Source organism: Xiphophorus hellerii, chromosome 11 (assembly GCF_003331165.1).
Source record: "Xiphophorus hellerii strain 12219 chromosome 11, Xiphophorus_hellerii-4.1, whole genome shotgun sequence".
Classification (NCBI taxonomy): domain Eukaryota; kingdom Metazoa; phylum Chordata; class Actinopteri; order Cyprinodontiformes; family Poeciliidae; genus Xiphophorus; species Xiphophorus hellerii.
In genome coordinates, this window is record NC_045682.1 from 250,555 (window position 1) to 394,733 (window position 144,179).

General features: G+C 38.1%; 5 protein-coding genes and 2 long non-coding RNA genes across 15 annotated transcripts in view; 3 read left to right on the top strand and 4 right to left on the bottom strand.

Annotated features, from left to right (window-relative positions):
- Nucleotides 1-22,645, bottom strand: part of LOC116728191 (golgin subfamily A member 4-like) — a 43,427-nt gene extending 20,782 nt beyond the window's left edge. For 2 of the 5 annotated variants that reach the window (XM_032576088.1, XM_032576087.1), the window contains exons 1-4: nt 22,510-22,645; nt 22,347-22,413; nt 17,001-17,599; nt 16,086-16,190 (exon numbers count right to left, since the gene is read on the bottom strand). Coding sequence is in view for 2 of the 5 variants with exons in the window: in XM_032576084.1 (XP_032431975.1) it covers nt 1-16,190; nt 17,001-17,528 (16,718 nt within the window). In the remaining 3 variants the exon portion in view is untranslated. Of the gene's footprint in view, nt 16,191-17,000; nt 17,600-22,346; nt 22,414-22,509 lie in introns of all 5 variants that reach the window. The other 3 variants (XM_032576085.1, XM_032576084.1, XM_032576083.1) reach the window with 2 other exon arrangements.
- Nucleotides 18,344-19,782, top strand: LOC116728195 (uncharacterized). Of its 2 annotated transcripts, XR_004340960.1 has the most exons (3): nt 18,344-18,465; nt 18,779-18,992; nt 19,486-19,782. It is a non-coding gene; the product is annotated as an uncharacterized LOC116728195 (long non-coding RNA). The 2 variants fall into 2 exon arrangements; XR_004340959.1 differs by having other exon boundaries at nt 18,779-19,782.
- Nucleotides 22,646-33,968: 11,323 nt separating the features above from the next.
- smfn (small fragment nuclease) lies at nt 33,969-46,901 on the bottom strand. The gene is made up of 7 exons (XM_032575670.1): nt 46,567-46,901; nt 40,631-40,714; nt 40,472-40,549; nt 40,202-40,313; nt 39,649-39,757; nt 36,272-36,325; nt 33,969-35,276 (listed from the first exon to the last, which is right to left on the bottom strand). The coding sequence occupies exons 1-7, from the start codon at nt 46,846-46,848 to the stop codon at nt 35,153-35,155; spliced, it is 843 nt and encodes a 280-aa protein (XP_032431561.1). The 5' UTR covers nt 46,849-46,901; the 3' UTR covers nt 33,969-35,152.
- Nucleotides 46,902-48,778: 1,877 nt separating this feature from the next.
- hlcs (holocarboxylase synthetase (biotin-(proprionyl-CoA-carboxylase (ATP-hydrolysing)) ligase)) lies at nt 48,779-74,202 on the top strand. The gene is made up of 11 exons (XM_032575669.1): nt 48,779-49,224; nt 50,651-50,782; nt 54,484-54,646; nt 56,171-57,159; nt 58,672-58,851; nt 59,613-59,869; nt 69,416-69,483; nt 69,557-69,717; nt 71,242-71,356; nt 71,477-71,690; nt 72,666-74,202. The coding sequence occupies exons 1-11, from the start codon at nt 48,943-48,945 to the stop codon at nt 72,835-72,837; spliced, it is 2,733 nt and encodes a 910-aa protein (XP_032431560.1). The 5' UTR covers nt 48,779-48,942; the 3' UTR covers nt 72,838-74,202.
- A 647-nt stretch (nt 74,203-74,849) lies between these two features.
- sim2 (SIM bHLH transcription factor 2) lies at nt 74,850-89,424 on the bottom strand. The gene is made up of 10 exons (XM_032575683.1): nt 88,857-89,424; nt 84,380-84,444; nt 83,095-83,184; nt 82,244-82,352; nt 81,836-81,921; nt 78,585-78,784; nt 78,302-78,408; nt 77,617-77,764; nt 77,366-77,519; nt 74,850-76,143 (listed from the first exon to the last, which is right to left on the bottom strand). The coding sequence occupies exons 1-10, from the start codon at nt 89,029-89,031 to the stop codon at nt 76,105-76,107; spliced, it is 1,173 nt and encodes a 390-aa protein (XP_032431574.1). The 5' UTR covers nt 89,032-89,424; the 3' UTR covers nt 74,850-76,104.
- Nucleotides 89,425-103,415: 13,991 nt separating this feature from the next.
- bbx (BBX high mobility group box domain containing) lies at nt 103,416-135,765 on the bottom strand. Of its 4 annotated transcripts, none has more exons than XM_032575882.1 (15): nt 135,660-135,765; nt 131,778-131,853; nt 128,500-128,668; nt 128,127-128,381; nt 121,219-121,420; nt 121,078-121,145; nt 120,831-120,905; nt 118,019-118,099; nt 114,165-114,230; nt 112,274-113,108; nt 110,895-111,027; nt 110,158-110,309; nt 107,257-107,442; nt 106,638-106,830; nt 103,416-106,533 (listed from the first exon to the last, which is right to left on the bottom strand). In XM_032575882.1, the coding sequence occupies exons 3-15, from the start codon at nt 128,653-128,655 to the stop codon at nt 106,455-106,457; spliced, it is 2,481 nt and encodes an 826-aa protein (XP_032431773.1). In that variant the 5' UTR covers nt 128,656-128,668; nt 131,778-131,853; nt 135,660-135,765; the 3' UTR covers nt 103,416-106,454. The 4 variants fall into 4 exon arrangements, with proteins under 4 accessions (XP_032431773.1, XP_032431772.1, XP_032431774.1 ...); XM_032575881.1 differs by lacking the exon at nt 135,660-135,765 and adding an exon at nt 133,126-133,256; XM_032575883.1 differs by lacking the exon at nt 135,660-135,765 and adding an exon at nt 132,310-132,334.
- Nucleotides 121,465-124,510, top strand: LOC116728100 (uncharacterized). The gene is made up of 2 exons (XR_004340945.1): nt 121,465-123,800; nt 124,478-124,510. It is a non-coding gene; the product is annotated as an uncharacterized LOC116728100 (long non-coding RNA).
- Nucleotides 135,766-144,179: the final 8,414 nt, after the last annotated feature.

Genomic DNA, 144,179 nt, shown 5'->3' on the forward strand with positions numbered 1-144,179 from the left:
ACGGAGAGGTTTTCTACACCTGCAATCCTTTGTTGTAGCTGGACCATTTTCACTTTGATGTTTTCCCTTAGTTTCTCTTTGATGTATTGGATCTGTCCTTGCTGACGTTCTGTTATTTGACTTTTATCCAAGCCACTGTCCTCTCTTGGTGTCAACCCAGACCTCTCTCTCTCAAGTTCTAGATTCTGGATTGAACGCATTTCTTCTTCTGGCTTGTGCATCCTCCTATAATCCACTTGTTGCTTTTCCTTTTGGGTGGTGATCATCGCAGCTTTAGTCCACTCTCTCATCTTACTAACAGTTGTCATCAAAAGCTGCATCTCTTCCTTTTCTTTCTGTAGTTGAAGCCTTTTAGATTGTAGTTCCTGTGTTTGTGCTTGGAACAGATGATCTTTCCTCTCTCTGCCTTGTTGTTTTATGGCAATCGTGTACATGATGTCTTGAAGTCTTTCATGATTTCTTTGGACTGAAACTGACAAATGTTTTAGTTTGATTTTCTCTTTGTTGATCTCTGCCAAGCAACTGCTGGCTTCTTCTGCCTTCTGGTCTAGTTCAGCCTCTGTCATGTTTATTCTCTCTCTTTCTTCTTGAATATCTTGTTTTTCTTGTTGCAGTATTGCGCGTTGTGTCTGGATATTGGACATCATCACTTCCAAGGCCTCTTTTTCTTTGTCTACTTTGTCAGCCACTCTTTGCAGATTCTGTGTTTCCCGTTTCAGTTCTTCCTTCTTCTTGTTTAGATCTTTTTTATCCATGTCCACCATTTGCTTCCATTGATGTTCCATCACTTCTTTCTGATTCCTCATGGAAGACATGATGGATGTTAGATTGATCTTTTCTCTTTCAACTAACTCTTTGTAAGGAGTTAGTGTTTTCATCTGGTCACCAATAGTTGAAACATTCTTCTCCAGTGAAATACATAATAACTGTGCATCTTTATGACCTTTGTGTAATCTTCTCATTTTAACATTGGTCAAGTCACACACCTTGTCTTTTACTCCTTGTAGTGTTAGTCTTAGGTTTGCTGTTGACTTCATTGCATCCAAGAGTTCCTCTTGTCTCATTTTGCACTCTGACAATTCTCTTTCCAGGCGCTTCTTCTCACTTGACAGTTTCTCTCTGTCTTTTCCAAAGTTCTTCTTCATGGAGATCATTTGTTCTATGTCTTTATGGACACTGCTCATGGAATCTTTAACCTTTTCCTTCATGCTGTTAGCATTCTTCATCAAAACCTCCAGCTCTTGTCTTTTCTCCTGTATTTTTTTCCTACAGAGATCCAGATTTTGTGTTTGTGTGAGAATTTCTGGGCCTTTTCCTTCTTGTTCTTGTGGTTTTGAACTGATTGCGTTCATGAGAACCTTCAGTTGATCGCCTTGTGTTTTCAGACAAAGGTTAAGATCTTTGAGTTTAGATTTCTCTTTTTTGATTCCATCAAAGAGATTCTTGGTTTCTTCTGTCTTCTTGTGCAGTTCCACCATTGTGCTTTCCAACTCTTGCTTACGTTGCTGAATGTCTTGTTGTAATATTTCACTTTGTTTCTGGATGCCATTCCTAATCGGCTCTAAGACCAGCTCATCTTTCGACATCTTTTGTTTCTCTAGTTCCAGGTCCTGCTTTTCTTTTTTCAGGGTTGCTTCAAGAGAAGTAACTTTTTCTTTTTGCCGGTTCATTGTTTGCTTCCAACGGTTTTCCATATCTTCTCTTTGTTTTAGTGTATCACAAAGGAGACTATTCAGAATTCTCTTTTCTCTTTCAAATACCTCTTTATAACCAGCCACATTTTCCTTCTGTTCCACAAGACAAAGAAGCTTCTGTCCCAAACCAACGGAGAGGTTTTCTACACCTGCAATCCTTTGTTGTAGCTGGACCATTTTCACTTTGATGTTTTCCCTTAGTTTCTCTTTGATGTATTGGATCTGTCCTTGCTGACGTTCTGTTATTTGACTTTTATCCAAGCCACTGTCCTCTCTTGGTGTCAACCCAGACCTCTCTCTCTCAAGTTCTAGATTCTGGATTGAACGCATTTCTTCTTCTGGCTTGTGCATCCTCCTATAATCCACTTGTTGCTTTTCCTTTTGGGTGGTGATCATCGCAGCTTTAGTCCACTCTCTCATCTTACTAACAGTTGTCATCAAAAGCTGCATCTCTTCCTTTTCTTTCTGTAGTTGAAGCCTTTTAGATTGTAGTTCCTGTGTTTGTGCTTGGAACAGATGATCTTTCCTCTCTCTGCCTTGTTGTTTTATGGCAATCGTGTACATGATGTCTTGAAGTCTTTCATGATTTCTTTGGACTGAAACTGACAAATGTTTTAGTTTGATTTTCTCTTTGTTGATCTCTGCCAAGCAACTGCTGGCTTCTTCTGCCTTCTGGTCTAGTTCAGCCTCTGTCATGTTTATTCTCTCTCTTTCTTCTTGAATATCTTGTTTTTCTTGTTGCAGTATTGCGCGTTGTGTCTGGATATTGGACATCATCACTTCCAAGGCCTCTTTTTCTTTGTCTACTTTGTCAGCCACTCTTTGCAGATTCTGTGTTTCCCGTTTCAGTTCTTCCTTCTTCTTGTTTAGATCTTTTTTATCCATGTCCACCATTTGCTTCCATTGATGTTCCATCACTTCTTTCTGATTCCTCATGGAAGACATGATGGATGTTAGATTGATCTTTTCTCTTTCAACTAACTCTTTGTAAGGAGTTAGTGTTTTCATCTGGTCACCAATAGTTGAAACATTCTTCTCCAGTGAAATACATAATAACTGTGCATCTTTATGACCTTTGTGTAATCTTCTCATTTTAACATTGGTCAAGTCACACACCTTGTCTTTTACTCCTTGTAGTGTTAGTCTTAGGTTTGCTGTTGACTTCATTGCATCCAAGAGTTCCTCTTGTCTCATTTTGCACTCTGACAATTCTCTTTCCAGGCGCTTCTTCTCACTTGACAGTTTCTCTCTGTCTTTTCCAAAGTTCTTCTTCATGGAGATCATTTGTTCTATGTCTTTATGGACACTGCTCATGGAATCTTTAACCTTTTCCTTCATGCTGTTAGCATTCTTCATCAAAACCTCCAGCTCTTGTCTTTTCTCCTGTATTTTTTTCCTACAGAGATCCAGATTTTGTGTTTGTGTGAGAATTTCTGGGCCTTTTCCTTCTTGTTCTTGTGGTTTTGAACTGATTGCGTTCATGAGAACCTTCAGTTGATCGCCTTGTGTTTTCAGACAAAGGTTAAGATCTTTGAGTTTAGATTTCTCTTTTTTGATTCCATCAAAGAGATTCTTGGTTTCTTCTGTCTTCTTGTGCAGTTCCACCATTGTGCTTTCCAACTCTTGCTTACGTTGCTGAATGTCTTGTTGTAATATTTCACTTTGTTTCTGGATGCCATTCCTAATCGGCTCTAAGACCAGCTCATCTTTCGACATCTTTTGTTTCTCTAGTTCCAGGTCCTGCTTTTCTTTTTTCAGGGTTGCTTCAAGAGAAGTAACTTTTTCTTTTTGCCGGTTCATTGTTTGCTTCCAACGGTTTTCCATATCTTCTCTTTGTTTTAGTGTATCACAAAGGAGACTATTCAGAATTCTCTTTTCTCTTTCAAATACCTCTTTATAACCAGCCACATTTTCCTTCTGTTCCACAAGACAAAGAAGCTTCTGTCCCAAACCAACGGAGAGGTTTTCTACACCTGCAATCCTTTGTTGTAGCTGGACCATTTTCACTTTGATGTTTTCCCTTAGTTTCTCTTTGATGTATTGGATCTGTCCTTGCTGACGTTCTGTTATTTGACTTTTATCCAAGCCACTGTCCTCTCTTGGTGTCAACCCAGACCTCTCTCTCTCAAGTTCTAGATTCTGGATTGAACGCATTTCTTCTTCTGGCTTGTGCATCCTCCTATAATCCACTTGTTGCTTTTCCTTTTGGGTGGTGATCATCGCAGCTTTAGTCCACTCTCTCATCTTACTAACAGTTGTCATCAAAAGCTGCATCTCTTCCTTTTCTTTCTGTAGTTGAAGCCTTTTAGATTGTAGTTCCTGTGTTTGTGCTTGGAACAGATGATCTTTCCTCTCTCTGCCTTGTTGTTTTATGGCAATCGTGTACATGATGTCTTGAAGTCTTTCATGATTTCTTTGGACTGAAACTGACAAATGTTTTAGTTTGATTTTCTCTTTGTTGATCTCTGCCAAGCAACTGCTGGCTTCTTCTGCCTTCTGGTCTAGTTCAGCCTCTGTCATGTTTATTCTCTCTCTTTCTTCTTGAATATCTTGTTTTTCTTGTTGCAGTATTGCGCGTTGTGTCTGGATATTGGACATCATCACTTCCAAGGCCTCTTTTTCTTTGTCTACTTTGTCAGCCACTCTTTGCAGATTCTGTGTTTCCCGTTTCAGTTCTTCCTTCTTCTTGTTTAGATCTTTTTTATCCATGTCCACCATTTGCTTCCATTGATGTTCCATCACTTCTTTCTGATTCCTCATGGAAGACATGATGGATGTTAGATTGATCTTTTCTCTTTCAACTAACTCTTTGTAAGGAGTTAGTGTTTTCATCTGGTCACCAATAGTTGAAACATTCTTCTCCAGTGAAATACATAATAACTGTGCATCTTTATGACCTTTGTGTAATCTTCTCATTTTAACATTGGTCAAGTCACACACCTTGTCTTTTACTCCTTGTAGTGTTAGTCTTAGGTTTGCTGTTGACTTCATTGCATCCAAGAGTTCCTCTTGTCTCATTTTGCACTCTGACAATTCTCTTTCCAGGCGCTTCTTCTCACTTGACAGTTTCTCTCTGTCTTTTCCAAAGTTCTTCTTCATGGAGATCATTTGTTCTATGTCTTTATGGACACTGCTCATGGAATCTTTAACCTTTTCCTTCATGCTGTTAGCATTCTTCATCAAAACCTCCAGCTCTTGTCTTTTCTCCTGTATTTTTTTCCTACAGAGATCCAGATTTTGTGTTTGTGTGAGAATTTCTGGGCCTTTTCCTTCTTGTTCTTGTGGTTTTGAACTGATTGCGTTCATGAGAACCTTCAGTTGATCGCCTTGTGTTTTCAGACAAAGGTTAAGATCTTTGAGTTTAGATTTCTCTTTTTTGATTCCATCAAAGAGATTCTTGGTTTCTTCTGTCTTCTTGTGCAGTTCCACCATTGTGCTTTCCAACTCTTGCTTACGTTGCTGAATGTCTTGTTGTAATATTTCACTTTGTTTCTGGATGCCATTCCTAATCGGCTCTAAGACCAGCTCATCTTTCGACATCTTTTGTTTCTCTAGTTCCAGGTCCTGCTTTTCTTTTTTCAGGGTTGCTTCAAGAGAAGTAACTTTTTCTTTTTGCCGGTTCATTGTTTGCTTCCAACGGTTTTCCATATCTTCTCTTTGTTTTAGTGTATCACAAAGGAGACTATTCAGAATTCTCTTTTCTCTTTCAAATACCTCTTTATAACCAGCCACATTTTCCTTCTGTTCCACAAGACAAAGAAGCTTCTGTCCCAAACCAACGGAGAGGTTTTCTACACCTGCAATCCTTTGTTGTAGCTGGACCATTTTCACTTTGATGTTTTCCCTTAGTTTCTCTTTGATGTATTGGATCTGTCCTTGCTGACGTTCTGTTATTTGACTTTTATCCAAGCCACTGTCCTCTCTTGGTGTCAACCCAGACCTCTCTCTCTCAAGTTCTAGATTCTGGATTGAACGCATTTCTTCTTCTGGCTTGTGCATCCTCCTATAATCCACTTGTTGCTTTTCCTTTTGGGTGGTGATCATCGCAGCTTTAGTCCACTCTCTCATCTTACTAACAGTTGTCATCAAAAGCTGCATCTCTTCCTTTTCTTTCTGTAGTTGAAGCCTTTTAGATTGTAGTTCCTGTGTTTGTGCTTGGAACAGATGATCTTTCCTCTCTCTGCCTTGTTGTTTTATGGCAATCGTGTACATGATGTCTTGAAGTCTTTCATGATTTCTTTGGACTGAAACTGACAAATGTTTTAGTTTGATTTTCTCTTTGTTGATCTCTGCCAAGCAACTGCTGGCTTCTTCTGCCTTCTGGTCTAGTTCAGCCTCTGTCATGTTTATTCTCTCTCTTTCTTCTTGAATATCTTGTTTTTCTTGTTGCAGTATTGCGCGTTGTGTCTGGATATTGGACATCATCACTTCCAAGGCCTCTTTTTCTTTGTCTACTTTGTCAGCCACTCTTTGCAGATTCTGTGTTTCCCGTTTCAGTTCTTCCTTCTTCTTGTTTAGATCTTTTTTATCCATGTCCACCATTTGCTTCCATTGATGTTCCATCACTTCTTTCTGATTCCTCATGGAAGACATGATGGATGTTAGATTGATCTTTTCTCTTTCAACTAACTCTTTGTAAGGAGTTAGTGTTTTCATCTGGTCACCAATAGTTGAAACATTCTTCTCCAGTGAAATACATAATAACTGTGCATCTTTATGACCTTTGTGTAATCTTCTCATTTTAACATTGGTCAAGTCACACACCTTGTCTTTTACTCCTTGTAGTGTTAGTCTTAGGTTTGCTGTTGACTTCATTGCATCCAAGAGTTCCTCTTGTCTCATTTTGCACTCTGACAATTCTCTTTCCAGGCGCTTCTTCTCACTTGACAGTTTCTCTCTGTCTTTTCCAAAGTTCTTCTTCATGGAGATCATTTGTTCTATGTCTTTATGGACACTGCTCATGGAATCTTTAACCTTTTCCTTCATGCTGTTAGCATTCTTCATCAAAACCTCCAGCTCTTGTCTTTTCTCCTGTATTTTTTTCCTACAGAGATCCAGATTTTGTGTTTGTGTGAGAATTTCTGGGCCTTTTCCTTCTTGTTCTTGTGGTTTTGAACTGATTGCGTTCATGAGAACCTTCAGTTGATCGCCTTGTGTTTTCAGACAAAGGTTAAGATCTTTGAGTTTAGATTTCTCTTTTTTGATTCCATCAAAGAGATTCTTGGTTTCTTCTGTCTTCTTGTGCAGTTCCACCATTGTGCTTTCCAACTCTTGCTTACGTTGCTGAATGTCTTGTTGTAATATTTCACTTTGTTTCTGGATGCCATTCCTAATCGGCTCTAAGACCAGCTCATCTTTCGACATCTTTTGTTTCTCTAGTTCCAGGTCCTGCTTTTCTTTTTTCAGGGTTGCTTCAAGAGAAGTAACTTTTTCTTTTTGCCGGTTCATTGTTTGCTTCCAACGGTTTTCCATATCTTCTCTTTGTTTTAGTGTATCACAAAGGAGACTATTCAGAATTCTCTTTTCTCTTTCAAATACCTCTTTATAACCAGCCACATTTTCCTTCTGTTCCACAAGACAAAGAAGCTTCTGTCCCAAACCAACGGAGAGGTTTTCTACACCTGCAATCCTTTGTTGTAGCTGGACCATTTTCACTTTGATGTTTTCCCTTAGTTTCTCTTTGATGTATTGGATCTGTCCTTGCTGACGTTCTGTTATTTGACTTTTATCCAAGCCACTGTCCTCTCTTGGTGTCAACCCAGACCTCTCTCTCTCAAGTTCTAGATTCTGGATTGAACGCATTTCTTCTTCTGGCTTGTGCATCCTCCTATAATCCACTTGTTGCTTTTCCTTTTGGGTGGTGATCATCGCAGCTTTAGTCCACTCTCTCATCTTACTAACAGTTGTCATCAAAAGCTGCATCTCTTCCTTTTCTTTCTGTAGTTGAAGCCTTTTAGATTGTAGTTCCTGTGTTTGTGCTTGGAACAGATGATCTTTCCTCTCTCTGCCTTGTTGTTTTATGGCAATCGTGTACATGATGTCTTGAAGTCTTTCATGATTTCTTTGGACTGAAACTGACAAATGTTTTAGTTTGATTTTCTCTTTGTTGATCTCTGCCAAGCAACTGCTGGCTTCTTCTGCCTTCTGGTCTAGTTCAGCCTCTGTCATGTTTATTCTCTCTCTTTCTTCTTGAATATCTTGTTTTTCTTGTTGCAGTATTGCGCGTTGTGTCTGGATATTGGACATCATCACTTCCAAGGCCTCTTTTTCTTTGTCTACTTTGTCAGCCACTCTTTGCAGATTCTGTGTTTCCCGTTTCAGTTCTTCCTTCTTCTTGTTTAGATCTTTTTTATCCATGTCCACCATTTGCTTCCATTGATGTTCCATCACTTCTTTCTGATTCCTCATGGAAGACATGATGGATGTTAGATTGATCTTTTCTCTTTCAACTAACTCTTTGTAAGGAGTTAGTGTTTTCATCTGGTCACCAATAGTTGAAACATTCTTCTCCAGTGAAATACATAATAACTGTGCATCTTTATGACCTTTGTGTAATCTTCTCATTTTAACATTGGTCAAGTCACACACCTTGTCTTTTACTCCTTGTAGTGTTAGTCTTAGGTTTGCTGTTGACTTCATTGCATCCAAGAGTTCCTCTTGTCTCATTTTGCACTCTGACAATTCTCTTTCCAGGCGCTTCTTCTCACTTGACAGTTTCTCTCTGTCTTTTCCAAAGTTCTTCTTCATGGAGATCATTTGTTCTATGTCTTTATGGACACTGCTCATGGAATCTTTAACCTTTTCCTTCATGCTGTTAGCATTCTTCATCAAAACCTCCAGCTCTTGTCTTTTCTCCTGTATTTTTTTCCTACAGAGATCCAGATTTTGTGTTTGTGTGAGAATTTCTGGGCCTTTTCCTTCTTGTTCTTGTGGTTTTGAACTGATTGCGTTCATGAGAACCTTCAGTTGATCGCCTTGTGTTTTCAGACAAAGGTTAAGATCTTTGAGTTTAGATTTCTCTTTTTTGATTCCATCAAAGAGATTCTTGGTTTCTTCTGTCTTCTTGTGCAGTTCCACCATTGTGCTTTCCAACTCTTGCTTACGTTGCTGAATGTCTTGTTGTAATATTTCACTTTGTTTCTGGATGCCATTCCTAATCGGCTCTAAGACCAGCTCATCTTTCGACATCTTTTGTTTCTCTAGTTCCAGGTCCTGCTTTTCTTTTTTCAGGGTTGCTTCAAGAGAAGTAACTTTTTCTTTTTGCCGGTTCATTGTTTGCTTCCAACGGTTTTCCATATCTTCTCTTTGTTTTAGTGTATCACAAAGGAGACTATTCAGAATTCTCTTTTCTCTTTCAAATACCTCTTTATAACCAGCCACATTTTCCTTCTGTTCCACAAGACAAAGAAGCTTCTGTCCCAAACCAACGGAGAGGTTTTCTACACCTGCAATCCTTTGTTGTAGCTGGACCATTTTCACTTTGATGTTTTCCCTTAGTTTCTCTTTGATGTATTGGATCTGTCCTTGCTGACGTTCTGTTATTTGACTTTTATCCAAGCCACTGTCCTCTCTTGGTGTCAACCCAGACCTCTCTCTCTCAAGTTCTAGATTCTGGATTGAACGCATTTCTTCTTCTGGCTTGTGCATCCTCCTATAATCCACTTGTTGCTTTTCCTTTTGGGTGGTGATCATCGCAGCTTTAGTCCACTCTCTCATCTTACTAACAGTTGTCATCAAAAGCTGCATCTCTTCCTTTTCTTTCTGTAGTTGAAGCCTTTTAGATTGTAGTTCCTGTGTTTGTGCTTGGAACAGATGATCTTTCCTCTCTCTGCCTTGTTGTTTTATGGCAATCGTGTACATGATGTCTTGAAGTCTTTCATGATTTCTTTGGACTGAAACTGACAAATGTTTTAGTTTGATTTTCTCTTTGTTGATCTCTGCCAAGCAACTGCTGGCTTCTTCTGCCTTCTGGTCTAGTTCAGCCTCTGTCATGTTTATTCTCTCTCTTTCTTCTTGAATATCTTGTTTTTCTTGTTGCAGTATTGCGCGTTGTGTCTGGATATTGGACATCATCACTTCCAAGGCCTCTTTTTCTTTGTCTACTTTGTCAGCCACTCTTTGCAGATTCTGTGTTTCCCGTTTCAGTTCTTCCTTCTTCTTGTTTAGATCTTTTTTATCCATGTCCACCATTTGCTTCCATTGATGTTCCATCACTTCTTTCTGATTCCTCATGGAAGACATGATGGATGTTAGATTGATCTTTTCTCTTTCAACTAACTCTTTGTAAGGAGTTAGTGTTTTCATCTGGTCACCAATAGTTGAAACATTCTTCTCCAGTGAAATACATAATAACTGTGCATCTTTATGACCTTTGTGTAATCTTCTCATTTTAACATTGGTCAAGTCACACACCTTGTCTTTTACTCCTTGTAGTGTTAGTCTTAGGTTTGCTGTTGACTTCATTGCATCCAAGAGTTCCTCTTGTCTCATTTTGCACTCTGACAATTCTCTTTCCAGGCGCTTCTTCTCACTTGACAGTTTCTCTCTGTCTTTTCCAAAGTTCTTCTTCATGGAGATCATTTGTTCTATGTCTTTATGGACACTGCTCATGGAATCTTTAACCTTTTCCTTCATGCTGTTAGCATTCTTCATCAAAACCTCCAGCTCTTGTCTTTTCTCCTGTATTTTTTTCCTACAGAGATCCAGATTTTGTGTTTGTGTGAGAATTTCTGGGCCTTTTCCTTCTTGTTCTTGTGGTTTTGAACTGATTGCGTTCATGAGAACCTTCAGTTGATCGCCTTGTGTTTTCAGACAAAGGTTAAGATCTTTGAGTTTAGATTTCTCTTTTTTGATTCCATCAAAGAGATTCTTGGTTTCTTCTGTCTTCTTGTGCAGTTCCACCATTGTGCTTTCCAACTCTTGCTTACGTTGCTGAATGTCTTGTTGTAATATTTCACTTTGTTTCTGGATGCCATTCCTAATCGGCTCTAAGACCAGCTCATCTTTCGACATCTTTTGTTTCTCTAGTTCCAGGTCCTGCTTTTCTTTTTTCAGGGTTGCTTCAAGAGAAGTAACTTTTTCTTTTTGCCGGTTCATTGTTTGCTTCCAACGGTTTTCCATATCTTCTCTTTGTTTTAGTGTATCACAAAGGAGACTATTCAGAATTCTCTTTTCTCTTTCAAATACCTCTTTATAACCAGCCACATTTTCCTTCTGTTCCACAAGACAAAGAAGCTTCTGTCCCAAACCAACGGAGAGGTTTTCTACACCTGCAATCCTTTGTTGTAGCTGGACCATTTTCACTTTGATGTTTTCCCTTAGTTTCTCTTTGATGTATTGGATCTGTCCTTGCTGACGTTCTGTTATTTGACTTTTATCCAAGCCACTGTCCTCTCTTGGTGTCAACCCAGACCTCTCTCTCTCAAGTTCTAGATTCTGGATTGAACGCATTTCTTCTTCTGGCTTGTGCATCCTCCTATAATCCACTTGTTGCTTTTCCTTTTGGGTGGTGATCATCGCAGCTTTAGTCCACTCTCTCATCTTACTAACAGTTGTCATCAAAAGCTGCATCTCTTCCTTTTCTTTCTGTAGTTGAAGCCTTTTAGATTGTAGTTCCTGTGTTTGTGCTTGGAACAGATGATCTTTCCTCTCTCTGCCTTGTTGTTTTATGGCAATCGTGTACATGATGTCTTGAAGTCTTTCATGATTTCTTTGGACTGAAACTGACAAATGTTTTAGTTTGATTTTCTCTTTGTTGATCTCTGCCAAGCAACTGCTGGCTTCTTCTGCCTTCTGGTCTAGTTCAGCCTCTGTCATGTTTATTCTCTCTCTTTCTTCTTGAATATCTTGTTTTTCTTGTTGCAGTATTGCGCGTTGTGTCTGGATATTGGACATCATCACTTCCAAGGCCTCTTTTTCTTTGTCTACTTTGTCAGCCACTCTTTGCAGATTCTGTGTTTCCCGTTTCAGTTCTTCCTTCTTCTTGTTTAGATCTTTTTTATCCATGTCCACCATTTGCTTCCATTGATGTTCCATCACTTCTTTCTGATTCCTCATGGAAGACATGATGGATGTTAGATTGATCTTTTCTCTTTCAACTAACTCTTTGTAAGGAGTTAGTGTTTTCATCTGGTCACCAATAGTTGAAACATTCTTCTCCAGTGAAATACATAATAACTGTGCATCTTTATGACCTTTGTGTAATCTTCTCATTTTAACATTGGTCAAGTCACACACCTTGTCTTTTACTCCTTGTAGTGTTAGTCTTAGGTTTGCTGTTGACTTCATTGCATCCAAGAGTTCCTCTTGTCTCATTTTGCACTCTGACAATTCTCTTTCCAGGCGCTTCTTCTCACTTGACAGTTTCTCTCTGTCTTTTCCAAAGTTCTTCTTCATGGAGATCATTTGTTCTATGTCTTTATGGACACTGCTCATGGAATCTTTAACCTTTTCCTTCATGCTGTTAGCATTCTTCATCAAAACCTCCAGCTCTTGTCTTTTCTCCTGTATTTTTTTCCTACAGAGATCCAGATTTTGTGTTTGTGTGAGAATTTCTGGGCCTTTTCCTTCTTGTTCTTGTGGTTTTGAACTGATTGCGTTCATGAGAACCTTCAGTTGATCGCCTTGTGTTTTCAGACAAAGGTTAAGATCTTTGAGTTTAGATTTCTCTTTTTTGATTCCATCAAAGAGATTCTTGGTTTCTTCTGTCTTCTTGTGCAGTTCCACCATTGTGCTTTCCAACTCTTGCTTACGTTGCTGAATGTCTTGTTGTAATATTTCACTTTGTTTCTGGATGCCATTCCTAATCGGCTCTAAGACCAGCTCATCTTTCGACATCTTTTGTTTCTCTAGTTCCAGGTCCTGCTTTTCTTTTTTCAGGGTTGCTTCAAGAGAAGTAACTTTTTCTTTTTGCCGGTTCATTGTTTGCTTCCAACGGTTTTCCATATCTTCTCTTTGTTTTAGTGTATCACAAAGGAGACTATTCAGAATTCTCTTTTCTCTTTCAAATACCTCTTTATAACCAGCCACATTTTCCTTCTGTTCCACAAGACAAAGAAGCTTCTGTCCCAAACCAACGGAGAGGTTTTCTACACCTGCAATCCTTTGTTGTAGCTGGACCATTTTCACTTTGATGTTTTCCCTTAGTTTCTCTTTGATGTATTGGATCTGTCCTTGCTGACGTTCTGTTATTTGACTTTTATCCAAGCCACTGTCCTCTCTTGGTGTCAACCCAGACCTCTCTCTCTCAAGTTCTAGATTCTGGATTGAACGCATTTCTTCTTCTGGCTTGTGCATCCTCCTATAATCCACTTGTTGCTTTTCCTTTTGGGTGGTGATCATCGCAGCTTTAGTCCACTCTCTCATCTTACTAACAGTTGTCATCAAAAGCTGCATCTCTTCCTTTTCTTTCTGTAGTTGAAGCCTTTTAGATTGTAGTTCCTGTGTTTGTGCTTGGAACAGATGATCTTTCCTCTCTCTGCCTTGTTGTTTTATGGCAATCGTGTACATGATGTCTTGAAGTCTTTCATGATTTCTTTGGACTGAAACTGACAAATGTTTTAGTTTGATTTTCTCTTTGTTGATCTCTGCCAAGCAACTGCTGGCTTCTTCTGCCTTCTGGTCTAGTTCAGCCTCTGTCATGTTTATTCTCTCTCTTTCTTCTTGAATATCTTGTTTTTCTTGTTGCAGTATTGCGCGTTGTGTCTCGATATCGAGCTTGATTTTTTCTTTGTTGGTCTCTGCCAATGAGCTGTTGGCTTCTTCTAATTTCTGATTTATTTCGGTCTTTGGTATTTCTGCCTTTTCTTTCCGTGTTGCAGGGACATGGTTTTCATGTTGTAATATCCTTTCTTTTATATTTTTTATAATATCTATCAGTTTCACCAATTTCACGCTATTGACTTCTAATTCCATACACATGTTTGAAAGAGATTTATGAGTTGCTTGAATTTTATGTATCTCTGTTCCTTTTTTTCTGTTCTTCACAGTTATCTCTTTCATCAGTACTTGAAGAGTTTCCATGTGTGTTTTCACATGTTTTTCCAGATTGTCAGTTTTTATCTTTTTATTAATTTCTCCAAATGGGTCTTTAGCATCCTTTCTTTTTTTCTGTTTCTGTTGTTTTGTTTCGTCAGTCATCATTTCAGTCATTAATGCTTTTCGCTTTTGTGCTTTTTGTTTAGTTGTCAACGATTTGATCCTATACTCCTGCTTATGCGTACCCTTCCTGAGTTTCCATGTTTCATCCACATCCCTTGTAGCTTGTTTGGTCATTTTATCAATTCCTATCAAGGATTTGATTCTGGTTATGTTTTCTTTTACTGTGTTGTTCTCAGCTGTTAATGCTGTGAGTTCTTCTCTCTTTTTGTCTAAATCAACATTTTGATGTTTGAGAAATTGACATATTTCACTTTTAAGTGTTTCTAAATAGCCATAGATCTTTACTCCGAGGTCTCGAATATTATTGATGGTACTTTTAAGTCCTGGTGATATGGGTAACGTTTCATATTGGGTGTTTGTGATTTTCCACCCATTCTTTTCCAAATCCTTTGGTTCATTTTCACTCGAAACATAGACAACTGTCCTCTGCTCTTGTGCATTTTGGTTGTCATGGAACATTGCTGCCTTTGGCTGTCTCAGTTTTAATTTCAACATCTCTAATTCATCCTTCTCTCTTCTGATTTTCTCCAGTGTTTGGTCTAGTTCTCTCCTCCTTCTTTGTACCTCCCTCTTAAATGATATCTTTGCTTCTTTTATTTCATTCATCATTCTTTCATTCTTTTCCCCTTCTCTCACCATTTGTTTTAAAATGGCATTATTTTCTTTTCTTTTGATTTCCAGCTCGGTATTCAGCACCTCCATTTCTCCTATTTCTCTAGTCTTAATGCTGTGCTGCCCTTCAGTCATCTGCTGTTTTTGTCTTTCATTTGTTTCACTTAACAAAGCCTTTTTATTATGTTCAGTTCCAGTCTCTTGTGCCAACATCTCACTTACTTTTCTTAATATCTCTTGTATCACTCTTTCACTTAGTTCTAGGTTTTGCTCCTCTCTATTACATTTTCTATGATTAAATTGATTTATTATCAGTTTTATTTCCTCAGTCAGTCTTTCTTGATGTGGTGTGAGCACTAAGAATTCTTCAAATGTTTCTTCAGCTTGTGTTGCTTTTTTACTTGTGAATGATTGGTCCCTTGCAAATTTCTCAGATCTCTTTCTGTTTTCTCTTTCAAATAGAGATTCTCTTTCGTTTTCATTTCCAAGTTCAGTCTTTAGTTTTTCAGTTAAAGCTTTATGCTGAGAGGTTGAAAGGTACATTTCGTTCCAGCGTTGTTTTGAAGCTTCAATCTTCTTGTTTAGGTCTTCAATCATTCTTACTTTAGCATCACTCTTTTTCATATTACACATTATTAGTTTGCTTCTCTCCTTGGCCTTACCAGCTATTTTTTCAATGTCATTTTGACATTTTAGAATCTTTTCCAACTGCCACTGAGTCCCTTCAGATTTTCTTTGTATTTGTGTTTTTAGCATTTCTAATTCATCCCTCTCTCGTAAGATATTCTCCAATTTAAAATCCAGTTCTCTTCTCTTTTTCTTCATTGTACTTTTCTGAATGCTTGTATCTACATTGAGATTCAGTCTCTTCTGCCCCACTTCCATTTCCAAAAGCTTCCGAAACTGTCTGAGATCTTGCAGTAGTCCCTTGATTTCATTATCAGCAAGGTCTTTGGTCTCATTACCTGTTCCATCTTGGCACCCAATTTCTGGTTTGATCAATTTTATGACTTGCTGTGTTCGATATATCTCAGCCCAGAGTCTTTGTAAATCAGTGAGTCGAAGATACTTTCCATCAGAGCATACTTGTGTCTCTTTATCAAGTGCCTGAGGATCTTTTTTCCACTTTTCCACTTTATCAGGTTTTTGCTCAACATTAGTAGTTTTTATCTGATCTTCCAGGTCAGTCTGCATTATTTGTTTCCTAAAAACATTTGTTCTCTCCGTCAGATAACCCCTCTGTTGTACTTCCTGCACCAGTTTACTTTCTCCAGTCCCCATTTCCCTGATTATAACTTCAGCGTCTTCCTTCTGACACTGTATTTCATCTAATTCTGTGACAATACTTTTCATCTTTTGAGTTTTATCTTGCAATTTTCTAATATTTGTTTTAATTTGCACCCTTAAGACTTCCTCTTGCTCATTTAGTTTATATATCTGCTTTTCCAATGTCGGTATTTCTTGTGGAAATGATTCTCTCTGACTAATATGTTTTAAAAATTTCTCATGGATTTCTGTCTTTTCTTCAATTACATAACCTTCTGATGTTCTAATGTTCTCCAAAGGATTTTTTTCTGCATCTGATTTTTTTGCTATGTCAGTCAGAATTTCTGATCTTACTTCTCTATGGATGCCTTCAAGTTTTTCTTTCAGAAGTCCGGAAGTAACTGGAGGCTGTGTCAATTTCCATTCGTTGATCTGGTTCTTTATGCATGCCAACCTGTCCTAAACATAGCAACACAGATGTATTAGCATGTTTTAAACTTCAAGAACTTTCAAGTAAAAAGAGGCATAGTGTCTCTCAGAAATGGCCTCAAAATGTGGGAGTTTAGAGGATATAAGTGTAAAATTGTCCAAGTATTATCTTCTAAGTTAGAACTAATAATTATCTACAACCCTCAGTTGCTTTTCACTTTCAGTTGAAGACAAAATACAGAACTTATTCACTTCAAGTTGTTTTTAAAAAAAGTTTGCAATGACCAAAATTACTATGCAGACATTTCTTTTGCACTTTCTTGGCCCTGGAAAGCATTTTCTTACAACCAGGCATTTGCTGGCTTGATTTCCAAAATTTAATTTCCAAATGTTCTCCTAGTTGAAGGTAGTATGCTGTGTGTTCTGTCTCTAAGCTCTGTTTCATTAGTACATCTTATCTGTTTGCAATCTGAATTCCAAACCTAGAGCCTGCTCACACAACAAAGCTAAAATATCCAGTAACTCTGTGGCAGAGACTAAAATATGTGTAATTGGTCATATAAAGATTTTCCCTGTTGTACTATATAAAAAAAAATGTTCTTAAATAAATGTACATTGGAGAAAAAGCAAAGATCTCATGTTATCAGAATATTTCACTAAAGGCAGTAACTGTATTTAAAGACTGAAGAAGTTGCAACCCTGTTCTCCAAAATTAAACTTGAAAAGCACAGATACTAAAAAAGATTTTTTTTTAAATGCCTTTACACTTCTGTATTTTTTTAAATAACCTTTAAAATGTTTGGTTTAATGCTGATAAAGCAAAATTAAAAAAAGACTTACCATGTATGTTTTTATTTCAGTGCTCTTTTTGATCTTCTGTTGGGTTTTGAGCATTTCCTCGTTTGTGCTTCTAATTTCCTCAGTAGACATTTCTAAATTATTTTTTATTTTTTCTGAAATCAAAAGTAAAGTCAATATTTCTCTCCATTTTTTTTCAGTCTCTTGTCTTTGCTGGTCCATTTTTTTCTTCAGAATGTCTAACTGATCACTTTCTTGAATTATTCTCTCCAACGTCTGGTCAAGCTTTTTTCTCCTTTTCTCAGCCTGAAAACTCATCCATTTCATTTGGGTCTTTTCTTCAAAAAAGTGCTTCTTGCAAAGTTTTGTGTCTTCTCTAATCATATGCAACATTTCTCTGATTTCATCTGGTTCAAAAATTACTCTCTGCATGTCAGGCCTCGCTTTTTTCTTCAAATATTTGATTCTACCTTTCTCTCTTCTCATATTTTCCCAAAGATGCTTAACATCTTCAGCTACTTGGCTCACGAGTTGCTTTTGTCCTTCCATTTTGTCTCTTTTGCATTCCATATTCGTTTTTTTGTTATGTATCTACAGTCAGTTTTCCATTTTCTTCATATTGTTTTGGTGTTAAAAACATTCTGTTAAAAAGAAATTAGAAAGAGATTAGGAAAAACTAAAACACTGATGAGAAACTAGTACATTGCTGCAGTGTAATTTTTCATCAGATTTACAGACTGTATCTTGTGGTGCACATAAACATAATCATTGCAGTTATTATGTTAATTACAGGGAACACTCTGATTACATTAGGCTCTTCTTTACCCTTTGGATAACACTTTATTTGACGGGGTGTGCATAAGACTGACATGACACTGTCATAAACATGACATAACACCTGTCATGAATATTTATGACAACAGTCATAAATATTTATATTTATATTTATGATTTTATGTATATTTGTGATTTATATTTATAAAGACAAAGTCTTCATAAATATTTATGACTGTTGTCATAAAGTGTTATTTGGTAAATTGTGACACTTTTAATACAAAGTTGACATTATTCAAAATGTCTTTGTTATGAGAACTTGACATTAACCAAGAAATCATGATCTGACATAAATTTGTTATAAAAGTATTAGTGATTAAACTTTAAAAAATATGTAGCTTTATGTGGTAATAATATATTGCTCTGCCATTTTGTTTAGTCTTAAATTTCTTAATTTAATTGATCCTAAAGTTTTACATCAAGATGCCTACAAAGCACTTATGAGCTTTGCTTTTGAAACATTATTTAAGGCTGTTTTAAGTAGTGCAGTACACCATCTCCACCAGAGAGAGGCAGCAGTGCACAAACAGGCGTGCAGTGTGTTGATGAAGAAGAAATCTTGTCTTCGTCGTTGTGAGGTGTACTTGTCTTGTGGGGCCAACCTAATACAAGTTATAACAGCCAAACTTCCTGTTTAAAAAGATGCTGAAGTTTGTCACCTAATGCATATGAGGTATGTGTCTTATTAACTTTACATTTTCTTTGAGAAAATAACATTGACTATGTTCTCTTTCTTTGTAATGTTAGCTATGAGCAAATCAATCCAATCCTACCTTTCTGTAAGCGAATGTCAGTTAAAGTTATTAAACTCCATAACTGTAAGATTATCCCTTAACCTTAAACATATTTTAAAGGCAGGCAAATTGATTTTTCTCTCCAATTTTAATCTAGCAAATTAAAAGCTAATATGTTAGTCAAATTTAGCAACTTGACTGATGTAACATGGTCCTTGTGTTCTTTGCTTTGCCGACTTTATCCACATGAAGAACAATTTTATCCTAAGGACACATGGTGGGGGGGACAAATGTGGCTAATCAAGACATGCTACGTTGTGGAGGATGATAATGAGGACCAGGTACCAGAGGAAGAAGTCTCTGTTTGACCAAAGAGAAAGAAGCAGATGAAATATTCCCCAATAAAATTATTTAAGTCATTTTTGTGTTACTATTTTCTCCAGGTGAAGGAGGATGAAAGGGAAAGGTAAGTGGGGAATAAGGAGAGCAATACGGTAATCAACATTCACCGGCTGAGTTATTAAGTTACGTTTAGACAACTATTGTTGTCAAATGTAAAACTGGTGTTTAATCTAATTATTTATTAATAAACCTCTTGAAAACATCGACAAGCCAGAGTATCTGGTTGGAAATAATTTTGAATGCTCATTAAGTGAAAAGATACACTCATGTGCCTAAAACTATACATTAAATGATGCATTTTGAACAACAGTGGCAGTCTGTATGAACTTCTGCCAAACTTGATCAGAATAATTTTGTTCAGCTCTAGTCATTATGCTTCTTGTATTAAAAAAATCATTATATTAGACTTTATAACAACCAGTCATGTCAACTCAACCTTTGTCTGCCAGTCTACTATTCTGACAATGTGCAGCAAGGGAGATTCTTGGAATGGTACTTAAATAAATGCTGAATTAAGATAACATTGTTTTTTATTTGTTTTTGTTTCTTTTTTTAAGTGACCACAGTGGATTGAGTCATCACCCACTATGAGAATGTCCAGAAGAGATTGACCAAGTTTGAATTCATGAAGAGGCTTTCACCATGATTAACATTGACCACAACCATTGCAAGAACAGCTATAATTTCTGAGCATTTCCGGACACTTTCAAAGAACTGTTTCCAGGAAAGAAGATCTCCCTGTTTTCAGAGCATTACAGGAAGGCTATAACAAAGGAGATGGCTGACGCAATCAAAGCAAAAAAATAAAAAGATGTTAGGACTGTTGAAAGAACCTTTTTTCATAAGTTAAAGAATAAGTAATTCTGTTTTAGTTTTTTAATCAGTATTTCAGAGTTACAATATGCTGACCAGAAGTTGAACTCTCTGTTTGAAGAACAGGTAATCTTTTGTTTTATTCCAATATACAAAGGGTTTGTTCTACAGCTATGTTGGTAGTTATAAGTGACTCAGTGTGCTCCACTTCACTTCATTAATGTTAAGACTTAACATTTATGACTCTGTTAGCATAGCATTTGACACTGTAATAACACTGAATGACATCTTTATAATTGTTGCTACTAGTTTCACCTTACTTGAGGCAAGTGTTAATAGTAATGACTCTGTAATGACCATGGGCGTAGGTTTGGGTATGGACGGTCGTGACATGTCACGACCAATATTCAAGGGATATAAAATAGTCCCGACCAATTTTTGCCATATAAATTCTTAAAAAAACATATGTATTTTTTTAACAAAAACAAAATAAATAAACGAAAATCTACATTGATTAGTTTAATATTTCAATATACTACGCAGTGGTCGCATTCATTTTAAATGCTGGTGAGTTGGTGAGTAAGTTGGAAGGTCCCACCAAAACTTAGACCAAACCTACGCCCTTGGTAATGACACTTAATGACATCTTCATAATGTGTGCTACTTGTTCCACTTGATGTAAAAGGAATTATTAATGACTCTTATTAAATCATTTGACATTGTAATAAAGCTTAATGCAATCTTTAATGTTGGTCCTACTTGTTTCTCTTTATTTCAGGTAGGGGAAATATTAATTACTGTTTTGTTAAAGATTTTGACAGTGTAATAACACTTAAGGACATTATTATGACTACTATGACATATGGTGATTCTTGGTTAATGTCAAATTGTCATAACAAAGACATTTTTGTCTAGATTAATGACAAGTCATAAAGACATTTTGAATAATGTCAACTTTGTATTAAAAGTGTCATGATTTACCGAATGACACTTTATGACAACAGTCATAAATATTCATGTTCATGACAGCTGCTATGTTTATGACAGTGTCATGACAATCTTATTCACACCCCATCAAATAAAGTGTTACCTTGCTGGGTGTTTCTATAACTAGATTGTATTATTAACCATTTGCAAAAACATGCTCCACAGCAGAGGAAAGTCTAATGACTTCTGGGTCATTCACTTGGTATGTTTGACCAAATCGTTCCAAAAATATTTCACAAGGACAACCTAAGGAAGTCATGCCAATTTTGTATCTTTTATTTCAGCGCATCAGAGGCACAATTGGTGGCAGGTTGTAAAAGTGGGATGATTTTATTTTCATATTAAAATTTTCAAAAGTGTATAAGTTAGTATTGAAATCACTAAAGTGGCAGTGTCCAAAAATGCTAGTGTGCAATTTTTACTGATCCATGGCCTTTTAAAGTAGGAACAGACAAATTAAAATCTCCTGAAAATGGAAAATATACAGTGCAAAGCAAATTGTTTATCTTTTATCAGCCATGTTTTGACTTTAAACTCAATAGTAAATAGGACCGCAAACATTCACACTTATTAGGCGCATCCATTTATTACTGAAATGAAAAAAGTAAGCCTTCGTAATTTTGCAAAAAAAAAAAAAAAAGAATACAAAATATTGTGAATCCCTAAGTACTTTCAACTTGACATTTTGGGCTCCCATGGCAAAACATTTGGACATCACTACTGTAAAAGTAAGAGAGGACTTTCTGTGAGGAGTTTGCTTGTTTGCTCTTCAGTTTTAATCTGGGTGGAATTCAGGCTCACACTCAATAACATGCATCTTATTGTATTGGCTACATTTTCAGCCCATCCCTTCTCTCCCAAGTTCATAAAGCAAAAAACTCAAAATAATATACTATGCTCAAATACTCCAAATACCTGGTTCACTCTCCTAGAGTCCAACATTTATTATGACTGGGAAAGATTAATGTCATGAAGAGGACCATAGCCTGATCCCAGGAAGTCCTTCACATTTAACTGTTAATTGTTTTTAGGCATTATATATGACTGGTAGTTGGACACGCATATTTAGAGATGTGTAAACTATTTTATGTGTGTTGGAGATGGATCTCAACACATACACAATAAAAGAATTCGGTCTGTCAGGAATGATCTGACATTAAAACTAATATTGGGAATAATATTTCAATCAGGTCTGCTTATGCGATAGATCATTGTGAATCATATTTAAATTTTACAGTAGTTGTTATTTCGTAAGAACAAAATAACGTATATTATTTGTTCAAATATTGACACCACTTTTACAATGTTTTATCACATTTTGAGAGATTACTGTCTCATTTCCAATCAAAAACAAATTTCTACTTTGGATGAAATTAGCAATATGAATAATTTTGGACTTAACTGTCTTGTATTTCAACAGAAAAACATGTATGTATACGGAGAAATGTACAATTGCTGTATAAAAAGTGCAAAAAGCTAGCTTCATAACTGTACTCACTTAACCAGCTTTTAAATGGCAGTTTTTGTTTAAAAGCAGTTTGCCAGATTGTTACATGTTGACTTGGCAGTATGTGCCCTCTCCATGTTGCTCCAGATCTATCAGATTATGAAAACTCACCATTTTCTCCAAATATAGCCATGCTCCAAAGTTACAAATTCAAAGGTGATGCCATCACAATACAGACCTGAGTAGAAATTATAAAAAAATAAATCAGAAAATTATCCAAAAGTATTATTTTTTGTACCTCAGTTGTTGTTCCATTTCCATTTTATAAACCTACCAAAATGATGCTGCATTTCATCTGTCAATAGAGTACTGGTATGCGTGTTAGGCTGCTCATACGTCTGCTCTAAAACTTGTACATTTGGAGGTGTGTACTTAGTACTGAGAAGGTGCCTGAATGATTGGAACCTGGTGGCTGTTTCTAAACTGAAACGTCATGCTCACCAAGTCTGGATTCTGCTGATAACCGAGGGACATGACTGGCATAAACATACACACACACACATACACACACACGCCCGCACGCGACCCCCCTGCCCCCACCCACCCACACACACACATGCACCCACATATATATGTATATATACTCATATATACTCAAATGTGCTATACTGAAATACACTCCTGCACTTATTTATTATTTTATTTGATTTACCTTTGAGAATTGCTATATTTTCATTTTGTTGTGCTTTCTTTCTTGCACAATGACAATAAAAACAATTCTGATTCTTCTAGAAGGCTGAAGGCTGCACTATAAAAAAATATATACTTTAGTATATTTCAAATATACTTACATCTGTGAAAGTAAATTTTAAGCATACTAAGCATTAAGTGTACTACCTATAAATATATACAAGGTATACTAAAAGCATGCTTGTACCAATTTTGACATTATAACTTTAAACACATTTAAACATAATTGTACAAAAATACACTTTTAGAAATATATTAAATAAAAGTATACTTTAGGTCAGGGGTCACCAACAGGGTGACCTTGTCAGTCGCCCGCAGAGCAAGTTCTAAAAATAGCCATTGTCATTTACTGTCAACGAAATTAATTTAATATTTTTACATTGAATTAATAACATTTGCTTATATTTAGATTGTTTTTTTAAAGTAAATTACAAAAAACGTTTAAAATAAATTGCTTTATGCATAAAACTCTTTTCCATGGTTAAAGTTCAGAACTATGCACTGACGCCTGCAGGATTTTATCGGAGGGCAGCAGCGCCTGCAGTTGTACGGCTGCACCCACTCTGCTTAAGATTTTCCTTGAAGTAAAAAAAAGAAAAGAACAGTTTCTGAAATTTTTATTATCGAACCCTCTTTACAATTAATAAAATTGTGGAGAGAAAAAAGATCTTATGTGTCAAAACATCTTGTACGTAGCGCACGTCTGAATCTGTGGGGGTCAAAGGGCACGCCAAAGCTTAAATCTTATTGGTCAGTTTGCTTTTGTTTAGTTGGCGGCTTAGCGCCTTTTCTGTAAGCTAAAAATGAATGACAGGAGTTTGAACCTTCTGTAGTTCTAAGAGCGGTTTGGATGCCGGTTGAGCTTTACAGTGTGCGGTTCTGGCAGGTCGCCTGTTTATGAGCTTCTTTGATGTTTCCCGAACTGGAGAGCTGATGGGTCTCCCCTTAGCTGACATCTGCCGCTCTTCCTGAGCTTCGCTCTAAGACTGTGTTTAAACAATTTAATCTAGTCGAAACGTTCCCCAAAAAAGTAAAAATTAAACAAACATTGTTGCTTCACCTTCTCCTCCTTTGGACGTCTGACACCACCTGAACCTGGGAATCAACATCCTCCTCTTTCCGTGGATCTCACGGGTCGGCTTCGCTTCCATGTCTTTAATATTTAGCATCGTTTGTGTTTAAAAAAAAAAACGGAAAAAAAAAAAGGCTGCGCTGTTTTAGTGGTTTAGGTTTGTGCGGCTTTTGTGAGACGTTGGAGAGGTGGTTGTGCTCTTGCAGGTCAGGTGCAGTGATACTTTTGTACCTTCCGATCTGTCGGACTTTTTTTTTTTCGACATCTGCTGGTGTCAGCCAACAGGTGACCCGTCAGCTTTTAAGTTTGCGAAACCACAAAAAAAGCTAATAAACCAGCGACCCGCCAGAACCGCGCACCTTAAAAAGCTCAGGTGGGATCTTAGAACTATGGGAGATTCAAACTTCACTCATAATTTTAAGCTCACAGAAAAAGCAAACTGACCAATAAGATTTAGGCTTTGGCTGCCCTTTGACCCCCACAGACTCACACTGATGTGCGCTACATACAAGATGTTTTGGCACAAAATAATTTTTTCTTCTCTCCACAATTTTGTTAACAGTAAAGAGGGTTGGATAATAAAAAATACAATAACTTTTCTTTTTTTATTTAAAAGAAAATCTCACAGTGCGTACAGCTGTACAGCTGCAGGTGCAACAATCCAGACTCGCAGTGACTTGTGGGCAATTTAGAATCACACAGAAAAACTCCAAAAGGGAATCAAACTTAAAACTCTGAACTGATCACATAATAGCAATTAACCATAGCTGCCATGGTAAATTATTACTGATAACTATTGTCAGTAGTCCCTAACATTAATATGATCAGGCAACATGCAATCATATATACATACATGTATTATTGCTATAAAGCCTAAGCCAAAAACATTTATGTCTATCAAACAAGTAGCCCTTCATGTTACTCTGTACCCGTGAAGCAGCTCCCAGTCTCAGAAAGGTTGGTGACCCCTGCTTTAGGTGAACAAAATATGTATTTGCTCAAGTGTACCAATGAAACAATATGCGTTTAAAGACATTTTGTCTATATTTTAAAAATAGAATTTTTAAAAATTCTTTAAAGTAAGCATTAAGTAAACAAAAAAAAAGGAAACTATTAAATATACTGAAATTTCAGTATGTGTTGAATTACGTCCGAGTCTATGCTTTAGGTTAATAAAGTATGCCTTTTTAGGTGCCTTAATAATATTTTACTATTTTTGTTAAAATGCAAAAGAATTAAAATAATAATAAAAATCCTTATTGTGGAACTTGATGAAATGTTGTTTAACAAAGTAAATAATTTGTTTATGCCTCAAAATATCAAACATTGACAGTTTAGTGACAGCGGTTCTACAACAAAAACAATATTTGTCCTTAACACTAAGTGTAGCAGGTATCTTCAGTTTTACATCTCTCTGAATATGATCTGTTGTTTTCAGTTTTTTTTAACTAAAACACAGAAGTTGTCCTTGCCCAAACCATTTTCAGATGTATCATGTAAGATCTCTTAGTGAACGGAAATAACTCCAGTTCACACTCCAGACCAGATGGCGGCGGTATTGCACACTTTTAATTTATTTGAAAAGCGCCATAAAAAGAACAGTCATGAAGCCAGAGAAGATAACAGATGCTGTTCAAATTCGCCATTTTTACTCGCATAATATTCCCTTAAAAGTAGAGAGGGCCTTGATAATAGTTAGTAGTTTTGGTAAGTTAAAGCTGATGACGTCCTAGTTCGAGTTAGACGACAACACAAGACAGTGACATGCGGTGAGAGTAAGATCTGAGATGGCAGTTGTTTAATTCAAATTGTTTGTCAATTTAGAAACTGCTTGGAGTCTCCTGTTTGCACTGGGGTGTGATGATAATTTCACCTCCCCAGTTGATCATAGCAACATAAAAGCAGTGTGTTCTGTTTATTCCATCCATATAGTTCAATAGTACAAAAAAAACATGACAACTGTTCATATATAGAAAACACTGATCCTCCTGCTGCTGTTGGGCCAGAAGCTCTCTGGAGTCATCCAGCTCTGCTAGGTGAAAATGGCTTCTTCCTAAACTGCCTATTAAATTGTAATTTATTCTCAGATAGAAAGCTGCTGCAGCTTGACACAGACCCAGCTGCTTTGTTTCCCCAGTTTTGTGCTTTTGGTTTGCTACATTTGTTTGCTTTGGGTTATTTTCTGTTTGAGATTCTTCTGTGTGGCGTCCCTTTGTCACCGATTCTGTTCATTACTTTCATGGACAGAAATTCTAGGCGCAGCCAAGGTGTTGAGGTGTTTTGGTGACCTTAGGATCTCACCTCTGCTTTTTGCGGAGGATGTGGTCCTTTTGGCTTCATCAGGTCGTGATCTGCAGTTCTTGCAGGAGCGGTTCGCAGCCGAGTGTGAAGCGGCCGGGATGAGGATCAGTGCCTCCAAATCCGAGGCCATGGTCTTGAGCCAGAAAAGGGTAGAGTGCCTTCTCCGGGTGGGGGGTGTCCTGCCCCAAGTGGAGGAGTTCAAGTATCTCGGGCTCTTGTTCACGAATGAGGGAAGAAGGGAGCGGGAGATTGACAGGCAGATTGGCGCAGCGTCTGCCGTCAAGTGGGCACTGTACCGGTCCGTCGTGGTGAAGAGAGAGCTGAGTCAAAAAGTGAAGCTCTCGATTTACCGGTCGATCTACGTTCCCACCCTCATCTATGGTCATGAGCTTTGGGTCATGACCGAAAGAACGAGGTCACGGATACAAGCAGCCGAAATGGGTTTTCTCCGCAGGGTGTCTGGGCTCTCCCTTAGAGATAGGGTGAGAAGCTCAGTCATCTGGGAGGGACTCAGAGTAGAGCCGCTGCTCCTTCACATCGAGAGGAACCAGTTGAGGTGGCTCGGGCATCTGGTCAGGATGCCTCCTGGACGCCTCCCTGGTGAGGTGTTCGGGCCACATCCCACCAGGAGGAGGCCCCGGGGAAGACCCAGGACACGCTGGAGGGACTATGTCTCTCGGCTGGCCTGGGAACGCCTTGGGATTCCCCCGGAAGAGCTGGAAGAAGTGGCTGGGGAGACTTCCCTCTCCCCAGCCAGAAGGGTAGCAGCGTCCCTTCTGAAGCCCCCGCAACCCGACCCCAGATAAAGCAGAAGAAAATGGATGGATGGATGAATGGACTTTGAGAATTTTTCAGCGACTTTGAGACCCAATATGGCAACGCCTCAAATCGACAATAAGCTTGAATAAAAACATGTTTTTACAATGGACGCTTGTAAGGGAGCATCTAAAATCAATGTTACTTAGCATCTGCAATTGTAAATGTAACATATTAAAAGTGGTGTGTACTGATAGAAAAAGCTGCATAAAATGTTGCTCGCAAGAGGTAGTATGAGCAATGGCTAATTGGGCCTTGACCTGTTGAAATTTTGACTTCTCTGAAAGTTAACTGGAACGTTGATAGCTTAATGTGATGTCATTCTCACTGTAACATAGACATAAGGTCCAAAATAGCTTAGGAAATGTATTTCCTGTTTACTGAGAAGTAATGTACTGTATCATAATAATTTAAATACTTTTCAGTAATAAATTGTTGTGGTCCTGTCAATTCTGTTACTAACGTCAACTCTGTTAAAATGTCAACTCTGTTTATGACATACTTTCCATACACATTGTTGGTTGACTTCTGCTGTAATTTAGTATTCTTGACACATTTTATTCCTAAAAGAATGATGGTTTTCAATGAGTTTTAATGAAAAATTTTTGCCCCAATGTGAACAGATCTGTGAAAAGTTGAGTATGTTTTAATTTTTTACAATGTATTTTTAAGTAATACATCTCAATTTGAAGTATTGGGGTAATAGGACACTTGGTGTAATGGAATCAAAGTTAGAATTTATTGTTTTTTTCCCACTCACTGTCTATATCAGGGGTGTCAAACTCCAGTCCTCAAGGGCCGCTGTCCTGCAGTTTTTAGATGTGCCACAGGTACAAAACACTGGAATGAAATGTCTTAATGACCTCCTCCTTGTGTAGATCAGTTCCCCAGAGCCTTAATGACCTAATTATTCTATTCAGATGGTGCAGCAGAGGCACATCTAAAGGTTTCAGGACAGCGGCCCTCCAGGACTGGAGTTTGACACCTGTGGTCTATATTGTCTGTAACAGAGTTGACATAACATATCGCAACAAATATTAAATTATGTACTGTAGCTGTTTGGCAATTAGTGATTTGTTAAAGTTTAATGCAATAAGTACCTAAAACACTTTTTAAGAATTGTTTTTTTTTTGTCATTTCTTGAAGTGCCAAATGTATCTCCAATTTTAGAATCACCCATTTGTCCATGTCTAAATTGTAGCATTTCTTTTTTTTTTTTTTTGCTTTGTATGACCCCACCCTTATTTCTTGTGTCCAGGCTGAGAGGTGAAGGTGGTGGAGGAATTCCAGGGTGACTGGTGTTGGGGTTTCTTCACGATTGAGTGTACGTCCACAAGTGCTTGAGGTGATTTATTTGGATTTATTTATTTTTTTGTTGTTGTTAGGCCTGTCACGATAGCAAATTTTGCTGAACGATTAATTGTCTCAAAAATTATTGCGATAAACGATAATATTGTTTGAAGACCTTTTTACACTGATGTAATGGAAATGATGTAATAATGCATGCGATTTCCTGCCAAAGATAGATACACTTTATTTTCAAAAGAATATTTAACACTGGAACTGATAAACAAAACAACCACAAACAAAAATAAAATGGATTCTCAGTCTCCATTAACAAAAAACTCACTTGAAAAAAAAACACTAAACAACATAAAGCCAAAGTGGAAATAAATACTGCATTCAACCAAAAGAGTGCAGATTATGAAGTCTGTATATTATGTTGCCCTTCAGTAATAATTAGATCTAAATAGAGAAGACGGGCACATCGACTACCTGATGCAATAGTTCACACTACATGATTTTTGCTCCTATTTTTCCCCTTACAACAATCTTAGAACGTTGGTCTTTCTAAGATTGTGTGGTGTGTTACGGTAGATCCTCGTGGCCGCCGCTCCGATCCAAATCAGGGGTTTTTCCCTGACTGGAAGCTTTAACGCAGCCTGTTGAATGTGACAGGTAGCCAATCAGAAAGCCCGGATTCTCCTCCGAGCTTTTTGAGGGGAAATTACGTCGGGGAATCCCAAACAGCTGACACGGAGCAACCCGAAGTCCAGCGGACATTGGAGATGATATGTGGAAACAACATTAATGTTTATTCAACATGCAAAGAATATAGAAATGACAAGAGGAGGAGTTGGAGCGAAATTGCTACCGCAGTTGATAAACCCGGTAACTTTTCAGCTGTTCTTCCTTAACGTGACGTAAATAAGTTCTAATGATTTTCATTCAGTCAGACCTTTACGCTGACACTAGCCACATGCATTGCAGGTAGATTGTAGTAAAGCATTGATTAATGCCTGGTTTTAAAATTAGTTCACTGAACTTGTAGCCATTATTTTGTGCTCATTGTTGGACACCACACGGCAGGAACGAACCCGATCGAACCGTTATACCTAGGATTTCTGTCGGCTAATGTGTGGTCTGTCAGGTTTTGAAAATGGGCCGACAATCGACAGCTCTAAGATCGTGTGGTGTGCCCTGGGCTTTACACTAAGTAAAATGAGGAAGGAGGGTCAGTGGAGAGCACCGGAGTTGAGCCTTTTTTCATTCGGTGTCATCAACAGAAAGAGAAAAAGGCCGGAAGAGACATAAAGCCGATAATTAAAATGACATCGATAGTTTTAATTTATCGAACGATTAATTGATTTACCGTTTATCGCGACAGGCCTAGTTGTTGTTTAGGAACCAGTTCCTCACACTTGAACTGCCCTCCCCCTGCTGGTAGGCCTCAGTGCTGCTCACTTTCCTTTTTCTTCCCATTGTAGTTTATTCTTTAAATTTTAAAGGTCTCTTAAAAACAAAACATGGAACAATAAAATGTAACTTTTTGTGGAACCACGTCTTGTTCTCATTGGTCTCAAACCTAAGAGTCTTACTGGTGCTGTACCTACTTCCTTGGGTACAATTACCAAGGTGGAGTTGTTGAAATCTTTTGGTTACCCTGCTCTGAGAGGTACATTTAAGGGTCAGAGAATCAAACTATTTCATACCTTGTGTTGCCACATTTTGACATAGATACATGACATAGATACATATATACAGTATGTAGCCTATAATCTGTCTGTATAATACAATACCTGTCATGGTTTGACTCTTCTGTGTGTTTATTTTTGAGTTTCTTTGTCTCTGAGTCTCCGTGTTGTCCTGTCACCCCTGGATTATTCCCAGGTGTGTCTCATTCCCTGATTACCTCTTGTGCATTTAGTGTCACCTGTGTCTCTGTGTCTTTGTCGCGTCCTCGTCGTGTTCGTCTAGTCCTCCTGTCGTCACCAGTTATGCGCTCCTTCATGCTGCTTGGACTTTTGGATTTGTATTTTCTGGATTATTCTCATCATTAAATCATTATCAGTCATCCTACCTGGTCTCAGCGTCTGCCTCACCACTCACCACCACAACTCATGACAGTAGGACCCGACCAGAAGTAACTACGGTGAGGACACGTATTAAGAGTAAAACCAACATGGACCTACGTAGCTCATTGGAATGATTTATTATTTAATGTTAGAGACTTTATAGAGATTGTTGCAGAGCCATATTTCGCCCCCAGATGCCTCGGGGTAGCCATCAGGCTACTCCTGGTACTGGAAGGATGGTCAGACCAACTCCAGTTCCTGGGGTTGGTGAGGCTACAGCAGGAGGCAGAGTGGGAACGCCAGGCAGCTCTAGCCTTCATGGTATTGAGGAATTTAAAGGTGCCTAAACTCATAGAGTATATAAATAAAGGTTAAATAAGACTCGGAACTCCGTCTGCTCATAGTCAAAACGAGAAGAGATTTTAATGCACATCTGCGGAACTAAACATCACATACACATCGTTACAGTAGTCCCAAAATCTCTTGACTTCTACTTCTGGTATTAGTTTTTTATAGGATCCGAGCTCTGCTGGTGTGTATTGGAAAGCCCCGACCAATGGCGTTGCTTTCCTCCATTTACGTAGTTCATTTGGCTCCTTCTTACACTGGATGTGTATTGGAAGTTCCTTGGAAATATTCAGACCTATTGACCTCCAACATCTGCTCCATTTCAAAGGTGCAAAACAAGTCAATTATTATTCTTCCAGCGTCTCCGGGACCAGCACCTCCTCTCGCTCCAGAGACAACTGCTGCTCCTGCAGCTCCCACTTCTCCGGAGCCGGCGCTTCCTGCAGCTCCTGCAGCTCCCGCGTCCCCGGAGCCCGCAGCAGCCCTTCCTCGTCTGGAGCCCACAGCAGCGACCGCTGCAGCCTCCATTCCTGCCACTGTTCCAGCCTCAGTCCCTGTGGCTATGGGCTTCCAGGTGGCCAAGCTGGCACCTGGCTGACAGGCGTCCAGGTTGGTGGCATGGCCGGCCCCAGTTAGAGGGTTATCGGCCCCAGTTAGTGGGTCTTTGCTTCCTAGTGCTTCTTTCCAGTCCCCGCCTCCTGGTGTTCCCCCTGCGTCCCCGCCTCCTAATGCTTCCAGTGACTCCCTGTCTCCCCGGAGTGGTTCCAGTGCCCTCTCCGAGTTTCCGCCCCCTAGTGGTCCCTGTGTTCCTTTGTTGCCCCCTAGTGGTCCCTGTGTTCCTTTGTCGACACCCCTAGTGGTCCCTGTGTTCCTTCGTCGTCCCCTGGTGGCCCTTCATTGCCCCCTAGTGGTCCCTCTGAGTCTCCTCCTCCTAGTGTTCCTCCTAAGTTCCCGCCTCCTTGTGCTGCTCCCGGTGTCCCCAGAGACTCCTCGTCGCCGCCTCCTGTGGCCCGGACCCTGCGCCAACGTCGCCCGCCGGTCCCGCCTCCTGTGGCCCGGCCCCTGTGCCGAGGACGTCTGCCGGACCTCCTTCGTGGATTCTGCCTCCCGTGTTGCCGCCCACCCTGGTTGTGCTGTTTTGTTTTTTTTGTTTCTGGACTCTTGGCCCCTTCCTGTGCCTCTGCCCACCTTTTTGGGTAGTTTTTTGTTTTTACGGACTCTGGCCACCCGTCCAGCGCCCTTGTTTTTCTTATTTTGGGCGTCTTGGAGCCGCCCTTGAAGGGGGGGGGGGAGTGCTGTCATGGTTTGAGTCTTCTGTGTGTTTATTTTTGAGTTTCTTTGTCTCTTGAGTCTCCGTGTTGTCCTGTCTCCCCTTGATTATTCCCAGGTGTGTCTCATTCCCTGATTACCTCTTGTGTATTTAGTGTCACCTGTGTCTCTGCGTCTTTGTCAGGTCCTCGTCATGTTCGTCCAGTTACCTGTGGTCTAGTTTGAGAGCTTTTTTATCCGCTCTTTTGTGGTGTCTGGACTTTGTGCTTTGGATTCTCTCTCTGGATTACTTTATTAAGTTCATCATCATTCATCCTACCTGGGTCTCAGCGTCTGCCTCCACCACCACTCACCGCACTTCATGACAATAACATCTCCTAAGAACATTACAGTCTTAGACAGGGCAGGTTCTAGGGCAGTACATGAGGGGGCAGGCAAAAATGTGAAGGGAGCGTCATCATATGTACACATTATGCTTTATGATATTTATGTTGACTAGTGTTTTCTTCATGAGAAGGCCTAGTGGGATTGGGGTAAATTGTGTCCAACACAGTCATTTATTGAACGTTCAGAGACTACAGAGGTTGCAATGTGCCACAGCAAATAGAAAGTAAAGTAGGAAAACCGATTAAGAACTGAAAACCTCTCCATTTCTTCTCTTGATGTGTCTGCTTTAAGCTACACACAGATCCTTTGCCATAATAACAGAATGACAATAAATCCACTACCTGACAGCAGAGATTACGTTCAAGTATCAGGATTAAACACCAAAAACATGCAAACATTTCCCACACAAAGAACAAAACCTTCAGTCCTTTACAGTTTTATGTTTTCAGGCATGATGGTTATTTTGTGATCACTAGGTGATAGCCTGAACACAGCTGTGGCACCTGCTCTAATGATGATCTGTCAAAGTTGAGTGTGTGGGTCACCTTTTTATAACTGAACCAAAACTGCACAGAACATCTACATGTTAAGGTTCTCACAGTCAAGCTAGATTAACTAATCGGCTACTTTGTTTCCCTCCCTATTTTTTTTATATTAAAACCTTACTGACTATTGAAATGTGATAATCATAGACCTTGTTTTCTCGTGGTCATAGTTAGCAAAACACAGCGTTCCTTTTTCTTTTATATATGAAGCGTGTAATTAAGATTAGACAATTTGACCTCTAAAACCAGTGGTAGTCATAGATGGTGAGCAGGGTTTTTTTGCCCTCTAGCAGTGAGCTGGGGAGCGAGCTCTTGCTCACGTGACGTCGCATTTCAAGGCTACTTGTCGGCTCATTTGTATACTGAATGTTGATTGGGTGTTTACTAGTGCTAGAGGGGTATGAGCTCTACGCTGACTGAAGACAGACTACTATCAGAGACCCACAGGAAATCCCCAATTCTCCAGAACTCTATCAGGTATACTTCTGCTGAAAACGTCAACACAGATAAAACATGTTTCTGGTTAATACACCAGAGTAGCTCAAGAAGTTAGAGAAATTTCACATTTGTAAGAAATTTCTGAAAAACGTAAACAATTCCATACAACAATAATGCATTGATATTCAATAAATTACAATATGTGTGCCTATGAGTTTTATTTGTCGGATAAAATATATCTTTTGAAAATAACCTTTAAACATATTTTGCATTAATTCCACATTTTTTATTTTAAATAGCTTTTTATTGGCCTGATGTAAAACTCTACTTTAAAATTGTTTTCATTACCTGTAAGTCAAAAATCATCATAATTAAGAGGAATAAAGGGTTTCAAACAATCTCTGTCTATAATCTACATAATGTTTCACTTAGTGATGTTTCTGAAATAAATGGGCTTTTCAATTATATTCCAATTTTTGTCATTTGCAAATATAAGTAGACAAGGTAATGGTAACTGTTTTTCACCTCAATTTATTGAAACAGAAGTTAATAGCAGTTAGATCTAGCAGCATAACATGTCAGTGTGTCAATGCTTGTAGGGAACATCTATTCCAGCTTGATGTCAATGTCTCGTGTTACTGACAAGTGGATTTATTGCCTGCTGATGAATGATACTCCTCTCCCTTGTTAAAGGAGTTAGTCTTGCTCATGCAGGAGAACAATAAATGGATTCAAGTTGTTATTCAGATCAAATCATTTCATCACAGGTTACATGGTGCAGCAGAGCGACATCTTGTTTCTGCAAGCATGTGTGGTTCCTCCCGTGCTGAGGCGCCAGTATCAAAAGGGCGCCTGAGCCTGTTGATACGGGCTGAGGCCGTATCAACAGCCTGTTTTTTTTTATCAGTGATACCAAAAAGCAAGTTATCAACTTGGTAGGCCGCACCCTGTTTTGCAAATGTGAATACATGTGAGATCTCTTAATGATCTGGGGAAGTTTGCATCAGATGAAAATCCCAATTAACAAGCAAACTGCACAAAAATGTCAGGCAAAAGGCTGTTTCAATATATCAGAAAGCTTTTGCCTACCAGTCTGCTTTTTGACAGCTGACAACACATCAGGTTTTTATCTGTGTGACCACCAGCTCAGAAACCACACCCATCGTAACCACATGGTGCTTAGATACATCACTTTGGCTTATTCTCAATATAGTAACAGGAACTAATGGAAAAACCCTCAATTTACATGTACAAATCCAGAGACTTGTAAGAAAAATGCATTCATTTAAAGCTTATGTTGCCATTATCTCTCCAACCAACTTACTGAATAATCTAGATGATTACTGGAACGCTGGACTTGATTGGTAATTTCACCATGAACTTAGCTTGTAATATACCACTTGTAAAGCTTGAATGTACTCTATAGAAACAATGATACAGAATGCCTGTTTCTTCAAATTAAATAAAAAGTAAAATACTGAATGATTCTGCCTAAATTATATTTATGTTGAAATAATTTTTTTCTGAAGAAACTTTTCTAGAATTTTATTCACTCCAACAAAACTTCAGTAGTACTAAGTGTTGCTGATAAAATAAAAAAAAAAACTAAATAAAAAAAAAAAATCCCTTCTTGAGGGAAATGTAACAAGAAAACAAAAATAAAACTGAAAGTATTTCAACAGTCTCATTCATGAACTAACTCCTTTTATTGCCACTATTTCCTATAATCTTGTGTTTCTTTTCCTCTGATGGTGCTTTGAAAATGCAGGCTCTGTAGTACTGCAGCTCCTTAATACTCTCCTTTATGTCATCTAAGGCTCTGGAAAAACAGAAAATGGGAGAGTGTAAGAGAGTTTTAAAGTGACCATTGTTTGGTAAAGTATAACTGTTACTTATACAGCTGAGAAAAACAATGATGTGGTTACCTAACTTTCTGCTTAATCTTCATTCATTGTAGCGCATCACATTCCAACCCCATGCCTCATATTTCACCCCTTATAGTGAAGTCAGTGCGCCACTGACTGCCGTCGCTATTACTGGGCGTTCATTTTATCAGCTTCCTTCCTGTTATGATCTTGTGACAATACTGTCAGCACCTATTGCTGAATAATGTTAAAATTGATCCATAAACAGCAGAATCCATTATTAGTGCCATAAACAGAGTGCTACCGTGTGATGTCAGCATTCTTCTTCTATGCATGTGGGTTGTTTTTTCCTATCGCTAAGATTTTCAGTAGGAGAGTTTCTTCATTTCCCTCTGCATTTGACATGTAGATGAATACAACTAATACTACACATGCAGTTAAAGAGAAAAAGGTATAAAATACATTAAATATGTCCTTAATCCTCCCGTGACCTTAAGAGACAGGGTCATTTAGGCCCCATAAGTTCTTTATTCTGTTCGCAGTCTGGCAGGATCAAATTGATCCTGTGTGTGCTTTTTTTACAAGGGTTTTTTTGTGTGTGCGTGTGCGTGTGTGTGTGTGTATGTGCACGGGGTTTTGGAAACCATGCGATGGTCTGATGGGACAACTCCCAGCTTCCCCACTGTCTGACTGTGGTATTTGCTGCACTCCTCCTGAGCATTATGCTAACACCATGGGAGAGACAAAGAATTTATTCTAGCTTTTAACTTAAGTTTTGTTAGTAAGAGTAGCCATAATAATTGCACCTAAATCACCACTCAGAAGACTATTCATCTATTTAGCCTAAGCACACAGTAATACCTACTGAACTACAGCTCTATTGCATTTTACGTCACATTGATTTAATGATTGATAAAGTTGTAATTTCATGTATTTTATTTTTATTAACCTGTGGGTTGCGCTCTTATGAGGTGCCATCTTAAATTCTTCTGGGAACCACCGTCTGTAAACATTCAGAGCAGAAACAAAATCACAGCATTCATTTTTTGAAATATATCAAAACAAAATAAATAATTCAAACGCAGATATTTTAATACCATAACCAGTTATGTTTTCATTCTTAGTAGTATTAGCAGAAAATATGAACATAACAGAAGTCAATAGAAAAATGGTTAAAAGAAAAACAGAATATAAATTAAGTGTTTTAAACTCAGGATTTTGCCAAAAAATGAAGTTTTTGATCAGCGCTTAAAAGACAAAGCAAAACATCAAAACCCCACCCTGACAAAAAATAGAAGCTACCAACATTTGTGTTGTGGACATCTCATAACATGAAAACCAGGGTTTCATGATGATTGGTTGGTTTTAATAAACACTTACACAAGTGATAAATTCTGAAGTAGTGGTGCTTTAAGTGCTTCCTCCCCCAGTAAAAGGTAAGCACAGCTACCAGAGTAGATAGTGAGACTGACCAGGTCTCAGCTGCTTTTCTCTTGCACTGTAAAAGTCACTGCAAGTAAAGCGCTCTAAGGGTTCACTTCCAAGTGAACCAAGACCAACCCCTTCCACGCAGATCAGAATTCACACCACTGTTCAAATTAACTTTTTCACCAGCCAAACACATTGTGGTCAGTTAAGATGGACTGAACACTAATGTGGTGTGAAAGCAAACTAAAGCTGCTGAAACCTGAATGACTTCAACTACAGACCACATTTCAGTATGGGCCTTTGAATATGTTTATGTTGTACTTCTTACATTTTAACTGTTTTTTTTTATACTGCAAATTCAAGTGCTTTTGCTTGACTTCAGGTTCCTCAGCAGATCAACTCATCCATTCAGCATTCTCAGTAAATTTGGGAGGAAATGGACCTTACCAGAGGGGCCGTGTTTCATTGGCTGATGCCCATTCTACGTTGTCTCGTGCGTGGCCGTCTCACAAACACACGCTTCTCGTTAGCTAAGTACAGCATAATGGCAGAACTGATACAACTTCTACACCTTGAAGCCTGTCTGCTACACAGTCTTACGTTAGCTAAACAGATCAATATGCAATGTGTCTGTATCTGACATACACTAAAGATTTTATTTTAGCAGAAAAGGCTTTGGACTAAACTGTTACTCGTGTTAGCCACTCTAGCACCAAGTACAGCTAGTCAATCAACCATGGCTGTGTTCAGGGAAGCGCTGATTAATAATCGAGAAATAAATATCAAGCCTGGAAACTTGATATCGTAACGGACTGAATGTTATGTTTTTAACGTAATCTTTGCTCGTCTTGCGGGGCGCAGGCGGTTGCCACGGTAACAGGTGTGCTTAAACTACAAAGAGAGAGAGAGAGTAAAAAGGTAGGAGTGGTTTTGAGTCGATCACCTGTTCGGGTTATTTTACCTTTGTTTCCCTTTGCTGTGGCGCATTACAGCCGCTGTAGTTTCTAAACGTTGGACTAATTACCTCGTTCGTTTGTGAGTTTACGTCATTCACAACAAACATCAAATAGAACAAATATATTTCATAAAATTTTAACAAACAAATGGCTTCTACCGCGGTAATTATGTGAAATTAAAATAATTATATCCCAGCTTCAGAAGATTTGCCTTTACCTTTACAGAGCTCTTTGGTTCGTCCTGTCAGTCTGTAGCTTCTCATATTGACGTCATCAAACCAAATTTCAGATCTACCATAACTGACTGACACCTGCTGGCCTCAGGTTTGTAACCAGCTTGTGACTAAGAAACCAGTAACCTCCTCCCAGATGATGACATGAACTTGTTAGTTCCTCTGTCCATTGTAGTAGCTGATATATTGTGAAAATCCGGTAGAAATGATGCACTAATTGAGTCATGTTTACATAGAAACAACGCGCCGTTTTGTTTGTGAGACTTGCGGTCTTGTGGGTTGGTTGTGGGCGGAGCTTGGTAAGGTCCATCGGCCTGTCACAATAACAAATTTTGCTGAGCGATTAATTGTCTCAAAAATTATTGCGATAAACGATAATATTGTTTGAAGACCTTTTTACACTGATTTAATGGAAATGACGTAATAATCCATGCGATTTCCTGCCAAAGATAGATACACTTTATTTTCAAAAGAACACTTAACACTGGAACTGATAAACAAAATAAACAAAACAACCAAAAACAAAAATAAAACGGATTCTCAGTCGCCATCAATAAAAAATGTACTTGAATAAAACCTAAACAACATAAAGCCAAAGTGGAAATAAATACTGCATTCAACCAAAAGAGTGCAGATTATGAAGTCTGTATATTATGTTGCCCTTCAGTAATAATTAGATCTAAATAGAGAAGATGGGCACATCGACTACCTGATGCAATAGTTCACACTACAAGGTTTTTTGCCCCGATTTTCCCCTTACGACAATCTTAGAGTGTTAGGCGTTCTAAGATTGTTGCTTACGATTTTGTAAGCGCTCATCCTGTAGTGTGTGGTGTGTTGCGGTAGATCGTTGTGGCCACTCCGATCTAAATCGGGTTTTCCTCGACTGGAAGCTTTAACGCACCCTGTTGAATGTGACAGGTAGCCAATCAGAAAGCACAGATTCTCCTCCAGCTTTCTGAGGGGAAATTAGAGGGGAATCCCAAACAGCTGGCACGGAGCAACCCGAAGTCCAGCGGACATTGGAGATGATATGTGGAAACAACATTAATGTTGTGCAAAGAATTCGTGCAACATTTCGTGCAAAGAATATAGAAATGACAAGGGGAGGAGTTGGAGCGAAATTGCTATCGCAGTTGATGAACCCGGTAGCTTTTCAGCTGTTTGTTAACGTGACGTAAATAGGTTATAATGATTTTCATTCAGTCAGGCATTGCAGGTAAATTGTAGTAAAGCATTGATTGATGCCTGGTTTTAAAATTAGTTAACTGAACTGGTAGTCATTATTTTGTGCCCATTGTTGGACACCACACGGCAGGACCGAACCCAATCGAGCCGTTTTACCTAGGATTTGTGTCGGCTAATGTGTGGTCTCTCAGGTTTTGAAAATGGGCCGACAATCGGCCGACAGCTCTAAGATCGTGTCGTGTGCGCTGGGCTTTACACTAAGGAAATGAGAAAGGGAGGAGTCAGTGAAGAGCACCGGAGTTGAGCCTTTTTTCATTCAGTGTCATCAACAGAAAGAGAAAAAGGCTGAAAGAGACATAAAGCCGATAATTAAAATGAGGTCAATAGTTTTAATTTATCATATGATTAATTGATTTATCGTTTATCGTGACAGGCCTAGTAGAAAATGCAACTTTTGATGTGTGTGAGAACAAGACTGAGTTCTGGAAGCTTCACAACTCATTGGATGATCAAATCCTTACCTGCAGAGCTCTTTGATGGTGCTGACATCAATAATTCTGTAGTGAAGATGGTACATGAATTGTGGCATGTACTTGTCCAGAAACCTTTTGTCTGCATGCACAGAGTTGCCTGGAGAAGAAATAATAAAACATGAATATTAAGGCCTTGATGCAACAACATGATAGCAAGACAAATTCTCCCTCTCATGAGGGTAAAAGGTAACACACAACAAGATGACATTTAGCTGTGAGCTAAAGTGGTGATCTGTTTTTTAAAAGAGTTATTATTAGATGTACCCATTATTAATTTGGTCACTGGTCAGACAATTTGTGTTAAACACATTTACCATACTGAGTATGATGCTGAAATAGTTCAGTAAAATCATACTCTGTGTAGTTCTCATGCATTCTGACAAATACAGTCAGAGCTGCAAAGTTGTTCCACACCACAACACAGCACACTCGTGTATGAGTCACTTAACACGAGTGTGTTTCTATAGCTTTTCTAGACAACCTACTGTAATATTTACATGAATCTATGAATAGTTACAGTTAAAGAAAAAGTTAAACTTACCGGCAAGGGGGCATTGTCCAGGTGGAGTGTGCTGCCTGACAAAGGACAGAAATTCATACTCTGCTTGTTCCAGGGTCATTTTACTGTTTTGGACAGCCTGGATCAGCCCTGACTGATACAAACAGATAAAGTAGTAGAACAAAGCAGCAAGTATGACACTATTCATAGAAATGCATGAATGGATGGATGAAAGGATGGACTAGTTCATTAGAAAAAACACAAACCAAATGCTAACAGACACAGTTTGTGGCAGTTTTGATGGGTGTCTACCTTTCCATGATGCTCTTTACACCAGTCTGACATTCCATCCAGAAGCTCGTCTGGTTGGTTGATGATCATGGATGGTCCCTAGCAAGCAACAACAAATGAGCTTCATTTCCAAGACAAACTGAAGTCATCACACACTGAAGCACTTATTGTTTGTATTACCTCTGCTATAATGTTCAGATCAGAGTCTGTGATGATGCAGGCCATTTCGATGATTTGGTCCTTCTCAACATCTAAACCTGTCATCTTTAAAGAATAAAAATAGAACACAATAACAAGAAAAACTCAAATGTGTCATAATTTAGTCTCCGACTTTATTAAAGTTTTTAACAGAACAAATATCTTTTGAGCAGAAGTTAATGAGGGATTTTCCATGGCTTATATTAATATATAACCCATGCATGTTTGAAAGCGTCCTTTTCTGAAATGCTCTGTTTTACTTGAGATGTAACAGAACATAAACCTTCCAAAAAGCTTGCTTCTGTCTCCCCAGGCTACACAACATTTTCCAGAAGTATTGGGGATCATCAAAGTGTGATGGGGCTTTATGTTCTCTTTTCTCAGTAGTTGTTATGGTCTTTCAACTCTACCATGGATCCCATCTTTGCCAACACTTTTATTGCTGAATCATAAACTCTGACCTAAAACTGGTCAGGTGAGGCCTGTAGAGCTTTAGGTCTGGTCCCAATACTTGCACTACACTCTACCCCTCTCTGTGAAGTGTGCACTCAGTCAAAGTGAACATAAGTGTTCAAGTATGCAGGTTACAAGCATGCAAAAATTTGAGAATTGGGACAGTACACCTCTGTGTCCCAACTTGGACTTTCAAAATGGCGGAAGCGGTCACCATTTTGGCACTTGTGCTGCTAAAACGTATACCTACAACAACAACAAGAAACTATTTTTTTAATGTACAGTATAGGTATTTTTGCTTTCGAAAGTCATTGCAGGAGATATTTGGATGTTCAAATGTGTTTTGTTATGACTTGTTGAATACGGAGCAAAATTTGACACTATTCAGTAGAATATAGTACAGTAGAGTGAAACAAAAATGATTTCAATACTTTTGTTGATTATTTTTTTGTTTCAAACACAAAATCAATTGTTTAAAAGCTGATTTTTCAACAAACAGCTTGCACAGTGAACAGTGCCATATTTCCGACGGCAACTTTTTATTGTATGATGATTTTGTCAAAAAAAATTGCCTTTAATAGAGACTTAAAGGCAATTCCTCCAGCTATGATTGAGCTAATTAATGGTATGATTACACATTCGGCTGTTACTCCAAAAGAACTCTGATTATAAATGGCGGTGAATCTATAAACAAAACATTTTATAATAAATTCATAAGGAACACACTGATGTCAATTTTCTCCCCATATTCCTTGAGAAGAAAACGTTCGATTAAAAAATAGATCTCTTGAGAAAATGAATCCACTTTTTCCCACTTCCACAAAAAATAAAGAAATTAATTTCAAAATTATGTAAGTTGAACTTATAATGACTTTCTGCAAGAGAAATTTAATATAAATACCAATTCTTGTGCGCTATGTGACTCAGATATCAAGACAGTAGAACCAATTTTTTCAATTGCAACTTCAATAATGTTTTTGGAAAGATTTTCAAAATTGAATATTGTTTAAGAGATCTATTCCTCTTTCACGTTTTGATATAATAAAAGTTGGTCTAACAGGGGATGAAGAGTCAAATTATGACATTAACGATTTAATCATCCGGCTAAGATTTTATTCATAAATGCCACTTTCTACTTTCTCTTTAATTTTTTTTTAAAGCGAAATATATTTAAGGAAGTTTTATTTAAGGAAGTGCATAAAAGCCCAATATTCATTTGGCTTTTTAATATTTAGCTTAATTGAAAATTTGAAATTCCTCTTGCACTTGTAACATTTTCTGCCTCACTTTCCTCATGTTGTTAGTTTGTGTGACTCATTTTTTTATTTATTCTTTTTTCTGCTCAGCTTATGTCACATTTTTCTGTTACTGGTGTGTGCCTTGTCATAGTAGTTTCTTAAAATTTTCAATATACCAAAAATAACCATTCCCACATTTCCACCTTTAAATTGAAAACGTCACATGCAGTGATGAATTGTGGTGAAATACTTTACCGAAGTCTTTCTGGACACGTGTAAACAGGACGCAAAGTGGGCGGGGTTAAAGACCCATAGACCGCTCCAGTAACTACGCCAGTGGTGCCCAAACTCGGTCAGCTCTCAAGAACAGGTGTTCTGTTTATCTGTGCTACCCATAAATCCGTCCTACCTTGTGGTAATGCGCATGCCCACATCGATGCTACATCACATACTGCTTACTCAGCAATTGTTTTAGAAATATGTCCTACCTGTGGAAGTTTCGTTGCATGCGTTTCATTTAATCGCAGATCACAGTAAGTTTTATTTGTTTTATGCCTAGCTTTCATGAAACTGCTTTATTACTTCATGTTTTTAGTTTACCGTCTGCAATGTCGTTACTACTGTAAACAAGTCATTGTTTGGCGGTTAATCAGGACACAATATGTTGTTTTGTGGGCTATTTTGTCCCTATACTTTAAAATATTTTAGTTTAATTACACTCGGGGTTTTTTTTTTTGTGGTTTCTTTTACTAAACCTTGCTAAATAGATGTTGGTAAAGATACTATGTGACATTGAAGCAGTGTAATAGCGGTGTAATATTAGTGTATATTAAGCATATCCTATCATTTCAGGAGCACAGTGACCTGTGCAGTTCGGTGACACATTGTGGCTGCGCTGCATCTGATAACAGACATACAACGTATTAATGCGCAAAAAAGAGTTGCGGTGATCTGGATTTGTCTGCGTTTAATTTAAATCCAATGTAAGTGTCAATAAAATAGTTTATTTCTTGAAAAAATGTATGTTTATTTCTAAAAGATAGAATAATGTATTTTAAGTTGTTTGGTTCACGTTTTAAGATTTGTGTTAAATGATTGTATTTTATTTCGTGTCAAATTATTTTTTGTCAAAAGTTATCGCGAGATTTGTGTACATGTGTGAGGCTGCGAGACTTAAATAACCATAGAAGAAGCAGAAGCCTGGAACAGAGCTACGTGTAGCAGCCTAGTGTCCTGTAGTCATCAAGGTATTTTGTAGTTATGTTTGTAATGTTTTGTGAATTTATTGTTTATGGTGTTTTAATTACTTAATATTTTGGTTTAGAGTGAACAACGACGAATCATTCTGTTAAAGACCTCCGAAGTGGCAGGCGGCCACGAGGTAACTTTTTGTCAAAGCACGCGTCACCTGTCTGTTTGTAAATGTATCTATGTCTAAAGCTTTGTCTTTTATTTCTGTAGTTTTCACGGCATTTAATAAAGAGCCCGTCTTAAGAAAGCCGTGCCAGAGTTGTCACTTTGGAGCTACATCCAATATTCAGATGAAGGAAGTGATCTTGTGGTTTCGTCATGTATATAAATTGTTCCAATGCTAAGCTAAGCATAACTCCTACGCTTCCACTTCAATCCTGTCACTCAAATAATGTTATCCAATATATTTAACTTCACCACAACCCGCTATAGTTTTCAGCTTGTAAACATGACAGTAGCAGTTTTGGCGCGTAGCACTGACAGACAGACTTAGCTATCTATCCGTGCTATAGTAAGAAAATCTGACAAGGTAGCACTGATAGTCAGAACACCGGTCATGTCCGAAATTCTGTTCCCGTGTCGGGAGCGCGCACTGCAGCCAGAGAGGCGGATCTGACCATTTTTACTGCGTTTCTGATCAATTTCTCAGTAAAACAACTCATATGATCATGTCAAGGTTCCAACATTCAGTTTAATCAGCAGCTGTTGTTTCAAAAAGAAGCAATAACAAAATTGTAAAATAAATAAACCAGGTATTTTTATGCTGTTTTGTGTTATTATTCTAAACGCCAAGACAATCGGTCTCTTTTCAACTTTTGTCACTTAACCCTGACAAATAAAAGTAAGTAGCCAAACACAGTTTTCCAACACGTAGTGTGTATTTATAATTTTTCACTGCTGATATAAGAGGATGGAAACTGGCTGATAGCAGGGCACAAAAATGAAAACTTCCTGAAAAGATGAGAGTGTAGACTTTCTGGTAAATCCAGTTCTAATGTAAAATATGACAGATTACTGGATTAAGGAAATTTGTAGTATACTATATGCTATCACACATAACAATTTTTGAGAATTTGGAAACAGTTGCTGTTTATTTCCCAAAGTTATGGGGGGAGGAGAGAAGAGAATGGATAGTTCAGCTGCCTGAAATAATCTGTTTCCCCTTCATAAAATGGGAACAAATTAATTTACCAACAAGTCTTTAACTGTGTTTATTCCTCTCTTCATCAACAATAAATCCTGTGGATTTGGTGACATTTCATCATTATTATTTATTATTATCTTTTCATTCCTGCTACTGCCTCTAGTGGCGTGAGGGTGGTAACACAACTAATGTAATTGGATTACAAAGTTTTTATTATTTATTAATTTTCTTAAGGATGTAGAGCTAATTAAATGACCTAAATAAGACCTCAAGGTGGTTCCAGTTTCTCTCGATGGCCAATTTGTTGAAATTGTGACAAATTGTAAATACCTTGGGTCATTCCTGGACAGTCAGCTCAACTTTGCTGAAAACACTGACTATATTTCTAAGAACTGTTCTCAGAGACTATATATCTATATTTTAAGAAGACCTAGTGATCTTGGGGCTACCCAACTAGAGGTTGTGTACAAGACAATGTTGAGTGTTTTAACTTTTCATCTTCTCGGCAGGTTTGGTCACATGAGCTGCAGAATGACAGACAAACTTTTAAGAATACTTTCAATGGCAACTAAAATAGCAGGAAAATAGCAGTGAAACCCAAAACAACTCTGTCTCAACTGTTTGCTGAAAGAACATTTCAGCAGATAGCATCCATCCTCTGTATTAATCAGTTTGAATCTCTGAGTTCCCGTTTCCCTCGGGTACCTAAGAACATTGATTAGAAGTCATTTATTGACAGTGCAATAATCATGTTTAACCAAACTGAATGATAACATTTACCTATGGCATCCAAAGGTTTTTACTCGATGCATAAATTGTTGATATTGTGGTTCTATGAATGTGTTTTATTTTATAATTTTAGAGGATTTCCATCTTGATAGACTAAATAGTTTCATCTTATTTTTTCTTATATGTAAGACTCTACCAACTAAAATATCTCAGAATAATATACGTGGCACCATATAAGCAAAAACGTGAATTTTTGCTTGTATCTGTTTAACAACACTGTGAACATAATTCATTTGTTCCTTATTGACTTTTGCTCAATTAAGTTTCTTATGTATACGTTGTAGATGGAATTTTTATCATAGTTGGTCATGTTGCTTTTAATGTCGCCTTATTTTTTTATTTCTCCTAATTGATGGAGATATATAGATATTATTTATAATATATAAATAATATCTATTTATTATATAAATAGATATAATAAATAGATATTTATTTATTATAAATAAATATCTATTTATTTATAGATAAATAAATAGATATTTATTTATCTATTATCTATTTATTTATCATTTTCTACATCCTTAAGAAAATGAAAAAATATTTTGTTTTATAAGATAATTTATCTTGTACGGTGCCAGTAATGCCGGAATTAATAGCAAATAAATATTTAGTAATGCAATTATATTAGTTGTGTTACCACCCCCACGCCACTAGAGGCAATAGTAGACCCGAAAAGATGCAACGAAAGAGCAGATTCAGGAGTACAGTCTACAGAATTTACAAACTCTGAGCTGCGCTGAAGTAAATAAAGGAGAGAAGTTCAAATACATACTGAGAGTGAAACTCCTTCCTAAAGATGAAGATCACAGATTTAAAAAGAAAATAAAAACGGAAGACCGCGGATAACATAGGAAATAGCGACCCTTTCTGTTTGCTGCAGCGAGGTGCACAAGTACGAAATACAAGTTTGTATTTTCTATAGAATCTACTGAAATCCACCTCCATATTTGAGCTTTTAAGTCTACATCTCATTTTATGTGAGCCTTTTTACATAAGCAGTTTCTAAAGCCTGACCACATAAATGCCATGAGCAACAGACTTGCCTCCAGGTCCACCCACACCATCCTGTGTGACATTGACTTGGAACACATGCTGATTCTCCTGTCCAACTGAACAGCTGAAACGCAGCCAAGTGATGAAAACCGGCTGAGAGCAGCTTCTGGATAAACAAAGCCCTTTAGGACAGCTCCAGCGCGCTGCTGCGATCCTTTACTGCGGTGTGAACAACAGTGTCTGGAAAAGAACGAAGACAAAAACGGTTTCTTCCCGCATCCCAGTTTGAACCTAGCTAAAGTCCACGCGATGTTCCGTGACAGAGTGGTCATGCTAGAAAGTTTTTCTTCTTCTTTCCGGTTAAGACAGACGGAAAGCGCACCGCTGGAGTACTGCTGCCACCCTCTGTTCTGACAGAGGGTGGCAGCAGAGGCATTCTTCATAGAGGCTGTCTATTTCTGCAATCAAGTTTGAATATTACCTCTGATTTTTCTTAAGCTCTCCGCTGATTTCATATAATATGTCGTGTACGTTGAATCAGAAAAGTTTAGGAGCTAAAGCTTTGACTATTTTCCTTATATGAGGGTACAAACTTGAAAACAAAGTTTGTACCCTACTTTTAATATAAAATACCTGCTTGGTACAAACTACCAAGTCAGCCCAGTAGTTGGCAGTAGAGCATCTGATGGATACAGTGGTGGAATAACTATAACTATAAATTAATAATTCATCATTTCACTGTTATTCTATGTAAGCAAACACATGTACTATCAAGGTACCAGCTAAAACTTTTAGCCTGTTCAGTAAAACGTTATGACCAGTGGTGTTCTATTTCATGTGTGTCAGCATGACCATTGGTATGTTTTGATTCTCATCTTAACAGCACCTTATGAATCATCTTTTTAAAAAAGATTAAGCAATTAGGCCCTCGTGGAAAAAAGAGGAGAAACGTTTTAGCTTCTCTAATCCAACCTCAAGGAACGTTTGAAATCCCAGCTTCAAACATTTCAAAAACTTGTCTCTTTGAATGTATAAATCCTGCCATGTTCAAAACAGAAGTGCAATTGTTTTATTTTTGTGACTACATATATTTGTATATGTTGTAACAGAGGTTGTTTGTATGATGTCATTTTTGACCAAGACTGTTGCAAAAGAAATCTTCTAATGGGATAAAGCTGGTTAAAATAAGCTTATTATTATTACCAATGGCTGCACTAAGATCAAATAACATTATAGTGGGCGATTCATTTCCTGCATCAGAAGCCTTTAAAAGATTATCAGAAACTTTCCAATGATCTATCTCAGTGGCATGCTGATTTTGAAAGCCACACTGAAAGAGCACAAAATATGTAACTTACATTGTAATATGTTTTGACTTTTACAACTTTTTCTAAGAATCTAAAGAAATTGTGGTTTTGAAGCTGCCTGAAAATTATTAGCAAAGCTGCAATAAAGGTTGGGCTTCTTTAGTAAAAGAGTTACCAGAAAATAGGCTGGAATCTTAGTGAGTTCTTAATCACTGACAACAATAAAAAAATAATGAGGGTGAGACTCACAAGAGTCACAAGGAGACAAATGACGACGACTAAGGTTTCATTTCGCCAAGTTCTTTAGATCATTAAATATTTCTGAAAAACAAGTAAACAACACCTGGCACTGAAGAGCATCTATATAATTACACCAAAAGGTAAATTGTATTGCCTTTCAGAAAGAACCATATGGAGTTACTTGATTAATAATTAGCTTGTACTGAGGGGACTGACATTCAGTTATGGTCTTTCAATCAGTTACAGAGAGTAATCTGAAAAAAAAAACCAAACAACGGAGTTGTGTAATAAATGCAAGTCTCAAGAATTGGTTTTGAAGTCTGGAGCTATCTTACTGTTATACTGTTGTATTTCTGGCCAGTCTGTCGTTCTTTACTCCTGTCCAGTTGGTGGCGGTATATTTAGGTAAAAGTTGATTAAGTCAACCGCTATGTTACTGAGAGAAACAGAAGGGAAGAAATAATAATGATCAGATTAAGAGTAGGTCATACCTATTTAATCACAATTCATTTGTGATAGAGATCTATCTATCTATCTATCTATCTAGATAGATAGATAGATAGATAGATAGATAGATAGATAGATAGATAGATAGATAGATAGATAGATAGATAGATAGATCATCACGAACCATACTCCTTACCAGTAAGTGGCGGTAATGCTACTAACAGTTTGTTGCCAACCGCCAGTAAAACCAACAAGAAGAAGAAGACGTCACCTGCTAATAAACACTAGAAGAAGAGTAGGCGGACTCCGCTTCGCTTCCTTTCAAGGTTATGGTGATAGAACTCTGTTTCTGTGGGCTTAGAGACAGTAGATTTGGATTGATATCATTGCAGGGAATCAATATGAAAGCAAAACTTAATAGAAAAGCGGCGCATGGTGGATAAAATGTTAATAACTCTGTGCTATGTCTATATGTGGGTCCGTTTTCACAAGTGTTACTCGGTGCTGATCCGCAACAGTCTGTCCAGGCTGAGAAGCAGGAAGAACAGCCTCTGTCTCAGCTTCTGTTCCGGCTCCAGCTCGGTCTCTGCGCCCCCCACAGCACCGCCCCCAGGACTCCACACAGCCGCTCCACATTTCCAGCAGCCGTTTCCTCCCGAGGACAATGTTTTCCTCCAGCTCGGAGACAAGGCCGTCTATGTCACGGAGGCTCAGGTTAGACATGTGAGCTTAGCTGGAGCACAGGTCGCTTTCTGCCTACTTCATGTTCTTGCGAGGGGGAGGAAACGCGCAATAATCTTCTGCTTTCCTGGAGAACACAGCAGGTGGAGAAAGTAAAGTGTGTTTTCCAGAGGAGTATGGGTCACAAGATTAGCCCAGAAACATTCAGTACTTCAAAATTTAAACTTATAAGTTTACCAAACGTTTTACAGAGCAAATCAATGTTTTCTTAATGCTCAGGTTATTTGGTAATCGTCAGTTAAAGGCTTACAGATTGTGCTGAAATTAGCTCCGAAAAATCCAAGCGCATTATTTGCATTGATTATTGGTATTTGTTTTTATATTTCTGTGAACACTGATGGCTCAGTGACCATGAAAAACCCCGAGTCACTTCAGACATATTTGTTGCTTTATATACATAAAAAACTGCTGGAATGCTTGTTTTCAGAGTTTTCTGCTTTTTATCTGTAATTAGATGTTCACATACACCACATTCAGATCTGTCTTCTACACGTTTCATATAGATATTAATGTCTTGATTATTTGCTTAAACCCCTGTCACTCTGCGTACACGATAATCATGCTTGCTCAGAGGCCATGAATTTGATTGTGAGGTTAATTAGTCACAAGTCTAAGTGGTAGTGTGTGTGTGTGGGCTTGCATGTTTGTTTGTTCTGGGCCCACACTTGCATGTTATTACAAAAACCTATTGTGGAAATGACTAGAGAAAAGTAGAAGTAATTATGGTGAATTTTGCTTTATTTTGTTAGAAGCAGAGAATAGGAAAATACCACAGGCACCTTTTCTTCACTGTTTTAATACTATTTTAGGCTTTTGACTTCAGTTAAATCCTAAACATTGATGGAGTGGTTATTGTTTCATCTTTACAAAAAAAGATCACTTATGAAGAATAATTGTTCCATCGTAGCATGCATTCATAATCCAATTTTTATCATTTGGACTTAACTTTAAAAACTTTTCCATTTTGTAATCTGATTCAAAGGCTATTAGACTGTTACATATACCTTAAGAAGACTTAAATCAGTCCACTATGAACCATCCAGCTAGCTGTGTAGAGAGGCTAGCTGGATGGACAAGTTGATACAGCTGCCATGTAAAACACATTAATACTGCACTTGAAATTTAGTTGACATTTATAAATGTAATAAATGTATTTATTTTTAACACCTTGTTGTCACAAGCTACAGTGTCTTTACAAAGCTATTCACATTTGAGGGTTTTTTTTCAAAACCCCTATTCATTTTTATTCCTCTTCTGTTGGGAGCCACTTTGTTGTTGGTATGTAAACATTAATACATTGTAGGTTGTACTTGTAACATCACAAACTCTGATGATTTAACGGATGTGAGCCAAAATTCTGGAATAATCCTCTTTATTCCTTCCTGTGATGTTCCTCCAGGCGTGTGATGACCTCAGCCAATGGACTGTTCTTGGATCCTCTTTAATTGATGCTCAACGAATAGATAATATTTCATTCATAATAGAAGCTGCAGAGAACCAAGTGGGATATCCTCCTGCAACAAATAAGCAAGTAAGCGCCACATCTTTCAAATTTAAAAGTTACATGATAAGAACATGTGGATAAATAGGTTACCTGAAAAATGAATTCAAAGGGTTAAGAAACAAAGTCAAAATGATGAGGGAAAAAAAATAAAAAAAATCATCTACTACCAAAAGAACAATAAAATGCAAAGATAATGAGATTTTATTAAATAAGAAAGGATGCTACTCTGCCCGGCTTTCTAACCAATATGGCCAGACAGATTTGCAAAAGCAAAGGAGGTGGATTAGCAGTGCTTGCCAATAACTGATGATGGCCCCCAGGACAGGTTATTGTGGAATATTCTCTCTGCTTTCCCAAAATTCAGCTGTTAACATGTTATGACAGTTGTGAGACTGTCGTAGTCTTCAGTCAGAGGCCTCTTCAGATTTGCTGCAAGATTGACTGCTACTAGAGATCTTTCCAGTCTACAGCATCACCAACTGCTTGAAGATTCTTTGATGATATGAGTTATAACATTTAATTTCCCCTTTGGGATAAATAAGCCGGGAGGGAGAAGAGGAGAAGAGGAGACGGCACAAACCAGCGGTACCGGCGATTATTGTGGGGAACGTGAGGTCTTTGGGGAATAAGACGGACGAACTCATGGCGCTGGTTAGGACCCAGAAGGAGTACAGGGAGTGCAGTATCTTCTGCTTCACGGAAACCTGGCTGCACTCGCTTATTCCGGACTACAGCGTGGAGGTCCCTGGATTTTCCTTGGTGCGGGGGGACAGGGACTTTTCCAAGAGTCGGAAGAAGAAGGGCGGCGGGATTGCACTTTATGTGAGAGAGCGGTGGTGTAATCCAGGTCATGTTAACGTGAAGGAACAGATTTGTAGCCCGGACATTGAACTTCTGGCTGTGGGAATGCGGCCGTATTATTTACCGAGGGAGTTTACATCCGCCATTTTGATCGCTGTTTACATTCCCCCATCAGCTGATGCAGCGGTGGCCTGTGACGTCATCAGCTCTACCACAGCCAAACTCCAGACTCAACACCTGGACGCCTTCATGGTCATCACAGGTGACTTTAACCATGCCTCATTGGACAAAACTCTACACAACTTCCAGCAGTATGTTGACTGTCCCACCAGGGAAAACAAAATGCTGGATCTCCTGTATGCTAATGCCAAAGATGCATACAGCGCCACAGCCCTGCCCCCCCTTGGCAGGTCGGACCACATCTTGGTAAGGATGACTCCCAAGTATGTCCCTCTAGTGAGTAGGCAGCCTGTGCGCATCAGGGCGGTGAGGAGGTGGACACAGGAGGCAGCTGAGGCACTGCAGGGCTGCTTTGGGTCGACAGACTGGGATGTGCTCTGTGGGCCTCATGGGGAGGACATCGACAACATGCCTGACTGCATCACGGAATACATCAGATTCTGTGAGGACACTGTCATGCCAGCCCGGACCGTGCGCTGCTTCTCCAACAACCTGAAGGCACTTCTAAACAAAAAGAAGATGGCTTTCAGGTCTGGAGATAAGGAGGAGCAGAGGAGAGTTCAGCGTGAACTCAGAGAGACACGGAGGACATGCAAGGACAACTACAGGAGGAAGCTTGAGTCCAAACTCGAGCAGAACAGTGTGAGAGATGTGTGGAAAGGAATGAAGCACATCACTGGGATGAAGGGGAAGGACACACAGACATCTGGGAGCCTGGATAGAGCAAACCAGTTCAACCAGTTTTTCAACAGGTTTAGCTCACCTCCTGCTACTCCCCTACCACCACCATCCCCCCACACATCCACACTGCCCCAAGTTGTTCAAACCACCTACCGGCATTCTCCTGCACACCACCTCTCCTTCAGCCCCCCATCCCCCTTCCCCCCTCCTCCCCCATCTCCACTACAGACAACAACACCTACCCCCAGCTAACGGTGACTACAGGCCAGGTTAAGAGACAGTTGGAGCGATTACACCAGGGGAAGGCTGCAGGACCTGATGGCATTACACCACGGATCCTGAAGACCTGCTCCGGCCAGCTGTCCCCTGTACTGGCACACATGTACAACCTGAGCTTGAGGCTGGAGAGAGTCCCGCTGCGGTGGAAGACATCACATGTGGTTCCTGTTCCCAAGAAGCCAAGGCCATCCGACCCAGAGGACTACAGACCAGTTGCTCTCACATCTCATGTGATGAAGGTCATGGAGAGACTGGTCCTGGCCCAGCTGAGGCCTAGGGTGAGGACGTTTCTAGACCCCCTGCAATTTGCCTACCAGCCCCACTTAGGAGTTGATGATGCCGTCATCTTCCTGCTGCAACGAGCACTTTCGCACCTGGATGGTGGAGGAGACACTGTGAGAATCACATTCTTTGATTTCTCCAGTGCCTTCAACACCATCCAGCCTCTGCTACTGGGTGAGAAGCTGCGGAGGATGGGTGTCAACGACTCAGTGATCTCCTGGGTTACTGACTACTTGACAGGCAGGCCACAGTTTGTCCATCTGGGCAGTGTCCTGTCTGATGTGGTGGTCAGTGACGTAGGAGCTCCACAGGGAACTGTGCTTTCTCCCTTTCTCTTCACCCTGTACACCACTGATTTCCAGTACAACTCTGAGTCATGTCACCTACAGAAGTTTTCTGATGACTCAGCGGTTGTCGGGTGTATAGGGGATGGAGGGGAGGGGAGTACAGGACACTGGTGGACGGCTTTGTTGAGTGGTCTGAGCAGAATCACCTGAGGCTCAACATTAGTAAGACCAGAGAGATGGTGATTGACTTCAGAAGGAAGAAGACATCTTCACGGCCACTGAAGATCAAAGGGGAAGTGGTGGAGGAGGTGGAGGATTACAAATACCTGGGAGTTGTAATCGGCAACAGACTGGACTGGGCATCTAACACTGACGCTGTGTGCAAGAAGGGGATGAGCAGACTCTATTTTTTAAGGAAGCTGAGATCCTTCAAAGTGTGCAGCAAGATGTTGGAGAAATTTTATCACAATGTTGTTGCCGGTGCCATCTTCTTTGCTGCTGTGTGTTGGGGAAGCAGCATCAGAGCCAGCGACTCTAATAGACTGGACAAAATCATCAGGAAAGCTGGCTCTGTACTGGGACTAAGGCTGGAGTCCCTGGAAACTGTGGTGGAGAGGAGGACACTGAAGAAGGTTCTGTCTATTATGGACAATAAACAGCACCCTCTCCACCACATAGTGGACAGACAGCGGAGCACCTTCTCACATAGGCTGCTCCAGCTCCGCTGTCGTAGGGACAGATACAGGAAATCCTTCCTGCCACATGCCATCTCACTGTACAATAAAAGCTAAATCATTGTTCTGCACTAATCAGTCCGATTTTGCACAACTGCACTGTGGCACACTTACTGTACACATATTTACAGATACATATCTGCATTTTTTTTTATCTTTGCAAGGACTGCTCTAAGTTGCTTTTTATATTAACAGCATTTCATATTTTTACAATTTATAGCATTTTATATTTTATTTTTTATTTTTATTTTATCTACAACTACTACTCAGTGGTAGTTGTTATTGTGTCTTGTCTCTATGCTGTAACTGCGAAGTAATTTCCCTGCTGGGATGAATAAAGTACTTCTATTCTATTCTAATAAAGTATTTATGATTTGATTTAAATTGTAGATTTTTGTGTTGGAAAACAATTCAATTAGATGTTATTGTGTATGAAGGAGTAATAGGAGTAATTCATGTTTTTTTTCTTTTTTTTTTTATGCAGGTGCTGAAGTGGTCTGACTACTGTTTCCCCCTGGCCTTCAGCCCGGGCCAGCCATTCAGGGCGGTGGCACAGACTAGTCTAGATAACTTCAGCCGTCTTGGGGTCGCTTTTATTGAAGATCGCCTTCAACTGGACAGTGGACTGGTGCCTTCAAAGATAGTCCGTATGTTGCCCTTCACTGCATTTTGTCATTGGCCACTAGTTGCAGAAGAGAATTACCACATGAAAAAATAAGCTGTTACGAGTGTTGTCTGTGCAACATGTGCAATACTTGATTGGCTTACTGGTGGGAATGTTCAAGGTAGGTCAGTAATCATAGTTTTTATCAGGTGTATTGGGGATATTAATTGTTAACGTGGTGTGAAAAATAACTAGTTTTCACTTACTCAGCTTGTCAGCCCCAACTTACCTTTATGAGTATGAAGATGTTTATTCTATAAAATCTAGCTTGGTTGTTTATGACCTGCAAATTTTGGTTGTTTTATGACCAGTAAAAATGTCACATGTCAAAGTGTTTCCCATTAGTCTGGCAGAAGGAAGCTGAACTTATGCTTCAATGTTTGGTTCAGAATGTTACAGCTTTGGGACAACCATAATGCTGCTTAGACTAGCACACTAAACCCAACTTAGATTAAAGATTGAGGCGCAACTAAACTCCTTACTGAAAATTCACATTAAGGTGAGAGTTGGGATGTTTTAAAGTAAGATTTTCTTGAACGCTTATGACCTGCCAGTAACTTAGTAACCAGCAGTACTAAGTTACTGCAGTAAGTCAATATACAGATTGATTGACTCAACCAGAGAAAGTATTGTTTAATCCCGTTTTTTAACAATAACATTCTAGTTTATAAATCCTTGTCAGTCAAACACTTTTATTAGGCATATGCCAATGAGGGTATCGTGTATTGATTGTTTTAGACTGTACCCTCTGGGGTCACCATATCACATCAGGGTTGTGTGTTGGATGTTGCTCAACTTGCTATAAACTGAGTAAGGTTGTGCTCGGCTTGTCTATTCAGTCGTAGTTGTACCTTCATTACATCACAAGATGTCGCTGGTGTTTGACCCAGTTACTACAAATGTAAACAGCAACACTCTGCATTTATAGGACTCTGTGAGAAATATTTTACTATTAAAGCCTTTGTGTACACAGAATGAAAGCTTTATGTAGTAGTGGTTCATCAGTAGTTCATGTTTTAAAATCATTTAAGTGGTTTTATCATGTCAGTGGCATTTTAATGCAGTGGGTTCAGATTTTTATCGGTAATGACACTAACTCACATTGATTTTGTTTGTAAATGACCACAGAGTTTTGTGTCAGTAGCATTCTCATTTTATCCTGATCTTGGCTTAAAGAATCGTCTGCCTGAAGGGCTGTTATTTTACTGACTTGTTCAACATCTTGTTGGCTGGAAAGCTAATTTCTGTTTGCTGATCCTTAGGCGGTTAAAAAGAAAACAAGTGAAAAAGACTTTCACACATTTTTTTACTCACTTTTTTTGTATTTCTGCTGAAAGAACCTAAATATTGTTTTAGGAAGCATCCATGTTTGAAATCTAACCTGATGATAAAAAGAAAATATATTTTCTGTCATACCTTTAAATGTCCCCATGTTAATTTATTCTATTGAATATCAATATGTCATATGACTGACTATGATTGATGGATTTTGGCTTTTTTTATGTAGCTGTTTTGCTCCAAGACAGCACTTTCAGTAAGGTGTTGGAACTGCAGTGTCTTGAGAGGCCACAGCCTGTGGGGGCGCTCTTACTTTCGTCCACTACTCCTGAGGAGGGCCTTTGCGAGTCAATCTCTCAGCTGTTGCCTGCTGACCAGCAGAACCTGCACTTCCGTAAAGGTAGTCTCCTGTTACCCCCTGAGGCAAAGAAGAGGCTGCAGGAACGGCGGGGATCAGAACCTCTGCCCAACTCTCAAACTGTTCATTTGGAATCCCATCATCACCACATGGAGGGCTATGGACACCACCTTCATCTCTCCAGCTGCCATGAATGTTTAGAGCTGGAGAACAGCACCATCCTTTCTGTCAAATATGCCTCGGCTGAGAACATTCCAGATCTACCTGATGACACCTCTGTGGGGGTGGATAGTGTGGATGGGTGTCTGGCTGAACTAGAACATGATTCTTTGGGGTTTTTTGGAAAAGCACCAAACATTCTTGTGTACACAGGTGGATGTGAGGAACGTTTCCAAGCAATTTATCAGCTTTTGTTAGACTGCATAAATGTGGAAAACAACACTATTTATCCCCTCCTGCAAGAACAAGCGCTAAGTGACCCATGGCTGGACAACACCAGGCTTCTGGTTTTGGCAGAAGAGGAATCATTGACTGCTGAGCTTCAGACCCGCTTTCTTACTTACTTAAGTAAGGGTGGGAAGGTGCTAGGGCTGGGCTCCGCTTTGTGCCCGGCAGGTCTCCATCTGGAAGTTAAGGAAGAACAATGCCTCCAGTGTAGGAAGTTGATCTTCACCAGAGAAGACAGCACAGAGCTGGAAGCAACCATTCTGGCAAGTGGAAAGGTCTACATTCGGGATCCTCAGGGAGGAGGGGAAGTGGAGCTCTGGGGGGAGCTGAGAAGTGACGTCGCCAACCAGAGAGAAATGGTTATTGTCAGGCTAACCCATGGAGCTGACGGTGGGGAAGCTGTCTTCTGTCAGGTAAAGATATTATACATAAGGAGTGCAAATGTTAATGGTACAAATTTTAACATCAGGACAACAGTTACATGTTTTCAGGTTTTATGCTGCTGGGTTGGAACCAGGTTGGAAGTGGACCTTCAAAATGCAAAATGTTTCAAAATGTAAAAGACAAGCTCCCAAAGCTCCTGTTCACAATCCCCGTCCGACACTTTTAGGAGAATCACATTCATTCTAAAGGTGTTTAAGATGGATGGGAGTGGATATTTACAAGCCAGGCGGGGATTGTGAAGTGCAGCGTTGTTCTGTTAAACAACCCACTCTTTGCTAAATAGGAGACAATCCTCAGTCTAGAAGGATATTGCTGCTAGGTGTCCATGTCCTCAGCAGAATTAAATTAAAATAATGGTTTTGCTGCATCCAATTTAGCTTTACTTTGCATCTCAAAAACAGAAAACAATTTTACATTTTGCATTTGCATTTGACTTTTTAAAACTACAGAGTTAAACTTTTGATCAGCTGCTTGCTCCTGTGTTTTTTTGTTTTTTGTCATTTTACATTTTGAAGTTTAAGTTACAAGCAAGCTGGTTATGATTCACCAGTGAACCTGATTCGGTAACTTCTCTGGTGCTAAGGTTTTGATCAGGAGAGTTTTTGATTTGCTAAGATGCCTGTAATTGTAAAGGTTTGTTAGGTGTTGTATCTCAGATCATCTGCTCTTATTTTTGCTACCCTTCAGGTACTGTAGCAGTAGGTAAAGAATTCTAGTAATAACTGGTACAATGATCATAGAGCCACACAAATCAGACCAAAACACACAAATATCAGACAGTAGGGAAGTTACTTTAAATGTATGCTCCATACCATAAACACATCTTCAGAAAGCCTTCCTTTTATTCCTACAAAAGTGTGACATAGAGCTGTTAGTACAAATTTAGTGAAACATTCCTGCTTTACTTTGACTGATTTTGTTTGCATCTGATAAACTAGGAGAAAATTCATTGTGCATTTGCGAGTTTATTGCATTTTATTGAAATACAACTTGAATGCTCTTTTCAATTGTCAAGACGTTGACAATTTTACCCATTATGTAGCCGTAATTTCCAACAAATATGACCAGAAATTTATTTATTTTTACTTTATTATTCAGTCTGGATCATGTGGCAAGGGTTCACATACAGGAAATCAGCCCTGGCTGGAGTTTGGTGCATTTATGTCTATGCTGTTCAAGATAATAATGTATATTTTAAGCAAATAAAATAAATCACATAAAATGAAATAATTAAAGCAGACTAAGGAGGCAATCATCCTGGAAGGAAGGGTTCTAAACCCAGATGGAGGAAAAAAATATCACACCAGCTGTTTCAGGGTCACTAAGACATCAAGGGAACTAAATGTGTCAATTTTTCCAAACTCTCAATATTAACTCTCTTCTGAATTTTTTGATTTTGCAGCCCTATTTTCTACTTGATCTGTTGGACTGACTGTTAAAAGATCATTTTAATCGTGATATGTGTATGTATGTTTCTTTAGGTTCATTTTGACATTGCATCCTACTCAAAGAAAATGGATTCAAAAGATTTCGATGAGCTGAAGGTCAGCAATGCACTGCGATATGAAATTTTGACAGAAGTCCTTAATTCCTTGGGAGTCAGCTGTGAACCAAGCCAGACTCCTGCCCCAAGTCCTGTCTATCTGCTGGCCACCTCCCAGGTATGTGACAAGTGAAAATTTTCCTCACTGTGAAAAAGTGTCCCACATCATTATACTATGGTACTTGAATTTTTGCCAGCAAAGGAACTAAGCTTGGGATTCAGAGTTTTTCTGGCTTCTATGTTCGAGTCCATGTGCATTCAGAATGTGAGCAGTTATGTTTATGGACACTGTGAACAGGAGTGTTTCAAATGCAGATCATACTGTAATTGGAAGATTGTTAAAAAATCTAAAAGAATTAAAAAATCAGAGAAGATAATTACTTTTGCTACATTTTATTACATTACTATATTTTTGTTCTCCTCCATTCCCATCTTCAAGTATAACTAGTGGTTAATTTATTCTTCTGATATTTTTCATAGTACACAGATGGAAACAATCTGACTCACTAAGTCCATGCAAAAATCTGAGCAAATCTGCAGAGGAGTGACAGCAGGCCTGTCTACAGAAGGCTTGTATAAACATGAGAGGGCAGTGAGCTAAAGTGTCATCAGCCATTTTAAACATACATTTCCTTCCTGTTCAGTTTAGATAATTGGTCTTAGCTCCTTCTAGTTTTTTTTTTTCCCTTTTTTTAACCTTTAAACTGAATATTGTGGATATCATTGAATGCAAATGATTTATGGGCAATACCCTGAAGTTTTCTCTCTATTAAAATTATTCCTCTAAATAATTTATCTCCACAAACTCTGCTTATATTGCTCCTTCCTACTTAACCGCCACTATCTAACTAAACCTAGACACATTCACATTCCACTCAGGATGCCAAGGAAAGTTTTCTGAAGTTCCTGGACACATGGGCGGATGAAGATGCTATTGTTCGATTCTCCAAAGCCTCCTTCAGGGTAGGGCCTGAACCACATGAAGGTCCCTCGGACTTTCTGTCCTTGGTCACAGAATCCCAAGAGATGACCCAATTTGTTATGGAGACTTACTGCAAAAATCTGAAGACCAACCATCTGGGAAACACCCTGCTCTACACTGAGGTTACCACTTCTACCATGAACCTGCTGGAAGGGTAACATCAATTTTACAATGCTTTTTAACACCTGAAATGTCTGTTCAGACCAGGATCTGTTGTTTCATAAAGGCAGTGATTTTAATTTATTGAGTAAAATTCTTTCAAAGCTACGGTTTATTAACTGATCAGAGCCAGACTGCAGTAAACCATTGAGTCTGAAAAGAAGATCATTAAGGCTCAGCTTTCCCTTCATTGGGACTTGTGCAGTTCTGGGGTCAGGGAAAGCACACTTAACCACTCTGCAGACCCCAGAGCATGGTATGACTTAAGTCGGTGCAGCTTTTAATGATAAATATGAATACATTTTCTAACAGTTTGCTGTGAGTGAGGGCCCAAACAAAGCTGTCAGCTGATCTCCTGGTAATCATTACTGACTTGAAATTGAGAATTTTATTTTATTTTATTTCATTTCAGACAATGAGAGAAAATAATATTTTTATATATAAATAAATCTAAATGTCTGTTTTCAGAGGTGCTTCAGCATTTGATACACAAAGCAAATACATTTAATAATATGGCAGCAAAACCTTACTCCATAAGTTCAGCAGGTGTGAGCAGTTTGCATGGTTTTTTTCCCATCATATCGCAGATGTTTTTACTACATAGTCTTATTATGACTTCAGGTATCAAATATTTTACAAATTAAGTACTATTGTAAATAATCCATCGATTTATTTATTTTTTCTTCTTGATTATTCAATTATAGGTGTTTGAGGAAAAATACAAAGATGACATCAACACGCTCAATTGCACAGATTAATATTAGGGATTTACAATATTAGGAAAATAAGCAATATGTGACAGTGAGGGTATAGTTTCTTAATGCCCTTGTAAAGCATTTTTAATGCATTAAAAGATCTGAAAACATGATGTCATATTCAATAAAACAGTATACTATTAAACTGTTAATCTATTTCAGTAGCTCAGTTCACCAAGTCATTATATAGATTAATTACACACAGACTGATATTTTAAAGTCTTTATTTCTGTTAACTATAATTATTTTCTGCTTACATATAATGCAACCCAATACGTACGTATATAAGCTTATAATATTTTGTCAAACCAATTTAAAAGCACATTTTTTTAAAACAAAAATGTGGTTTTAATAAAATATATGTTTCATACTTTCTTAAAGGATTTTATTTCAAGAAGGTACTTTTAATCTGATAAGAGAAACTTATTGGATGGTATATTCTAATTCATTGAATTTCAATATTACTGCAGTCCAGAATGTTGATTATGTTGATCAACTTGTGTTTAGAAATCAGGGCTACACAATGAATTGTGTAGCCTAATTCACAGACAGTTGATGTTTGAAAGGGACCTTTATGTTTTTAGAATGGTGCTGATGTTTTTCACTTTACCAGACTTACTGATCATGTATAATGACACACCCTTTCCTCCCTCTGTTGTTTTTCCCTTTAACTGTGTATGTTCTTTCATACACTGCTAAAGGGATAGGCAGGCTGGAACTAATTTATTGCCTCAGTGACCTTTCCACAGCAAATGGACGTTGCTTCTAGCCTCCTTTGTTTGCATCCACACACGTGCGTAGGGGTGGTGTCTTGAGTGGGTCAGTTGGGCTGCAGGTGGCATCAATTAAAACTGTCAGAAAGTTTGAAAAATGGGCTCTGGAGCGGCATTGAGTTGATTGGAACAGACATAGTTGTCATTAAGGTTATAGGGAAACTAAAGCTGGGTGAATGAGTACAGCAAATAACCCCAGATCTGCTGCTGCAGTTTGATTTCACTGACAAGGCTACAGATTCCAGATGCCCCTCTCAAGCAACCCTTGATCAGTGTTGTATAGTAACGAAGTAAAAATACTTCACTACTTTACTTAAGTATATTTTGGAGTACTTCATACTTTCCTGGAGTATGAAAATTTTTGATGACTTTCACTTTTACTTCACTATATTTCCGAACTTAATTGCGTACTTTTACTCCGATACATTTTCAATGTGTGGTTTAGTTACTCGTTACAAAAAAGCGAGAGAGAGAAACGCAAGTGTTTTGACCCCACCTACTGATTAGCAAGTAGGCTACCGAACAAAGTCCGTAGCCTGCTTGCCTGGGCTTGTTCATCACCACCAATAGGATACTTCTTCTTCTTCTTCTTTTCTATTATGGCGGATCACAAGCAACTTTAAGGTGCATACCGCCACCTACTGTACATGAGTGTGTAGAAGCATTACTTCATATCTATTAAATTCTACTTTTTAATTTTGTATTCTTAAGATAAATAAACAATGCTTTCCTTAATTTGTGAATATCTGTTATGTTTCCTTCATTTCCTAATATACCTTTAAGATTCCATTCATGCCCCATATTTCTAACTATTCTCTTTAATTCTTCCCTTTCGAGTTCATTTGACTTACAGTTCATCAATATGTGTTCTACATTTTCTTTCTCTCCACATCTCTCACATTTATCATTATTTTTCCTCCCTATTTTATAAAGCATGTCATTTAAGTAGGTATGACCTACTCTTAATCTACTAATTATTATTTCTTCTCTTCTGTTTCGTTCATTAATGCTTCGAATTCAAACTGACTTTTGTACTTCATATAATCTTCTTCCTTTCTTATCTTCATTCCACATTTTTTGCCATTTCTTGATTTCTTTACTTTTAATTAGGATACACCTGTTTCGCTTCTCCCATTAAACACAAAGCAAGTCTCGCAATCAGTAGCAGTCACATGGAAATTCTATCTTACAAAAACTCCCCGTCCAACTTGAAGAAACACATCGAGGTAACTTCTTATGAAATGGTTATAATCCTCCTGTTTCAGTAACTATAGCTTGGTCACTAGGCACTACTGTATTGTGAAACGTTGACCATAAATGAACTTTGTTTGGCATTGTTTCAGTTCCACACGTGGTGTATTTAGCTTAGGCCTAATGTTGACTGTAGCAGGCTACCTAGACTCCTCTGTTCAAGGGGGGACAGAAGCCATAGCGATAGCAATTTAGACTAAATTTAACGAATATAGGAAAGGCATGCAAGTTCAAAACCAGGTTTACAGATGCCAATAAGTTGCATTTCCCTCCCAATTCTTTTTTTCTTTTGCATAATGACCAGTTGTGTGCACCACCTACTGACTGTAGCATTGACTGATTCACTGATTTGTGAAGTAGAGTAATCGTAACAGCTCTTTTTCTTCATGTTGGCCGCATTTTCTGTACTATTTATTTTTCTCATTTTCAGCACTGACCTTACTTGAAGGGAAAACTTAAGGCTTACAAAAACTTTGTATTTTCTGTCCTGGAGGGTATACTAAGAAGCTGGTTCAGTTGTAAAGCAGGTTAAGTTAACCTTGTGCTATAGGTAAAGCACCTAATTTTCTTAACTAAATGATGCCTGCAGGTATATCTATTAGCAGGTTTAATTTTGCCTGCACTTGGTTGGGTACATTATTTTAAGTGTATTTGACAAGTTTACCAAAATATAAAAAATGTCATTCAAACTGCATTTGCTTTGTTTTACTTTTTACTTGTACTTTTCATTACATTACTTGAGTACATCCATTTTTACAGTAATTTCCATACTTAAGTACAAGAAGTTTCAAATACTTTAAGACTTTTACTCAAGTAACATTTCAGTCAGTGACTTCGACTTTTACCAAAGTCATATTTTGGAGAGGTACTTGTACTTTTACTTGACTCTGAGATTTCAGTACTTTATACAACACTGCCCTTGATTAATGTTATTATTAAGAATCTCTGTTTCATGTCTTCCAGTATTTGCATTGATGTATTGATAATACTGGATATTTTCAGGCAAGCCCTCTTTTTTGGCACATATACAGTTTTGAAAAGAGCTAAGCTGGACTCACAATGTCAAATTGAGCTAAATGTAGCATTTAGCCAGTAGTGTTGTTCGAATAAATATTTAGGTAAAGACTAAATGAACAACCTGTAGAAAACCTTTTAAAAATGAAACTCCTTATATAGAGGCTGGCAATTTTTCAGATGGCTGTAAAATATATTGCATGACTGTGTTGTCCAACAAGAAATATAAAGTTTTGAATGGTGACTTCTTCCATCATGGCACTGCATTATAGGAAATTATTAAACCTTCAGATAAAAATACTCCTGCTCACATGGTGCATTGTGTCTTTGTTTAAGAAGAGGAGTAAACCACAAGACATTTAATAAAGATTAAATTAAAAATCAAACAGCTGCAGCTGATCCAGAATGCTGCTGCTCGCGTTCTCACTAAAACCAGGAAGATAGAGCACATAACACCAGTTTTAAAGTCCCTACACTGGCTCCCTGTAGCTCAAATAGACTTTAAAATAGTGTTGTTAGTTTACAAATCACTGAACGGCTTAGCACCACAATACATTAAAGATCTGCTGTTGTTGTATCAACCTTCCAGACCTCTCAGGTCTTCCGGTTCTGGTCTGCTCTGCATCCCCAGAACCAGAACCAAACGAGGAGAAGCAGCTTTCAGCATCTATGCACCACAAATTTGGAACAAACTTCCAGAAAACTGTAAAACAGCTGAAACACTGACTTCTTTTAAATCTCAACTAAAAACCCACCTGTTTAGAATTGTATTTGAAATGTAATTAATTGCAAATTTATTGATGGAACTTGACTTAATGCTGTGTTTTGATTATTGATTCTATATTCCATTGTGTTTCTGTGTTTGTAATGATATAAAGCACTTTGAAATGCCTTGCTGCTGAAATGTGCTATACAAATAAAATTTGATTGATTGATTGATTGATTAAATTGACACTATGTATCTGGGAAAAAACAGTACTGGCTTTATCATCTAGAATTGGTTAAGACTTTAGAGAGATGATGCATGCAGCTACAAAATATCCCTTAACTCTTGACCACAACATCTATTGCACAACATTACTTTGCCATCTAAAAGGCTCTTCACTGTTACATGAAGAATGTTTAAGCCAATGATGTCATTGGACCAAAAATTCTGTTGATTTTCTTTGAAAAGGTGAGACTTGTTCAAAAAAAATGGAGATAGTTTTCTAGCAGCAAACATTTTAGCCAAAGCTGTATAACCTTAATGTCCACACAGTAGTTTTATTTTACTAGTTGAGTTTAGTGTCACAAACATCAGGTAGAACATAAGTGTTTTTCATAGCAATGACTTGACTTTGGTAAATGTGTCTCACTAGTAAACTGAAAGTTCACAGTAACATGAGTGTTTAATTCATCTGTCATATAAAACCTTTGAACCCTCATTCTTGATTAGGGATGCAAACAATTAATCGACTTATTATTAGTTGCCTAGTAATGGTTTATTAGATTAAAATTGCTTCTAATGGATTAACTAATAACATCCGCTTAGACCTTCTATCATCGTTGTAGATTGGTTGCCATCCAGCAGACACTCTTTAGGGGAGGTTTTCTCTAGTGGGGTTCTCACTTATGTTTGTTGACGTCCCAAAGTCTTAGGAATGCCTTGTAACCCTTTCCAAACAGATAGATGTCTATTACTATTACTAATTTTATCTGTTACTAATTTTTCTTTCAATTTTGACATTTTTAAGATGATATGTGACTTTTTAAATTCTGTCATCAGAGAGCTTTTTTTGAGAAGCCTTGTTATATCTGCAGATGAGATGATTGTATTGTGATAGAATGAGTTGTACTGATTTGACTCCATTTTAGACGAAATATAAAACATGCAGGACCCGTATTCTCAAAGAATCCTAAGACTAAATCCAGCTCCTAATCATGTCATTATAGGAAAAATCTTAAGAATTTATGGAATTCTACAAGAATTTTACATAAATAAGATAAGTTATGTGTATTGTTCAGGGCCTTCAAGAAAAAGCTTTAACGTGCATCTCTTAGATTACAGATGTAATGGTATTTGTATGAAAGCATCAACAAAAGTTGATGCTTTTATAGAATTAGCATGTTTAATGTCTTTCTGCACTGACATTTTTGGTGCACTTCATTGAGCTCAACCTCTGCCCCAATGGTCTCTGCACAATAAAGATTACATTAGTAATAAGTACATAGTGGTAATGTGTTGGTTGATTTGGCCTATTTATCTCATTAAGGTTCTGTGACGATGGACACCTTTTAGACAATGAGCAGGTTATTTCTACAATGCTCACAAATTGACATGAGCATCTTTAGGCCGTTATCGAGACAAAAATACTGTTAAAATAAGTGTAATAAGTAAGTATTACACTTCAACAGACCATCTGATTGGTCAATTAGCACCAGAGCTCCTAGCTTTTTTAGCATTTTTTTAACATTAAGAAGCTTGACATGCCAACCAGCTAGTTGTAGCTTCAGCATGTCTCTAATTGGCAGCTTACTTTATATACTTTATAACAAATATGTGGTTTTATGGTGATTATGCCTTGTCTTTATAAAGTGTTTCTATTAATATGCTTTGTTTTTTTATTTGTGATATGGATTGAAAACTAAAGTTATGTAGTTGTTGAAAACATTTAAAATATTTTCTGCAATAAATAGATGCTGCTGGTACTGAGTTGAAGTAGAAATATTTATTTAGCAGAGAGAGCACTTGGCACATCCACAAAGTATAATGATTCTTTTCCTGCTCTGCTAAATTTGATCCTTATGCCTGGAGCAACACTTGCACTGCTGACTTCTACTCAAACTGCTAAGAAATCAATGAGGCCCCTTTTACAAATCTGTTTTGTATGTGATCTACACAAAAACTGATCGACATTTTTTAGGCAGGATTGCTTATTTTGAGAACACATCTTGTGTTTAAAAGCTATGTTTTCTATCAACATAACTTTTAAACAGTTTAATCGTGAAACAGAAAGGTTTTGTTTTAACACAAAATGTTTGTTTTTTTCTTTGTTTGTGTTGTTTTCTTAAAGGTTTCTATAAAGAATTTTGATTCCTTAACTGTAGCAACTTGTGTAGCATCTTTGGTCAATCAGCTCTGGCCATCTTGGAGCTTTGCTTAAAGGGGTCTTGCTTTCTATGGAAGGTCACCTCTAGGCTGTCTAGTGGTCTCTACTGGCACTGGCCTTCGACTGAATGTCTTTGGTGGTCCCCTCACTTGGACTCCTGAACTAAATTGTAAGCAATTAAACAAAATTCTAGAAGATTAAAGATTGGCCAGTAGGAGAATCTCATGGTAAAAGGCCACAATATTAACCCCAAGATAACGTAATTAACTTGTCTTTATTGAACACAAAAAGACCAAATATTTCCATTGTTCCTGCTAAAATAATTTTATTACAGAGACGGTATTATTGTTAATTAAAAGCACCTAGATTAGACTTTTTGCAATCAGCTGTTTCATTTAACCATAAGAATAGATTACCATTAGTGTTTTTCTTTTAAAGATTCTTAGAAAAAGCAGGAATTTGGGGGCAAAATTTGGGTACAATTTGAGCTGAGTCGTTGCTGTTTATGCATAAAAAGTGGGCCAAAATAATTTCAACAACAAAAATCTTTCAATCTGCACAATACCCAGAATCAGAATGAAAATATTTTTTAAAAAAGCGTTTTCTTTTCAGAAGATGTTTTATGCAAAACCTTTATGCAGCTTTTTACCTGCTGTGAAAATGTGTGGCAGCCACTCAAATTTTCTCTGTGGAAAATAACAAATTACAAAGCACCAGAACTCACCATAATACACTGACATTTGACTCTGTGCAGTGTTGTTTAATTTGAGCATCAAACTCAAATGTTTTTCATGATTTTAATCTTATTGTTTAAACTTCAACAATGAAACTGAACCACATTTATTCCCATACAATAAAGTAACACACAAAATAAATAAATATAACAAAACTAAAATGAGGGGGAAATCGCCATTGGATGTAAACAGTACATTTCCTCTGTTTTTGTCACATGTAGACATAAATGCGATCAGTCTGTGTACAGAAAATGCATGTAAATATTTCATTCTCACTGAAAAAGAAAATGGGGTGGGATCAGTAGATTAACTCTAAATAGGTCAGAATTGATTCCTAAGGTGGAGAAAACGTAGAGAATCACACGTGTCCATAATAGCTGCACAAAGGAATCCCTCAGTCATTCCAGCTTTGGGCATGTGTCTTTATGAATAGAAGGCATCTGCATTCTGTAAATGTGCAACTTATATGTGAAAAAAACTCCCGTTTAGCCAGTTAAACTATGCTTTTCAAGTTGGAGTTCCACCATTCAGTTTGAATTACATGTACCTTTTTATTTGGTGTGATAAAAAACTTTGAGGCACACATTGCATTTCAGTGGGTGATATTGCATTATATGCATGCAAGGTATATTCGTATATCCAAAAGAACTGAAGGCCATTTATCAGTAGTGGTAGTGGAGCAGCCATCGCCCACAGATCACTTCCATTAGAAAATTCTAATTTTAGCTGTTCCTAAGTAAAAAGGATTATTTTATTTAATCACATTTGTGGATTAGATTGTTCTTTATTGATCTGAATAATCAATGTAAATGTGCTTATGAAAAGAAATCTTGTTTTAAGGTATTTTCTGATGGAAAAAGCAATCATCTTAAATTGAAAGTTAGACCTTTTAATGGCAGTGTCCGAAATGTGGAAGCAGTTGCTAGAGAATCAACTCCTTGCTGCATTTAAACCGAGCTTAAACTCGCTAAAATCCCACAGATATAACGATTCTAAAGAAGAGCTATTTTAAACCCTCAGACTAATTTCTGCTTTCACTTTTTCATCTTCCTTCCTCCTGCAGCTGTGTTCAGCTTACCACCCCACCCCCACAACCCTTGCAGGCCACGCCACCTTCAATTCAAACAACACTTCTGTGTCAAAACACTTTATTTCCTCTTGTGAATATATACCATTGACATATGCTTTTTTGCTTCCAATGGACTGTTGGCTAATCTTACTGCATATAGTATAGATAATGTCATGGCATTTTAATGAATTATTTGACCTGCAGTTAAGTATAATGATAACTTCTTACCCTCTACTCTAAATTTATTGGTCTATATATGTTCCAAATACAGACACAAAGATTAACATTTCCTGTTTTCTGAAGTTTTGTCATAGAAAGGTCATCTAATCAAAAGACCAGATGACGCCTATAGAGTATAAACTCTATAGGCGTCATCTGGTCTTTTGATTAGACTTATCTGCGGAGTGAGCTTTACTTGGACCAGTCTTAAACTGATCAACCAACCTAATCATCATAATGACCTAAAAGGCTATGGCTCTCTTGGTCTTTGCTCACCAATAGATTGTATTTGCCTTAATCCCATTTGGAAATGTGAGATTGTACTAACCTTTTTTCTTTAATTTGATAAGCTCTGCACATTAGTGAGGTTAAATCTACAGTTCAGATCAGCCTCTTGTGTATTTTTTGGGCATTGGTGACAATTCTTCAGTAGCTACAAAGCAACTACTCACCTTCATTGTATGTTTATTATTATACAAATCAAAATTAAAAATAGTGTTAAGTTTTGTTATAATAGAAATTCAATTTCCAACATGCCTTCAAAATAAAGCAAAACAAAAGAAGCACAAATGGTTAATTGAAGGTGTCATGAAATCAGATGTCCTAATAACCACAACTATTCACTGGTTTCTCACAGGATGGTGCAGCACTTACCTAAGAACACTGGTTTGATAGCAGTAGCTGCTCGACAAACACAAGGAAGAGGTTAGTGCTAAACATGCAAATACATCTTTTACACGTAGTGTTTTGAAATACGTTTATTTTCTTGCTTTTTCAGGCCGAGGCAGAAATGCTTGGCTCAGCCCACTAGGCTGTGCAATGTTCACAGTTGGGGTCCAAGTTGAGCTGAACTCCAAGCTTGGTCAAAGAATTCCTTTCCTGCAACATTTGGCTGCTTTAGCCATCGTGGAAGCTGTTCGCACACTTCCTGGATATCAGGTATAAGTTCAGCCCATCTCTTCTAACACTTACATTAATGGATTGCTGTACAGCGTGAAGTTCTGTTTGACTGTGGTACTTCTGCAAACCACAATGAGCTAAAAAAAATGGTTTTTTACATGAATAACATAATGCGTAGCATGGTAACAGCAATAGTCACACTTTGACTTTATTTAAAAAGGGACAATGTACACCAAATGACTTAACTATTTAACATGAGCAGACCACTTGCACGTCAAGATGAGAATAGAAAGCTTAAGAACATTTAAGAGTCGAAATAAGTAATAATCAATAAAATACACAAAGGAAAACTTAATCCAACAATATCATCACATACAGACATATGATATTATACAAGGTATGTTCAAGCTATGTCGTAAGGCAAAAAGCTGAATTGAGACAATTTTGATGGCAAAAATAACAGTGGGGCACAATTTAATGAAGTTATCAAATTAATCAAAGATTTTATAATAAATTAATCATAGTTGATCATATTTTATCTAATGTTAATATTTGACACAATAAAGTTTCCTAATTCTAATAAATTTTGCACAATGACGGAATCAGCAAATAAGCACAATTTCTAGCTCAGTTCAGTGGAAACTGTAATGTTACTTTACTTCCATGGCTTGCCTTCATCCAGCTGTACAATGGCAAATGCAGTTACATTCAAAATGTCATGGCTTGTAAGTGGACAGTTTAAAACTTCATATTGATACTAAATCATGCAACAGTGCTGGGTGAAAAACTAGTGGTAAATAGTAAATTGCCTGTATTTGCATAACCCTTTACATGGTTTCCCCCAGAAAACTTGCTAAGCCCAGTGGTCAGGGCGCCGAGGCTGTCCACCGTGTTTTTCTATTAGAAGATGTTAAGTAGACAGGAAATGTAAAAATATTACTGGGTAATTATATGTTACGGGAAAACATCGCCAGTAAAACAATAGTTAAACCCACAACAACAACAAATCAAAAAAATGCAATTAAAATGAATATCAATTATTTGCACTTTTGTTTAATCCAAATTAAGTCAGCAGCTCCATCAGGGGCCCATAAATGCTAATATTTTTACACAGACCACAGATACATAAATGTAGCATTTATTTATTGAGATTATCAATGCTGATAAATTTGATTTAATGGTTTCAGAATACATCAACTAAAATATTTTAAATCGTTTAACATTTATATATAAGATTTTAAGGAGCTAGCAAGTTTACTTTGTAAAAGTTCAAAGAACAATATTCATAGTTAAATTGTTTTGTTACCATAGCTACAGTCTGATGCTATGAGTTTAATCTTTGAGTTTGAGCTCTTATCCTAACCCATGGAATTGATCTTATCCGTATATCAACTGAATTGTTGATGTTCTCCTTCATTAAACACATTATTATAGTAATAGAGTAGGTTAGCCAGGAAATTGACTTAAAACATCATTTAAACTGGCAACTTGATTTTTTTTTGTATGTTTTTGTTTTGTTGGGTACTCTTTTATTAACTTTAACCATGTTTTAATATTCATCAGGAAATAGATGTGAGAGTGAAGTGGCCCAATGATATCTACTACAGTAACCTGATGAAGCTTGGAGGAGTTCTGGTAACATCGACTTTTGTAGGATCAACTTTTCATCTGCTTATAGGTAACAACCCAGGGCCATTAGCAACATTGTCTATGGCTATTGTAACACACAGACATCATAACAAACTACTTCCCTCCTCTCCTTTTTTCCCCTTTTTCCTCTTTAACATTTTGCCTCTAGGATGTGGCTTTAATGTGACAAACAGCAACCCCACAGTATGCATTAATGACCTGATCCAGCAGTACAACACACAGAACGGCTGCAGCCTGGAGCCCCTCAGCTGCTCTCAGTTCATCGCTCTCACTCTGAACTGCCTCCAAACTCTCATCACCAGTTTCCAGCAAAGAGGCCCAGACGCTGTTCTGCCTACTTACTATAAAAGATGGCTTCACAGGTGTGTGCTGCAAACTACTGCCTCTACTGCTTTATTCTCAGTATTCCTTACTGAGAAAAATTAGATAGCCATCATACATGAGCTGCTTCCCAAAACTTCTTTCCGATGAACCGTACTATTTTGCCTGGAACATCTCCAAGCAAAACCCCAGCTCCTTTCAATGTTTAAAAATTTATGGAGGGGGAGAGAGGAGAGAAAGATGTGCAAGTGTGAGCATAGTTCTAGAAACTCCTCTGATGCAGATATTATCAAGCAGAACAAGATATGACCTTTTCAGACACACTCTAGACCACAGGTGTCAAACTCCTGTCCTCAAGGGCCGCTGTCCTGCAACTTTTAGATGTGTCTCTGCTGCACCACACCTGAATAGAATAATTAGGTCATTAGCAAGGCTGGGACAACTGATCTACACAAGGAGGAGGTAATTAAATCATTTCATTCCAGCGTTTTGTACCTGTGGCACATCTAAACACTGCAGGACAGCGGCCCTCGAGGACTGGAGTTTGACATCCCTGCTCTAGACGTATGTAAAAAAATCTGATAATCTTTCTGAAGAAAAAAGATTATCAGATTTGGTTTGTGCCGGAAGCAATACTGTCAAACAATAACATTTATTTAAATCCACTTCACTCTACACAGGATTATTAGCAGTAGCTCATTTATTGGCAACAAAAGAACAAATATGATAGACTTCAGTGTTCCCAGTTAATAAAATAGATATTAAACCATATCATACTTCTGAAATCTACTGGTTGCAGTAAGGTGTATCTTTTGTATTGACTCACCTTAAAACAGTTGATCAAGTGCTGTTTCCTGTGTTCTTGTTGAAATCAATCAGTGTTGAAATGTTATTGATCCTGCATTTTTAAGTAAAACTGATTACTTTGAAAACATGAAATTCAGACATAGTTTGATTAGGATTTTGGAACCTGAAAAGAACATGCTGGCCTTAAACTGTCTTTGCTTTGGCCACAGTGGGACTCAGGTCCGTCTGTGGAGTGAGGAAGGACCAGAAGCGCAGGTGGTTGGTCTGGATGACAACGGCTTTCTCCAAGTGTGCAGTAAAGAGGAAGGAATGGTCTCTGTGGAGCCTGATGGAAACTCGTTTGACATGTTGAAGAACCTTGTGGTCATGAAGCAGCACTAGGATAAGCTGCTTTTATTCCTAATAACTTTCTACTCACTGAATCAACACCATCATTCAGTGTGAAAGAGGTTTGGTCGAGTAATATTTGGAAGCCAACAGGTTTTTTTTAGACATCTGACAAAATCCATATATGCTCCAGTTATATAATGAATTTGCTAAACCTTATTACATTTTCTTCCTGTTTGGAAGGACTACTTTGTAAACTGTTTTTGTTTTTAAAGTGACCAAAAATAGTTGGACCATAACGTGAACTTTTTATGGATAGTTGTGGTGGTTTATTTTTGTTTTTTAGTATTTCATCAGCTGAAACCTGCAGAAAGAAATTGGCTTCAACTGACACTGAACAAAAGCATTTCAAAAAGTTGGATTTTGAGCAACCTAAAAATACTGGAAGTGTTTGAGAACCACAAACACTTCCAGGTTTTGGGGAAGGAGGATGGGTCGTCAAATTGGATGTAATTTTGTGAGAAGTGAAAATTCTGCCTGCACTTTTTGTGCAATGTAGCATCCTGTAAGAGACGCAATAAAAACAATCTCGGTTTCTGATCCAATCACATATTCCCTGAAATGAAACAGAGTGAATGGTTGCTAAAAATACTTTTATTTTACACAAAAACTGTTGCTACTCCTTAAAGTATGCTGACTTACATTTACAGGAACAAGCAGCTTTATACAGCACTCTCTACAATTACAGGCACCACTGGTAAAGTTTTGAAAGAAAGGTTAAAATGAAATGTTGTTTACGGTGCCTTGTTGATCCTTGTTCTGATCTCTATTATTACTCTTTCTGTAGAAAAGAACTTCAGCTAAGCTGCTCCTCTCTTACAGTCACTGCCTGCATTATGATTATCAGCACACGTCTGTGCATGAGTTTTCCATTTCCATTTTTTTAAAACAAAAGTGAGCACTTTCCTTCCTCGTCATGGGAACATGAAGTAATGGATTACTTATTAAAACATTTGAGATATTTAGATCAACTTACAAAAAGTAAAGAATACCTACAAAAATGTCACATTTATATCTTTAAAAACTATGCCACTAATTGTGGGGATTTTGTTAAAATGGTTATTTCTAAATACTTTTCCCTTTGAACAAAATAAAGACAATTAAATGACATGTTTATTTGGGGTCCCAGTCATTTATTGGAACTGTGTATTGTCTGGGTCACTGTTGTGTTTCAAATTTTTAATTTTACCAGGTAAAACCAACAAATGTAGCCAGTCTGTTATTTTGCAGTAAATTCTGGAAGAAGAAGCCTCCTTCTCTGAAATGGGTTAATTCTCGTCTGTTACTGTTGCACAGTAACAATAAATAATGCAGCATGTGCTGTGATGACCAAAAGCTAAATAAAGTTTTTTTAGACAATTGTGTGTCCTAAATTTTCTTTTAGGAGAACTTCTAGACACATACCTGATCTCAGCAGTTTTCACAGCTCTCAATAGAAAACAGCATCAGATATTTAACCCCAGATGTTTTAGTCATTTGAGAAAACAGGATAGCCATTTTTGACCACTGACCCCTGATGGGCGTACTTAAAACCCAGTCTTCCAATTTAAAGCAAATCCTTTTATCACTCACCCAATCAGGTCTATGGACGTTTTGGCAGCAGTTTTTGAACAGAATTTACTGTCATCTCCTTTTTGCTTACATGAAAAGGAAGAGCTCAACAGAAGAAAGGGGAATATTATTAGAGTAATAGTAAAATATGCTACTTGTTGTTTTGTTTTTTAACAGTTTTGGCTTTAGTTGCAGTCATAAATTGTCCTTTGCTTCTTACACTTAAAGACCCTGAAGAATTGCACTGACATGGTGGCAGAATCAACATGAAACCTTCATGTTGATTCTTTTTTCCTCCATGTCCGGATGTGTCCGTGCTCTTCATAGTTTCTGGGTCTTTAATAGTGTTTGACTATTGTAGAAAATAATCTCAATAAAACATTTATTCTACATATTTTTGAAGTCTATTCAGAAACTTTTATTTTGAACCCTGAACATCAAAAGGAAAACAAACCTTTAAAGACTTGGGTAAATATTTATTATACAGCAGCCAGAGAATATCATAATCAAACAACCTACTTCAATCATGTGTAATATTTTGACATACAAGCATGAACAGTATAAGTTGCCTGGCAAAATAACACTTATTCCAAAATAGGTGAAGATTCTTTTAACTTAATAAGCTGACTTTATTTTTTGGATCAACCTGTTTGCAAGGTGTAAAATGTGAGGTTTAAAATAATTCATGGTGTGTTTTTTTTGTTTGTTTTTTGGAATGTCAAAAAACTGACCCAAAGATGGGGACATGACAGTCTCTTCTGTGGAACTACTTTGTGACTCCACCAGGGTGTACTTTGACCTGTGTTTGTTATTCCTCACACTTAGCTTAGCATTTTTGCTTTCAGTAACCTTTTAGTAATTAGCGCTGTAACTCCTAGCACTTTGTTGCATTGCAGCCTTAGTCAAACCTGAACATGATCCCGGTGCTTAACCAGCTGTTCAACTGAAGTATTGGAGTAGAGCTGATTCCTTTTTAGCTTTTAGGGTTTTATATTCATATTTTGCTCTTTTTAACTAAATGCCATGTAATTGTTTTTAGATTCTGTACTTTGCTTGTATTCTGTACATTTTCAGAATGTACAGAATACTTGCAGTGTATGGGACTATAAAGTAGTAATTTATTTAAAGAAAGATGATGTACTAACATGTTAAACACTAAAATATTCTCACTACCCACTTATACCAGCATGCCCTGAACTAAAACAAAGATGTCTTATTTAAGAGCTATTTATTCTTGATCAACACGATCAAAGGATATGTATAGACCCTGCATTTTATTTGCCTTGAAACCCAAGAAATTAAATAAATGTAAAAATTAATTCCACAGTTTATACACACTGTTTTGAAGAATTACAAAATGACCATCCACCCTGGTGGATCATTTCTGATAATGGCAGATGAACCGATGTGTTCTTTTTCCATTGCTGGCTGTAGAGCACTTCCTTTTGTACAGAACAGTTTTTCTCCAGCACCACGGAAACTGATTCAATACAATGCTTATTTGATACCAGACTTCACGCTGAGATAAAAGCAGCTTTTGGGTCAGACCATCTCAAAGTCCACTATTCTATTTGACTCTGAGCCTTAAATTCTTTGTTTTCTCGATAAATGGAGTCAGTGGCGTAGACCAGACCCCTCCATGGCTGCAGAGGAGTCTGAAAAGACTCTTTAACTTGTCCTTCACACAGCTGAGAGCAGGCTGATTACCTACTACTGAGGTAATCTTCTAACCTGCTGACGACCCAGGTTCTGAAAAAAAAAATTGAAAGATTAAAAAATACAGGCAGCGACTTGGTAGAGAATTATATGTTAAGAACAATACGTGTGCAGCATGTAAGTGCTCTTTTAGGATCCTTAAACATTAACAGGCAATTATCTAAAAATGACAGAAGACAACACCAACACTAGCTCCAGTCATATTTCTATAGCTGTTCTTTAAGTGAAATTTTGCAAGAATATTTTTATGATTATCATTATTTAGGACAAATTAGTTGGAAAAGATTGCCAGCAGTGTCTCTCAAACTTCCTCCAATTAACTAACTTAACTCTGTATAAATAGACTGAATTGAATTTTGGACACCAGTACATTGAATTGAAGAAAGGTCAGTTTCTGTTTGGCCTGTATTAAATTATTTCTTCCTTGTTGTGTCTTGTGATAATACCAAAAGAAAATATATTGGAAGGTGGGTCTGGATTTTAAAGCCCGTATACAAAATTATTAGTACTTCTAAGGACTCTTTAAATCTGTGAACATCACCTGTGTGTCTGTTGGAGGCTGCAGAGTTCTCAGTATTATACTCACTAGGCATTTTAAAGCCCAAAGAGCCAATGAGTGGATGAGGCAGTTGAGAAGAGGGAACTGAATGAGGAAGTCGGCAATGGGAATTCACATGTAGGTGTTTGTAGGAATATTGGACATTCAGACTGTATTTAGGGCTGCAGGAAACCTGATCTGCTTCATTTGTCAAAGCAGATCTTTTCTTTCTGTAGACTGTATCAATTAGATTCTTGACTCTCTCCTTCCAGAGCCTCTTCCATGGGGAGAAACTGGAGATAGCTGGCTGGAGAAGCCTAGTGACCGCCTGCTAGACATCAACAAACCCATGTTAGCAAATTATTTAGTTGGGTTTTGTAATTTCATCTTTAGCTATGTTGCTCTGATGTGAGACTTTTCTTCAACAACATAAATGTTACCTATTTGTTGAATAACAGATTTTTCTCTATTTGCTCAAATAAATATAAATGTAAGACACTGCCTTCCTACATTACTCCAGTTTTATTTCCCTAAGCTTGTCTCATCCATCCATCCATCACAACCTTCTTTAACATTAGAAGCACTATTTTAAATTAGTCACAATCTTATTAGGATTTAGTCACAAAATAAATAAAAATGTAAGAGGTTCATCTGGTCACTTAAGTTGGCAAAAAAATAGGCAGAAAAACAAATGATTAAAAAAAACAGAAAAGCCACCTGGGTGTAAGGAGCTGATCTGAGTTTGGTCCTCTGCTTGACGTCTTTAGTTCTCAGCTGTTTTTGGTTGTCCTGACTCAAGACAAACTGTGAAGTAAGCTTGGCAACTTGGATCTGGTCTTCAGATAACTGCAGTTCCTTGCACTCAGTGTCTCTGTGGGGAAAAAAAATACAGACGGTTAGGCTTTAAACTGGCTTATCATTTATTCTTCATGGAGAATAACTGATAAGCTACTAAGACACAAACTCACGTGAGAACGTAGTTCACACTGACCACGCAGTGAGGTCTGGAAGAGCGGCTGTTGTGGACAATGGTTGCATAGCTTTGCACCCACACCCAGCCTCCATGTTTTACTAACATGCGGTAATACTTTGTTGTCACTTGACCTTTAATAAGTACTAAAAGAACACAAAGACCATAATCAGACAAAAGTAGTAAAACCTTTCAGGGTCTGGGGGACCTTCCATGTTTTACTTCTGTTAACTAGCTCTAGTTAATACAGCACTTTGGTGCAACTGGGAACCAAGTAAGCTTAGCAACTTGGATCAGGTCCTCAGATAACTATCATTGGTATACTAGTGGAAACTGACTGCTACTATGTTACTATAAACCTAGAAGTCAGTTTCAAAAATCACTTTGTTGATGAGCAAGAGTGGCTGGGTTTGAACTTTAACGTTCAAAAATACTAATCACTTGTACAATATGCAATGTAAAGGATTTTAAACTGAGAGACAACCACAAAATAAAAGTTAGACTATTCAACCTGTTTTGGTACCAGGTTGTCTTAAAGGCTGTGAAACTTAGGCATTCTGTGGGGTAAAGGAAACTGTTGTCCATTTTATTTTTAGAGTTCCAATATTTGTCTTTTCATATTCCTTAGTTATTCCTTAATTGCAAATCAACTGAAAATATTCCCAGAGATTTAGAAAACTCACATAAATGGTGTGCATAGCGTAGGTGTAGAACGTCACATGTGTGAACATGGTGGTAGAGGGTTTTCTCAATCAGATCTTGAGGCTCAAAGCCTGTCAGCTCAGCAACGCTGGCTCCAGCACAGCACAGGACACAAGTTAGACACTTATCTCAAAAGCAAAGGGCTGCAGTAAAGTGGTTAGCAACAGACTAGTTCAAAGCCAATATTTGAAAACAGCAATATAAAGAACATATTTTTACATGACTGGGTGAGATTCTTCAGGAAGCAGCAAATGTGTCTCCTACCTCATGTCCAAAAAGATGAGTTTTAAGTCCAGATTTGCCCGAAACATAAACATGTTGCTGTGAAGTTTGATTTCAGTGATCCCACTCGGGGGCAGGGAATGGCCGACTCCCACCAAACCCACAATCTGATAACAGCATTCGTACAATGTCATCTCAGTCCTGTGTAGACTGAGTTTTAGGTAGCCACTGCAATGGATCACCTAGAAAACAGCATGACAGTTCTACTGTCCCATGGTACTTCATATACAGTACACACAAGGACAAAGTTGTTGGAAAGTCTCTTAATGACTAAAAAGCCCACAATGATCTTCAACCTCTTGGAAGACCATTGTGGTCTTCCAGACCTGTGATTGGAACCGAGCTTTCTGACATTAACAGTACATTTCTCTCCAGAATGCCTTGATAGTCTTGCAATTTCATCATACTCTGCACAGATTCGAGGCACCCTGTACAAGATGCAGTAAAGCAGCCTCCGAACAAAACTGAGCATCCTCCATTTTTCACAGTGGAAACGGTGTTCTTTTCTCGATAACTCCTGGCCACATAGTGCTGATGTGCCTTGTCAGAATGCTCTAGTTTTGTCTCATGACTTTATGTTAATAGTGGATAAAAAAATAAATGCAGAAATGTAGATTTAATTAAAAGCATATTCAATACCTTTCAATTGTTATGCATTCTGGGATTAACATTTAGTATATGAGTCTTTGTGTCCCCTACACAGGACTCTAACCCTAAGTCCGTCATGACTGGGTTCCAAAGGTAAACTGGTGCTATCAGGTCTGTCTGATAATTTTATGGTTGCCGATGGACGGAATCTAAAGGAGTAATAGTGAAACGATGAGTATCTGGCTGGAGAACTTCAAGATATTTGCTTTTTGCAAATGAAGCAGCTGGAGTGAGATTGGGGCTATAGCACTCAAACAAACAGAATCTGTAAACAGAACCTCCAGATTGTGGGTAAGTATCAGCTTCAGGCAGAGGAGTCTTAACTTCTCCACAGGTGTGGCATGGCTGATAGGTTTTTTCCCAGTCATCCCCAGCCAGATTTGTCTCCATGTACAGATCCTGCATGGTTTCTCCCGTTTTTCTTTTTTCTTTTTTGGCTGATACAAGCCATACATGCACAGAAGTGATTTGATTGGTAGAATCTGCTACAAAACCATAGTAGTAGCAAATCCATAATTCCGTTGTCAAATCTTAAGATCCAAACCTTTTTATCAATTATGGCAGAAGAGCGCATACAGTGTCAACGGGGCAGCCTGCACCAAACCACTATGCCAAGAGATTTCAGAGAAACTGGACACCTAAAGTACATCATCAAATGACATCATCGCAGTGTCAACAGACACACTCACAGCCCACCCATGTTCTCACCCATATTAATGTTAACATAGCAAGGAAGTTGGGATGTTTGGAGTTTATGGTATCAAATTTATGCCAAAAGTCCACCATGAGCATGTATTACACTCCACAGTCCGTTGGAGGCAACAATTTGAATTCACTACGAACGTTTACACGATCCACATTGATTCTTGGCATCTTGTGGCACAGTTGTGGGAGCCGCAGGCATCCTGTCGCACTCTGTCACCATTGTGGCCAGGGATGCAGTGCTAGCGTATCCATCAATACATTAAAATTAATTAATTTCAATAATTTATGCTCAGTTCATTCAATGGCTCTTCCTCAACCTCTCTGCACCTTATACATACACAAAGCGCAATGTAAGACATCGTTTCCATGTGAAGTAAATGCAGTCACATTGTATTCCAGATCTTATAGTGTTTATTATATAACAACCAATAAAATCACAATTTGAAAGTAATTATTGATTAACAGGCAATAGTTATTAACTAGTTTAATTATTATATCAACCTCTTGGTAACTGAATTGTGCTCGTGAGGAGTGTAAGACATTTTTGTGGTGGACTATTGGCATAAATTTGATGCCATTGGATTTAACCTGTAGATGGAAGTAATTTAGATACTCACTTTAGGATTCTACGGTGGCCCTGAGGTGCAAACCACTTCACCAAATTGAAAGCACAATTACAAATTACAAAAGCACTACAACCTTAACAGAAGAACTACAACATTAATGGAAGAACAACAACATTAATGGAAGAACTACAACATTAACAAAACGGAAAGGGTATGTCCCAGTTGGAGATCGCTGATTGGACAACAGTGCTTTTGAACCCGAAGTTATCGCTTGAGCGGGTCGGCCCGTTGTTGCGATACGTTATAGCGTCCGCCATATTGAAAGTGTCTTATCTACCAGCAAGCTAATACAAGTAAATGGACTGAACTTTATAAAGTGCCGTTCTGCAAAATATTTCAAGTTAATGAATGCCACAGACACAAACTCTCACACATTATTATATATAGGAATGGAAAAAAAAACAAAGGACAACGTTTCGAACTTTTTGATGTGATTATTTAAATGTTTTCTGGCACAATAATTACATTTGGTACAGCTGATTCTGATAAATCGTTTTTATTGATGAACACATACAGTACATGTGTGAATACATCACCTTTACAGTGATGTATTCATGAACATATTAACACAATTCCATAATTCAATGTGAATTTGCTATTTCAAGATATGAATTAAAAAACATAACGTAAAGGCATTGGCTCCACTTTGTACAGTAAAACCGTTGAAGTCCACGCAGCACGTTTTCTCCACTGCCACTGTCAAGATGGCGGTGACGTAAGTAGGACTCAGCGTATAAGTATTCATGCTTATTGTCCAATCAGCGATTTCTTAGGTCTCCAACTGGGACATACCCTTTCTGTTTCGTTAAGGTTGTAGTGCTTTTGTAATTTGTAATTGTGCTTTCAATTTGCTGAAGTGGTTTGCACCTCAGAGCCACCGTAGGATTCACTTTTCCCAGGCTGCCTGAACTTGGTTACTTACAGAATCCCTCTTTACTTTGACCCTTTCATACCACAGACAGTGCAGCTTTTTATTTAGTCTCTTCTGCTTTTCTGGACATACATTTGCATACTCAACTTTTGAAAATATGAACATAACAAACTGATTGGAGTTTTCCACACATCATTCATTTGATTTTTAAAAAATACTTTTATTGGTTGTGTTGAAACTGGTGTCTCTCCTCTTTTGCCGTGGGATTATTAGGTTCCCTGAGCTTTATGCACAGTTTACAGGTCAGAGCGCTAGATAATGTTGAAGGTATCAGTGCTGTGAGAAATCTTAAATTAGAATAAAAAAAACCATGCTGCACATACCTTATAGCCCCCACATGCCAATCCTGCATTCCTTTTGGCAAGAACACATTTCATCCTCAAAAAGAAGGATCGTTCAACTTTGTATTCTGGAGCATAGAAACCAAAGCATTGAGTCACATGTTGTACAGACAATATTTCCTTTATATTCTTTATTGTTTTTCAGCAACATGGTGTAGAAGGCGCTCTAGCTTAATGCAAATATAGAAAACCACAAACACACAAGGCAAACCTATTCCACCTATTAGACACAGGTCTAATAGGTGGTGTGTCGCCCCACACTCAGCAGATTGAAAGGATTTTCCATTTTGATTTCTTTCATCTAGTTTAAGTGTTGTAATGATCATACACATTAAAATTAGAACATTAAAAACACTTTAGAACAACCTAAATTGTGAGAGCTTGAGGTACCTGGACAGAAGTGATGGTGAGGTGGCTGCTGAAAACTTAGTACTGTCGTCATCTCGTCATGGTCTGATGGGTGGATGTATTCAAATATACTGTTTCCTGTTAGTTCAACCTGCAACGTGCACATTTGCAGCAGCTAGTATTTTTTCCAGGCTATGTAGTGTTCATTGTCACAACTAAACACTAACATATCGATCCAAATCAAGTGCTTACAGACCCAAAAGGTAAGCTACTTATAGTAATACTTATAAATATATTAAAATATATATCAAATAGATGATATACCATATAATATATAAAATATATTCATGGGGGAAACTGTGTTTAAAATTGTTTGTCCCATCGATCTCAATGGGACAAACCTGGCAAAAAACAGTTATTTAAAAAAAAATATGAATGACTGAATTGTATCATACAAGAAAAAGCCCACAGATCTGAGCTGGAGTCCTTGTTACGGAGTAAAGCTTCTTCTCAAACAAGACGGAGGCTCGTATTTCCTTTACTGAACCTTTCTGTTCAGTATTTATTGAAGAGAAAAAAGGAACGGCGTCCGCTGATTACGGGCAACCGCAGTTCGTTACCAATGGCAATCAATGTCAACAAAACAAGATAGTGACAAACAGTAACAGATCCTTAAGCATTCTTCAAAATAAAAGACTTCCTCTATTCAAATAAATCATGTCTTATCATGTCTAAATATATTTCACTTCACCTTTGTAATTATATACAATCATGTTCAATACAATTAATAATAATCATCATGTAAATTATGCTTAACATATAATTGTAAATCAGTCATTTATCATGCAAATATACCGAACAACATAAGTGTAAAAAAGTCACAACATCCCTACCTGGGACAAGCCGAGGTGGACAGATGCTGTTTCGGAGATGTACATGATTTTCCCATCAGATGCAACAACAAACAGAAAGCCATCTAGAGTCTGAAAAGCACAATGACAAGGTTGGTGCCATTTTCCATCAGCAAGAAAGATTTATAGTTTTGCTTTTGAGAAAAAGCAAAACTATAACTATTTAGCAAAATGCCTTTTGCATTTTGCTAAAATGCCAGCAAAAGGTTCTCCAGACATTTTAGAATATCTGTATGAACACAGCTTATATTACATATGCTGTATATATATATTTACATTTAAGCCAATAGTCCCACAGTGCAGTACAGTAGTCTCTACCCATGAAAGCCTACTATATCACACAGCAGTTTTCACTTCAATGTAATCCTATAAATATTGTGAGAATGAGATGTCTGCTGTTTTTGCTTTTTTCCCAAGTTTTTTGTTTCAAATCATCACACACATTTTAATTCCAGAAAAACATAGCTATGCAGATAAAATAAGCACGTTTCAAATAATTATTTCATTTCCACGGGAAGATGATTGAACCAACTTGTGTGAAAAATAATTGCCTCCTAAACTTACAACTGTCATCTGCTGTTAGAGATAACTGACATTGGTGTGAGGGAATTTTGGTTCTCTTTCTTTGCAGAGCAGCTTTAATTCAACCACGTTGTTAGTTTTGAAGTATGCGTTACTAATTTGCGGTTCTGCCACAGCACCTCAATCAAATTTAAGTCTGAATGCCTTCTGTTTTTTTGAGCCATTCAGAAATATGTTTGTAGGGTGTGTTGATCATTGCATGACCCAAACACATTTTTGCAGCATCTTGCTGCAAACCTTTTTCACAGTTAAAATTCCACATATAAAAATCACAGTTCTTCACAAAGATCCAATCATGATTTAGTAAAGCGTAAATTAAAGGCAAAGAGAGTGACTTGAATAAGAATGTCTTCAGCTGCTATTTAAATGAATAAAGATTCTGAAGACAAGATAAAAACAAAGATAGCTCATTCCACAGTCAAGGTGCAACAGTCTTCAGAAGTTTCCCTCAAGTTTTATACTTGATCTTTGGGATGACGAGTAGAGCAAAGGTTATATTCATTTCTTTCAAACTTGGCAGTTTGTTAGTTCAACTTAATTATAGATATTTATTTTGTTAGAAAAGATATACTGCCCTGTGGAAAGCATTAAAACTGATTGAGTACAAAGCATTACTTTCATTGAAAACACTACAACATGTCATATTCAAACAACAGCAGGAGAAAATGAAAGACAATGTACTTACTTGTAAAAGGTGGGAGCTCAACATGTTCAGACCCAAACTTGGCAAATTGCTCCATCCACCCATACCTACAATGATGTAACGATAGTTCAAATTATATATCTACCTGTGTATATGAATATGTATAGTTGCATAATTAAACAAGTGTTATGAAATACATTACTAGCATTGAGAGCTTTAATATCTGATACAGCTAAATAGCTAATAGCTACTGTTGTCCAAGCAGTACTTTGCTACCAGTACATCCACTAAATATTGTGCAGGTTTATTACTAACATTTTCCACAAATAAAAACTCTCAATCTGTTCATGTAACAGCAACCCAGACTTGCATGGCCAGATTTGCTGAGCACTGACCAAATTTCTCTACTATAAACACAAAGACTATCTCAGTCTTTTTATTTTACCTTTGAAATCACACACTTTTCAACTGACCACACCTATAAACCAGCAGATGATATAAATTCAACATTTGTTGCTTAAAGGATGATTAAAATAAAGAATGAAGGGGATTTTCTGTTTGGGGTGAAGAGCTGAATATGAGGGAGTTCTGAAAGTAAGTCCTTGACTTTGAAATAATAAAGAAGGATCCATTTATAATGTAAAGGTACAGATTAGTATACAAAGATGGACTATACAATTCCAGGCTTCAAAATTGAACAAACTTCAGAAATGAATGGGAAATCTGTATGGAAAAAAGGCAAATACAAACCTCATGATACACATTTTTAAGCCTTTACGGTTTAGAAATTTGCTTCTGTAAGCATCCTGAAAAAATATTGCATAAATCTCTTGTAAATTCTGACAAGGCAGTAATCGTTGTCTTTGGACCAGAACTTCTAAAACAGAAACTGCTTCATCAATCACTTAATATGGATATAATTGAATGGTGCAAGTCTGGACATGTGACCATTAGGTCATGTATCTTCATTCCAAACACTGAACTGCCTGCTGTGAATATTCACCTTTATTACATCCCCACAGAGTTTATGAACCCCCATCAGCTGATTGGGCTGCTACATATGATATGATCCAAACAGGAGTTGCCAGAGTAAATATGCAGAAACTTTTTGATTCTCTAGAATAGCGCCAATGAGCTAAATAATGTCTTTAAGAGACTCAAACCCAAGAACTGCAGGGCAAGAAGGTCCACTACCAACAGCTAAAAAACGAGTTCATTCATTTTTTACTGACCACCCAGTTCAGCCAATGATCAATCAGTTTTGTGAAATTAACTGAAGGTGCATCTCATGAGCCATCAACTGGTAAATATGTAATGTATAAAACTGGAGAACAACACAATGTTACATTTCTGACAGTGAAAGGACAAGGATTAAAAGAAGAGTGAGACTGTGACGGAGGAGTTAGGGAGTAAAGCAGAGGAAGAGGAGAAGAGGCCAAGGACATAATAATGCGGTCATAATGTCTCCATTGATCCAACACCATCAGGTAATAGTTTGCAACCCACAACAAGATTCTGATGGAGTTCCTCTCATCCTACTCCTCATTCCTTAATCACATCGAAGAATTTTTCTCAGCATGCAAAGAAAGACAGGACAGTAATTCCTACAGCACATTGTCTCACATATGTCCCTATTCCTACTGTAGCTTTTTTTTCTTTGTGCTCTGCTTTCTGTGTCACAAACTGCAATAAAAGCATAAATGTGAATCTTGTCCAGTCTCTTGCCATTGATCTCCCACCATTGCAATTTACAATTTTTGTCATCAAAATTTTAGCCATAGTTTACCTCATGATATTCCTCCAGAGTACTATATTGACAACATGACTAATCTATTTGACTGTCTTATCCGTACTCAATGAAACAAGTCCTGGGCATTCTGAAGCGCTAATATATTCATTGGTGCAGGTATTTTGAGAAAGAAGCTTGCTTTTGCATGTAATCCATTTTGTTTTGCTATTTGTACAAATTGTTTTGAGAAATCCCAGCACTATTTGGCAGTTGTCGAGAATAATTCAAGAAATGCACCAAAGCAACTGAGAAAAACAGCAACTTTTCTTCTTTTCGTTGACATGTTACACGACATAGAAAATAATCCTACATCACTTCATCTGTTTCCTCTTGTACATTCTGCTCTGTCTTCTCAAACTCCCAGTCACTCGTGATGGCTAAGTTTTTTCTATGTATATAGAATGCTCGGTATGAGGGATTGCTGGAAAAGTCAACGACTCAATACAATCTGCTATGTTTCCTTAGAGAGAAACTTTTTATGATGAACTGAGCTAAATGCTCAGTTATTGATAACTAGAATTAAATGGAATATATGTGAGATTGAATTGAAAAGACTTCTGTTTCCAAAGTGCCTCGAAAGGAAATTCATTGTTAATTGGTGCTATAAGAAATAAGCTGAATTTAAATGAATCTGTAAGATATGATCAGTTACCTTACGTATCATCAATGGAAAGTTAATGAATTAACAATACAAATCAAACATGACACATAGCACAGTAATGCTGTAGGTACAATGAGCAGGCAAACCCCGTAACTGTCATCTCCAAATCCTTACATGTCAGAAGTAGGTTCATGAAAGATTAATAAAAAAATTCGGTTATATATATAGAGAGAGTGAAAAAAGAGAGAGAAAGAGATGAAGACAATTTTATTTGACTGCTATGGGGGAATTTTTCTGCCATAATTCAAGAGCACACATTTTCATTTTGAAAATTCATTCTTCTCAAAACTTGTAATGTTTACTCAAACCTTTCTCACCGCTCTCTTGCAGAACTCTCTACTTGTTTACATTCTCTGCTTTCTTTTGGCAACCTCTCAGCCAATAGAATCAAAGTGTTGTACAGGGTTCATTTGTTTCCTTTTAGCGGCTGTGCCTGTGTGTCTATCCATTGGATGTAGAGATGTTGGGTGAACAAACTCCTGCCTAATATCAGAAAGATGTTAGTGATCAGTAGCACACTGCTAGTGGATGTTTAGCGTAACATGGAACAGAAAGCTGAGGCTGTTGTTTCTCCTTACATATAGTGGGTGGCGCAGGTTGCTACAATCGCTAGTAGCCACACAGGCACACCCGCTAGAAGGAAACAAACAAACCCAGTAAAACACTTTCATTCTATTGGCTGAGAGGTCACAGCGCATTTTGTTCCAGAAGCAAGCAGTTTCCTACAGGAGCAGAGAGTCCGAGCAGAGACTATGTCTCTACAAGTTTTGAGAAGAAAGACATGAAGTCCTGCTTTCAAAACAAAAATGTAAGCAAAAGTATTAAAAGTTTTGAGAACAAAAGACATGAAGTCCTACTTTCAGACTGAAATGTGGCAGAAAAGTTCCCCCATAAAACTTTTTTTTTTGATGTTGTTGTTGTTTGTTTAATTATTTCTCTGTTTTTGTTGTTTGACAATCGTGCAATCAAGGTACTGCAGCAGGTGGGTTCTATCACCGGACCGTTTGAAAATTTAGTGAAACTCTTGAGTTCTGTGGAAACATATCCTGGGTTTTCACTTTCAAGATTCTTTGTTTTCTACATTTTTTCGTTGTTGTTTGTTTTGATAATGTCCTTATTCACCATCACTAAATTTCTAATTACATTGGCAAGAAATTTGCACTTTTTCAGGGTTCTATTTCTCTTCCGTTGCCATGGTGAAACGCGTTATCTGTCTACGGTTGATGACGTGATTAGGTTTATTCAGAGCTTGTTAATCCTGCTTTCTGAACGGGCCCCCAGGAGATCCACAAGAACCAGATCAAATTTCAGGCTGTGAGCTTTTGGTACCAAAGAACACTTCACACCAGAAGACCCAAAAGTAATCAAGACTTTAACAACTCACTTATTATTCAATCTCCGTCAACACCTTTCAAAAACTGCACTGCGATCAGTTTATTATGAATCAATTATTCTTAAGCCCGAAGAAACAGGAAAGCATATCCAGCATTCAGGAGACATAATAATAATAATAATAATAATAATAATAATAATAATAATTTAACCCTAGCTCTTATTACTATTGTTAATATTAATATTATTAATTGTAATGCGTTTATTATTATTATTGATGTTATTATAGTTTCTATTATTATTAATATTAGTTAAAAAAAACATACTAGAAGTAGTAAACTAGCCTAAAATGGAAGTTAAACATAATTTAGTTTGCATAGAATTATAAAAGACTAATAAACATTCAATTAAAATAATTGTGCAAAAGTCATAAAACTCGAGTTTATGTTAGTATTACTGCATTATGAAATACAATCGGTGATGCAGATGCATAAAAGAATTAGAGCAGTTTATAATGATCATCATGCATATAAAGAACCGCAAAGCGACCTTGTCTAGTTCGAGTAAAATGAACGTTTTTAGCATTTATTATTATTATTATTATTATTATTATTATTATTATTATTATTATAGTTCTTTTGAGATTTTTTGGGGAGAAAGAATAGATACCTCCTGCTTTGAACTGACTTTAACTGTAAAGGCCTTTTATAGTTCCTGAATTGACAGAAATCTCTTACCGTCTGTGAAGAAAGCTCTCATCCTCAGGTAGCTGCTGGTCAGCCGGATGATGGAGGCCTTGTCCAGCTGGGAGGTGATGGCCGCCGGCAGAGGAAGCAGTTTTGCCAGCTCATAAAACTCCCCATTCTCTCTTTCTCTCCGCGTCTTTGCAGCGTTTCTAGATTTTTCTTTCATTTCTAGGACGGAATTTCGCACAAAAGAAAAAAACCGCCTGCTAGCCTCTTTCACGAGCTGTTCCCAGAAAACCGCGTGCTAACAACATGCATTGGAGCATCATGATGACGGTCTCTAACCTTGAAATGATGGACGCCAAGTCATTTTCATGCACAAAAAAAAAAGCACTTTCGGGATTCCGGGTTAGTTTGCGGTTACTTCCTCTGTAACCGCAAACTAACCTCTTTAAAACTTTAACAGGCTATCAACCTTCTCTTGTTCAGTTCAACGCAATGTGTGAAAAATAAAGATGCAGAATCGTAACCCAACATGCTGAGCCGAGGGAGAGTCTGAGGAAGGTTCTTAACACTTCAGCTGCGTCTCTCTCTTTTTCTCTCTCTCTCTTTGTCTTTGTGTGTGTGTGTGTGTGTGTTTGGGTGTGTGTGTGGGGGTGTGTGCGTGCGCGTGTGTGTGTGTGTGTGTGTAAAGTCTGCCCTGAGTCAGAAATCTTTCTCACATTTATAAGGAAAAATGCTGCAGCATCCTTCCTCAAAAATCATTTTTTGTTTCACATAACTATGGATTAAACATGGTTCTTCTTTAAATTCCATGCTGGGCCTCCAATTTAAGAACAGTTCTTCAATCTCAACTTGGTAGTTGAGATTATAAATACCAACAGCACCTGAACCGAGCCATGACTCCACCTCAGTCTGGAGAACTGAGCCAAGCGTCCAAATCAACTTAATGAATCAACCAGTCTGCAAGGCAAACCCAGTCACCATCTAACCTCACCAAGCCTCCATGTCACCTCACTGAACGGAGCCAGATGTTTCTGCTGCAGCATCCTTCTGTCACCACATGCTGCAAATGACCTGAAAAGGTCATCTTTATATGATTATCAGATTTGAAATATGAACTTCTCTTGGTAAGAATTCTAGCTAACTTGGATCTAAAAGTTGGACACATCTGAAATCTGATTGTGGAGTTTTCAAGTCCAGGAGGGGAACCTGAATCAGATTTCTAGAACAGCTTCATTTCTTCAGTGGCGTATTACCAAAATGATCCAAGCCTATTGTGATGTTTTCTCTGCTGGGCCATTCAATTCTCTGTTATCATCGGAGTTATTTCATTTGTTTTTATTTAACCTTCATGTTGTTTCATTGAGATTCAAGATCTCATTTACAACAAAGACTTGTTTTGGTCATAATCTGAGTTCTCTGAGGAATTGTGATGTTTTTCACCAGATTTATTAACTTCTGGAATTTAAAAGTCTTCTTACACAAACAGATTCTAATCATGTATTAAGGATTTGGATTGTTCCATTGGTTGTTCTCAACAATTTGCTTTAAAGACTAAGCTTAAACGTTGCTTCTATTAAAGTTCACAGTAATATTGGTTTATGTATTTACTTTTAAGATGGCCATAAGCATTATTTGTTTATGATGTCAAAGATGAGTTACACGTCCCTCACTGACCCAGACTACTGATTTCAAACCACAGATACTAAATCCAATAGAAATGTTGTGACATTGAAAATATTTTGATTTGATTCTGTACCTTGCATTATTATTATTATTATTATTATTATTAAGAGTTTTTTCGTTTTGTTTTCCTCAGTAAATTCTTCTGATCTGGCTGTCCGCGCTGCTTGAGCGGAGATCAGGATAACAAGTAGGCAGAGCGGCTGACCAGCATGACCAGAGCCGCTGTTGGAGCGGAGACACGGAGACACGGAGTCACGGAGACACGGAGACACGGAGTCTTTCCGTCTCTCTGAAGCTTTATTGGCAGAAGCAGGGTCCGGAGCGGAGGGGAAACGGTGGTCCGTGTACATTCAGGCCATTTCGTTTGAAAGGAAACATGGAAAAACTCGCTACATTAGTTTTTTTCTTTTTTGTTGCTATTTTCATTTAATGAGTCAAAATGAAAAATCGGCTAACGAACCAAATCCGACTTTATAAATCCAAACGAAACGAAAAAAACGGGCAACGAATTTTAGATTTTATTTTATTTTGTTTCTGTTTGTTTTGTTTTGAGACAAGTGACCTGAAACGTGACTGTTCCTGCACGTCAAAGAAAGAAAGAAAGAAAGAAAGAAAGATTTTTTTTGATTTTTAACACCACATTTATTTTTCAATAAAAATACATTTCGACAGCATTTAGTTCATTCTTTCATGCAAACATTGAATTGAAAACTAGCTTTCTATCAACCACAGAACATATGACATTATTAAAACACCACAAAGAGAAAAATTCCATTAAGTTATTCATCAATGAAAAGAACATAAATTCTGCTTTTACTCTATGTTTTACCATCAGAATAAACATCCTGTCGACTTTTTCCCCCAAAACACCATTTAGTTTGTTTCTTCTACTAATATAAATGGAAAATTTCGCCTGTCCATTAAGAAAATTTAACAAATTCCACTTACTAGATTCCTTTTTTGTATAACCTGCACCGAATATAAACCCTACTTCAGACCAATAGACACCACATTTTTTAAAAACATCTTCTAACAAGAAAAACAATGGTGAAAGTCTTTTACACTCAAGAAACATGTGAAAAATAGTTTCTACTTCTTCACAAAAAGGACATAATTCATTTAAATCTTTTCTAAATTTAACTATAAAACTGTTAACACTTACAGCACCGTGCAAAATCCTCCACTGAAGGTCGCTTACCCTCTTACTCAAAGGGGGCTTATAAAAAACTCTCCATATTGGTTTCTGATTATCCCCGACTTTAAACCTGTCTCTCCAAACAGTATCAGTTCTTCCACTTAATTGTTTCTTATTCAATCCTTGAACAACCAGTTTATACAAACATTTTCCAATCAACATACAAAAAATAAAATCTTTTTGAGCGATCAAAAGATGGCCCGTCAATTCTGAGAAATCAATGTTCAGTCCCATTTCTGGAAACGGATCCGTAGAATCAGAGAGTTCTTCTCCATTACAAAAGTCCACCAGCATCTGCTTTTCATCCAAAGTCAATTTTCCAAGCCAGAGATCTAAAATAGTCCTCATGACTCGAATCAATTTTAATCCAAGCAAAGAAGCCGTCGCTTCTGTGTTTTGAAGTCCTGGTCCAGCCGTCTCCACAATGTGTCTTAATTTTTGAACTTTTTTCTGCAGCAGTCTTCTTGACAATCCGACTCTATCTTCTAACGCCAAACGTGCCTCAAAAATTAATGGTTCTTCTAGAAGCCAAAACAAAGATACAGTTGGTTCCAGTTTTTTCCACTCAAAAATTGTCCATGCTCTAAACAAACTTTTATAAAACATTGGCATTTCATACAACAATAACATTTTACAATTTAACAAAAACAAAGAAACATCTAAACCAAGACCTCCTACTCTTTTCAAAATAATACTTGTTATTGGCTTCCACAAAATATCCTCCTCCCTCCCCATGAGATATTTCTGAATAAACTGTAACCTGAACGCAGAAGTTCTGCTCTCTAGATGAACCAATCCTTGTCCACCCTCCTCTTTAGGTAAGAAAAGCACAGCCTAAGAGACCCAATGTTTGTCATCCAAAAAAAACTTAATCATACAAGATTGAATTCTATTTAGTAATCCAACAGGTGGCTCCAAACATGCTAACTTGTGCCACAATAAAGAAGCAATTAAATTATTTATAATGAGCACTCTCCCTCTATAAGACATCTGCGGTAGCAACCATCTCCATTTCGCTAACCTTCCCTCCACCTTCTCCATCACTCCCTCCCAGTTCTTTTTTTCTGTGTTCTCATCTCCCAAATATACCCCAAGATATTTCAAACCCCCTCTTTTCCATTTTAAACCTCCTGGAAGTTGAGGAAGCCCACTAAACCAGCTTCCTATTGCCAGAGCTTCACTTTTAGCCCAGTTGACACGAGCAGCTGACAATTTACAAAACAACTCAACAATTCTACCTAAAATATTCACTTCTTCTTGATTTTTAACAATAATAATGACATCATCAGCATACGCTGATAAAGTAAAAGACACATTACAACTTGGAAAAACCAGTCCCTCAATATTTGACCTGATTTTCTTTAACAGTGGTTCAATAGACAGAGCATATAACATTCCAGACAAAGAACAACCTTGTCGAACGCCTCTTGTGACTTTAAAAGGTTTACATAAACAACCATTAATTTTCAGTACACTCTCAATGTTCTCATATAGAACCATAATCTTGGCAATAAAACTAGAGTCGAGACCAAACCTTTCCAACACCCTCCACAGGTACCGGTGCTCGACTCTGTCAAAAACCTTTTCCTGGTCCAAAGAAACTAAACCAGCGTTACATCCCAATGATCTGGAGACGTCCAAAACATCTCTAATAAGAGAAATATTATCAATCATCGACCTGCCAGGGACACAGTAGGTTTGCGTTTGATGAACAACCTGCTCCATCACCTTTTTCAGTCTGTTTGCCAACACCTTTGACAACAGTTTATAGTCTGTACACAACAGTGAAACAGGTCGCCAGTTCTTAATCTCCTGGAGATCACCTTTCTTTGGTAGCAATGTGAGAACTGCTCCCCTGCAGCTCTGTGGTAGAAATCCTTCAGCAAAACTCTCTTCAAAAACCTCCAATAGGTCAACGCAGAGGTCAGACCAGAACGCTCTGTAAAATTCACTGGGAAGTCCATCGATGCCAGGTCCTTTCCCACCTTCCATACTTTGCAAAGCAGCATGAATCTCCTCCAAAGTTATGGGCTCTCCCAACTCCTTGGCAAAATCAACATAAACTCTTGGAAGATCACTGCAGAAGTCATTGAAACTGTCTTCATCCTCGCTGTATTCCGAGCTGTATAGATCTGCGTAGAAATCCGCTGCTCTCCGCCTGATGTCACTGTCTGCAGTCAACAGAACATCCGCAGTTGATTTCAAACCATGCATAAACTTGCTCTGTCCTTGCTTCTTTTCCAAAGAGAAGAAAAACTTTGTCGGCGCATCCATTAAAGCAACTTTCTGAAATCGGCATCGAACCAGCGCTCCCTGTGTTCTTGAGCCCAGCAAATCAGCTAAAGCAGCTTTTTTCGACTTGAGGTTCTCAAACTGACCTCGATCTCCTGTGGATTGTGCAGAAACCTGTAACTCCACTATTTCAATCTCCAGATCTCTAATAGACTTGGTTAAACTAGATGAAACATTGACAGTGTACTGTTGACAAAGTTCTTTAATTTCAATTTTCCCCCGATCCCACCACTGCCCTAAAGATGCAAAATCCCCTTTTCTAGTTTTATGCATTCTCCAGAATGAAATAAACGTTTCTTTAAAATTAGTATCCAATAACAAAGCAGTGTTGAAATGCCAATAAGCAGATTTATGTTTGATATTTGCAATAAACGCACTACAAGAAACCAAAGCATGATCTGAAAAACTTACAGGATGGATACTACAGTCTTGAAAAATTCCAAAATTATGTCTAAAACTATATATTCTATCCAACCTAGCCGCAGAAAAAGAATTATCTGTGTTTCTAGCCCATGTATATTGTATTTTATGAGTGTGCATTTCTCTCCATATATCAACCAATGAAAATAAATCAATCAAATGTTTTAAGAACGTTGTCAAAGCTGGATGAGGTTCAAAATGATTCCTATCTAACTGATCATTTTCTGTACAGTTAAAATCTCCACCCAAAAAAAGAAAATCATCCGTGTCACACTTACACAAAACATCTTCAAGTTCATGTAACAAACGAATTCTCCCTACTCTTGTATTGGGAGCATAAATATTTACAAAAACAATGTTAAAACACTCATATTTTGCTTTCACCACCATTAATCTACCCTTGATTACTTCTTCAAACTGATAAGATACAGGTAGAAAATTTTTCGAAAACAGAATTGCAACTCCCCCACTGGCCTGGTTTAAATGACTCAAAATAATTTCTCCTCCCCATTTCCCTCCTCCAATCTATTTCATTTAAACAATCACTGTGTGTTTCTTGTACCATTAACACATTTATATGTTTTAAATTCATTAATTCAAACACACTGATTCTCTTCTTCGCATCTCTGGCTCCATTCAGATTTAAAGTAGAAACTCTGAAGTGGCTCATTATCAAAGATGGGAGAAAAAACACTAAAAAAAAAACAAACATTTAAACTTCAAACTCATCGTTGTTGTTGAGTTCTTGCTTAAGTTTTCCGATTAATTTTTTTAACCGGTAAACTTCTTTATCATTGTATCCCCCTTTTCTTTTATTGTTCAACTGGGATCTCACATGCATGAAAAAAAGTTTCTTGTCAGGAAAAAAATCTTCTACTTTTACATTTTTCATATTCTTAGTAACTTTTAAAAAATGTTTTATATTTATCACACCATAACCTTTCCTTTGTTGACTTTGAACAATGGATTTGCAAGATGAGGCCAAACTATCTTCAGTCCAACCTTCATCTTCACCTTCCTCTTCTTCATCTATATTACTTTCTGACTCTAGAACTTTTCCAGAACATTCTAATTCCGTATCTCTTTCATCATTTTCCGTTTGAGAACCAATAATACTTTCAGACAATTTCCTTTTTTGAGAAAATTCCAAGGCATCTTCCTCTGGTGTCTGACTGCAGCCCTCATCTTCCATTTCCTCAGTATCTGTTTCCCCCTGAAGAGATTTTAGTAATCTCTGACTCTGTCCCTCCTCACTGTTACCTTCCTGCCTTTCCTGTGAATCGTCCACCGTTTGACTTTTCAGGATTTGTTCTCCGTCCTCTAACGCACACATCTCTTGTACTTCTCTTTCCCTGTGAGCATTTTTTTCAGGCGTTTGCCCTTCCATTTCTACTGTCACTGCATTCCTTGAGTCTGAAACCTCAGCTTGATCTGTCAATTTTTCACTTTCTTTATTTTGAGTTTGCGCTGAATTATCAGGAGGGAGATTTTTTCCAGGACACACCCGAACCAAGTGACCAACTTCCCCGCAACCAAAACACACCAATGTGCCCGAGTTTACATAAATGGCATAATCAAACTCGTCCACTCGCACATTAAGAACTAAGTGAAGTTCTTCATTCTTTTTATTCAGGATCATGAGAACCTGTCTTCTGTGTGAAACAACGTGCTTCAGCTGCGGTGATTTACAACCCGACGGCATTTTTCTAATCGCGGAAACAATTTTCCCATGTCGCGACACCTCTCTCACCAACAATTCATCACTGATAAACGGCGGTATGTTCGCAATCGTGACTTTTTTCGCTGGAGTACTCAATGGGGAAACGGACAAAAACACATCGTTCACAACAATGCCTTTTTCAATCACTTTGTTTGCCTTCTCCACGCTGTCAACAAAAATGACCACAGAGCTGTTCATCTGAGCAGCAGATTTAATGCTGCTACAACCTACAACTTCTCCCACCGCCAAACTACATTCCTCCACCGTCATAGTAGGACTATTAGGTATTATCTTCAAACCATGTTGCCTCGTTAGTTTTGTCAAGTCCATTTCCGGCATTTTGCGCCAAAAGGCCAAAATGCCGGTATAACACACAGAAATGTAACCAAAAACACGTAATCTAACTCCACAACCACAATATTTAAAGAACAATATCCAAAAACCCCCAATAAAGATAGGGAAAACAAAGTTAGAAAATCCTCAATCTCTCAGCCCACTCACCACACGCTCCTCCACCAACCCCCAGCATGCAGTGCGAAAGAAAGAAAGAAAGAAAGAAAGACGCCTTTCCCTCCCTGCCAGAATTTGCTTCCCCTGCGGTTGTGTGCAGAAAGATCAGATCCAATCGACTGGTGGAAGAACGAATTAATGTTTTATCTAGTAAAAAGTTTAACATGAGTATTACATGATCGTTCCGTTAGTGGGTTACAACAGAAAATAACACATTTATTATTCTCAGTTGTGTTTTGTGTCTTTTATTCAGTGCATTTGGTACTTGTGGAAAATACTTATGTGTTCTAAAATCTAAATAGATTTTAAAAATTAGAATACATTTTAAGAGTGCTATTTTGAAGCAATTTACTTCGTTCTTAGTTGAATTTAAATACAATTGAAATTCAACGTAAAGTGTGTTTAAAGTACATTTACTAAACTGGAAAAACTTTATATACGTTTACATCTAAGTACTTTAAATATATTAGATTTTTATTTTGCTTATTTTATGCTACAGTAAATAATTTTGATGTTATTTTAAGTGTATTCCGAAAGTCTTTACATTGAACACAAGTTCAATTACAAATCAAATATATTAACACTCTTTCCTTACAAATATCTTATAAATATTTTTAATAGTTAGTATAAAAAAAACGTCCCTTTAGAAACAATTTTGTTTGCTCTTGGATTTGCATCTAATGTCCTGATTCTCTGGAAAAGTTCCATAGAAACACAATACAAGGTCAGACCAACCTTTATTTAATGAACTACATGCTCAACGGCTTTTTTCTCCAGTGTGAATGCTACAGGGCAGAGTATATTTTATACAATTAACTGTTTTTACTGTTTTATGTTTTATGATATTTTTACAATTAAATGCTAGATGGGAATAGTTTTTTTAGTCACCTGCAGTCATCATTCACTGCACACATACACACACACACACACCCACCCACACACACACACAACTGCTGATGCACAAGCTCCCATTGATTGTGAAACTTTCAACAAGTAGACATGAAATATCTGATGCTTCTTGGCTCTTTTTGTTTGTTGATCCCAGATGGTAGCATTTTGTTGGTGTAACCCTGGTTAACATAGCCCTCACTAAATATAAGCCTTTTCATAAAAATAGCTATAATATGGATAAATAGTCAATAAATAAATAGACTTAAAGTAGCTAAAAATACAAACAAAAAAATTCATTAAAATAAGAATGCTGTATTTCATGTTATGATATGTAATTTGTTTTTTGTTTGTTTGTTTAAAAAGTATAAAACAGTTTTATTTTGTCAGCAGTTAGGATGGTTGAAAACCCTGGTAATGCTAATGTTAAAAGGTGTATTTATTTCCTGTGTGGAATGTTATTTGTGACATAATTTTACTTCATTGAAACTGAAAGCTAAAGTAGCACATTTATGTTGTTCTATGTTAAAAAACTGGATGTAATGGATGAACTGGTGTGGGATGAAGCATGCCCCCCTCGCCAATGTAGAGACTTGATTCAGTACAGAACAAAGCTAAGCAAACTTTCATGCTTTGTTGGTTACTAAACCAGGCCTTTAAGGTTCTGCTGGAAAATTGAACCGGGAAATTCCGAGTGATTGCTGAGTTGGATTCTCTGAGTGAGAAACAAGATGGCGAGCCGTAACCCAAGGCGCCTTTAACCGCTGTCTAGCAGGAGCTACGCCCTCTGCTGGACATCGTGTATCATCCAAACTGGTATGACCTGCCCATGTTTGCAGCTGAAGAGTGGAGTCAGAGAAACGGGATTAACCCTTCAGGATCATCAGAGAGAAAAGACATTGATTTGAAGCACAAGTTATTTGGTCTTTTGCTGGATTGTTTCTGTTGTGTTTTATTGTTTTTTCTTCAGACCACATTCAATATTCATTGTTACAATGCATGATGAAATGTAAACATTTCTGTTGGGTTTAAAATAGAAACAATAAATGATTAAAACAGGAAATTAAAAAACTTAGCCTCTTGAAAAAAAATACTAAGTAACTCAAATAGACTTAAAAGATAAAAAAAACTGTAAATCAAAGTACATTAGCAGTTTTAACTGGAAATTAAATAACCTAGGTTTAAATAAATAGTATCCTTTAATACCCAACATTAGGTTTAAATTTCAAAACAGGGATTAAACAAAATATTCTTTAAGAAACATTGAAACTATTTTTGAATTAATTTTGTTTTAAATGTATGTCAACTGTTTGTAATATTGTTGTTTCCTTTCTTTTCAACCAATAATAAGCCGGCAGTTTCAATTTTTTTTCTAGTCTGTGGTCATTAATACACCTATACATTTCTCTACTCCCGTAGCCGAACCTAAAACTGGTCTTATTGTCTGTTCTATTAACTGTAATCACATCTTAAGTATTACATCAGCAGCTTGTTACCGCTGGTGGGAAGCAGTAACAGAACCTTTTGTCTCTGGCCTTCTGATCATATCAGGTCTTTTTATGTTGTTGGGTTGCTTTTATGTTGTTGAAATGACTATTTGTCCAAAACTCAAATTCAAAAATCAAAAAACTTAAGACTTAAAGGTGATCAAAACAAAAGGTGAATTCAACTCAAATAGTCACCTGATGCACCGGGGATTCTGGCTTACGCAGTTCAAAAGATCAAAAAGGGTCAAAATGTTTTATCTTTGTTTTATTCCACTGTTCAGACAAAACAGGTTACAGGACTCTGCTACTTCTCCTGCTCTGATTGACTGACAGAATGACAACTGATGACTGATGACAAACTGGCTGACTGGTAAAAAACCATTTGACCACCACGTGCATAATGAGCTACTTAAAATGACATATTTATACTGTGAAACACCCACGTCCCAAATTGAAATTAATTAATTAAGTGAATTACTAGCCAAAGAACGCATTTTAAATTTCAAATTAAACAAAAAATCTAATTATAAATCAACTAGAAAATAAGCAAAAAATAAAAAGAAACTAAATTATCTAAATTCTAAGATTTAACTGAAAATGGAGGAATAATTCCTACAGTTTTCTTCTGCAAATAATGGCATTTCCTGCTATCACTCTCTCTTAGAGAGGGAGATTGCAGGAAATCTCGCTCTGACATTGCAAAAAATGCTTCAATGTTTTTATCCTCTGACTTTGGGTCTTATCTGCAGTCCTACCACAGATCTAGTGGGTGTCTCACTTGGCGGCCATAAATAGTTTGAAGTGTGAGAAACCTGTGGAACCTCCTGACAAGCAAACAGGCAACTTGTGTCAGAAATAAAACTTGTGCAGCATATTTTTGAGAGTGGTTATATTATTCCACAAGCCCATCTATTTGGGGGTGAAAAGTCCCTTAATTCCTATAGCAACATGTACATGTATACTGTTGCAATAATTTGGACAAAAAGTTTGTCCCCCTTTTAACTTGTCCCTAATTTTCTGAGCTCTAGACTTCTTAGGCACACATTCACTAGAGCTCTAGACTTCTTAGGCACACATTCACTAGAGCTCTAGACTTTTTAGTCTAGAGCTTTACTGTATGTGTGACATACTAGGTATGTATGTTACACATACACACCTGGTTTATGTGTTAGAGTATACACAAGGGAAATTGACCCTCTGATGGAGCTCCATAACTCTGTCGATAACAGCAGGTTATCTGCTGTTTCTGATAATCTGAAAAATCTGAGAATTTTCAGATTATCAGTATCATACTGTTATGACACAGTGATAGTTTTAAGAAATCTGTAAAATACCTTTTTTCTGTAAGTTACATACTTCAGCCTTAACCAGGAGTTACCAAAACAAAATCAAATAAAACTGACATAAAATGTCTGTCTCACACACACACACAGACAGGTTTAACAGAAGTTATTTTAATAGGTGTTGTACAAGGAATAGTTGTGTCATCAAACAGTGTTCTGACAGCAATGTGGGTTTGATAAGGAGAAGGGGGATCCCACAATACAATGGGAATACAGTAAGGCAAGGCAGCACTAAACAAATTGGGCTTTAACAATCAAAATAGCACATCATGAAGAACATTGTTTACATAATGTATGGCAAGCACATGGTTAATAATGTCAATTGATCTACAACTTATCAGTTAGGTAGGCATTGAAAACCATCATTGCAAACTTAGGTTAAAAATAAGGAAGGCGTAATCTACATTCTAGTTAAGGACAAATGATCTCATACATGATTATGTATAAGCAAATATATATAATGCTTTTTTTCTGTTTGAAATTTGACTAAACTTTGAAGAGCTATAAATAAGCTAAAACTCACACACAAATATTCTGCTTGCAGGATTGTCCCCACTTTCGAACCAAACCAGAGAAAGATTACCCCAAAACTCAATGCAACAGTCAATAGTTGTCCGTTTCATGGATGCTCACATGCTCCAAGAAGTCGTTTGGGCATACTCATCGCACTTCCACTGAATTAACAGTGCAGCAGCTGTCCTTACATTAATTGTTAGAACAAAATATGCACAGAAGCAACAGTATACCGTCATAGCATACCTACGGTACAATCAAGGCTGAATTAGAAAAATATAGGTAGAAAATGATTACATTCAAGAAGACAGTACTAGCACAAAAGGGCATTATAGTTAATCTTTGTAACTAATATAAGAATTTTGAACCTTAAAGAAGCATTTTTAAATAGAAAAGTCAAGAGGATGAAGGGCTAATCTGTAGATGTGCAGTTTTTACTGGATGGAGCAATTCCCAAACTATATTGAGTGGATGAAATATTTTTTTATTTTTTGTTTAACGACCATGATAATTTTGGTTTGGGTCATAAGGTGCAAATACTTTATATTCCTTGTGTTGAGGTTGAGTCAAACTCTGAATTCAAAAACAAACATAATTTCATTAGATAATCACAATGAATTGTACTGATAATGTTACCTGAAGATTCAAACACCTAAAAAATCCAGTGCAACAGTTATGCTAGCATGATTTATATTTCCTCCAACAGAATTTCCCTTCGAACCATACCATTCATTTTCTTTGGCAAATGTCAATAAACTCACTTGCTGTAAGGAGGTATATTCCTTTAAGAAGGTAGGGTGTTGAGGGTTGATGTGGACACACAGGCGCAGGGGACTCCAAATTTCCAACAAAACAAAAGCTCACATGTTTTTCAGTTCTGTTTCAATGATGGAAGTTTCTTACACCTGAAAATATACATTTCCATATACTGATTCTTATTAAGATTATGACAGACTGTAGTCTGGTTCTCTGTAGTCTATTGTGCTACTCTGTTGTATTTTAAACCCAAATGAGCAATTCCAGGTTGGTTGCAGTTCAGCATTATTTGCAGACTAACAAAGACATCAACAAACATTATTATCGGATCTGAACATTGTGATTTAAGAAATCAAAATGGGTTTCTAAAACCCATTTTGTGTGACATTCCATAGCAAAAAGCGTTATTAGGACATACACCAGCTGCAGGGCTAACAGGACTAGCGTATTGTTTATGCACTGTATTATCCACCAGATAAGTACAAGCACATCCATTGTTCACACACTAGTGAACAATGAAAAGCCTCAATTTTTTATATAAAAAAAGGAACAATATTAAATAAAATAGAAAAAACAACATAATCTATCTAAATTGCAGTAGAATTGTATCTAGAATGTGGTCATGGAAGTATTGGTCTACACACAGAGGGACAAAGAGCTCCAGAGGAAGGAGGTGTGGCTGTTGGTCATGGTAAAAACTGAACACAGGTTTTTTTCTGTTTGTATCAATGAGTTTGTGAAGATTCCAGCAGATCTGGGAAGACCACCTGCATTGCTGAAATAAAAACAGGGACTTCGGAATGAAATGACTCTTATTGAGCACTGTTTATATATACAAAAATATATATATGCATATATATACTCTGAGCAACAAAAACAGGAATCAGCTACATGCCTTGCCTCCACTAGCCCTAGCTAGCTTTATTGTATTATGAAACAAATCAGACTAAACAAACCTGGATCTGACACTTCAAAACAAGCCTACACTATGAAGCAGGTTTCTTCAGTAGATTGGGTAAAACTAACCCAAACAGTAAGGACGATGTTTACTGGTATTATAAGACTGACTTGATCACCTCAGCACCTGCTGTACATCTAAAACAAGCAGAGTTGGACTGACATGATAAAATAATAACATAAAACAAAATGAAATAAAGCTGAAAAGCAATTTAGCATAAAAGAAACAATGCAAAAAAATGAATGCATGAAATGAATGAACCATTGTACAGATAAAACTATATTTATTATTCCTAAATGTATAATTTGTTATGAGATATAAAGGCACAAATTAATTTTCTTTGATACATAATATTCAGAAAGATTTAAAAGTTTAGGTTCTTTTAATGTCTTGCCTTAATACTTTATTAAAGTGTTAAATATTTACTTATCATAGTAGGACAGCAAAAGAGCTTCTCTATTCTATGTCAGGCGAATGCAACCTTTAGAATCCAAGAAGCCATTTTTGCCATAAGTCCAGACAAAATGTGTTTAAAATTTTGCATGATACTTTGAAAAAAGACCACCAACTTTTTTCAATAAATATATATTTTGACATTTGTTGTGATTTTTAAAGAACCACAATTTTATTTCCATTTTTAGGTTGTAAAATAATAATAAAAAAAACTTGTGCCAAAGGTTGAGTGATACATAATGATAATAACCTAATCAAAGAAAAAATTGATTTGACTAATTCTGTTGCATTTATCCATCATCTCCATTCACTTGTACTGCAGGGAGAGAGCTGGTGGTCTGCAGCAGTCATTAGCTGCGGCCGTGGTTAAATTATGATTATATTTCATTTAATTGTTTACATCCTTCGCTACCATAACTTTTAATAACTTATTGGAAGTTATTAAAAGCTTATTCACATAAGATTTTAATTTAATTTCTTATTTAATGGAAACACCGCAATTGCAAAATTGTGTTGTTTTTTTTATGTTAGCAGAATAGAGACAAAGATTTGTGCACATTTGTAATGGAAATATAGTTACTGGGCAAGAGGGGGGTGTGCGCCCTGGACAGGGCACATAGGATAAACAATCATCCACACCCACAATAAGAGCAATTTGGAGAGACCAGTTAACATAACCTTCAACTGCAAAATCTATATATAACTTTAACCAAAGTTATGAAGCCATTTTGGAATGTCCAAAGTGCCAAATGCAGCTCAGGAGCAATATGTTGCAGACCCCTGATTTAGGCCCTGAAAATACTATTAATAGAAAAGAGCTAACTTAAAATTGTTTCTCTTTCTGTTGTATACTACTGTCTATTTCATTCATTTTCCCTGTTATGTGCACTAATTGGTGGAATTCTGCTGCTTGGGAGTAGGGAAGATTTCAAGCATACAGATGACACAGGTAAGAAGACAAAATCATGAATTGAACCTGAAGATGCCTCAAAAGGTCACTAAAACTTGCTTCACAGTGCAGGCTGCTGTTTTTTTCATGTGGAAACTACAGCTAACTTGATTCAGAATGTCAAAGACACAACGGTGGTAGAAGAACCCTGTGGCTAGTGGGGGCATTGCTTTACTCTTCCATGTGGAATTTAAATTTCATCATTTTGATTTCAAATTAGTGCAGTTTGAAACTGAAAACACAAGCAGTGAATACTCTGTGGAAATTATGCAGACAAGAAATTAAAATCTTTTTCTCAAGTAGTGAGAAAACTGCATCGAACTGTTTAAATATGTTAAAACTGAGATGACAAATCTGCTTCAGGACTTTGTGGTGGCAAACAGTGTGCAGGTGGGAGGGTTAAGGCTAGATTTTAGTTCTGAGAAGCCGGCTTTAAAAACAGACACCTGATTTCCAGGGACACTGAACAGAAAGATAAGCAATAGCAAAGTCCTCTGATATTATGAACTCTAGTTCAGATGTAGGGGAATGCATTTCTCTTAACATTCAGTCCAACATTAGTTGACATAAACTTTGCTTAAACTAAAACATCTTCTCATAAATATAAAATGCTCATTGATAATACATACTAGGACACTAAATTAGTATACCACCAAAATAAACTGAGCAAGTAGTTGTTAAAACTGAGCTGTGTTTTTATATAAAAAACAGTTTTTTAAATCTTTGCTAAAACTGTCAGTATGTCCTGACAGTAAACTATGAGCCAGTGAAAAGATCGATCCTCCCTGAGCTACTGTTGCTGTCTGAAGAAATGCAGCGCTGCCAACCAGAAACAACCAAACAGAGCCAGGAGGAAGGTCTTAGCGACATCAGTATATATTATATATATCAATATGTTATCAGTCATATCAACCTCGTGCTCATGGTGCTAATGGCGAAGAAACAACTAACCTAACTGTTCCATCTGCCATCATAGGTGGTCTGATAAGGACAAGCTGTAGCATAGCAGAGAGCAAGGGGACAGGGGGTGAGCGCAGTGCATACACTAGAGTATTTGACAGCGCTAAGACCCTCCTCCTGGCTGTAATTGGTTGTTTTTGACTGAGCTGTGTATTTCTGTAGTTTGCACTGGGAGAAGGCAGAGGAACTCAATTTTTTCACAGATTATTTGTCTCATACCGTACTGTCACAACATAATGACAGTTTTAAGAAATATGTAAAAAAAACTATTTTTTAAAAGATTAACATACCACAGCTTTAAAGGAAGTCTGTCATGATCATTTACCCTGGTTAAAAGTTCTTTTGGGATGAAGCTGGAGGCAAAGAAGCTTTTCCACATACAAATGTGTTCAGAGAGGTGTGGGAACTATTCATCAAGTAAAAAACAACAAACATGACTGCAAGTCAAAAGCACTTTCACAGTCCCATTTAAAAAATTAGGTCTTTTCAGTCACACTTAACCTCCAAAATGGCTTCCTTATAACAGTATACAACAAATCTATAGGAACCACCTTTAAAAAGGAAGCCATGCACTGAGGAAAGCTTGTTTTTTTTTGCACAGACTAATCAGGTGTAAATATAGTAGGTGTTTCTTTTCAGTGGCGGTGCTAAACAGTACATAGTGACTGCAGCCACAAAATGTGCCATTGTTGATGTTTTCATTTCCATACATATGGAACACATCAGTGTAGATAGATCTTTTGTGCATGTGGCTGTTGGGAGTGATCCGTGTCACACTGCGGTACACAGCAGCGACAGCTTGCAATAATTGTAGGATCACTGAGGATTCCTGACAGATGAAGCAAATCCTCAAATCCTTCTTTCTGCCCAAGCTGAGGATCTTCTGACCACTGCAGCAGAGATACTGAAAACCAAGAAGCAATTCACAAAGCTCCTTCCAAAAGCTAAGAGCCCATCTCTCTTCAAGTTGTGATGTATGTGGAACTGTGATGGAAGTATATAAATGGCCCCCTTTATATCCAAAAACTGTTGACAAAGGGATGATTTTAGTTTGCATAACACAGGAGCTGTTGGCCTGCTGTTCGGCAACAGACCAACAGCTCCAATGTTCTTATGACCATTTTCCTCAAAGCAGCTAGTGCGTTTGAGAAAACAGTCTACCTGAAAGTCCACCTTACCTACTCTACTTGTTTCTCAACAACTAGACTGTACTGACCACCACTTACTGTAGGGAATTCACTGAGTGTCAAGTACATCATCCATTGAATACACAAAGCTATCCTTTGAGAAAAGCATTCTCCCTGAAGCCCAACAGAGGCTCAGGATGAAACACTGAGACACCAACAGAGAAGGGGCAGGCGGGAGAAGAGGAGAGGGTTTCTTTCCCCATATATTAGATTCAAGCAAAATCAGAGTCTGGAGTTTGTCCAAGCCTTCCAAACAAACAACCTCTCAGGAAAGCAAAGCTTCACTACTACTGTTCATGTCATCTTCTTCCAGAAGCAGCAGCATCACTTCACTGATCAGCGCAGGATATGAGAACCGGAGTTTGTACAAGTTCTTTCTTCTGGCTTTGAGCTAAGTTTCTCTGGCCTCTGAAATATGGACATGAGACAGGACAAGCATTACAAGCCCACCAGGACACCTCATGTTGTTATCCATCTACTGAACAATATATGAGGAAAGCCCAAGGTCTTACCTGTGAACATTTTCCATGGCTGCTACCTCAGCAAGGGCTGCCAAACTGAAGAAAGCAGGTAACTCTGGTGGTAAGGTGTTCCGCCCAGTCTCCTCTGCTGTGGGACTGCTGTAGCACCTTTTTTCATTGCATAAATTCTGTTGGTTTAATGGCTTCTTATCCTGTTCCTGGTTTAGATCCCCAGCTTTGTTTTCTGTAATTAATTAAATAAATAAAAATCATATGAACATATCTAAAAATTAGCAAAACACACATTTCACTTATTTCATGATTAAACTGCAGTTACAGCAGTTCGCCACCAGTTGGCACATAGAGCATGGTGAGCACTCCTGACTCAGCGAGCCAACAGCAATTTAGCGCAGTAACGGCTGGTCAGTGGAGGCGCTCACTGTCGCTCTTGTCTGTTAACAGTGTTCATCAAATAAAAGAACTTGCAAAAATCACACTGATTAATCATTAAGTGTGCAACACTGACATTTTTTTATTATTATTTAAATGACTAGAAAATCCTCAGTCCAACAACACAAGTCCATTTTCTTTCCTCTCGCTGGTCAAGTTAAAAGTTAAAATCCCAGACCATAAGCACAACGACTGATAAATGAAGCACCTGAGAACTCACCTTCAGCTGCAGAAACACTGCCATCAGCCGTGCGCACCAAGTGTGTAATCCTGGACTTCCTAGCCTTCCTCTTCTGGCTGCCAACCAGCATCTCCATGCTGGAGGCACCATGGATGTCAGGGAACATGGAAGCAGAGGGCTGAGCTTTTGAAACTGAATCCAACTGCCAGCAGTTACTCTGTTCCACTGCAACAATGCACAAAACAAACATCAATCAGACCAACATAACTTAGACTTTTCACAGTTTGTGACAGGAAGGGTACAGCAGATAAAGGTTTTACATAACACTCCCACAAAAGCACAGAAAAAAGGACAAACAAGCCCTGCACAACAGACAGCCTCATTAGTCACAACATTTCAAAACTGAGCTAACAAAACAAAACCTAAGTCCAAAACTGTATTAACTTCATGTAAAATAAAAGAGGATGTTGAACTACAGTTTTTTTCAGTATGAAAAAATATATTCCATTATCTCTATAAGAAAAAGTCAGCATGCTAGCAAAATCGGTCACAGCAGCTGTTGAGGTTCATGAAGCGTTAGGCTTAGGTGGAAACAAAGCATGACATGACTGAGTGGACAAAGTTTTAATTAGATTAGAAGTTAATTTGACTGGAGCTGCATGTAAATGAACTCTGTATTCAGGATTTCACCCAGAAAACTTGCTAGGCCCAGTGGTCTAGTGGCGCCGAAGCAGCCACCAGCGGCCCACCAGCAGCCCACCAGCAGCCCACCAGCAGCCAACCAGCAGCCACCAGCGGCCCACCAGCAGCCCACCAGCAGCCCACCAGCAGCCAACCAGCGGCCCACCAGCAGCCCACCAGCAGCCCACCAGCAGCCCACCAGCGGCCCACCAGCGGCCCACCAGCAGCCCACCAGCAGCCCACCAGCAGCCAACCAGCGGCCCACCAGCGGCCCACCAGCGGCCCACCAGCGGCCCACCAGCAGCCAACCAGCGGCCCACCAGCAGCCCACCAGCAGCCAACCAGCGGCCCACTGTGTTTTTGTGTTAAAAATGTCCAGTTGACAGGAAATGTTAAAATATTACTCGGTAATTATGTTACTGAAAGACATTGCTGACAATACTTAAATCCACAACTATAGTCTTAAAAACAACAAATATATATATACTGTATATATATATATATATAAACTACAATTAAAATAAATATCAATTATTTGCACTTCTGTTAAATCCAAATTAAGTCAGCAGCCTTTTCAGGCCCCCTGGCCTTAAAGGACCCCATAAATGCTAACATTTTAATATAGACCACAGATATAGAAATCTACCATTTGTCTATTGAAAATGTCAGTGCTGTTAAATTTGATTTAATGGTTCCAGCATAGGGGTTGAACGACTTCATATTTTTAAGGTCAACTACAACATGATAAAAGTCGAGTCGAAGTCGACTGGTCGCGATGACGTCATAGTGACATAAGCGCAAAATGCTTCACATCAACTTGGAGGCTTTATCAGCTACATTCACGGCAAATATTAATAAAATAAAACCCTTTTACCAAGTCTATTATGCAGAATTAAAAGAACAAGAAACAATCAGGAAAAATCTGTTTTGTCACGTGATTGGGACTAGTTGACTGGCATCGTAAAAAGTCATTGCAAAGTAAAGAGTCGACTAGTCAACTAGTGCAACTCCTAATTCCAGCATAGATAAAATAACAGAACTCAAATTTAAATTTAAGACTTTATGGACCCGGAAAGTTTACTTTATAAAAGTGCAAAGAACAATCATCATAGTTAGATTGCTTTGTTACCATAGCTACAATCTGAAGCTATGAGGTGAATCTTTGAGTTTGAGTTCCGTTTGTTCACAAATCACAGTAAACTACAATTATCACTTAAGGTTAGCCAATTAAACTAGGTCCCCTGTCCCAGGTTTCTCTAATTCTATGAGAAATGTTGTTAGTGATACTGATGTTCTTAGCAGCAAGACGGGCCCCTAAATCAAATTCTGCTCAAGGCCACATACAACCTTGGACCGACCCTGCATGATGAGCTAAATTTGCTGCACTGTGCTTCTCTTTGCTGGAAACAGAGGGACAAACAGGGAGATTTAATTTATGTGGCCTTAGAAGATCTTCAATTGAGTTTTTAATAAGCCCCACAGAGACTGTTTTGGCTGCCCCAGGTTTATGGGACGAGTTTTCCTGATCTCTGTGCACACAGTCACTCTGCCTGTACCACTTGTCCACTAAGGCACATCTAACCAAGGAACACATACATAAACTTTACCAGCGCAGACACAGAGCTGGGCAGTATGTTAAGATGTAAACGCACATGCCACACATAATTCTTTGCTCACACACATATACCATTCTCACTGCACGCTTAGCGCGCACCTATATTTGTGTTCACATGGAGCTGCACAAGCTGAGCAAATGTGGTGACTTTTAAACTTGACTCATGTCTAGATGTAGAGTTCTCCAAAGAAACATGAGTGCTTACAGGGGGTTTATATAAATGTCCACACAGGTGAGCCTGTGTCCAGTTTAAGTGAAAGAAGGAGCATGTGATCCGCATCGAGGTAAACTTTAGAGATCCAGCCACAACAGCGCGCTAGGCGGCCAAAGTGCAGAGGCGCCAGCAGTGTGATTGGTGCGCTCTGTTGGCTTCATACCATGTTCAATGCATAAAGTATAAACCCATCTTACAGGAACAACTCTGGTCTCCCAGTGAAATACTCAGCACAGCAAGAACGTGTGCAGTCGGCTTAAGGTAAAAAAATAAAATAAATAAATAAATAAAAATATTTTTTTAATAAAAAACAAAAATAAGCAACACTTAGCCTGGTAGGAGGCAGGTGGCCAGACATATAATACACTGGAGGAAACCCTGGCATTGCTTTGTTCAGTGGAGTGACCTTTGGTATAAACAGCATTCTGACCTTTTGGAGCTTTAGAGGATTCATCTACGCTAGAGGAGCAGTCAGTTTTCTTTTTCTTGGCAACAGCTGTCCCCTTCTTATCGAAGGTGAGTGGACTGTACTGTGGCAGGCTGTTGAACTTCTTTTCAAACTCTTCTTCTAGTTTTCCCAGGCTGAAAAATCAAGACCAAAGTTAGATCACAAATGGTGCAGGCAAAAATTATTTGGCACCCATTTTTGTAAGGTTTTAAAGGTTCTAGTGGCCTTTATTTGATAGTGAATTAAAAGGAAAGGGGATAACGAGAGAAGGAAAAAGACATGCAGCAAAGGTCACCAGGCTGGGAATCAAACCTGCGATGGCTACTTTGAGTACTAAGGCCTCTATATGTGGGTTGTGCTGAACCCCGGTGCCACTCCATCACCCCTTTGGTACCCATTTTGGAGGTTAAATGGCTTACAAAGAAATGAAATTATTTCAATCAAGAAGCTCGATTCTGATAGGGAAGGACCCCAGCATCTCATTTCATTATATTTTAAAAGGATGTAATGTAAAGGGAAACTAAATTTGGAAAATATCTTTTTTTATTGCATAACACAGGAGATATGTCATGTTTTTCCACTGATATTCTTACAAGTTCTCATTGGTGATGAACCCTAAATCCTTAAGACTGAAAGCCCTACTTGCCACCACCCTAATATTTAGCTCTTTCCACAGATTTTACATGACTTAAATGTATTTGTGGTGGGATATGACGAACCTCTGTGAAGACTCTTCTTTGGACTTGGACTTTTTTAGCTTCTTGGTATTACTTGGTCCCAAGTGTGAAACTGTCCAGCTGTCCTGACTCCAGTTAGACTCATGATCAAAAGCGCGTAAGCCACCTCTTTTACCTGCAGAAATGAGTCAGCCATATTAGTTAAGTTTATCAGCATTCCTTAACTACATATTTTCACAAGACAGGAGTGGAATGTTTAACCCATTTAATCCCACCGGCAACAATTGTTGCCAGACAATTTTTCTAACTTGTGGGAGCTCTCAAATAATAGTTTTGACTTTTGGCAGCTAATTGAAGTTTTAAAATAAAATAATAATGTGTCTACTCTAAGCAATATCGATTTCATGTATCTAGTGTGAAAGGTCACATGACCAGACCTCTTTACCTCCTGCCTGTAACGCTGGAGGTAAAAGTCTGTCACAAACCTGTACAAGAGGAAGTTAGTAAAATACTTTAATAAACAAATATAAATAAAATATTTTGAACATATGTTCTTTCAAGTGTCTTCTACTGATAAATAAAGAAAATTGTATCCCTTCATTCATCTTTTCATCATAAGAAGAGTGAATGTAAGCATGGCAACAATTGTTGCCGCTAGCATAATGCATAGATAGCACTATGCTATGTGTCAGTGGTTTGCCTGTTTATTCTATATGCCCTGCTGTTCCCATACAGCTTAAAACCATCAGATATTTTAGATCTTCTAGGCCTAAAGGAACCTCAAAATGATGTCTTCTACATCACTGTCATTCCCACAGTTGAACCCTTCTCCTATTTCACCCCCCAAAAGGCGATCCTTTCCACAAAGTGTGGTCTATGACCTGAATGACCACAACAAGATGACGCCACACCTGAATCTAGTTTGGGACAAGGTCAAGGTGTAGTTCTTGGTCTGGTAGAACAGGAATAATTTCCTCCCAGATGCAGATTTGTTCATACTAACATTTTTACCTGATTTTGGCTCTTTGATGAAATGACCAAATGAGGTTAAAGGTCACTTGGCACATTGAAACAATGACATCTGCAGGATGTAATATTGAATCTTTATGTATCTAAATTATTTCTGAACACTCTTGTAACCATTTTTTGTTATAATAAGTTATGCATGTGATGATTTTTCTTATTTCTTTTATGTGTAAATAGGCCAGATTTGTGTAATTCAGACTATGCAGTTTCCCACCGGCAATAATTGTTGCCAAGTATAAAACCTACATTTTCACTAACATAACCAACATAAAATGTAATAATTCATAAATATCATGTTAGGGAGGTCTAAGGATTGAAATCCATGCACTTATTTTGCAGGAAAAAATTGGGATTAAATGGGTTAATCTATTTGGTTGAGAATTCAAATTAAATACCTCTGTCTATATTGGCTCTCAGTGAAGTTAGCATTCCCTCAGACACAAGAGTTTTGTACAAGGCACCCTTACAGCTTCGCTCTGATTTTCTGGAGCCATGGTTGTGTGTGTTCAGCTCACAGGTTGTGTCACTAGCCTTCTGCTGTTCTTTCTCCTTGTGCTTCTCCTTGTCCTCTTCTTTGGGCTTCACCGGCGATTGGCCGCAGTGGAGCTGGGGAGACTCTGGCATGCAGCCTTGAAGGCCTGTGCTTTCACTATTTACACTTTCTGTTTCAATCTTGGCCTCAATGCCAGGCACTACTTTCTTTCTCTCCCCATCAGAGGATCCCTGCAGCTTGCTGCTGTCTTCCAACTCCTCTTCTTTTGCTTTAACCAGTGTCTTAACTTTGGTCTTAGTTTTCTTTTGTGGCAGACTGGAGCTTCTACTGATAAAACTGGGAGGGGTCTTCTTCTTGGATTTATCCTCTTTGTCAATCCAAGCTCCTCTGGCCACTGCCTCAATGGTGCTGTCCACATTTGATTCCAAGTGCTGACAATTTGTGCCCACTCTCTTTTCTGAACATGGGATGTCATTAGACTTCACCTCCTCATATTTCTTGTTCTTCTTTTTGACACATCCACTTTGGCTTGTATGCTGAGCAGTGGGGGTGGATGTTCCAGAGGAAGGAGATGGAGGGGAGGGCGATCTATGAGAAGGACTACAGCAGTCAGAGTTGTCTCTCTCCTCCTTAACTCCTGGCTTCATGGATATTTGCTTGAGTGTTGCTGTGGAGCAGTTGTCATCGGGCTGAGACACTATTGAGTCTATTTTTCCTGCTTCTGATGCTAAACACATCTAAAAAAAACCCAAAATAAAACAATTACATTATGTGAATCTGTATTTTCGAAAATATCCCCCACATATCCTATATAATCATGATTCTATTCAAGACATAAAACAGCAGGAATGGAGTGAAGACCAGTCATTCCAAGACGAATACCAAGGCCAAATATTTAGAACTTCTGACAAATATTTCAGGCATTGCCTCTTGCACACCAAAAATGCAAAGATTAATGGGAAAAAAAACTGTTAATTATTCAAAGTCTAGTTTGATCAACTTAGAAATTTTGGTACAAGTCACTGCAGTTTTTAACTAATTGTAGAAATGTACATATAAAACTGTTGTATAGTTTGTCAACATTTTCTTTTTACTGTGTAGCTAAATAATAGTATTAATAATATACAGTATGTTGTTTTGTTAAATATGAGACACCATATTTTAGTAAGCACAGATCTCAGAGATAGCAATGTTGGCTCCTGTGTGTCCAGCCCATTATCACTGTATGTTCAACAAAGCAGAGTCGCAAACGCAAGTAAAAATGTGAGCGAGGAACACCAAAGGGTGGCATCAAAGAGTGGTGGGCTTTTGCTCCTGTGAGACTCGATCCTACTGGATAAATATCGAATCCGAATAAAAAATACAACTTCAGAACTCTTAAAATATATTAGCCAACAATTACTGTAGTCCAAACAGATTGGTATAAAAAAGGTGTTCTTGAAGTGTCCTTTAAATACATTAACTGACAAGGAACAAAAATAGTAAGTTCTAGATACACATATCACACTATTCATCAGATGGGCTATTTTGGAAATTTGTCAAAGTCTAAGTTTAAATATTCGTCCTAAAAGGTCCTAAAAGATTGACATCCATATGGAAATTTGGTCGATCAAATCTAATGTATGCTATTACCTGCAAAAACATGGATTAATGAAGCTCTGTTGTCAACAATATTTTGACCTTCCTAAACCTGTATTCAAGTATTCAAATTTTAGATCCTGAGACATGGTTACGTCATTGTCTTTATGACATTAATTAATTTAACATGCATCTTTTAAAGACGATTCACTTACCTCTGCAAGCTGGAAGAGAGCTGACTGTCTGTATGGTTTTCCTTCATGGGTGCCTGACAAGGAAGACTGAACACACCATGACATAATCAGTTCTCCATCGTGTTACTTCCTGGTATTATACAATAATTCTGTTTGATTCTAACAGACTGAATAACATACATCTAGACTTCAGCTTTTAGCTTTTCATTGTTAAGCAATGAAATTAGCTGGCTCTTGATGAAACCAAACTGTTTAAGCTGTCAATTAAAACGTGCTTAAAAGATGAAAAACATAACTGAAATAATTTATATTTCAATATTACTAGTCACTTTTTAAAAGTGCACATATTTAATCTGAAGCTTTCAGTAAAATAGTAAATGGCCTGGATTTTTATAGTGTTTTATCAAGTCCAGAAAAACCTCACAGCGCTTCACACTACATTCAGTCATTCACACACATTCACACTCTGATGGTGGCAAGCTATTAGATTGTAGCCACATATGTAATTCTGTCAAATCCATAATTTGACAGTGTAAAAGGTGTACACTGAGTAGAAAGACACAAACAATGGTCTTCTCACTGTCCATAGTTTCTATCAGTTCACTAATTAGCATCAGACCAAACTTTACCTGTTTTAGCTTAGTTAGAATTACCAAAATTATTTATTTTTACTACATGCCAGAAAACTTGGGTAGAACATTTTTAGAATATTTTTGCAACTTTCCTCAAATTCAATAGTTTATATACATTTGGTCAGTATCAGGGATAACTTCTTTTGGGTTTCCTTCCACAAACTTCTCACTAGAGGTGTGCCGTTCGATCGGCCGAATTTCCGTGAAAAAGTGTATGATCAGTGATCACCGATCACTGTCTCTTGCTGCCAATCATCAAAACTGATCACATTTATCTCACCTCGCAGCTTGCATGTGCTTCTAATCTCCTCTTTTCTTCACATTGCGCAAGCGCGCGGCAACAAATCCTGTCTTGTGGAACTTTAACACTCTGAGAGTGAATGGGGATGTTTGCATGTTGCGGCGGAAAATTACCTCGGGGGTGAAGCACATCAAAATGCATCAACACAATAAATTTAATATGGCATTTAAAAAACTTGACGGAGTTTGGCTACATCGAGGCTCAATGCAGGAAAAAAGGACATCCAGAGCGGCCAGGTAGCAGGTAAAGCAGCACACAACTACCAAAACTCACCCGGAAGAGCATGACGGTCAGAAAGCTAAACAAATAACCTGAAAAATAATTTGTGCTCGAGCTAGCGGTGTAAGACGCTGGTTGTGCTCTTGCTCTTGGACCGCCGCTACGAGCTACTGGTAGTAATATTTTACAGATGTAGAGCCGCTCAACCTCCACCAGACTGAACTCTCACACCGAACAGCTGCCTAAAGCTGTAACTTAAAAAGAAAAAAAGATTTTAGATATGTATTAAAATATGTCTATTATGTCTAAATTAGGTGAATTTATTGCCAGATAATTTTGCCAATTTGCCAGACAATATAGTATCATTTATACCTAATGCGAAAAATTACCAGCCATTCCAGGTGATCAGAAGTGATCAGTGATCGGCAGAGGTCGGCCTCATGGATGATCGGTATCGGAATCATCAGCAAAAAAACCTGATCGGAGCATCCCTACTTCTCACAATAGTTTGCTGGAGTTCTGGTCCATTTCTCCTGACAGAACTGGTGTAACTCAGTCGGGTTTGTAGGCTGCCTCACAAACCCGACTGAGTTTGTGAGGTGGAAGTTGTGGGAGAAGTCTTTCCAGAACTTCTCCATAGGAACAGGATCAGGACTTTGTGAAGGCCACACCAAAACACTGTCCTTAGGCCACTTTGTAATCACTTTGGCTGTAAGCTTAGGGTCTTTGTCCATTTGGAATACCAATTTGAGCTCAAGGGTTTTTTTGCTGGTTTTTGTCTTAACATGTTGCTTCATAATGTTTTAAATAATGTTCCTTCCTCATGATGCTACCTATATTATGAAGCTAAATAACACCACAGCTGCCACCCCATACTTCACAGTTAGGATGGTACAAGATTCCCCGTTCTCCCTCAAAATGTAACAATGATCAGTAAGGCAAAACAGTTCCCATTTTGTTTCATCAGATCACAGGACATATCTCCAGAAATTAAGATCTTTGTCCCTGTGTGTATCTGCAAACAGTGATCTAGCTTTTTATGTTTCTTTTGATGTGAAGTTTCTTCCTTGCTGGTTGACTTTACAGTCCATGTTCGCCCATGTATGATGGCTCTGACTTACTAGCTTCAGAGAGCATCTCCACAAGGCTTTTGTCCTGGGGTCAGTCTGCACATTTTGGACCAAAATGTGAATATTTGAGACACAGAACCCATCCCCTTCCTGAGCATTATGATGGTTGGACATCATGTCTACAGTTGCATAACATTGTTTTAACAGATGATTCTCTGAATTCCTGATGTCTTGGCTGATTTCTATTGACTTTCCCACCATGTCAAACATGAAAAAAGTATCTTCCAGGTGTAGCCTTAAAATACATCCTCAAATGTAAGTCCAATTAACTCAAATGTTTTAGTTAACCTATCAGAAGTTTGTGGAAGGAAGCCCAAAAAGCTTAACACTAGTCATAAATTTTAAAACGTATGACTTGGGTGACTTAGATACTGACCAAATGTATGTAAACTTTTGAATTCAAGGAAGTTACAAAAAAATATGTTCTCGCTGATTTGTAGAATGCAAATTTGAAGATGAAATCAGAAATAGAAGGGGAAACAAGTTATACAACTATGTCTGTGAAGGGGTAAACAATAAAAGCAATCTGGTATATTGATGAGCACAGTGGCTCCAAAATAAGTCTGAATTCATGTGGAAATGTCATGGTGAATGTTCTGAAGCTTAAAAAACTATCACAAACTTATTGTTTAGTTTAAGTTTGTCTGTGTGTGAGATGGGAGTGTCCCCTAGCAAGGTCAATGATGAAATATTCTACACACCAATATAGGTCATGGTACAATTTCTCATGATCTTAACAGACAGATATTTGCCCAGTTTGGAGTCCTTTAAAGACCTGAAATCATGGGGTCTGAGATTCACTGTGGAATTGCAGGTATAGCGCATTATTTAATTGGATTCCCATATCCAATTTTTACAACATGGGAAATTCCTGTTTACAATTACAGGGATGTGTAACAATGTGGATGTTTCCATCAGAGACATGAACTTAAATGATAAACACTTCTGCATCAGTTGCTTTGTAAATAAACTTTTTTTTCCTTTTCTTTATTCAACCTGCATTTTATTAAGTAAAATGTTTGAGGCCTCCTGATCATGTCTCCTGATTCCGAAATATCAGAAAAGACAAAAAAACATTGTGCAGAACTGACATTTTGTTCTAAATTTTAAATTAAAGCTACAGAATACTTATGCTATAAGTGCATTTAGGATTGTTCACTAACCTAGCTTAGGGAAGCATTTACTCTGCCAACAAACATCAGTTTGCTGTATGTGTTTTCCTTAAATCATTTAAAATGACAGTCTAAAAACATTTTTTTTATCTTACGAGTATTACTATTTCAGCCACAAGGTGGCGACAAAGTATTTCCATCAAAAATATGACTCTAAAAACTCAATCATTAGTTATAACAATACCTGCCTCTCGCCTGAAACGTTCGCTGGAAATGGGCACCAGCACACCTCCTGACCCCACTAGGGATAAGGGTGTACAGATGGATGGATGGATGGATGGATGGATGGATGGATGGATGGATGGATGGATGGATGGATGGGTGGGTGGGTGGATGGATGGATGGGTGGGTGGGTGGGTGGGTGGATGGATGGATGGATGGATATAACAATACTGATAGACTGTACGTAATGTATTCCTACCTCTTCCACCAGGGAAAGCCCTGTCTTCATCCTGCTGTCAATAATATCAGGCACTCTGTTGGGAATTGTCTGAGACAACATCTACAGAAGGTATATGAACAAAAATTGGTTAGCTTTATGGTAAGTTATAAGTTCTAAAAAGATAATATCTTGGGTTTGTTCAATTACCATTTAAAGCAATTCCGGTAAGTTAAGGAAACGCTAATCACATTGTTAAAATTTCAGATAAAAAAACAATATTTACAGTTATTAGTGTGAGCAACAATCTATCTTATTTAATGAATTATTTTAAAGGCCTTTTAGCACTGCAAATACTATATTCGCTTTTCCACAGGCAATTTGCACACTAACCGGTTTGGTAGTGAGCTTTTCCATTTTATGGTCTGTTCCTCTTTATTATGGGGGGATGTGAGCGTGCAGCAGCTGTGTTCAACTCTGCTGATGTTTGATGGACTAGAATAAGCCCAGATATTTAATTTTGTCTTATAGCAATTTATTGCTGATCCAAACATAATGATGAAGGCCCACATCATATGATTATTTCGCTATGCATGTAAATATAATTGGATTTACGCAATACAGTCAAAAGATTAATAGCCATGCATAAATTTTATTATTCTTATTTTTAAAACCAAATTAAAATAAAATTCACATCACAAGTTAATATAATGTAGTTGAGGTCTTGTGCAAAATTCTGTTCCCCTGTGAAATTCTGTTCCCGTGTCGGGAACGCGCATTGCAGCCAGAGAGGCGGATCTGGCCATTTTCCTGACTCTTCTGATCAATTTCTCGGTAAAACAACTCATATAATCAAGTCAAGGTTGTAACTTTCAGTGTAATCGGCAGCTAACAAAACTGTAAAATAAATAAATAAATGAGGTCTTGTGTGGAGGTCTTCTTACACTGTTTTGTGTTGTTTTAAATGGCGAAGAGAATCTGTCTTTTTCCAACTTGTCACTTAGGCCTGACAAATAAGTCAGACACACGTAGTTTGTATTTATAGTTTTTCATTGCTGATATAATAGGATGGAAGCTGGCTGTAAGCAGGGCACAAAAAATTAAGACTTCCTTAAAAAATGAGTGTAGGCTTTCTCTAAAATCCCGTTGTAATGTAAAATATGACAGATTACTGGATAAAAGAAATTTCTAGTTGTTAATTTTGGGTGGCTCAATCATACTATCACACAAAACAACCATTGAGATTTTGAAAAGATTTGCTCTCTATTTGCCAAAGTTATGAGGGGGGAACCAAATATTTCAGCTGCCTGAAATAATCTGTTTCCCCTACATAACATGGGAACAAATTAATTTACCAGCAAGTCTTTACCTGTGCTTATTCCTCTCTTGATGAACAATAAATCTTGTAAATATGGTAACATTGGTTTTTTTATATGACAAAGTTATGAGGGGGGAGCCTCTCCTGGCTGCAGTGTGCGCTCCCGAACAGATTTTCACAGGGGAACAGAATTTCGCACAAGACCTGCACGAGCCACACCGGATTTGCTCATGGAAAACGAATCTGGCCGAGGCCACCGAGACCTTAGAGGCGGGCTAGTGGAAAAGCGTCTTTTCTGGAACCCCGAGAGCTTCGTTTCCATTCGGGTCGGCTGGAAAGGCCTGGTTTAAAGAAAGCTGTGGATTGGTTCATGGGCTGTGGGGGCGGGTGAAGAGGTCTTTCAGATTCTTCAGATTGAGAGATCTTTTAGATCTCTCAATCAAAGTTTTAGTTAGATTTTCTCAATGTCCGTCATTTTGACTAACAGCATCAATACTGGTCAATCTAATTTTATCCATCAAATTTTAAATAATAATAATGACATATTCAATTGAACTTAATTTCTTTTCGGATTAATTAATATTCATCATATTTACATCATAAAAACACAAACCTAAAAAGTCATAAAAATACCATTGTCACCAATTTGAGAAACCAGTAACAAATATTACATTTTGATGAGTACCATCATCAAAATGATCAATACACAGATATCAGATGTGTTGGTCAATGTTCTATTTATTATGGTTCAAAAGCAACTCTAAACAGGTGGGGGTTTAGCCTTGATTTAAAGCAGTGGTTCAGAAAGTGTGGGGCACGTCCCCTAAATGGGGCGCCGTTCCATTGTAGAGGGGGCGCAGGAAGCAGAATGGATGAATGAAAAAAAAAAAACTGTTACACAAAAGTGTTTCACTGTAAAGATGGTTTGCAGTGTGTTTTGTTACAACCTGAAGTGTGAAATAAACTTCAGTGGAATTTGAAAACAAAATATGTGTATAGGTTTCTGTCTGGGTGAATAATGTGTGTGCCCAGTTGATTTTTTTTTTTCTTGTTTTTTTTGGGGGGGGGTGCGGGGGGGTACTGTAATCCATACGGGGGCCCAGAAAATCTTTGGGAACCACTGATTTAAAGGAATTCAGTGTTTCAGCAGTTTTGCAGTTTTCTGGAAATTTGTTCCAGATTTATAGTACATAGAAGTTGAAATTTATACCCTTTTCTATCTACAACTCTATAACTCTTATGAAGCAGCTGAGATTGTTGTTAATGTGCTATACTGTATAAATAAACTTTGAAAAACTTTGAACTAAACGACACAATCATGCATTAAGAAATAAATGTCATTCTTTTTCACACTAGTTAAAGTCCATTCAGTTTTGAAAGTTACCATTCCACCAGACAATTTACTATCAAACTATCATTTTCAGAATAATAGATATTGTTTTCTATTTATTACGCAATTCTGAATAATGTAACAAATGCCATTTCTATTGCAGAAAGGAGCAGAAGGAATTATGGGACTTAGAATAAAAAACAAACCTCTTTAGTTTCCTCTGAAAAGGAGCTTCCTTTAATGGCTATGTCAGGTAATGTAGATTTAGTGCTGGGAGAGATCTAGAAAATAAAACATTTCTAGGGTTAGGCAGATAATAGAAAAGAACCGTCAAACTTTTAGAAACACAATCTAAAATCGAAAGCATATTTGTAAATGAAGAACCTCAAAAACTCAGTTTTTAGACAACTCCAGTGACAGTTTTTGCCTCAAAAGATGTTTAGAGGACCCTACCTCCCTGTTTGTGAGGGCGTGTTCACCAGCTAACAGCAGCATGCTCAGGCCTCCCATCTTTGTGGGGTCTTAAAATGAATGGCACAAGTTAGAAAAGTAATTTAATTCTTCATCATCTTACTACTATGCTATTAAACCCACCTGCCATGGCAAAGTTCAACTGGTGCAAACTGTCGTTTTTGGGCACATTTTTGGCAGTAGAGTCCTTGGATGAGTTGCAGGAGAAGGACCACACCTTTTTGCGAGGACAGCTGACATGCTGATAGGAAGAGCTCTTGAGTGGCTTGCTTGTAGTGGGACACCACTTATAGCCTGGGTTTGCCTTCATAAAGGCATCTTTATACTAGAAGAACAAAATAAAAAGAAGTGATCTTGTTGAAAACAAAATCTGTATTACTGTAGCCATGTTTCAATCAATCAAAATGAAAGCACTTGTTTTCATTTTTCTGATTTGTATTTGGTGAAAAGTAGAAAAAACACAAATAGTTCTTTTTACACTGCATATTTATCCACTACCTTCTGTGGGTCTAAAAGAGTTGATGAGTATGTCCATTACCATTACTGTTCACACCCTTTTTCTTTTTTTTCTTCTGCACTGAGGAGTTATGCATTGGGGGTATTTGTGAACGGTCAAAACGTTCAAGAAACGAGGATCAAACCTTAGAGTCTCATAATATATTTTGTATATGTGTTGTGACATTGCCCTAGACATTGTGACATTTCAGGGCTAGGTCTTTTCATAATCATACTGGTTTTTGTGTGAAGCAATATGGTAAGCATTAAAACAATTTGGATAGGGAGAAGAGGGATTTGGAGAACTGAATATATAGCGGTCTCTTTTTGAAACCAGCTTTGTTTCGTTGTAATAATCTTTTACGTTCACTTTACTTGTTATTTATGCCCTTTTTTCCATTGTGTCATGTTTTCTTTAATGTCCTCTTTGTCAAGTTCTTATTATGTCTTCAGTAAATAGAGTACTGACCAACATCACTTTGGTGGACTGGAATGTCTGGGGACTAAGTCATCCTGAGAAACCCAACAAAATATTGTCTCATCATTATAAGTTTAAAAGTCACACTTTTTATCTACAGGAAACCAATTTGATGAATGCGTCTAGAATCCTCAGAGCATGCAATATTTTCACTCAGTTTGCACTCACAAGGTGAACAATTTAATAGGCCAGTCAATTCACTGTTTATCGTCCTAACTGGGATAATATGGATTTCCTTAGCAATCGTTTCTCCGTTTTACCAGATCACAGAGTCACACAGTTTAATCCTGACTGTAGAACTGAATTTGAGTTCAGTGAATCAATACGTTTAAGACATATGGAATAACGGATCCCTTAATATTTACATATCTGTCATCCAACCTATTTTCATTTTTCTCCTCAGTACACCCAATATGTTCAAGAACAGACTATTTTTAATTTACCAAAAAATGTTGCCTATGGTTACCCAAGTAAACTATCACAGCATAGTAATCTGGATCCTTCTCTGATAATTCTGGACTTCAGCTTCCCAGGAAATGTCTTCCACCTTTTCATAGTGGTTTACTGAGTTCATTAATACACAAATAGATATTTTTATTGAACTGAAATAAGTTCAATCTGAAATAAGTAATATTATCTGAAATAAGTAATATTTATGATATTAATGCTAGGTTTAAGAAGTCTTATGAAAATCTGTGTGCTTCTGAAGCTTGTGATTCAGCCCTAGTGGAAGCAATTTTCAGTAATTTAGTTATGCACATTCTAGATGACACAGATAAATATAAATTGAAGAACAATACTACTCTATCAGAATTAAATTAGGCCATCAACAATTTTTAATCTGTTAAAGTTAGCCCAGATGGGTTTCCCACTGAGTTTTGTGAGCCATTTGAACCTAAATTAGTCCCTTTACTATTAAAAGTCTTCAGGAAGGTTTTAGACAAGTGGCCTGACCTACAACTATGACACAACTAGCTATTTCAATGCTACTCAGAAAATCTAAATTTTTTCTGAGTGTCAAAATCATCACAGAAAGATCACTCAAACTCAAAACACAAAAATAACGTTCATCTTTCTCTCTATTAGAACGGTTTAAGGATTTTGATGTTGGATCAACAGAAATAAATGGGGTGCATTTACTTCCTGCCCTCCATCTGCATTGGGTGATGTCAGTGCTACGTCATCTGAAACCCAGCAATAGAGCGAACCTCCCAACAAACCCTCATGTCAGTTATAATGGTGAAGGTACTGATGCTCACAGCGATACTCAAGATATGTGTGCCCCTTTTCCAGTCTGGCTCTAATGGTCCCGGCTCGAGTTTACTCAGCTGGCTCTGCGAGTGTTTCCACCGGCCTTTGTTCGAGGCTGGCCCTGCTTTTTAGGTCCCTGCTTCGGAGCTCGTGAGTGATGCAAGCTTCGCTCCTGTTCACTGATTGGCCATGGATGTGGTCAGACGTAACAGAGAAGAAAAACAAATGGCCGCAAAATTTCAAACTGCCTGCAACACGGAAGTGATGGAAGCTACAAGCAAGCAGTGGAACAATGAGATGCCGACTTTTCTTTGCATCGGACTTCAATATTCAGTGGTAGCTTAATGGAGCAGTGAGGAACGAGTCGTTTTTGTCAACGTAGCGGAGAGAATGAAAAGCCTCGGTTAGCCGCTTTGGAGCCTGATGCAGCCCCACGGTGAACACCGACTCATGCAGAACCCTGCTGCTGCTCTCCAGCCAGGTGAGCAGTTTGTAGATAAATTTGTCTGGTTTTTACTATATTTTATGTTGCCTGCATACAGTCATGGAAAACATTTGAAACACAAAGTCTGCTGTATTTATATTGCTCAAACACAACATACGCATTTTCTGAAGATCCTCAGTTGCGCATTCCTTGGGATCGGAGTGAGCTGTTTATAACTGTCAATACTGTGCAGCATGTTGCCCTTCATTTGTTTTTTATGTTTTATGTTTGTGTGAATCTAAATGCTACGACTGTTTGTCATTTTGCTGTTGCACCGGAGTTTCCCCCGTTAAGAGATAATAAAACATATTATGATATACAGTATATATGATATCGTATTATTCTAAAATGGCTACATATCAGTTCTCTAACTGAACGATTACAAACTATTTATTTTACAGGACATAAAAATTAACAATAAACCTGAAGAAAACTAGAGTGGCATTTTATCCATGGCTGTATGTCTGCATAGGTCTAAAACTTACAAGTAATTATGTTTTGTCTTAAATTTAGATGACTTTCCAGTTATTTATAAGAGTGTAGGAATGGTACAAAATATTTTACAAGGTAACATGTCTGTTTTAAATCATTTCTATGTAACTTCCACATTAATAACTCTGTTATTTGTCTACATTTATGTGCTATAAGCTATAACATCTGATTACTTTTCCCAGGGAATAGAAGAGGAGGAACATGGCTGACATGATGGTGCTGACATGAACTGTCAGAACAACGACTGAATGTCCTATAGGAGGAAGCAGCTACCAGCACTGAGATGGCAGAGCTCCATGTCGGAGACAAAAGACAAGACAAAAGAAGAAAAGTAAAAGCTGTTGAGCTCTCATTGAACAAAGTCTCTTTTTTTATACTCACTCCACACATTATTGTACAAACAGTAGTTTGAATGGCATCAAGGTCCTAATACAATCCTCCCAAAAATGTGAGCAGCTTTAGACAGAGTGAAAATAACATTATATATGTATTTCATTGACATTTAACATTGTAGATTACCAAGAAGGCAACCAAAAGTGAACATACGTTATTATCAGGGTTGCTATTAACAAGACCCCAAATACAAGTCATGTTTGTTAATTTCTACTTTGTACAACATCATTCTATCCACTCACTGTTTAGCTGTCTTCTTGGAAAATCTTCAATATAAGAAAGTGAGAAAATGTGTCCAAAACCTGTAACCTTGATTAGTGAAGATTGAGTTTAAACTTTCAAGCCCCCGATCAATTCTTAGTGACCAAAATGTGAAAACATGGAAGGTTTGAATAAAACTAGAACCAGTCAGATTAGAAGGAATACAGCTTTATTTGTTTTTAGTATAACTTGAACATCAGATGAATCATAATTAAAGTATTGAGAAGTTAAAAACAACAGATTGTTGTTGTTGTGACTCTGTAAGAACATCAGCCACATTTCTTTTTAAATTAGAAATGTTTCATCGTTTCATTGAGCTCATCTGATTCCTGCTCCAGAAAGGTGAAGGTCTCTGGACATCCTGAAGGTAAACACCGGCAGGCAGTCAGGAAGACGGACACTGATGAGACATCCTACAACTCAGAGGCTGCAGGAAGAACCACACTGATGATCAGAGGCGGAAGTTTACCAACATCTAAAAACACATTGGAATATATTATGAATGTGTGGCACCAACATGCAATTCTGACACTATTAAGGTATATTAGGCACTATATTACAAGTTTTATAGTTGGAATACAAAAATCATTGTTAGCTTACCTTGCATTGTCTGAGCCACCTGTTTTCCTCCCGCTGAAAAGGAGTAGATCAGCTATCCTCACCACAATCGCAGTATTCCTCCCACTGTGCATTTTCTTGAAATCTCAGAAAAATCACAATCAGGCTGTAAAAAAATAGCTCAGTTTTCTCTTCTTCTTTTGTCTCAGAAAAACAACAACTCGCGTTCGGTCCCATAGTAATGAAGCACAGCACATGGTGCCTGGAGAGGGGGGCTATACACCACACCGCCAGGAGGCATCAACCTGCTGTAGATCGAGCCGGGCCTGTGGAAATGTGTTCACTCTGAAGTAGAGCCGAGCCGGTTGAAAAGAGGCATTGATGAGCCATTTTTGCCTTACCAGCCAACATTAAGAGTGTAGTATGTAACATTTATTAAAAATATATGTTTGTAAAAACTATCTACATGTTGTGACAGCTATGCTATGTGACAGATAATCTGTGAAAAGACTGATTTCCTAGACCTCCCCCATGTGCTGCTGTTGCTGTCTGAAGAAATACACCATTCCCACCAAAACCAACCAAACAGAGCCATTAGGAGGGTCTTAGCACTGTCAATCAAACTCATGTTCTCCTTGCTAAATGTCCTAATGGTGGACGAACAACTTACCGTTACAGAAAAAAGTTTATCTGTAGTCATCAGTACTCATGCTAAGTAGCCTGAGCATTCATAACAGGTTATGCTAGCTGCAGTGTAGCATAGAGAAGGGGGGTGAGAGGGGCTGAGGGAAAGGGTTAAGCAATGTCACACAAGATTGTGATTGATATCACAAAGACCCTCCTCCTGGCTCTGATTGGTTGTTTCTAGATAGCACTGACAGCAGGCAGAAGAGCTCAGTTTTTTCACAGATAACCTGCCTCATGTCATACTGTCTTGACATAGTCACAGTGTCAACAAATATGTAAAATACATACATACATACATACATACATACATACATACAGTACATCCACACCCACACCCACCCCCACACACATACCCCCACACAACATGCCCACACACACGCACCCCTACATACAGTACAGACCAAAAGTTTGGACACACCTTTTAATTCAATGAGTTTCCTTTATTTTCATAACTATTGACATTGTAGATTCACACTGAAGGCATCAAAACTATGAATAACACATGTGGAAATATGCACTAAACAAAAAAGTGTAAAACAACTGAAAATACCCCTTATATTCTAGTTTCTTCAAGGTAGCAACCTTTTGCTGCGATTACTGCTTTGCAAACACTCTGCATTTTCTTGATGAGCTTCAAGAGGTAGTCACCTGAAATGGTTTTCACTTCATAGGTGTGCCCTGTCAGGTTAATAAGTGGGATTTCTTGCCTTATAAATAGTCATGAAAATAAAGAAAACCCATTGAATTAGAAAGGTGTGTCTAAACTTTTGGTCTGTACTGTACATACTTATATTAATAAACGTTACTGTTTGCAACTTTAGGCAAAGAATATAGGTTAAAAAAAATATGGACAAGTTGCACATTGGGTCAAGTTATCTGTGGTTTCCCACAAAACCAAGCACAAGGGTCAGACTTTAAGAGATTTCAAATAAGGAGCACCAATGAAGCAATAATCTTAGGTGGATGTACAACTAATCCATCAATCTTTGACGACTAAACATGATCGTGGAAAAGGGTCTCCTAATCACATGTACTGTATGTACCTTCACCTGCTTATTCTAATCATCATTTAGGTTTACACCTCAAGGTCCTTCTGTCATTCTTGAAGAAGCTGAACTACTGCACTCTTATGCTGCTGCTTTTGGTGGCACTCTCACAACGACATCCTGATTTCAGGTGCATCTGCACCAGAACCTTCCTTAAGTTTTATTCAACCATCACCTCCTCCTTTGTTCAATATCGCTTCCAACTTTATCACAAGCCTAAAACCTTCCAGAGGTAAAACTGTGGTCCCAACCATCAACCATATGATTTCTACAAATCATATAATCTTATTCCTGTAGAAAAACCTCAACTGCTGAAAATACCAGCCTTCTCATCCACATGTCAATAGACACTATGGCACATACCAGAAGATTGTACCTGAGAAATCTGGAGAGATTTATATTCAAATCTAGAGTGAAAAAAACATACAGAATTTGGGTTTCCGTACAGTGATTGACAGACTGAACGATTCAACCTGAAGTTGGAGGCTGCATCGTTGTGTGTAACAGATTCCAAAAGATTTACAACAGGGAGTAAACGTTTACACTGGACAGAATATGCTCATAACTTCCATGTTTTGCCTGGCACTAGTTTGTCTACCCGTGAGGTTCACCAAGGTTAAAAAGAGCCTCAATTTGTCTCTGTAATGAAGAAAGCTTCTGTGAGCGCTGTCATCCATAATCTCTACTGACTTTATGAGCTTGAGAGAAAGCGGCTCAGTAGCGAGGGGCTACTGAGTCTTTTATTATTATTATTATTATTATTATTATTATTATCATCATCATTATTGGTCTCAAAAATGACTCAGGTTAAATTGTATGCATGTAAAGCAGAGCTTAATGTAACTTTTCTACACCAGTATAGTAACGTAATGTAAGGATGCATTACCTCCTTGGCCATATCAGTGTATTTCTGCTTCTCCTTGGGCTCCAGCACAGCCCACCAGTCAGCCAATATTTTTGTGGCCCCACGGTTGTCAAGACGAGGATGTTCCTGTCGCACCAGAGAACGGTGCCGCTTGCAAAAGAGGAGGAAAGCATTCATAGGCCGACGTGCCCGGTGTTCATTAGAGTCTTCTTCAGCTTCCTCTGTTGTGCTTACATTATGCACTTGGGAGTCCTGATCTTCACTGCACAGCCCTGCCTATTAAGAATAAATTCATAAACTGCAATGTAGAGTCCGCTTCTGGTGGTGAATGTACATATCATTATTTAGGGTCAGGCTGGAGAAAAAAACCCCCTGCATCACTGAAGCTACTAACCTTCCCCAGCTCCTCCTCATCTTCTTCTTCCTCTTCCTCAGAGAACTCTGAAGCCTTCTTGGAAAGAAGAGGGTGCCACTGCAGGCATTTACGTTTAGGTCTTTTGCCAGTGACCTCCTCAACAGGCTGTGCCTTACCTCTTCCTCCACTCTTCATGGTACTACTGCACCTAAAGAAAAAGCAAAACAATTAACATCAGAAACACTGTCTGTACATACTATACGTAGAAAAAATCCCATCAACTTTTAATAACATGCAACACTGAAGCTGAAGTAGCAACTGCTATATAAATTACTGGAAGAGTACCGTGCATAACACGGTGGGACCATTAAAGATTTTCAAGCAGGTCGCAAAAAACTTGGGCATCTAAAATACAACGACTCTTATTTTAGCTGTAGCTACAATTTTAGCTGTAGCTACAATTTTAGCTGTAGCTACAATTTTAGCTGTAGCTACAGCCTCCAACTTCACTAAAAATAGTATTTTTAGTCCCAACTGTCCAGCTGTTACAACATGCCTCAACCTTCTTCACTAAGCATATTGATAGAGAAAAAAAGAGAAAGTTGGATAGGTGGTCAACTTTTTACCCAAATATAACAACAGAAATTCTTCGTAACTTTTTGATTCTAATCACTGACAAATGAGAAATGTTGTTCTGAAATGGAGAATCTACAAACAGGTTCATCAGCAGGTTATTTTGGATCTTTGAACATGTGCTTAAGTATGAAAAGCAAAATACAATAAGCTATTTTTCAAACAGTCATTCACAAATGGTCAGTGATTATATACTACTGGTCAAAAATTAGGATGCAACTGTAAGTTTATGTTCACAATGTTTTTCTAGAAAACCTGAGTTCTCTAAATTTTGGGCTGAATGCATTTGGGAGTATGATCAGACTTTACTGTCATTGATATGTATGATTTCCAGAGTTTACATTTACACTTAAGTGACCAGACAATTGCTGAATTGAAAAGAAGCGCTTAGTTTCAGAAGTTACAACTATAAATGAGTTTGCGTACTGTGTATATTATGCTGTTGTTAAAGGCAAAAATATCTTATTTTGAAGATATCAAAATCTAAGCAAGAGAAATCCAAATACCTAATAATTAGACTCTTTATATAAAAATCATGTCTACATATAAACATGAGATCAATGAAATTATGATTGTTTTGTACATTTTGGATCTTTTTTCCTGAAAATGCCTAATCATTAAAAAGTACATTGCAAATCTGAAACTGAACAGCTGGCATTATGAAACATAGCAGAGGAATAGCAACTTTTTATATAATTGACATAGAATGTGAATTATTAGAGTTGCATGTGAGTCACTAGGAGCCTTTGATGACACCCTGAGTATGAGAAGAAAACCTTAAACAAACTTTAACTGGTATGAAAAAGTTTGGATTTGTTCTGAATTTTCCCATCCGACTGCTTTCCATATACATTCATTGCTCATTAAATAATTAAGCATTGTATTCTGCTTGAATCACTTTAAATATTTACATGACAAACTAAAATGAATACAGCCAATGGTGTGACTATGTGTTGCTGTTCTGCAAATGTGATAAAAAAAAAAATAAAACAGAACAAAACACACAATGCAGGTGATTTGTAGCTGTCGCTATGTACTCGTCCAGGAGGAGTGAATGCTGCCAGTCAAATACTCTATGCAATCTGCTGGGTTTCCTTCGACAGAAAACCATTTAAATTCATTTGAATAATAAAGAAATCTTGATGCCCTGTTTTAGATGTGGGATCAATTGGACTGATATTGCTCAGGAAGGAGATGGGTTCTGTATTCCAGAGATGAATGTCTTTTGGTCCAAAATGTGCAAATTAACACCAGAACAAAAGCCAAAAACCTAGTGGAGATGCTGTCTGAAGCTGTTAAGACAGAGTTACTATCCACAGTCAAACTGTTCTTTACCTACATGGATTGAAAAGCCACTCAGCAAGGAAGAAATCTTTACTTTGAAAGATCTATAAAATATAAATTGCAGTTTGCAGATCCACACAAGGACATTTTTGGAGACTTTTCCTATTTCCAACTAAAGTGGAGCTGTTACAGTTAGAGGAATAATGGGGGATCCTTGTACCATCGTATATGTTAAGTATGGGGGTGGCAGCATCATGTTGTGGGGTTGTTTTCTTATAGGAGGAACTGGTACTTAGGCCTGTCGCAATAAACAATGAATCAATTAATTGTACGATAAATTAAAACTATCAACCTCATTTTAATTATTGGCTTTATCGTCTCTTCCGGCCTTTTTCTCTTTCAGTTGATGACACTGAATGAAAAAAGGCTCAACTCCGGTGCTCTTCACTGACTCCTCCCTTCCCATTTCCTTAGTATAATGGCCAGCGCACACTATACGATCTTAGAGTTGTCGGCTGATTGACGGCCCATTTTCAAAACCTGAGAGACCACACATTAGCCGACACAAATCCTAGGTATAACGGTTCGATCATGCCGTCCAACAATGGGCACAAAATAATGGCTACAAGTTCAGTTAACTAATTTTAAAGCCAGGCATTAATCAAGAAAGTGGACAACAAAGTGTTTTGGGATGGCCACCACAAAACCATGGAGAAGTTGCAAGTAAATATGAAAAGGTGGGTGTAAGTTAAGCGGCCTACAACCCTGACTGAGTTATGACAGTTCTGTCAGGAGGAATGGACCAGAACTCCAGTAAACTGAGAAGCTTTGTGGAAGGAAAACCCAAAAGATTTGACCCAATTCATCCAGTTTAAAAGACAATTATCCCTGACACTGAGCAAATGTATGTAAACGTCCAAATTATATTGGTAATAATTTTGGTTATTCTAAGATAAAACAGGGAAAGTTCAGACAGTGAGAAAAAATGTGTCTTTTTATTTGGTGTATTTACATGTCTGGTTTCAACTGTACATGGCATTGTTCTCTGTTCCCACTCCATTTGAAAGTACTCTAGTTGAGAGGATACTTAAGAACTTTACGTTTTGAACAGTCAGAAAGCCAGAGTTCCTAGAGAAACCCATGCATGTCCTCTGGGAGAACATGAGAACTCCACATAGAATTGATAACAACTGCTCCCTCTTGCAGTCTGGCAAACAACATACAAGTAAAAAAAAAAAAAAAAGAATAATATTAATAATAAGCAACATGAAGTAAAATGTTTGTATTTCTCACTGTGTTTGACTGCATTCTGGACAGCATGGCACAAATGAAATTCAAACTCCATCAATGAATGATTAAAAACTATCTTATGGATGCAGAGTGAAAACAGGAATACTTACTGAAGAAAAAATTATGGAAATGCTGAATGAATGATGAGGACAAAGCTGGCACAGCCCGTCATACAAAGATGATGACCTATAAAATACAAGACAGCGATCTCAGTCATGCATTACACCGTCATCTCTACAGTCGCTCTGCATAGCGACAGCTTTCTTGAAGGAAAGACGAGTTCAAAGTTACTTCACTGAAACATTATTGGAATGCATCGAAAATCCGTAGCAGCCCTGAAGTAGGATGAGACATTTTGGGTGGATCATCTGTACAGCTGAACCACTCATGTGGCCAAAGGAAAACATGAAGGCCAAATCCCCGTGACCGCCGAATGCGTTTAAAGCAACGCAAACCAAACGGGTCCAAATCGAGGTGGCGCAGCTGCAGGAACCTTTAGCTTTACTTGTTCGTCAGGTCCGACTGATGACGGTCGGACTGAACTATTTTTACTCTAAAAGTCCTGTCCTGCTGTGTCTCACGCGCAGCAACGGCGTATCTTATGAGAGATTACAGTCGTAAGAAGATCCAATGGCGTACAACCTGTATTCCTGCCTCTAAACACAGATTGTTTTAATCTCCGTGCAAAATGTCGATCTATGACGAGACAGACGAGCAGAATCAGAGTCCATCTTGCTGTTGGTTGGAGGAGAACCCCCCACCCCGCCCTCCGCCAACTACAGAAGAGAGGGTTTATACTCCTGTCAAACTCCCCGATGATAATGTCACCCGTATTCCCTGCCACAGCGTAAAAACATCCAGAAAAGCCGGATTAAATCAAGCTTTTCCTTACCAACCTCATACATTTGTGAGCAATGTTTAGCTGGGCAGCAGCTGTGTTACAGGGCATAAAGTAGCTAGTTAGCCTGCTAGCTCTGGCTCCTGCTAAGTGGACATGTCATGTTTTAGAGTGCAGCGCTTCCTAACGTCCAGTAACCCCATTCGTTAAAAACAAGAACGGAATCAGTGATTAAACTGCTATGAAAAGCCTTGACAGGGTTTTAGCAACTGTTCTTTTGAATGCGGCTGGGCTGAGGCTGTGATGCGGATAGGAAGGGGAGGAAGGGGGAGGGAGGAGAGTCCTAGCACCTTAGTTGCTTTTGGCATTTTATCACGGCTTATCTAAGGCTAGACACACATTGTAGCTACGCTGCAACAGTAACACAAAAATGCTCGACCTAACGCTGCCTTCCAGCAGGATGTCTATGGAAGAGACAGCATAATAACAAGGATAACCCAGCAGGCGGACATCATGTCCAAAGCAGCGATAGTAACAATTTCTCACAAAGCTGAGAGGCGGACTGGGTTTTCAGAGTCCGCTGACAGAACAAGTTCCCTGTGAGGAACTCATGGCCATACCTGAAGTACTGCTGTCAGGAACCAGCCGGAGCTTCTCATCATCGGTCCTGTTCACATTTTTAACTTATTAACACATGACAACACTTCAGCACTTGCTGTACTGAGAGTAGTTCCGTTAAGCTTAACAAATCCAGTCACAAAAAAGCAGGAAGCTAAAGAGATGTATATCAAAATAAAAGGGCTATCTCCAACATTTCCTATTTCCACCAAACTGAAACATCAAAACATGAACAAAATGTGGGTAAAAAAGCGATTTCAAAATGTTTAAAAGTTCGTATAGCTCTGGAACATGGTTAAATACACGGACATCCTCTTGAAAAGGAGAATGCCCTTTGAAGTTCTAAATGGACTCTTTAAAAAATGACTTTAAGCTGACAATATCTAACCTGTATTATTTTAGCATCTTCATTTTGAATTAAATTCATTTCAATTTATTCAAATATGGAGTAGATTCGCAATGAACACCGTCACATAGTACAACATAAACAAATCCACTTTATTTTCAGAAATATAATGAATGAAGTCAATCCAGTCACACATACAGATTCCAGTCAGTTACAATTATTTTATCCTAATTCTAACACAATGTTGTCAAGTTCAGTTTATTATCTGTAAAACTTTTTTCTGTCAAGAGAAGATCAAGTGATTGCATCAAGTATGGTCATCTATCTACCTCAGCATGCATTAGGTGACAGTAAACTGTTGATTGCATCAAGTCATTGACTTTGTGGCAATCCTTACTGCTTGTGATGACATGTGAAACAAAAACTTTCTTTTAACAATAAGCCCCTATTAGTTTTCAAGCTAATTAACATTTCAGAAGCTAGAAAAAAGCTGATTACTGCATTATTAATTCAACACAGATAAAAAGAAATGTAATTACGATACATGCAAACACTTTATAAGAACACATTTGCAATAGATGCAAATAGACCCATTCTTGTCTACTCAGATTATTGAGTTGACAACAGTTTCATTTGCTTTTGTTTATCCACCTGATTTCTGAGAACTGGCCACAAAGTCTCAGTGACGTTAAGGTCCTCAGGTTAAAAAGTAATAATCTTTGAAGTACTTTTTCTTGTAACACAGAGATCCATAGTAGTGGAAAATCCTTAGATCATTACCAAACTGTACCCAAAGTTTTGAAAAAAGTTTCTCAGGGATGCGTAGAGCCTACCTTTTATTCATAATATTGTTCTGAGGAGTAGTTGGACTGGATGGCAGAGTCTCACACACTTGACTTGACATTAATCTCAAATAATACATCATCTTTTTCCCCACGTTTTCAGACTAGTTCTTCTTGATACAGGAGTTTAAACCAAAACTGTATAGCCCACCTTACTTTTTGTTCAGCTACACTCAAACCTACTTGTTGTGAGAGATGACAAAATTCTGCATTGGTGTATGCAATTGTATCTACTACTCCACCTAATTTCAGAGTAGCTGTTTAATTCTATATTGGTTTTTGAAATTGACTTCAAAATACTATTGTTCTTAAATCCCTGTGTGGTCTTGCACCATCATATCTATCTAATGGCACAGACAGTTATGATGGCGTAGGATCATAAGGATCTTTTATCCTACTACTTTCTACTCCCAGAGCTTGACTGGTGACAGAAAGAGGAATGGCTTTCAGGGACAACCACATCCTAGTTTGTGAAATGCTCTTCCTCAAAATATTAGACAGGCCTCTTCATTATCTTCTTTAAATTAAAAGTTAAAACTTACTTGTATAATAGGGCTTTTAAAATATGACTTTTTAATATATTTGTATTTCATTTTGTCTTACAATGTTATGTATTTTAATTGATTCGGTATACTTTTTGTCATTTATGAAGTTGTTTTAATGTATTTTTTAATGAGAAGTACTTAGTAACATTTTTTTCTTAAGTGCATATAAATAAAGTATTACTATTCTTAAAATTAAAAACAAATAAATAATATTTCTATGAAAATACAACATGGAAGTTGGTTTTCTGACAGTACTATATGGAATGCTTATTTAAAATCTAAGACCTTTATTGAAACATGTAAACCGGATGTGACCCTCACTGCTGTGTGTTGCTTGTACAGGGAGCACGGAAACGGAGCTTTTCAAAGATGAACACTGTTATCCGCTAAGATGACACATTTAACGAGTTACAGCACACAGAATAGCATCGTCTGAAGTGGATTCTGTCTAGAAATGCACTTGTTCAGTCATATCGTGCAGCTAAAGTTACTTTCGGTTTTCCACAAGCAAGGAGAAAATGTTGAAGTGAGCTCTCCCCTCCCCCGGCTGAAAGTGCTCCTAACCAGACTGGACTGGCCTCCAACCACATCCCTGACTTAACTTTAGATCTTAGCCTTCTAACACTGACAATCGTTACCGAAACGCCAAAGGTACCCCCTGAAAAACCTCGGAACGAATGGTTGCAGTTCCTATCTGACTGATAACTTACTCCAAGCTTCCTGGCTGTTTAACGCTTGCAGCCACAGAGATAGTAGAGTGTTGCAGAGAGGCACGTTTGAACCATTTGTGCAACAGTACTTACCTGTCACAATTCACTCGATAAGGCCAGAAGTTCCAACAAAGCTCTAAAGATTAGAAAATTATCATCAACAGTTTTACTGTACACAGTAAGAAAACCCAACCCAACCATGCAACGTTGCATGTGATTGGACACTCGTGTTGATAGACAGGTTGACTGAGCCAATGGAAAGCTTCGTTAAATTGCCATAATTGCATTTTTGTTCAGCAGTCTTGGTTCAGGCCCAGCAAAGGTAGTTTCTAATGAAAAACATCGTCTGTCAACAGTACTGATCATTTCATCAGCAATACTCCTTTTATCTTTACTGTGCAACTTCAATTGTGCATGTGTTTCACAGACACTGCTGATACTGTCGCTGAACTATTTGAGGTTTGCTGGAGTCCTCAGGGGGTCTGTTCCATCAAATCTAGGATTTTATTCTCGTCCTGGATTCTTTTATCCATTAAGAGATTCACGACAGTAGTGAGTTTTCGTAGAGATTCCCCATTGAGTGAAATCTGGTCTTCGCCAGACCAATTTAACAACTGCTTTCAGCATGTTTGCACCGTTCACACACAAATCACATTGATAAAAACAACCGTTTTCTAAATTGATGTAAAACACTTTCTCTTTATTTGCAGCTAGCTAGCCAGCCATATGGATTTCACATTTTATTGGTTATTTAACTCAAACAATATTCAAATTGTTTGAACAATAAACAAACAATGCAAAAGAAATGCAATGAATTTTTTACAGCTTTTATAATTTTACAATTTAAAAGATTTTACAATGAAATATTTTTACAACAAGGTGACAGTCATGTCACACTGACACCTAGATTGCTGCTTACAGAGATGTTAGGCATGCTAAATATTTAGTACTAGATTATTACAGTTGTTGGGAAGTTCTCAAGGTGTTTCAAATGAATCATTCAAATCATGTATCAATCAGTACTATTTTTTCAGTGAACATAGAAGCTATGAATATATACCTGAAAATGGAACCTCATCCGTTACCTCCTCTTCATGAATAGTAAGCTGTATACAGCAAATTTGGAAATTGAATTCAACTCTTAGGGAGTTGAATTAACACTTTGAAAGTTTATATATTGCTCCACTCTTAATTGTGTTAAAATAACACTTTTGAAAGTGTTATTTGTGATAGAGTTGAATCAACACTCTCAGTAGTTGAAATTTAACACACATCAGTGTTGACTTACCTAACACTAGTGTGTAGTGTCAAAGGTTAACACTATGAATGTGTTCATTTAACACAGAAGTGTTATGAAATTTAAAATATTACTGGTAGGCTGTGCTGTGGTGGCACAGAGGTTAAGCGCAACCCACATATGGAGGCCTTAGTCCTCAACGCGGCTGTTGAAGATTTGCTTCCTAACCTGGTGACCCTTGCCACATGTTTCCTCCGTTCTCTCATTACCCATTTTCCTGTCAATTCACTAACAAATAAAGGCCACTAAAGCCAATATAACCTTTAAAAATAATACTACTAGGCGTGCTGTGGTGGCGTAGGGGATAGCGCGACCCACATTTGGAGGCCTTGAGTCCTCGACGCAGCCGTCGCGAGTTCGATTCCCGGGCCCGGCGACATTTGCCGCATGTCTTCCCCCTTTCCAGTGAGCCTGCTTTCATATAAAGAACACTAGAACCCACAAAAGACCCCGTGGAGGGGTAAAAATAAATAAATAAATAAAAATAATACTACTGGCAGTCAATAATCCCCAAATTCACTTTAAAAAACATTAGATGCCACTTGAATTTACAAAAACCCCAACACAAGTTGCAGTTTGAATCTACGTACTTGTATTTCAAAACAAGAACAACATTAAACAGCATTGACAGCAATATACATCAAAGGTCATACAGTACAGCAATTTGCTATGTTTTCTTTCCCACATATCTCAGGAAACAGCTTGCCAGAGGGACTGTAAATTGGAAAAACATAAAACAAATCCTCTTATTGATACAGTATGCATTTAAATGATCATCATAATAAAGAGTGTCCACTCTGCCAGGCAAAATAAAACCTCAAGTGTCGTGCAAAATTCCTGGCTTTCCCCGCCGACTCTGCTGCCACTGTCACTGTAGGCTCATGCTTTTCCAGCCCAGAGCCGAAAGAAACAAATGCTTTTTTCCCCATCTTCTGGCTTCCTTTCTTTGTCCCAGTCACGATTCCTCTTGCTCAATGGAAGTCTTCATAAGACCGACAAAAGAAAGAGGTTGTTTCTGGGCAGACATAAGTTAGCTTAGGATAAACAATTTGAATATTGTTTGAGTGTCTATTTCACAGCAGGTTTTTTTTTTTTTGCAGGATTTAATCCTTCAAACTGTTTGGATATAAACATGCTGCTAGCCCATGGCACAAACAGTGTTTTATAAAGTTATACGCTAACAACGTATAATTATGCAACTTGAGCTTGCCCCATTTACCTGAGCTTTTTTATCCTCTGTTTTCAATTACTTACTTAAAGTAGTCCTTAAAGCATGCTAAATGTCAGTTTTCTCAAAAACTAAATGGTAGCTCCGCAGGGTGTCTGGGCTGTCCCCTAGAGATAGGGTGAGAAGCTCGGTCATCCGGAAGGAACTCAGTTTAGAGCCGCTGCTACTTAATGTCGAGAGGAGCTAGTTGAGGTGGCTCGGGCATCTGGCTAGGATGCCTACTGGACGACTCTCTGCTGAGGTGTTCTGCACACTTCCCACCGGGAAGAGACCCCGGGGGAGACCCAGAACACGCTGGAGGGACTATGTTTCTTGGCTGGCCTGGGAATGCTTTGGGATTCCCCTGAAAGAGCTGCCTCAAATGGCTGGGGAGAGGGCAGTCTGAGCCTGCCTTCTTAGACTGTTACCCCCCGACCCCCATTCGAACCGACCCCGAATAAGCGGAAGAAGATGGATGGATAAATGGTAGTTAAAACTAAATGGCAGCTGAATCAACTATTATTGATTCAGATGTTCAACAAGAACAGTTTTCTCTGTTCTTGCTGTGGTCAGTCTAATTGCTGGTGCTCATAAACAATTAATTTTAATTTATTGTGCTTTAAAGTACATGTCAGACTTGAAAGATATTGTTAAAATCATCAAAAGCTTGGACTAAAGGCTTTGTAGACTTGTGTGAAGGGAACCTCCTCCTGATCAATGCAGGGAAAAACAAGGAGTGGGTGACACAGACAGATACCAGTGAACATCCAGGGAGTGGACATTGAGACTATAGACTGTAATAAGTACCTGTTCACTTGAGCAATACACTGGACTTGGCTCACAACACTGATGCTCCTTACAGGACTGAGCAGAGCAGACTCCATCTCCTGAGGAGGCAGAGGCAGCGTGCGCCTGATAACCTTCTTTGACTCTGTAATAGCATCAGTCATCTTCGATGGTGTGGTCTCTGTTGGAGCAGCAGCTTATCTACAGCTGAGACGATACCATTAGTCAAGCTAATCAGGAAAGCCAGTTCTGTGCTAGGATGCTTTCTCAACCCAGTGCAGGTGGTGGCGACAGTTGGACTCTAGCTAAAATAACATTACTGATGGACAATGCCACTCCATGCATGAAGCTGTTGCTGAACAGAAGAGCTACTTCAGTGACAGACTGCTGCATTCTAAATGTGTAAAGGGGCATTATAGACACTGTTAGACTTTATAACCATCACCGATCCCTAAAAACTCAATAAATGTTTAAATCCTGGCTGGCATTTGTACTGTAAGTTGCACAGTTTTACTCATTTACACAACTTTGCCAGTATTTGCACATTTTGTTTTCACAAATTGTAAATAGACTGTTGTTTTAATGCACAAATAAACATGGAACATTTTGCTGATTTCTTTGGGAATTATCCCACTCACTTGCAAATTCCTTAGATGAAATAATGTTATTTTTGGTAACTCCACAGTATTTTGGGTTGTAATTTTTCTTCTTAATGTTCAGTATTTTATTCTTAATTTTGTTTTTATATACATGTCTGGTTCACACCAGGATGCTTAGGGTTAGCATCCTGGTGATATATATATATATATATATATATATACACACACACCTTCTGTCATGCCTGGTTCACACCAGGCATTTTCTTTTAGAAATTATTAGTTTTGTAATTGTCTAAGGATTTTGCTTGTTTTTTGTTTTTTTTCTTAAGGTAACAGTAGCGCACAAGATGACCTGTAATTTCATGCACCTATGCAGCTTTTCTCCTCTAGATGGAGCCAGTGTTCTGTCTTCTCTCAGTGCCTTCTGCTTTGGAGGTCCAAGGGCTCAAAGTTAAAAAAAAAAGGACACATTAAACAAGATCTTGAAACACAGTACAACAACGTCGCAACAACCCATATAATGAAGAATCTAATATTTAATCGGATCATACTATACATTCAAGATTTAATTAGGAAGTTTACTTTGTAAAAGTTTAAAGAACTATCTTGATAGCTTGATTGTTGTGTTACCATGGCTACAATATGGTCTAATGTTTCTGTTTGACATGGGTTTGTGTTGGGTAAATTGTATTATTAGTATTATCAAATATTCATTGTATCATGTAGCCTTGTAGTTACATTTAGATAATGTTTCTGTGTGTTAATTAATTCTGATTCCTTCCTAAGGCCTCCTTGGAAGAGAGAAGTGACAGATATTCTTAGCAGGACTCCCTGAGAGATGGAGGTGTTAGTTGCTCCCAGCAGAGTTTTACAGTCCTACAATAAACTCTGCTTTGTTCTTCTTTGTGCTACAAAGCCGTTGCTTTGAAGCTATACAACGTGTCCTATTTGACACCGTGCCTGGAGCAAAAGGATCTAGAGTGTAGATAACATGTGTCTAGATAGTGAATGTTATTAGCGCTGCAACCATGTGATGAATTGTTGACCCCACCCCTTAAAGTTGCAGTGCTCTCTGTGAAAGGGACTTTGAAAGCAATAAAATAGGGGAGCAGAGAGATGTGTTTCAGAGCGGTTGGAGATTTGTAACTGAAAGCACATCTCTGTCTGCTCTCCTCGCGAGAAACAAAGAATCTAACTCTCTTGTCTTTCCTGTGTTTGTTTAAATTGTCTAATAGGTATTTAGACCTGACAGTTTGTTCACAAATACATCACAACAAATAATCAAGTAAGAGGGGTCCAGGAAGCCTAAATAATGATTCTGCCTAAGGCGCTATATGACTTCGAACAGGTGTTATGCCGAGAATTGCATGCCCTGTCGCGGGAGCGCGCAACCCTAACCCTAACCCTAACCCAAAAGTCCATGTGTTGGGCGCCTCTGCTATTACCTGCTGGTTCCTCCGCTCCGCACTAGATGTCCCCAGAGAGCGGGATGGGTCTCAGCCTCCCCAAACCTTCTCTGCACACCTGCAAGCTTTTTCCCCTCATCAGCTGGAGCATAAGAAGAGCCGGCGACCAATCCTCCGACGCCAGAGTGCTTATGTGGTAACTCCTGCCCCTCGGAGTCTCAGGTCATATCTGTAGCTCTTTCAGTTATCGGCTTATTAATACTTGTGTCCTGCCTTCCTAGGTATTCTCCAACGCCAGATTCCTGTCCGATCGTGTGGCCCATCCTCTGGTTCGGAGCGTCCCCAGGCAGATCCTAGCCCCGCTGTAACTTCCTCACTCTCTGTGCTGCCACGCCCTAGTCGACGGATCCCTGGCTTCTGGTTCCTATGGTCCCCTAGTGCACTTCTCCTCCCGCTTTGAACATCCAGACTTTCTCAGAGTTAAACCCATTGTCAATAAAAGAAGGTTCTGCCTCAACTCTTGATGGTGTTTCTGCATGTGGGTTAGACAAATTTCCAAAACCATGACACCATGGGCATCTCCGTTGCACGTGGTTCCCAAGGTAGATGGGGGTTGGTGACCCTGTGGGGATTTTTGATGCCTCAACAATGTGACCAGTAATGACAGGTACCCAATTCCTCACATTCAGGACTTTTCTGCCCACCTGGCTGGAGCAACCGTTTCTCTAAGGTGGACTTGGTGCGAGGTTACCATCAGATTCCAGTGTATCCCTTGGATGTACCCAAAACCGCAGTTATTATCACACTTTTGGTCTTTTTGAGTTTTTACAGATGCCCTTCGGTCTTAAAGGCGCAGCGCAGACTTTCCAGCGGCTTATAGATTCGGTCCTGCAGGGTATGCCATTTTGTCTATTTGGACGACATAGTGGTGGCTATTTCCTCTGTAGAAGAACATATGGTGCACCTTCGTCAGCTGTTTGTTAGACTCAGTGAACATGGACTGATTGTGAACCCAGCTAAATGCCAGTTTGGTCTGCCTGCTGTTAAGTTTCTGGAACACAAAGTGTCTTTCTCAAGGGGCGGTTCCCCTACCTGCAAAGGTTGAAGCAGTTTCCGCTTTTCCCCACCCTCCCTCAGTGAAGCCCCTGCAGGAGTTTTTGGGGATGGTAAACTTTTATAAACGTTTCACCCCATGGGCAGCTCACCTCATGCACCCCTGGTATGAAGCACTTAAGAGGCAAAAAGGGGACCAGCAGATAGAGTGGACCCCCGAGAGGGTGCAGGCATTCAATGATGCCAAAAAGGCCTTGGCTAAAGCTATGCTTTTGACCCATCCATCTCCAGTGGCTCCTGTGGCTCTAACAACTGATATCTCTGATTATGCAGTTGGGGCAGTTTGTGAGCAATGGGTGGATGGTGCCTGGTAACCCCTCCGGCACACTAAGGCTCCACTGGAGCACTTTCCTGTTTTGCAGCAGAAGTTTGAACATGTGCATGTGGACTTAATGGGGCCGCTTCCACCTTCCAGAGGTTTTACCTATCTCCTGACGATGGTGGACAGAACTACTTGGTGGCTGGAGGCAGTTCCGCTGTCATCAACCACTTTGGTTCATGTGGCTCGGGCATTTATCTCCTCCTGGGTGTCCCGGTTTGGTGTGCCATTGGACTTGACCTCCGATAGAGGTCCCCAGTTCCCTTCAGAGTTGTGAACTGCAGTGGCAGAGAGCCTTGGGGTTAAACTCCACCGTACTGCTGCCTACCATCCGCAGGCCAACGGTCAGTGTGAGAGGTTCCACCGCACAATGAAGGCTGCATTGCGGGCCTCATTGATGGATAATAGCTGGATAGATCGCCTGCCTTGGGTTTTGTTCTGCTTGCGTTTGACTCCAAAAGAGGACCTGCGGTTTTCTTAAGCTGAGTTGGTCCTGGGCCAGCCTTTGAGGGTACCAGGGGAATTTCTTCCGGGTCCAGCGGCTTTGGTTGATTCCCAGGGGAGTAGAACAGTTCTAAATGGGGAATCTAGATCTTTTGCCCCGTTGGCAGCACATCACTGCCTTCCACACGTTTGTGCCAAAGAACCTAATGTCTGCAGAGTATGTATTTATTCGCCATGACTCACAACGTTCACCACATCAGCCTCCTTACGATGGTCCATTCTGTGTTTTGGAGAGGGGACCTAAGGATTTTTTGGTGGAGTTGGGGTATAATCAGGAGAGTATTTCGGTGGACCATTTGATGCCAGCTCATGTGTTACCAGGGGACTCAGGGGACTTATGTCATTCTGTTTTTGGTTTTGATTGGAAAACATTGAGAATAAAACAAGACTCAAATTATATTTTCGTCTTTTTCTGCTGACTTCCACACCTGCACCTTTTTTCTTTATGTGCCTGCATCAATGCAACTTGGCATAGATGCCGAGTTACATACACATTGTATTCAAAGCATTAACGGTCAGGTAATGCTTTTTAAAATTCCTTTGTAAAACGTAAATGGCAAGTCCGCTCAGTGATCTAGTGGATTGGACATCATGTGACTTGCTGTCACATGATGACAGTAAGTCACATGAGACACTGCCACATACATGTGCTGCTGCTTTACATTGAGTAAGAAATATCTGTGGTTGGGGAAATGACACAATCAAGCCAAGAATCTGAGAAGGGGACCCAAAGTTTTGATATTGTCAACACTTCTATAGCAAGACAACAAGGTCCAAAGGGGTCCCATTTCACAAGTCAGTAAAAAGCTTTAATTAAACAAAATATATATAAAGAAAGTGGAGAGTAGTTAGTTATGCTAGCTTAACTTTTATCACCTTAGCATGTACTCTTGCTGCGCAGTTCGGAGTATTTCGGTTCAATTAACACAAAAATAAGGCAACCCACATACATTTTCTGACAGATAATCAGAAGTGCAGGTGTTTAAGATGGCTAATCAACCACCGCTAGTATTCAGGCGATCACTTCCTAATGATCCCAAAATGGAAATTCAGAAACATAAATCTGCAATGGACAAAATGTTCTGTTTGGTGTTTGTACATCCGCTTTTGTTTGGTAAATGTTTTTATGTTTTTTTTTCAGTGTCAATTTCTGATGTACTTGAACGTAATCTTTGCTCTGCTCTCCCGGGGTTGTTGTTTATTGGTTGCCATGGCTACAGGTCTGCATGTGACGTAAAGCTGACAGACTGAGGGAAAAAAAAAACACCTCGTCACGAATTACGGTGTGAGGTGGTGAGGATAATGCTACGAACTCAGGTTGTTGAGTGAGGATGACAATTTAATAATCCAAAAACACAATAATCCAGGCGGCACAGATGAGC

What these genes read in the sequence shown, in the direction of transcription:
- smfn (XM_032575670.1), bottom strand. Translation starts at nt 46,848, where the DNA reads ATGACCACTCTGTCACGGAACATCGCGTGGACTTTAGCTAGGTTCAAA. An exon ending in TGGTGTGGGTGGACCTGGAG is followed by an intron (nt 40,715 to 46,566) that starts GCAAGTCTGTTG and finishes TATTCTTTAAAG; the next exon opens with ATGACAGGTTTAGATGTTGA. An exon ending in TGGACAATGCCCCCTTGCCG is followed by an intron (nt 39,758 to 40,201) that starts GTAAGTTTAACT and finishes TTTCTTCTCCAG; the next exon opens with GCAACTCTGTGCATGCAGAC.
- hlcs (XM_032575669.1), top strand. Translation starts at nt 48,943, where the DNA reads ATGGTGGATAAAATGTTAATAACTCTGTGCTATGTCTATATGTGGGTC. An exon ending in AACTTTTCATCTGCTTATAG is followed by an intron (nt 71,357 to 71,476) that starts GTAACAACCCAG and finishes TTTTGCCTCTAG; the next exon opens with GATGTGGCTTTAATGTGACA. An exon ending in TATAAAAGATGGCTTCACAG is followed by an intron (nt 71,691 to 72,665) that starts GTGTGTGCTGCA and finishes CTTTGGCCACAG; the next exon opens with TGGGACTCAGGTCCGTCTGT.
- sim2 (XM_032575683.1), bottom strand. Translation starts at nt 89,031, where the DNA reads ATGAAAGAAAAATCTAGAAACGCTGCAAAGACGCGGAGAGAAAGAGAG. An exon ending in TGGCATGTGGGGGCTATAAG is followed by an intron (nt 78,785 to 81,835) that starts GTATGTGCAGCA and finishes GCTGTTTTCTAG; the next exon opens with GTGATCCATTGCAGTGGCTA. An exon ending in CTCATCTTTTTGGACATGAG is followed by an intron (nt 78,409 to 78,584) that starts GTAGGAGACACA and finishes TGCTGGAGCCAG; the next exon opens with CGTTGCTGAGCTGACAGGCT.
- bbx (XM_032575882.1), bottom strand. Translation starts at nt 128,655, where the DNA reads ATGAAGAGTGGAGGAAGAGGTAAGGCACAGCCTGTTGAGGAGGTCACT. An exon ending in ACGCCCTCACAAACAGGGAG is followed by an intron (nt 120,906 to 121,077) that starts GTAGGGTCCTCT and finishes TTTATTTTCTAG; the next exon opens with ATCTCTCCCAGCACTAAATC. An exon ending in GAGAGCCAATATAGACAGAG is followed by an intron (nt 111,028 to 112,273) that starts GTATTTAATTTG and finishes TCATTTCTGCAG; the next exon opens with GTAAAAGAGGTGGCTTACGC.